Source organism: Cupressus sempervirens, chromosome 9, assembly GCF_028749045.1.
Source record: "Cupressus sempervirens isolate cs-2001-9-10 chromosome 9, ASM2874904v1, whole genome shotgun sequence".
NCBI classification, from domain to species: Eukaryota; Viridiplantae; Streptophyta; class Pinopsida; order Cupressales; family Cupressaceae; genus Cupressus; species Cupressus sempervirens.
The window spans coordinates 302111698-302255876 of record NC_143126.1 but is presented as its reverse complement, the minus strand read 5'-3'; the positions used below and the strand labels follow the sequence as shown (position 1 = coordinate 302255876).

General features: G+C 34.7%; 1 protein-coding gene across 2 annotated transcripts; it reads right to left on the bottom strand.

Moving 5' to 3' along the window:
* Nucleotides 1–49172: 49172 nt before the first annotated feature.
* Nucleotides 49173–123516, bottom strand: LOC149538604 (pre-mRNA cleavage factor Im 25 kDa subunit 2-like). 2 transcript variants are annotated; one of them, XM_089799916.1, is made up of 8 exons: nucleotides 123197–123516; nucleotides 112180–112225; nucleotides 110847–110940; nucleotides 110619–110692; nucleotides 50369–50455; nucleotides 50149–50259; nucleotides 49984–50027; nucleotides 49173–49825 (listed from the first exon to the last, which is right to left on the bottom strand). In XM_089799916.1, exons 1-8 carry the CDS (start codon nucleotides 123313–123315, stop codon nucleotides 49780–49782), a joined length of 621 nt encoding a protein of 206 aa, XP_089656042.1. In that variant the 5' UTR covers nucleotides 123316–123516; the 3' UTR covers nucleotides 49173–49779. The 2 variants fall into 2 exon arrangements, with proteins under 2 accessions (XP_089656042.1, XP_089656044.1); XM_089799918.1 differs by having other exon boundaries at nucleotides 49173–50027.
* Between the last annotated feature and the right edge of the window lie 20663 nt (nucleotides 123517–144179).

Sequence of the window (144179 nt, the reverse complement as noted above, 5' to 3'; positions counted from 1 at the left end):
AATGAAAGGGTCTTACTGAGTAGTGAGACTAAACCTGGACAATGGAGGATTTTATTTCGTACAAGGTGCAAGTGCGAGGGTAAATGTTTTGATGTGATTGTTGACGATGGAAGCACTAACAACTTGGTGTCAAAGGAGATGGTCTCAAAGCTAAAGCTCAAGAGGGATAAATACCCCCAACCCTATTGGATTGCTTGGGTGTAGGATAATCATAAGGTCATGGTTAGTGAGCAATGTATGGTAAAGTTCAAGATTGGTAGTTACCATGATGAGGCTCTCTATGACATCATTCCAACGGATGTCTACCATTTATTCTTGGGAAGGTTGTGGTAGTTTGATATGCATGCTATACATGATGGTCATGCAAATACACACTCTCTAACAAAGGATGGAGTTTGCCACAAATTGAAGCCCTTGATAAAGGAGGGTGAAAAGGTATGCAGTAGTGCTAGGGTATGTCTTGTTGATGGAAGAAAATTTTTGGATGGCATGAAACATCAACATATGTGTTATGCTTTAATTCCTAGGAAAGATAAGGAAGGTAGTAGTGAAATTCCACTTGAATTTTTAGGTCCATTAAGTGAGTATGGAGATGTCATCTCTAATAATGTTCTAGAAGGGTTGTTGCAAATAAGGAAAATTAGTCATCAAATAGATTTAGTTCCTGGAGCTAGTTTTCTTAACAAGGTTGCTCATAGGATGACTCTTAATGAGACTGAGGAGCTAAATAGACAAGTTTGGGAGCTATTGAGGAAAGGTTTGATTTGAGAGAGCCTAAGTCCATGTGTAGTACCTGCAGTGCTGGCACCAAAGAAGGATGGAGAATGGACAATGTGAATAGACTCTCAGGCTATAAATACAATAACCATCAAGTATCAGTTTCTTTTGCTAAGAATGGATGATCTTATGGACTGTTTGAGCAGAGCTCAGTACTTCAGAAAGATAGATCTCAAGAGTGGATATCACTAGATATAGATATGAGAGGGAGATGAGTGGAAGATTACATTTAAGACCAAGGAAGGTCTATAGGAGTGGTTAATCATGCCCATTGGATTGACCAATGCACTAAGCACCTTCATGTGACTTATGAATGAGGTACTAAAGCCATTTTGGGAATATTTGTTATTTTCTATCCAGATGATATTTTGATTTTCAGTAAGTCTTTGGATGAACATTTATTACACATTCGTAGTGTCCTTGAAAGATTGAGGGAAGAGAAATTGTTGATTAATTTGAAGAAGTGCAACTTTGTCAAAAGGGAGTTAGTCTATTTGGGGATTTTTGTATCAGCTGATGGTTTCAAAATGGACCCAGAGAAAGTGAAGGTCACCTTGGAATGGCCTACTCCAAAGTTTGCCACTGAGGTGAGGTCATTCCATGGTCTGGCTAGTTTTTACAGGCAATTTAGTAGGAATTTTAGTAGTATATGTGAACCCCTAACTACAATAATAAGGGAAGATAGAAAAGAGTTCAAGTGGACTACAGAAGCTACAAGAAGTTTTGAATTGCTAAAAAAGAAAGTGATAGAGCAACCTGTGTTGGCACTTCCTAATTTCAACAAAGTGTTCTAGGTGGATTGCAATGCTAGTGGAAATTCTATTGGGGCTTTATTGAGCTAAGAAGGTAAACCTATTCCCTATTTCAAGAATGATGCCAAGGTAAATTGAATCAAAGACATTTGAAATGGATAGAGTTCATGCAAAGCTATACATTTGTATTGAAACATAGAAGCAGAAGGTCTAACAAGGTTGCAGATGCATTAAGTAGGAGATAGTTGTTGCTGGAAATAATGCAAGTTGAAGTCATTGGCTTTGATGAACTCAAGAATATGTACCCTAAGGATCCTGACTTTGTAGAGGCTTGGAAGGCTTGTATATAACATGTTACTCTAGACAAGACTAGGTAGCTAGATTACATGCTTCAAGATGGTATGTTGCTCAAGGGAAGTCAATTGTGTATTCCAAGGAGTTCCATGAGGGGAAACTTGATCAAGGAGAAGCATAGTGGAGGGATGGTAGGACACTTTGGTCGAGATAAGACCATTTCCATTATTAAAGAACATTATATTTGGCCTCAATTGTCATAGGATGTGAAGAAGTTTGTGCAAAGTTGTCAAGTATGTCAAACAACCAAAGGATTTAGTCAAAATACTAGACTCTATCAGACATTGCCTATTCCATTGAAGCATTTGGAGGACATAAGTATGGATAATGTTATTGGATTGTGAAGGACACAAAGGGGTAATGACTCAGTATTTTTTGTGGTTGATAGGTTCTCCAAGATGGCACATTTCATTCCATGCCACAAGATTCATGACACAGTACATATTGTAGATTTATTTTTCAAAGAGGAGGTGAGGCTACATGGTCTCCCAAAAAGTATTGTTTCTGACAGAGATACTAAATTTTTTGGGTATTTCTGGAGGAATTTGTGGATGAAGTTGAAGATAGAATTGAAGTTTAGTTCTGCACATCATCTACAGACTGATGGACAAACATAAGTATTGAATAGGAGTCTAGGCAATTTTTTGAGGTGTTTATTAGGATATAAGCCCAAGTGATGGGATTTGATTCTACCACAAGCAAAAATTTCTTACAATAATTCTATAAATAGGAGTACTAGTAGATCATCATTCAAAATTGTCTATGGGAGTATTTCAAGGAATGCACCAGAGATGTGGAAAATGTAGCAAGGAGAGAGGACAAGTGCTAAGGCAAAAGACTTTGTTGAACATGTCAAGAACCTACATGAGGAGGTGTGAGCACACAATACCACGATGAACCTACAGTATGAGGCTAGGGAAGATCAAAAGAGGAGACATAAGGAGTTCCAAGTTGGAGATCAAGTTATGGTATATTTGAGAAAAGAACAAATACCAGTGGGTACTTACAACAAGCTGAAGATGAAAAAATTTGGCCCTTACAAAATTTTGAAGAAACATGATTTAGGAAATGCATATGAGGTGGAGTTGCTAGATGGGATTCACATTTCTCCTATTTTCAATATTGCAGACTTAACATAATATCATGATGATGGTGCATATGAGGAGTTGATGCTAGAGCCATGTCTAATTCCTACTTCTGTGAAGGAAGAGATTGAAGAAATTTTGGATAGTTGTGTGGGTCGGAGTACTAGAAAATAGGTAGTATGAAGAATACCTCGTGAAGTGGAAAGGATAACCAATAGAAGACTCAGCTTGGATATCCACAATGGAGGTTTCCCATTTGGGTTATCCTCTACCAACTATAAAGTGACAAGGTAACTTTTCAATCTACCTTGGGTGTTTGATACAAGAGCATCCAGTGGAGTAAGGTTGATCATGTATCACCCAAAAAATGCTTAGTGTTAGTTTCTATTTAAAATGTTTTCATTTTTGGATACCCATTTGGTTCAAATAAAGATTTCAATTCTCATGGTTCCAATAATGGTTTTTTGGGTTAGAGTTTTTGAGCACCTTGGGATACGTGCCAATGTAGAAAATAGGTTATTTTGTAATTGAGCCATAATTATAGTGAGTTAGAAGGTTTAAGTTGGAGGGATGATTATACTTGTACTTTAAAGCACTCCAAAAAAAGAATTAGGTCAAAAGGCTTTACAGTTTGAAAGTTATTATAATTTTAAGTTGCCTGGAGACCTCCTAAGAGCACTTCAAAGTCAGATTTGAGGCACTAAATGGCCTTGTATGGGCTCAAAAAATGGGGGACAAGATAAGTTGGTCCATAGGGCCATAGAGCGCTTGGAGAGCTTTTCAAAAATGTAAATAGTTTGTCGATCAGAGTCTCGGATCAAAAGTTATGCCTCCCAAAAGTTGGACTACCATTTTTGGATTCTTCTAATTTTATACTGACTTCTAACGTGTTTTCTAGAACTTTTTGTTTTGGTGGTGGATGCCTAATGGCATATTCTAAAATATATTCCTAACCCTTAACCTAATTTGGTTTCCATAAGGACATTTATGGCATTGTAAAGGTAGATTTTGGTGGAGTTTGGAAGAAGGTATTGTGAGAAGAGTTTTCTCCAAAATCTGATAACATTGTAAGCCCATAGGACATGTTGTGGAGTCTATTTCTGTTGTACTGGATGTAATAGCATATCACTTCTAATAATAATATTCCCATTTTCCTATTGTGCTCATTTTGCCTTGGGTTGTGCCCTCATCAAGAAAGGGTTAACTTGTGCCCGAACATTCCCTAACATGTTTAAAGTTGAATGGATCAAGATTGTGTTGAGTAGGATACATGATATGAAGTTGTGGTTGGATAACAAGCCAATTAAAATCACAAAATCTATTATACATCACATGACCAATTACCTATTTTGGATTGAGTGAAGACTATTTGTTGCCAGAAATGGAATGTGATTGAAGACCTCACAAAGGAAAAGTGGAATGACTGAGGTATGTCAATCAATTTGATTGAGGATCTAGTGATTAAGTTTGTAGTTTGTGTGATTGTACACAAGTTTTGTCATTTGATCCAACTAAATAGTGTGCCATGTGTATCTATTGACATGGGTTATAAATTGGTCAAGAAGAACGACAACTATGAATTGGTCGAGCAACCGTTTATATAACCTGCAAAGAACCTTCAAGCAATAAGGAAGGCTAAGAAAACATCTTGTAAGTTTGGTTCTCCTATATTATGTATATTCTGTACAAAACTATTTTCCCATTATTGGAGATGTTGTTTGGGACAAGACTAGGCATGTGACCAAGTAGATAAATGAGTATATTGAATAGGTATGTGAGAATTTTTAGACCATTATGGATGGTTATTTTTAATAATTCAAGAGGAAGATGAAGAATAGGTTCAAAATCCCTAAGTCAGTTGTTGATCATTACTATAATCATGTATGTTTTCTAGTTGATATAGATTATACATATGTACATGTAGTAATATTGAGAGTAGCATGACTAAGGCCTATATACTATGAAGTTAATGTTGATGAAGTGCCAAGAACTATTACAACATTGATAGAAAAAGAGATTGACAAGAATGTTGAGCCATTTGGCACATATGAGAATGCTAAGATAAAGATGATGATGCAAACAAAAGTCCCTAAGATGGATAGAAAGAGAAAGAAAATGATCCAAGAGTTAGAAGGTAAGTGAGGAGATACACAACTATAGATTACTGAGGGTAAAGAAAAAAAATCTTAGCAGTGATGAAGATGATGGTGAAGGAGAAGAGGGAAAAGGAAAATAACTTGTTGCCAAGCTCAAGGAAACTAAAGGAAAAGAAGTTTTACTAGTTAAGCCTAAGGTAAAGAAAAGCTTAAAATAGTGGCAACCTTGCCCACTTCCACACCATAGAGAGTCACTAGGAAAATATATAAGGCAACAAGTTTTGCAATTGCCAAGTCTATATGGAAATGACTAGTGAAGATTACAAGGAAAGTGAAGGGAAAACATCCTAATAAGATGATGCTAGAGGCTAAAGAGGTCAAGCAAGGCCAACAAAAGAAGAAGCCTAGAAGAAAGCTAGTTGTCAAACTAGATGATGAAGATGATGAGGCTGAAAGGACTGAGTTAGATTATTTGAGTCAGCTTCAAATTGTACTAAGGAGAGTGACTCAAGACATTGATAAGGTATGTGAAAAAATAAAGAGTTCAATAGGATTAACTAGTGTCAAGCATATTAAATATGGTTCTTTAGAGAAAGGTGATAAAAAGAAAGTTGAACAACCTTTTGTAGATATGATGGTAAATTTTAATTATACACCAATTGAGCTAGGTAAAGAGTTACCTAAATAATTGTATAATAAAATTGATGCAAAATGGAAACGGTCATTTATCACAATAAGACAAATGAGAGAGGCTACATTAGCCTAAGTTATGTTTGATTTAGGAAAGCATCATATGGAAATAGCTATGAAAGATTATGCAAAGAAATATTTTCCAAAGACAAGGGTATACAAAGTTTTAAGAAATAAAATTGAGGATGTTGTATAGTAGAGTAAAATAGTTTGGAAGAATTTTTTTGGATTAATTCATACAACTATAGAGGAAGAATAAAAAGATGAAGAAAGAGTTGAGTTGGATAATACAAAAGATATATACAATGATTCCAAGCAATTAGTGGAAACAATTTAGAAGATAACACAAGAAAGTGTAAAATAGATAGAGACTATCACCATTGAGGATGAAACCCAGGATACTACATTGTCCAATGTGACTACAACTTAACAAGAGCTAGATAATATAGTGTCTACCAAGCTAGAGAAAGAGGAGCAAGATCCCAAACCTATCAAAGACACATTGATGGATACCAATCAAGTAATTGTGGAAATAAAGCAATATCCAAAGATTGGTGATCAACAACCATCTAAATAGGTAACAGTAAGTGTAATTGATGCATCCAATGTTATTGTTGAAACAAATGCTCAAACTTTAGATGAGGTGGAAGTTTTAGTTGCCAAGGAGAAAAGTAGGCCTACACATGAAGAGAGCAAGGATTCATAGAGCCAAAATGCACGATTAGAGAAATCTTCCTATATGAAAGACCAATCGTCTTAGTACCTATGATTGAGGGAGGTAAGGAGACATTACAACCAAGTCCCATTGGTGAGCTTGTGGAGACTGAGGAATAAAGAAAAATTGAGAAGCTAAATGGTACCAAGGGCACACAATATATTGTTCAAAGATTGGGTCTAGAGATACAAATTCAAAGTGTGTAATTGTCATTGCCAAGCTCTAGCACTCCAGAATCTAAAGGAAAGAGGATCAAGAAGAAGAAGATTTATTCACTTGGGAGGCTAGTGACATTCCATGAAGTTATTTTGATTCCAAATTGGGACACCAATAACTTTACTTATGAGCAGATGATAACCTTGCAAGACCTCATGGGAAGGAAGACAAGATGAGAAGAGATGAGAACAGAGCAACAACAAAAGCAAGTGTTGCTTGAGATTAAAGACATTTTCATTGAAGTTTTTGATGTAGAAAACTTTAATGAGAAAGCCCCTATTATTTTTGAGCTAGTTGAAATTGTGGAGAAGGTACATGATAAAAATGTTGACTTGAATGAGAAGTTGATGCACTAAACAGCCAGGAGATTTGAGAAGAAAGTGGTAGAAAAAGTCTCCACTAAAATTGCAATAAGGAAAGTTCATTTATCAAACCTTGTAAATAATGTAGAAGAAGTTGTTAACAATATCTGTTCTTTGTATAAAAAATTATGTGATTGTACATTATTTGCAAAAGAAAATCAAGAGCTCATAGATAGACAACAAATATATTTAAAGTCAATAGGACATTCTTTGAACATGGACGCAAGTTTAATTTTATTTTATTTTAACATATCAATAATGGCCCAAGCTAAGTTGGCCAAGTTGATTGCTAATGATTGAAGAGTAAGGGATAAGCTTATCTCTATTCAAACAAAATTGACACCTTGCTTACAGGTTATGCAAAGAGAGCTTCAATCAACAAAGGAAGTAGTACAAAGAGATCCAAATCTCTCTACTGTTATGCTATGAATAAAGATACAAATTTTGGAGTTTGTAAGGATAAGTTGGGATCATCTTTTAGACATGATAGTATAGATTCATAAATAATTTTTTTTTTTTAAATATGGCATTACCATTACTCCATCCCAACATCCATCAATGAAAAAAATAAGGGAGATAATGGACATGATCATTCAATGAATGACAAAGGAATCAGATGAATAAAGGGAAGTTTTCAAAGAGATAGAAAATCATTTTGAAATTTTGAAGTTTTGTATGTATATACCATATGGCAGAGTCAGTGTATGTACAATGTATACTGAGTAAGGTATGGATTATATTCTAAGGGGGAGTACTTGTATTTCAATTTTATATTGAATGGATTTTGATCACAATGAAGTATTTTTTCCACTAATGTCATAATCCAAGTCATGTTATTTGTTAGTATCAAACACTTAGTCATTCACAAGGCAAGATTATTTGGTCATCACTATGACTGAGTCATCCTATATAGGTCAAGAAAAGGAATGAATACTTGTAAATTTTCTCATTCAAGTGCTAAGTAGTAGTTATTTTTTAGCATGCAAATGGTCACCAAGTACTCACATGATTGTAAAGAAAATTAGAGATCACAATGGATGCTAAGGTAGTCAAAGTTTTATAAAAGTTGAGTGTTATATGGATTGATTTATTTAGTACATGCCAAGAACAGTGTAGGCCAAGGGAAAACATGAACAAACAATTTGTGTTGAGCACCAATATGTTGTTAAGTGTCAAGTACCATAGTTTACATTTTTGTTTGGAATGGCACTGAACTCTATGTTAACTATTTTTTTTGACCTACAAGAATGTTTTAGAGATTGAGGAGTTAATCAAGGTGGTGATGACATAGTTTTTTAGGATCATTAATCCGTATGCAAGGGATTCCACCAATTAGAAAATTGGAAGGTATAAGCAGAAAAAGGATTGATTCTAGACTATTGATTTGAATCTAGAAGGTTCACCCAATGATCTATTAAGGAGGGTCTATGACCTAGTTCATAAGGTTTTTATGTGTGTGATATGTGTGAATGATTGGATGTATCCAAGGGTGAAGTTAGATTAGACAAAGTGTAGAGACTGAGAAGAGAAGTGAAGTGTAGAGATAGAGACATATTAGATCAAAGAAAGAGAAGTGAAGTGTAGAGACAGAGACATATTAGATCAAAGAGGTGATCAATTAAAGTACAAAGGAGATCTATTATCCACATGTTAGTTAAAAATTGAGAATTAGGTACTGATACATTTTAATAGGTGTTTCAAGGTTTAAATCTCTTAATAGAGTGGTCCTAATAGACCTTGTAAATATATTAACATATTACTTACTTAGTTGTAAGGTTAAATCCTTTAATCAAGGTAGACTGTATAAGTCTTGTAAGCTCTTAACATGGTAGACCCTTCACTAGTTAGATCATCAGAAGTGATCAAACTTGTAACCCTAATAGGTGAGCTTTATTGCTATAGTAGTGAAGATTTGTGGGTTTCATCCCCACTGCAGTTTTACCTTCACCTTGGAGGGTTTGTGTGTAACCAAATATTTGTGTTCATGTGTTATGAGTTACTTTGCATGTTTGTAAGTTATTCATGCTATTAGATACTAGATTTTATATATGTATTGTAATAAATGTTCATTTAATTTATCATATTATTCAGATTAGGGTTTGTGGTGGAACTATTAAATTTGATAGTTTCTTGAAGTGTTAAAGTTTTATAGATCCCAATTCACCCCTGCCCCCACTCTTCATATCTCACTTTCCCTATTAGATTTCAAAAAAATTATATGGTATAGTGATATTTTTCAATATAAGTGAGATCAAGAAGGGTTAAGTGATCGAGTTTGTAGTTGAATGCCTACAAAAAGATGTAGATTATGAACTAAATTAGATCTATACAAGTGATCATGAAGTATTATTTTTAGATCACTCTTCTTGTTGAGTCCTAACAAGTTCTCAAGTTCAAATCCTCTAACAAGGTCCCTTGTAACAAGGGGAGTAGGATCCTAACAAATTTGAAGGTAATTCCTTTAATAGGGAAACTCATTTATTTAAGTTAGAAAATTATTCAAAGAGGTCACTCCTAGCAAGATAAAGCTCCTATAAGGGATAAAGGAAAATCCCTTGACCTAGTGACTCCTAGTAGGGTCTTCATGTAACTGGCCATCATTATAAGCTCCTAACATGACCAAGTCTTTAAAAGGGTGTATTTCATAAGAGTGCAAAGATTATGGGTGTCAATTCTCCATGTGGATTTTTCCTTTGACCAAGTGTTTCCGCATAAAAATATTAGTGTTATTATGTTACTTGTATAGTTTTTTATTAGTTGTCCTATTGATAGTTTCACAAGTAGAAATGGAATAAATGAAATAAATGAATGAGTGTTAGATCTATATTGGTTAATCAATATTGTGAAGTTTTGGTTAATCTTTGAGTCTCATTGATTATTGATTCCCTCACCCCTCTTTTAGTAATCTAGGACCTTAATTATTTCATAAATTGGTACAAGATATTAGGTCCTCTTATTGTAAAGCCTATCAATTTGAGGAAAAGATCAAGATGGTGATCAAGGAAGGTCAAAAAATTTCCAAGAACTTTTATGCTTGGTGTGATAGGATAGAACTCTACATAAGAGGATGAAATCATAATACTATATACATGTAGAGAACATGTATACAAGACCTAATGAGACACTCAATGCTAATCAATTAAAGGTGGGGAAAGAAAGAATAAAAGCCTTGCATGCAATTGTAGTTACCTTACTTGGTGCTGATTTTTTTTTTATTCATGGGCTTGATAATGTACATGACATTTGGACTCAACTCAAGTTAGTCTATGGTGGAGATTTTCATGTTAAAAAAATCTATAGTTGAAATATTGAAAGGAAATTATGATTAAAAAAAGATGGTAGAAGGTGAGAATGTTGCTCAATATGGTCATAGGTTGAAAGAAGTGGTTGTTATAATTAGAAATATCAACATAACTATAGAATATAAAGTTGTGGTAAGTAGAATATAGAGAACCTTACTACTTGTTTATGCTATCAAACTATATGCAATTCATGAACTAAGAACCTTTGAAAAAGTTTCCATTGATGGACTAATTAATAAGCCTGCTATATTTGATATGAAAAACTATGAAAATAATATTCCCAAGTTTGAAGCAACTTGCAAAGCCTCCTTGTCATTAATTATAGGAAAGAAAGGTAAATAAATTTCTAATCACGCTAATCTTGATTCATTCTTTGATGAGGAAAGAAAACAAGATGAAGTTGAAGCTTTACTTGCAAAAAATTACCTTGAGATACCAATAAGCATAAGGGAAAACTACCGTTGAAATATATCTCATGTAACAAGATTGGTCATATTGCTACAAGATTTCCTAATGCAAGAGAGAGAGAGAGAGAGAGAGAGAGAGAGAGAGAGAGAGAGAGAGAGAGAGAGAGTATTCTAGGAAAAAAGAAAGAAATAATGCTATTTTTTAGTTGAAGGAGTGACCGAGGATGAATCCAATGATAATGATGGAGAAGAAGCTTTATTTGTTGCAATCAAAGAAGACATCATAGATCATAGATGGTGAGAAAGATCTTATTTCACATGTGGATCATATTCACAATTGTGTTATTTACAATGCTTTATCTTATCACATGATCAAAGATAGAAGAAATTTCATAAAGCTTGAAGAATTTGATGGCAGTGTTGTGATATTTGGTAATAATACTACATGTATTGTGAAAGGTAAAGGATCTATTTATTTGAATGGTAAGAGTAATATTGATGTATACATTTTTGAAGGTTTAAGGCACAATTTTGTCATTATTGGTTGACTAAACGATAAAGGATATTATCTAGAATTAAAGGGAGGCGTGTGCAATATTCTAGGAAGCTCATAAGATCTGATTTCTACCAAAAGCCAAAAAAAGTTACCTTATTCCCTTTGGGTACTACAATTGACAACTATTTGGTTGCAAAGGTTGAATGTATCTAATTATGTCATAAAAGTTGTTTACATGTGAATTTTGATAGATTGATCAAAATAAGAAATACTGATGCAATTAGAGGATTTCTTTCTTTATTGAAATTAGATATTCTTTATGTGAAAGGAATTAGAATTGGTTAAGTTAACTAGTTTTACTTTCAGTAGTATGTCCTATTTATCTGAGAATGTTGTAGATTTGGTGAATATTATCTTATGTGGACCTTGTTAGCATGAATGTTGATGGTATTCATTTGGGGGAGTATCCTAATCATTGGAAAGCATGTAGTAGAACTGACATGTTGCATTCATGACTATGTTTGTCATTGATATCAACATAGTAGTAATTTTGTGAAGACTAGCAAAGTAGCAGATAGAGATCATGATCATACAGACATAGTTTTGATTTTTTGGTGGCACACACTTAAGGACATTTTCTACAATGTGTCATGATGATAAGGTTAAGTGCAAGTAACTTAAGTCAAAGAAATGTAGAATTTGTAAGTGATTTACAAATAGTAGTGCATAAACAGAGTACTTGAAAAGCAATTTTTGATGATCCTATTATATTTTTTGACAGTGATATAATCTGCAGATGTGCAGTAAGGCAATGCTAGAGGATAACCTAATGATGACATCAATAAGTGTGGAAGCCCTAAAGCCACATGTGTGAAGATTTATATAGACTATGAGCCAATAGTGTTATAAGGTTGTGAAATAATTAATTATCTTATTGTGGTCCTATTATAATTAATTGAGAAAGTCTCAAGGCCGACTCAAGGAATTATTTTGAGGACTTGGTTTAAAGGAAATTATTTTCCTTGTTTGTAAATGTATGAAGCATGTGAAGTGATCAAGGAAGTGCGAATAATAGTAGAGTATTTTGGTAATGCAAGTAAGTGATCCAAGGGATAATTGAATGTGAAGTTCGTGATCTAGTATCAAGATCAGAAGGAGCAAAAGTTTGATTAATAGGATAGAGAAAGAGGAAGGAGTAGTACAATTTGATTCTATAATTCTACAAGAAATAATAGAGAGATCATTTGGACAATGGGTTCATTGGTCTTATCCTTGAAGTTGTTTGAACAATGGGTCCATCTGCGTTCCACAGCTCCAAACAAGGTTGGAATTTCCTAAAAGGGATTCAAAGTCTCCTAATAGAGACTAATATGTATTGAATGTATTTCATAGACTCCTAACAGGGTCCATCATCTAATAAGGAATATTTATATTACTACATCAACTTGTTGGTATCATCCCCACTAGAGTTTTCCCTCTGATCAAGGATTTCCCTAGTTAACATATTTGGTGTTATTGTGCATGAGTATCGTATGGTGGTTTCTGATTATATTGCTCATATGGTTAAGACTTAATAAGGTTGATAATTGTGATAATAGTTGTATAACTGATTCACACCCTCCACCCCTCTTTGTTATATTGGTGGACTACATATTCAGAGAGCTAGATGTTATTATCGTTACAAGTATTTCTACTATTTGTTGATGACTACTCTAGAATCATGTGGGTTACTTTCTTAATAGAAAAATCAAAAATTTTTCATAAATTCAAATTAGCTAAAGCTTTAGTTGAGAAAGAAAGTGGTAAGAATTGCAAGTGCCTAATATCTAATAAAGGTGGTGAGTATACTTCTTGGGATTTTTTTACTATTGTGACATTAAGGGGAATTAAAAGATACATGTTATATTTGAGGACTCAACATCATGATATAGAAGAAAAGAGAAACAAAGCCATTGTTGATGCTGCAACAACCATGTTATTACAAGGAGATTTTGCAAATATGTTTTGGACATAAGAAAATTGTACTACCAATTATACATTGAACTAGGTACAAGTCAAAAAAGGAACTAGTAAGACACCTTATGTAGTATGGTATGATCATACTTCTAGTGTGAATTATTAAAAAAAAATTGTTGTATCAAGAGAGGCTAATGCACTAGAAAGTTTAAACTTAAGAGTGATGAAAGAATATTCTTAGATTACTCTACCAAGAGAAATGCATCTAAATGTTTGATTAAAAGGACTAATAAAATGATTTACATTTCTAATTTGAAGGTAGATGATTTTCCAAACATATTTGAAGTGCATGATGATTCAAACAAGTAAGAAGTTGAAAAGAGTCAAGATATGGTAAGATTTTATTTTGGAAAATGATGAAGAAAATGAGATAGAACAACTAGTAGATGAAGAAGAAGCACAAAGGCCTTAACCTATATACCAAGGTATGTAAACTTGAATTATTCTTCAAATAAGATTATTGGAGACAAGAATTTGTCAATATGGACTAGAAGGAAAATTAGAGAAAATACTTGTTTGATTTCTGAATTTTAAAATGAAGCTTTCAAGAGTGATGACAGGGTCAAGGAAATGGAAGAAGAACTTGATCATATTGATAAGAATGAAATTTGAAGACTAGTTCCTAGACTAGAATACAAGAATATGATTGCTAAAAAGTGGGTCTTTAGAAATAAACTGAATGACTATGGCACAATTGTCAACAACAAGGCAAAATTGGTTTGCAAAGGATATACTCAAGAGGAAGGTTTGGATTATGGTCAAAATTTTGCATCATGGGATAGAACTAAGGAGTTGGGATGTTACTAACCTATGAAATCTATATAATTTTAAAGTATCTAAGATTGATGCCAAATCAAATTTTCTAAATGTTGTATCGGAAGAAGAAGTTTAATACACTGAACAACTTGATAGATTTGCACTATCAAAATATGAGGATATGGTATGAAAATTGAAGAAATATGTGTATGGTTTGAAGAAAGCACTAATAGTGTGGCATGAAAGGTTACATTAATACTTGATAATGATTGGTTTCAAAAGAATAAGTGAATATAAAAAATGTGTACTTGAATATGGAAGGTGCCAAATTTTTTATTGTTGAAGTGTTTGTGGAGGATATTATCTTTAGAGGAGATGATGATATGAGTTTTGATTTTGTCAAAGAAGTGGATAAGAATTTTCAATGTCCATGATAGGTGAGGTAAAATTCTTTATTTAGTTACAGGTGATAAAAATGGATGATGGAATTTTAATTTTTCAATCCAAATATGTCAAGGAAGTGTTGAAGACTTTTGGTATATAAGATTCAAAATCACTAGGTGTAATCATCTAAATTTGATCTACCAAACTATGCACCCCTATTATAAAATAGTCAAATTAGATCTCATGTTAGAGTTGATTATGTATACAAATCAACTTTGCATGATTAAATCATCAAATAATATTCAAATCCAATATTATCCTAAGTTTTGACTACCCAAGTCTATAACTTATCGTATCTCACTTAATTGAAACAAAACCCACCTTTTAATTAAATAAAATACCCCACTTGTGTGAACATAAATCAATTTCTAAAATAAAAATTTAAAAAATTAACTAAAAGGAAAGTGCACACCCTTATATAAGTTTCTAAAACTAAGAGCACATGGATTAAACAAGGAAGCATTTCCATTGTTTCTCTACTTTGCATCTCAATTGTTTATATGATATTTTGAAATCTATCAAATAAGACCTCTACCTTAGTCCAAAAGATCCTAGCTTTGGCATACAATTACTTTTTAAGTTTACTTATTGAGCATTTAGCATTCAAATTCTTAGCTTTATCATCCTAATTAGCTTTCTTTTACTTGCATGCATTTAGATTAATTTTTTTAGCTTAATCTATCTCATATTATAACATTGCATGCATTGGTTTCAAGGAATGATCTTGAGATATTTCACATCCTTTTGTTAGATAACCAAGAGGAGGGGGGTGAATCATTAATGTCGATAGACATTCTACAATGGAAAAATGGGGGAGTGGGATGGTGTGAGCATGTTAATATTAACTTTTATTCTTCTAGGTTAAATTTGACAACCATCTACATGTCAAAAATTGTAATCTTATTATAAATAGAATATACTTTTAAAAATAATTTAATAAATACCACATAAAATATCTGTTTAAATTATAATTTTTGGAACATGTTAAAAATGTAAATCTTCTTATAAATAAAATATACTTTTAAAAACAATTTAATAAATACCAAATTATAATATTTGGAGATAGAAATCATCCATTTTTTAAGAAATTAAAATAAAAAGCTCAAGTTACTAAAAAATAAATAAATAGAGATAAAGGAAATATAAATAATTTTAGATGTAGTAAATTAAATTATAATTATTTTGTAGTGGTTATCTATCAACATTTCTTTAGATAGATTTATTAAGATATTTATACTAGTTTATGTTCAATTATCCTACAATACCAAAAAAACTTCATAAACATCAGAAGTAATCACTCACTGATCTCGTTCAACTTCTCAATTAACTCGTGTAATCAATTTTCATCAAACTGTCCATGGACTATTTATATTATTACTAAATATTAGAATATAATGGTTCTATTATCTAATTATTACCGATTTTGAGTTAAAAAAAAATATCATGAAAATCAAGTTGCAACATAACAATAATTACACATTTGATGCCATGATTTTTAATGTCAAAACCCTATAAAGAGAAAAACCACCCGAGGCTGACAACCCAAAATTGTTCTCTCTTAAAAAGTGATATTTGCTAGGATCCAACCTTGTTAAAGGGTTACATACACATTGTTAATGTGAGATCATCTAGAACTTATCACTCCTTGATCTTATCTAAAGAGTGGCCTTCTCTAAAAGACTTATAAACATCACTAATCAATGTTACTATATAAGATTTCATACACTTGTTAGGTTCACTTGGTTATGATATTTTTCTACTATAGTTATTAGAAAGTAATAGTAAAAATGATCTATTTGGTTTAACATTGCCTTGCTTGTTTAGATCTCTATTCTATTCAGCCTCTTTTCTAACCTCCTTTTGATCTCTATCTAGATGATTCACACCTTCTCTCTTTCCACTCTTTCACTTAACTCTAATTTGATATTCCATCTTCATTTCTTGGTTCTTCTTACTTCTTCTAGCTTTAACAACTTTGTACTTTTATCTCCTTTTTCAACAACTCCATCATCCACTAAAATTTATTTCAAATCATCCTTAAATAATAGTCACTTAGCTTCCACATTTTTCCATATTTTTCTACTTAACCACAATCATCAATCTCAAGTTCATTGCATTTAGTCACTTAGAAAATAGAACTTTCATAGAAATTTGTGATCATCCTTATCCTTCTTCAGTTTCCATAATAAGATCATCATTGCATTTTTCTAGTTGTAGGTCTTGTAAAAAACTTTGATTTGCACCTTTGAACATCTTGAACATTCATTAATTTCACGAAAAGACAACCTTAGATTCCATCCTTATAAACTTGTTCTCTTTGTTGATACTCATTGTACATAACATTTCACTCAAGTAAAATATCACTCGGTCAATACTTAGCTTGATCGGGTTACATCCAAATCATCTTGACAACTTCAAAAGTGTTCATAAAGTGTAAAATCTTGCATTAACCCCAAAAATGTTCTTTTTAATCCATGAATTAATGCAACATATATCTTCACCTAGTTAATTTTGGATAGGGGCAAGACCCCTAGTTTACCTCTTACATAATCAAAAGTATCCTTAGGCAATTTCTTAGTAAATATGTCTACAATTTTTTATTTAGACTTTACATACTCAAGCCTTACTTATTTATCTTGAACTTTCTCCCTCAATTAATGATACTTGGTTGATATATGCTTTGTCTTTGCATGCATCACTAGATTCTTTGATATATTTATTGTACTAGTGTTATCACAATAAATAGTAACAAGCTTGGTTATCTCTTCTTGCATATCTTCCAACCATTGTTTAATCCTTACAATATTTGAATAATTGATTACAACAACAACATACTTAGCTTTAGCAGTAGATTGTGAAATGCAACTCTATTTCTTTCTTAACCATGTTATCAATCTTTCTGCTAAAATGAAAGTTCCACCACTTGTGCTTTTTCTATCATCCACATTACCAACATTATCAACATCCATATAGACTTTAAGATTAAATTCATCATCTTGCTTATACCATAGGCCAAAATCTTCAGTTCCTTTAAGATATCTAAATATCCTCTTCACAAAAGTCAAGTGTGTCTCCTTGGAATTAGATGAAACCTTGCAACAATACCAACAATATGTACAATATTTGGTCTACTATACACAACATACTTTAGTTTACTAATAATTAATTTATATTGTGTTTTATTTACATCTGTAGTGGTATCCTCCTTTGATAACTTCACTCTAGTCACCATAGGTGTACCGATTGGTCTAGACTCATCCATTAGAAATGTTTTCAAGATTTTCTTTACATACTTAGATTGAGTAACATATATACCATTTATTTCTTGATGGACTTGTAGGCCAATGAAAATTTTGATCTCACCAAACATAGACATCTCAAATTCCTTACTCATTTGATCAACAAATGTCTTACATAACATGTCATTTCGTCCAAATATAACATCATCCACAAACATTTCAGCAATCAACACCTTATTATCAGATTTACATTTCAAATACAAATTATTGTTCTCACTTGTTCTAGAAAAACCAATCTTAATCAAATATGAATGTAACCTTTCATACTATGCTCTCAGTTCTTGTTTTAGTTCATACAATGCCTTGTTCAATTTTCAAACCATGTTTCTCTAATTAGGTTTAATGAATCCTTTAGGTTGTTCTATCTAGACTTCTTCTTCAAGTATTCCATTCAGAAATGAAGATTTTACATCCATTTGATAAACCTTGAATTTCTTGTAAGTAGCATAGGCCAATAATGTTCTTACACCTTCCAATCTTTTCAAAGGTGGAAAAATCTTGCCATAATATATTCCTTCAAGTCTTGAGTACAACCTTTGCAAACTAGTCTTGCCTTGTTTCTCACAGCTTCTCTATTTTCATTCAGCTTGTTTATGAAAATCCATTTTGTTCCTATCACATTCTTATTAACAGGTCTCGGTACTACTCTCCACATGTTCTTCTTCTCTATTTGATCAATCTCTTCATTCATAACATTTATCCAATTTATATTCTCCAATGCAACCTTAATTGTTCTCAGTTCAAAATCAACTATCAAACATGTATTATCTCTTAACTTACTTCTTGTCAACACTCCAAAGCTTTTATCTCCAATAATATGTTTAGATGAATGATTCTTTCTCACATATTTGGATAATATAGGTTTAGTTCTTTGATTCTCATCATTTTCTTCACTCAATAGGGGTTCAACTTCCTGCTTGGGTTGTATTATCTGGTGCTTGGGTAAGGCAGTTTAACACTTGGGTAATTTTGTCTCATGCTCAATAGCTCATAGCTATAACTTGGGTAGTGTACTTGGTGCCTCTTCATACACATACATAAAATTATTGTAATTTTCATGTTTCTTTTTTATTGCCACATCATTCTTTTTCTACAAACTCATCAATCCTTACATTTGCACTTTCAATCATTTTGTTAGTAGCCTTGTTCAAACATTTAGAAGATTTACTCTTAGATGAATATCCAAGGAATATATCTTCATCTCCTTTTTAATTAAATTTACCATTCCTTGCATCCTTATGAATGTAACACCTATTTCCAAAGATTTTGAAATAAATTACATTAGGCATATGACCATACCAGAGTTCATAGGGTGTTTTTTTTGTTCCTTTCTTCAACTAAACTCGGTTGACTATAAACAACATTCCTAACATCTTCTCTCTAGAACATTTGTGCAACATTTTTTTTAGTGATCAATGTCCTTGCACAATCAAAAATTGATCTATTTCTTATCTTAGCAATACCATTTTCTTATGGTGTCGATAATGTAGAAAATGCTCTCTGAATACCATTCTCAACACAAAAGTTAGTGAATTCAATAAACACAAACTCACCACCTCAATGAGATCTTAAAATTTTCAATGATTTACCAATTTCTTTTTCAACTACAACCTTATATGATTTGAACATATCACAACCATTTGATTTTAATTTCATGATCATAAAAGTCGTCATTCTAGAATATTCATTAACAAACAAAATGAAATATCTATCACCACAATAACTTTCTCTACCAATAGGTCCACACAAGTGATGTAGGAGCATCCTAGGTGTAAGAGAAATCTTGCATTAGCCAAAAATATTTCCTTTTTGTTTCTTGAATAAGGGTTGTTTCAGTTTAGAGTTATTACTTATGGAGTTTTTCTACTTAGTAAATCAATCATACAAGCTCAGAATGTCCTAATTTCAGAGGTAGATATTCATCTTGGATATATCAACCTACAAATTGAGGTTGAGTTCCATATCATGAGTATTCATGGATTTTTTGCAGACATTTGTTGTGCAATTTTGGTGTAAAAACTCTAGGCATTTTGAAGACCTCAAAGGCCCTAGATGAGCTCCAAAATAGGGCCAATTAGAGTTTGTGCAAGTCAAGCCTTGTAGATTAGAAGCTGAGGATTCCAAAAAGTGGTTATAATAGCCAATCAACGAAATGGTTTGAAAGTCATGACCTCCTGAAGTTGGGCTAGCCAAAATTTTCAAAATAAGTGTCAAAAGTGTATTAGAGTGACTCTATATGCAATTATAGAGTTAGTCAGTCTCAAAGGTTAGGTTTTAATGTCAAGAAACTTCATGGGTAGTGTAAAAATGTGTTAGGATTTAAAGAGATAGAAATAATAATTACATACAAATATAACCAATATCAAAAAATAATAATGCATATAGAAGAGAACACAAGACACAAAGACTTAACGTGGTTTACCCAATCCCTTGGTTATGTCCACCAATAGTGAGTCCAATATTTTTATTATCATGTGATTAAAATATGTAATCTCTTATAGCTCAATACCACTCCAACATGCTATTATCGCACCACACATTATGAAATCCCTAATCCTAACACATTTTATACAAGATCTTTACTGCTTTAGGGTTATAATTTGTTATAATATGTCAGCCCAAAAATTATCGATAAAATAGCCCCAAAATTTTCTTTTTGTGTGTGCAATACTTCTCTAACTAGTCACCACAAACTAACAATCTCCCACTTGGGGACTGATTAGGCTCCACCCTAGACAAAAATCTCCCACTTGGAGACTGACCCTATAGCAATATCGCTACTCCATGAGGCTCCCATTGGATAAAACCACCCCGAACTCAATTGTTCCTTTATTATGTTCAATCTAGAAGACCAATTGAAACTAAAGAGTTCAATTTCTCCCTTGTTACTACCTTTGTAAACATATCTACTAGATTATCATCTGTACATATCTTGTTCATCTTTAATTGTCCATAATCCAAAATAGACCAAATGAAATGATACCACAACTAAATGTATTTTGTCTTTGAATGTAGAGAAGGATTATTGGCAAGATGAATGACATTGTGACTATCTATAAATAAATAAGTATCCCTCTGTGGGTGTGCCAACTATTCCATGAAGAACTAAAGCCATATTAGCTATTGGATTCCTCTATAACACCAACATACTATACCTCTATAGTGGATATAGAATTTACCTTCTGTAATTGAGAAATCCATCTCATTGTTATCCCACCAACAATAAATATATAACTTGTAGCACTCTGCCTGGAATTAATATCCCCTGCCAAATCCAAGTCAACATAGCCTTGTAAATCAGTAGTAGAGCCCCCAAAATGTAAACACTTACTATATGTACCTCTCAAATATCTAAGAATCTATTTCACTCTATTATAATGCTCAATTTGAAGATGAATCATATGCCTGCTAACAACTCCCACTGTATGTGCAATATCTGGCATGGTACATACCATGACATACATTAAGCTTCCTATAGATGAAGCATAAGGTACCTTGGATATCTTATCTTCCTCTTCTTGTGTCTTTGGACACATCTCCTTAGTCAATTTCAAATGACCAAGCAAAGGTGTACTAACATTTTTTACATTCTCCATTTAGAAACATTGCAATTCCTTATCAATATAATAAGACAGAGATAATGTCATTTTTTTTTCTTCCTATCTCTACAAATTTTCATACCAAGTATTTATTTTTCTTCCCCCAAATCCTTCATAGAAAAAGAATGTGTTAATTGTTATTTTAACCCCTTAATGTGATCCATGTTAGACCCAGCTACAAGCATACCATCAACATATAAACATAAAATAATGTAGCTATCATCATCCGACCTCTTAAAATAAATACAATGGTTTAAATGAAAATGAGTATAACCATGCTCATTCATAAAACTATCAAATTTAAGATAGCATTGTTGAGGTTCTTGCTTTAGGCCATATAAGCTTTTCTTCAATTTGCACACTAAATTCTCCTTGTCTTTGACTTCAAATCCTTGTAGTTGTGTCATATATATCTCTTCATCCAAATCACCATGAACAAAGGCTATTTAACATCAAGATGCTCCAAATACAAATATTCAGTAACCACAATACATTAAACAATGTGAATAGAAGTCTCATCAAAATCAATGCCCTTTTTCTATCCAAATCATTTTACAAGTAACCTAGCTTTAAATATTTTCTTACCTCCATCCTCTTCTCTTAAGCCATAAACCCATTTATTTTATAAAGTCCTTTTACCTATAGGCAATGTACGTAAATCCCAAGTCTTATTTTTCATCAAGGAGTCCATTTCTTCTATTATTTCTAATTCTCATTGAATCTTTATATCCACCTACATAGCTCCATTATAACATTCAAGTTCACTAGCATCTTTCAATAAAATAGAATACAAAGAGGGAGTAACTATTTTTGGAGGTCTACTTAGCCTTGTTCACTGTGTAACATTCACTGGGTGTGTGATATTTGTTATTATGGAGCATTAGGAACTAATAGAATATCATCCTTTTGAGTAGCATCCAACACTATATGATCATTTTCTTTCTTCTCATGTTGTTGTAAAAAAATTTGTACAACACTTTCTCATTATATATGACATCCTTGTTTCTTACAATTTTATAATTTTCAAAATCCCAAAGCCTATAACAAAATTCATCAATGACATGTCTAAAAAATATACACTTCTTAGATTTAGCTTCTAGCTTGGTTCTATTTTCAAAATCTATGTGTAAATGTTCCACAACCAAAAGTTTTGAGTAAAGAATAACTCACATTCTTACCAATCCATGCTTCCTCTAGAATACCATATCCTAAAGGAGTAGATGTACCTCTATTAATAAAATATAAAACAATATTGACAACCTCTTCCCACATGTTTAACAGTAGCCCAACATGCAACCTCATACTTCTTGCACACTTCAATATTATCATGTTCATACGTTCAACCACTCCATTTTCCTATGGAGTCCTTGAAATGGTTTTTTGTCTCCAAATACCATTAGTGAAACAATAATATTCAAATTGTTTGTTGGAATACTCACCACTTTTATCAAATCTAAGGCATTTTTTCCTTTTACTAGTCTCATTTTTAACCAAGCGTTTCCATTTCTTAAAAGTTACAAATACATTAGATTTCTATCTAAGGAAATAAACCCATACTTTTCTAGTTGCATCATCAATAAATGTAACACAATAATGAGAGACACCAAGGGAAGATACCTGAGATGGTTCCCATACATCTTTATGCACAAACTCTAATTTCTCATTTTTCTTTTCCTTCCCACTAATAATAAAACTCACTCTATTTTGTTTTCCATACAAACAACTTTCACAAAAATTCATATTCACACATTTTAGACCTTGTAAAACTTTCTTTGAATGAAGTAATTTCATACCTTTATCACTTTTGTTCCCAAGTCTATTGTGCCATAGTGTTTTTTTAGAATCTTCAACATCTATTTTTTGTTCAACCCACTCAATTGCAGTAACTATTTCTAAATATTCATTTTTCTCTAAAATAATTAAAGTAGAAGGAACAATATGACTTGTACAAAGATATAAGGTGTCTACTTTCACACTTTTTGGTACTACAAGGAAACCTTTTGAAACCTTTCAATTTTTATCATTTAAAGTAACTACACAAACCTCATCATCTAGTTGCTTTGCTGAAATTAAATTCTTACTCAGCTTTTGAACATGTCTTACCTCTTGTAGTAGCCAATGATTACAATTTTGCATCTTAATTTGTCCCTTTCCAACAATCTAACAGGGTTCATTATCCCTCAAATAAACAAGTCAAAAATATCCTTAGACATAATCAAGAAAATAACCTCTATGGGAAGTAGCATGAAATGAAGTCCTTGAATCTAAAACCCATGATTCATCAACCCTTTCTAAGGAAAGAAAAAAAGCATCATCTTCAAATTTATTACTTACCACATTTTTCCCCTTATTTCCATCTTGTTTTTCTCCTTCCTTTTCATTTCAAATCCAACAATATTTCTTCTTATGCCCTAGTTTTCCATAGTACCAGTAATATTTTGGTCCTCTTGATTAAGACCTCTTACCCTTTGATTTTCGTCTTGATTTATCACAATTCCAAAAAAATTCCTCTCTCAGTCATTTTGCCTCTACTTTGTGTGTTCAAAACACTTCTAGATGTAGATCCACCTCAAATTTTCCTATGACTTTCCTCACTTTGAATTACACCAATCACATCATCAAATTTTATGTATTAGATCTAGAAATAGAATTAATCATAGCCATTACCAACTCATTCTAACTTTTAGGCAACGAACAAAAAATCAAGAGAGCCCTAATTTATTCATCAAAACTAACACTTACAGAAGATAACTGACCAGTAGCCATATTAAACTCGTTGAAATGATTTGTAATAGATCCACCTTCTATCATCTTCATATTAAATAAACTCGTCATGAGAAATATCTTATTTGAATCAAAGGGTTTTTCATACAACCTTGCTAGGGTTTGCATCAACTATTCTATAGTCTTCACTTTTGTAATATTAAATTCAATTAATTGTGCTAGGCATAAATGAATACTTCCAAGTGTCTTTCTGTCTAAAATATCCCATTCATCATCTATCAAAGTGGTTAGTTTCTTGGTTTTTCTTTCTAATGGATGTCATAAATCCTTCTAATAAAGATGGTCCTCCATTTTCATTTTCCATAACTATAAGTTCTACGTATTAAACTTCTCAACCTTCATCTTACCCTCATCTACCATCACTCCCACTCAAGTGTAAGACTTTCTTGGAGAGGATAACTAAAAAAACTAGGCTATGATGTCACTTGTTAGAATTTAAAGAGACGTAAATAATAATTATATGTAATTATATACAATATTAGAAAATAATAATTCACATAGAAGAGAACACAAGACATAAAGATTTAAGGTCATTCACCCAATCCCTACGCTACGTCCACCAATATTGAGTCCAATATTTTTGTTATCTAGTGACTACAACCTAATTACAATCCATAATCCCTTACAACTCAATACTACCACAAGAAGATATTATCATATCACACATTATGAAATCCCTAACCCTAAGCCATTTTATACAAGGTTTTTACCGCTTTAAGGTTATAATTAGTTACAACATGTCAGTGTAAAAATTATTGATAAAATAGCCCCAAATTATTTTTTCACGGGAGTTACACCCCCAAACCCTTGATAGTTATGGTCTATCATCCATGGCTATATTGGGGCTACCGCCCCCAAACCCCTGCTCGAGACCCAACCCAACCTTGAACCTTGTCAAGGAATTGTGGAGTGTGTATAGTACTTCCTTGATTAGTCACCACAAACTAACATAATGTATATATAAGGAATACTCATGCATTGTCTAGGACAACTCTAGGTGATAGTTCGCAACACTTTGTTGCAAATTATTATAAGGAAGACACCCATGTGAGTTTTCATATTGTTTTTAAATTTCTTTGTAATTTTTTATTTAAACAATCATAAGCTCATATCTTGTTCTTGTAAATTATTATTAGTTCTTTGTTTTTGTTAAGTGTTTGTAGTATTAATGGGAGCACTCTTTATCAAGTGGTATCATAGAAGGAGTTATTGAGTGCATAAACATATTTTTGATTGTGAGGAAGTTGCAAAACATCATTTCAAGTGTGTCTAGCTTGAAAAGCTTGACTTTATCATCTTATGGAGATGAAATTATTTACACATAACATTTTTAAGTTTTTACGAATTTGGTAAGCCTCTAACCCTTTTCTTTCTACTAACCTTTATTATACTTACAAAGTTTACATGATGCAACCTTTTGTGCTAGAGCTATCCATCCTAAAAATTTTCAAATAAACATGTCTCAATAGTACGATCAAGATAAAATAAATTATGTTTAGCTTGCATCCAAATTCCAATCAGATTTCCTTCATCATCATAGATATTGACTTTTTTGTTATGAAAATCCAACTTGCAACCTTAATTATTCAACTAAGCAAATACTCAAAAGATTATACTTTAGTCCTTGTACCCAGTAAGCATCTTAAAATATGTTCTTATCATTCAACATTAGTGATCCTTCTCCTTACACTAGACATGGAACATCATTTCTTAGCTTAATAGTTCCACCATCATGAATTTCTTCAAATTTGTCAAACTTACTTAAGTCACCAGTCATGCGATGTGAGTATCCACTATCTATAATCCATGAATCATTCTTGCTAACATGTGAAATAATGGCAGTTTCATTCCTACCTCTCTCCATTGGGATCTTCTTTACTAAAAACATATACCATCTCAATTGTTTCCTTCTCTTCATCAGTATTGGACTCGGTGTGCTCTTCTTCAACAATGTAGCATGATTTCTTCCCTTTTTCTTTTTGGTCTCTTCTTGTTCATATAATATTTCTTATCAATTTTGTCACTTTTGCTTCTATTAAGACACTCAGAAACAAAATGACCAACTTCATTGCACTTTAAAAAAAAGCAAGGGTAGTTTATCTTTGAATTTACCTTTTCCTCTTATCAACCTTGTAGCAAGCAACACTTCAAGTTCATCCACATGACCTTCAGATTCAAATTCACTTTCTTCCTTACTTTTCTTTTCTTTCTTTAAACTTCCAGTGGTTAGTGAAGACTTAAAAGTATTTCCAAGTGTAACCATACTATTATCATAACTTCTCAATTCAAATGAAGTCAACTGACCAACTAAATTGTTGAGTGCCTGAACATTACCAAGCATAGCTCTTACTTCTTGAATTGTAGAAACTTTGATAGCATAAATAGGCAGAAGAGTTCTAACAACTTTACTTACAATTTCATTATCACTGATAAAACATCTAGGAACTTTGATTGCACTCACTTCTTTGATTTAGTTCACATATTATGCAACATTCTCACCTTCTTATATTCTCATGACATCGTACTTGCCTTTAGACTTTCAACTTTAGCTCTCTGAACATTTAGATCTCTACCAAGTATGAGTGCCCATTTGTCCCACATTTTCTTATCATTTATTCAGTTCTTGATATCATTAAACTCAACATCATTAAGAGAAGATGCAATCTCAACTATCAAACTATTATTATTCATCTTCTCAATCATTTGTTCCATAATGATAGGAGTGATAGGTGCAGTATATTCATTGTCCAACCAGTATGTAATATAATCTCCAATTTTGGATAGATATAGTTTCATTTTGTCTTGCCATGATGAGAAATTATCCTTGTTCAACCTTGGTACCTTTCTCTTATATATCTTTAGATATTTAGCTCAAGTTCATTTAAACTTCTTTCTCCAAGCACTATACTCTAGTCCAAATTATTAGAAAATAAAGAGTGTTGGGGGGGGGGGGGGGGGGGGGGGGGGGGGGGGGGTGAATCAGTTATGTTATGTTATCCTATAATCCCTTCAAACATTCTAGTACCAAAAAAACTTCATAAACATCATAAGAATAATCACTCAGTGATCTCATTCAATTTCTCAATTAACTTTTGTAATCAATTTTCATCAAATTTTCCATTCATTATTTGTGTTATTACCAAATATTAGAATATAACTATTTTGATATCTAGTTGTTACCAAGTTGCTGTAAAAATAAATACCATGAAAATTAACTTGCAACATAACAATTATCACACATTTAATATAATGATTTTTAATGTGGAAAACATGTAAAGGGAAAAAACACTTAGGAGAGACAACCTTGTTAAAAGTTTATATACACATTGTTAATGTGACCTGATTAGAGAAATTACACCAAAAGATCATCTAAACTGTATCACTCCTTCATCTTTTCTAAAGAGTGGCTCAGTCTAAAGAACTTATAAACATCACTAATCAATGTTACCATATAGGAGTTCACAAACTTGTTAGGTCCATTTGGTTACAATATTTTTCTACTATAGTTGTTAGAAAGTAACAATACAAATGATTTGTTAGGTTTAACAGTACCTTGCTTTTCATATCTCTATTTTTCTCGATCTCTTTCTGATCTCCTTATTGTGATCTCTATCTGGTTGATATACACCTTCTCTCTTTCCACTCTTTCACTTAACTCTTCATTGATTTTCCTTCTAGTTTTCTTGGTTTTCCTTTCTTCTTTCAACTTCAACAACTTTTCTCTTTGATCTCCTTTTTTAACAACTCCATCAACCACTAAAACTTATTTTGGCTCCTTCTTAAATAATAGTCTCTCGGCTTCTAGATTCTTCTAGATTTTGCCACTTAACCACAATTGTTAATCTCATGTTCATTGCATTTAGCCACTTGTAAAATAGAAATTTCATAGAAATTTCTGCTCATCCTTATCCTTATTTAATTTCCATAATCAAATCCTCATTATATTTCTTCATCTATAGTTCTTGTGACAAACTTTGACTCACATCTTTGAACTTCTTCAACATTCGTTAATTTCATTAAAAGTCAGCCACATATTTCATCTTTATAAACTTTTTCTTCATTTTTTATACTCATTGAACATAAAATTTCGCTCAAGTAAACCATCACTTAGTAAATACTAAATTTTCTCAAGTAACACTGAACTTTCACTTGCTTTTCCAAACACTTAGTAACAACTATAGTCACTCGATTAACATTGTTTTCCTTCTTTAACCTTGTCATTCAATGTAACATGTCTTATTCATTACATTACAATATTAAATTATCGTAAAAAATTCAAACCATCATTACATTATCATTTTCCAACTCATTCATGTTCTCATTGAATACCATACTTATCAACTCTACCATTAACATACTTTTTTCAAATCCTCTTCATCAATCAAATGATATGGAGCTCTACTAAATTAGCATAATGTCTAATCAACTAAGACTTGCAATCAATGACAATTTAACTATTGATATGACTCTTTTACATACATTCATATGATTCTTAGTTGTCTCATCAATTGGTGCTAATACCTTTGTAATCTATCTCTTGAATCTTTCATTCTATAGTGCACCTTGTGAGGTGTCTTTGCTGAAATCCTAGAGAAAAATAGAATATTCCTTATTGGTATCTCTAACTATTGTTGCTTATTAGTGTCAAACACTTAGTCATATACTAGGAAAAGTCAAAAGGTCATCACTACAACCGAGCTACTCTATATAGGCTAAGTCGTATAAAGACTTGAATATAAACATGTATATGTTGAACTCTATGGGAGTTGAGCAAGTCTTTGGTTGCCATCACAAATTCACCCAAGAATCTTTTCAAAACCTCATTCATCAAACTCATAAAAGTACTAGGTGCATTAGTTAAACCAAAGGGCATAACCAACCACTAATGTAAACCTTCATTATTTGAAAAGGAGTTTTTCATTCACCCCCTTCTCTAATTCTGATCTAATGATAGCCACTTTTCAAATCAATCTTGGTAAAATACTTCACTTCACTCAAACTGTCCATTATATCATCCATTCTAGGAAAAGGAAATATATATTTCATTGTTATCTTGTTTATAGCTCTAGAATCAGTGCACATTCTCCATTCCCCATTCTTTTTAGGTGCTAGCACATTAGGTACTGCACAAGGACTCAAACTTTGTCTAATTAGAGCCTTCTTAAACAATTCTTGTACTTGCCTATTCAATTTGACCTTTTCATTAGGTGTCAATCTATATGGTGATATATTAGGAAAATTAGATCTAGGTATTAAATCCATGCAATGACTTATACTTCTCATGGGTGGTAAAGCATTAGGTACAATATAATAAATTATGTCTCTGAACTTCGCTAACAAAGATTCAATCTCAGGCGCATGCTCTAACTCGTATTGTTTCTTAGTTTTTCTAGGAATCAAAGAAAAACAAACATTTTTGTCCTTCATTTATCTAGCAAATTGATTACCTTCAACCAAGCATACCTTGACTGAGGTACAATGATTATTTTTAGGTTTCTCTACCAAATGCAATAATATTTATTTCTTTCCATCTACCCAAATAGTATATTGATTCAATCTACCATCATGCAAAGCTTGTCTCTCATACTATCAAGGTATGCCCAAGAGAATATTATAACAATCCATAGGCATAATATCACACAAGACATCATCATGATAATTCCCAATTTTGAATTTAACAAGACATTTCTTACTTACAAGTAATTTATGCACCTTCTAGATCCAAGCAACATTAAATGGCTTAGGATGTCTCAAACTTTGCAACTACAATTTGTTAACTAGCTCCTCAGATGCCAAATTATCATAACTACCACTATCAATGATTACCTTACGAAATTTAAAAGTTATCTTACATCTTGTTTTGAACAAACTTCTCTTCAAGAAAGACTCTCCATCAATTTCCTCATTCCACAAGATCCTCCTTAACATCAGGTTCTCACCATTTTCAAGTTCATAATGTGTTTCAGAAATTTCTTCACAAGCCAAAGTGCTTTTTCTACTACCTCCAATCTTCTTTCCAGAGTTGGTACATTTAAAATCCCTATGTCCTTCTTCTCCAAACTTATAACAAGCACCTTTAAACCAAAATCTTTCTTCTCTTTTTCCACCATTATTATTCCTATTGTAACCATTATAGCTACCTCTGGTGTAAAACCTCTTCTACCAGTAGGTTCTTCCTTCCATTCTGATTTTCCTTTATCTTGAATTGTGTTTCCATATCTACTACCTTCTCCATATGTTATGCCTCTACTTCTCTAAAATCTATCACCTCTTCCTCTCTGTCTCTGAGCATGTTTCCTTTACAATCTTTCATCAACATTCAAAGTGTACTAATATGCTTCTTCTACACTATCCATCTTATCATATTTGATCTCATCTTGAATTGATCTCCTTAAACCATTTAGGTACCTAGCCACTTTCTCAACCTCGTCATCTACATGTCCATATCAAATATCCAATTTGTAAAATTTCTTAGTATATTCCTTCACACTCATGTCCTTTTGTCACAAATTTTGCATCTTCCTCAACAAGTTAACTTTATAATCAGCAGGGAGAAACTTCTTCTTCATCTTTCCAATCATCTTCTCCCATGTCTTGAGCTTTTCTTTTCCCCCCTTTTGTCTCTCAATTTGCAAATGATCCCACCAAAGTGAAGCATGACCCTTTAACTTTTTGATTGTTATCTTAACCTTCTTATTATTAGGAGTACCTTTATAATCAAAGTATTTATCCATCTCATCGATCTAATCCAACAAAACATTAGTCTCAAGTCTTCCATCATAGCAAGAAACTTCAACAGTGGGTCTAGTATTCACCCTAGACAAAACTCTTAGAAGCCTTTCCTCATCTTGTTCAACCTCAAGTTCAAGGTTAGGATTTGATGTTTCCTCTTCATCATCACTTCAAGCCTTCTTGCAATCTGCCTCAACATGTCCATAATGGAATTATCAACATTTCCTCTGCCATGAACCATCTTGACTATAGTTCCTACAATATTGTAACCTTCCTCAAGAAAGAGCTCACTCTAATACCACCCAACACAGGGGAGGATAGGGATTTTTAAAACAGCATGTGGAATAAAATCAATTCAAACCAAGTCAATACTCCCCACTCAGAGTAGCACATGGAATCTACACACAAATTAATGAAACCACAAAAAACACAAGGCTAGATGCAGCGTATTTGTAGGTGTAGTTACTTCATTTCACATATAAAGAAACCACAACATGCCCAACTAAGAGGCCTTTTGAGTTGCGGCCTTATACAAAACAAGAAATATAAAATATCAAAGCCTTAGCTCACATCTTCTTTCTTCTTCCCTCTATGAATGTTGCTTCCTTGCATTTAACCAAGCTTCTTTTATAGCCAGCTAAGCCACAAGTCGTCTAGTCAAGCAATTAATTACAATATAGATCCATACTTAGAAGAGTAAACCAAAATCTGTGCAAACGGTAATATGAAGTGATGTGCACTTAGAGGTAGGTCCACATGTTTGTTAGGAGTGAGCTCCTTACTTTGCAGGATGCCACATAATCAACTAAAACTACGTCAATTGGAACAAAATGCTATGCAAGATGAAAACAATAGGAAAATAGAACTACAAAGAAAAACACAAAACTCAAGAAATATAGAACATACGAATTTTCACTCTTAGGAAAGGGATCAACAACAAGTCCTCGACATGATGACAATTGTGCACAACATGAAATCAAAAGTAGCAATGCCTACTTCACCAAGAAATAGGAAATATTTTTGGTTGATGCAAGATTGCTCAAGATCCAAGATGGTCTTGCATCACAAAGGAATTGACACAAGAAGTTGCATGAAGATTTGTGGGAGGATAGAAAAACACTAAAAAGAACAATTGGTATGTCTCTTTTTGAACTAGTATGCGACACTAGAGTCAGTTTGTTTCCATCCCTAGAATTATCTACTTTCAAACTAGAAAGGAAATGAATTCAGGCAATTGAATTCCTAGTTTTTGTCTATGTGATAGGAACCCTTTTATTTAGGAATAGTTTTTGTAATATCTAATGTCAACTCTATCTTTAATGGCCAATTGTTTGGTTTTCATTTCCTTTGTTTCCTAGAGAATCCACTTTACCACCTTATAGTATCCCTCAACCCCAAATTTCACATTTTTCATAATATCATACATGTCATCCTCATTATCAACATTAGGAGCATCAAATAGGTCCTCCTCCAAACTAACATTCTAGGGAGTCTTCTAGGTTTTCTTAGTTTTATATTTCCCAACCTTGTTGTCGTCCACCTCCATAAAAGTGGTACTAGCTCCAATATCGCCCAACGAAGCACCAATCTTTCTCTTGGAAACAAAAAATAGAGAACCCATCTTGGGAGAATTATCCATAGGAAGAAGGGGACTAGATTGGGGATTAGAAAGAGTGCCATTAACAATACAAGGAGAATGAGGAAGGAAGCAAAGGGGGACCATCCTCACCACTAGCATCAATGTCAGAGACCTCAACATTAATCTTTCATCCTCAGAGTCAAAGGAGACCACAAGGGAATGCTTTCTTTTCTTCCCAAAATTTGAGTTCTTCATTTTAGCAGTAGATAAGAAACAGGGCTTACTGTAGGAGCTTTTTCTTTTAGAAAAAACACCCTTATTAGGAGAGGGATCTTCAAGATTAGAGTCATTTGAATCAATTCCCCTCATCAACACCAATCTCCTCGACTAACACATTCTCATAATCATCATCATCCAACATATATTTTTGCATAATATTAACCTTGAAATACTCATAAATGAGAACTATGAGGCCCTCTTGAAGGGTTAGATTGCTACTAGAATTTGCATGAAATTACACAATGCTAGTGCTAAGAGAACTAAGAAGATAGGAAGGTAAAGAAGCCTTATCATTGTACTTGAAATAATTTAGGAACACAAAATGGTAGCTATAGGTTCTCATAAACCTTCCATCCAAGAGGATGTATTACATGATTGCCTTAAGGACTTTCCTCCAAATTTTCTTCATACTATAAATATCATAGTAATTCTTATTGACATGAAACATGGCCTCCCACTCAGTATCATTCTTTGGGAATCATTTGAAGGCAGCGTATGAAATCTTCATCTCCCGACAGAATCTCATTCTGATCATTGGAAGGCTAGAGATAGCCATAATGACACTCTCATCAATAGTAACAACCCTTCTACAAATCTCCATGCTCTTATCTCTCCATTTCATTTTGAAAATATTGTCACCAATGGATTACCTTTATGCAATATTTCCATTTAGTTAGTCATTTTTCCTATTTTGAGACTATCCCAGACTTTGGGCTCCATCTTCTACTCTTGACAAGACAAGGGCTCAACTCTCTTTCTACCATGACTAAAATGACTCCCAACACATAGAGATAAATGGAAAGGTTCTTACTAGTGTTAAGATAAAATTGGGGGCATCATCATATTGTTAAATAGGTTGAGAGGAAATGAAAAGGCATATAAAAATGAATGTTCTTTTATGTTCAAATGAATGTGTAGAATTCAAATTTTTAGACTAGGCTAAAATAATTAGCTATCGGATTTGTGATTCGATTAAAGCATTTAGACTTATCCAATGCTTTCATATGCCATCTAATTTTATCTATATCATCCCTTGCACAAAAGAATGGAAAGGTTTAGAATATGCGAAAGAATTTAATGACAATATACAAGTTTATGATTTCTATTCTAGCCTACAATTTCAAAAAGGTTCTATAGAGTTTCAGAGGGTAAATTGTGTATTTCCCATGAAATTGGTAAGGGAGCTTTAAGGTTGTCTAGAGAGAAGAATTTTACCAGAAGTCAATGCTTTGATAAAGATATTCAACAACCATTTTATTTAGTTTCCCACATTCACCTATATCAAGTTGGGTAATTTTAATGGTTTTCCTAAGACATGGCCTAGGTATGTGAATGACAATAATCATGGTTGTGCTTTGTAGACAAATCTGTGAAGTAAATAGATTATGTGTGGAGAAGAACAAGGAAACTATTATATTCCCCATCTCACTAAGAACATACACCTACGCTACATCTTTGAATGCCATAAATATGATAAAAGATGCCAGTACATATAGAATGGAGTATTTTGAGGTTCTAAGGATTCATTTTGATCCAAGTGACTATGTAAAGGATAATTTGTAGTTGGGTATTGCTTAACACCACGTCCCTTGTATTGAAAGTTTTTAGGCTAACAACATTGATAACCTAGAGTTCAAGAGAAGGACAAAATCATGTTTGAGCATTACTCAAATTAAGGTGTTCAACCTATCATTTATGTATAAGGAAATTGATGAGGATGTTCAAAAGTGGTAGACCCAAGGTATTATGCAAGAGTGCAAGGCATGTCCCTAGAACCTATTAATTGAGAAGAACAAGAAATGAATGATATAGATGTAAGGACTTGTTTGATTCTTAGGACACAGAAATGGCTAGTCAGAGTAAGAAGAGAAGACCAAAATACTATGACTTCAAGTAGTCATCTATCACTCTAGGGTCAGTTACACCATTTATCTAGTTAACTCCTACCTCTGTTACCAATATCATTGATTTGTCTAAAACTTTAATAGGAGTAGATGATAGCGAACCACTAGAGAAGCCTACTGTTGGCAAACAGATTTGTCTTCCTACTTTTTACTTTAAAACAAACCCTATACCCACGTTAGGAAAATAAATATCAATTGTCGTAGTTGGAAAGATTCAAGAAATTATTTTTCCTTTAAATTTTCATTAGGTATAACTCCCTATGAGAGTTAGAATATCTCTTGAAGTTCAACATATGATTTTTTTTTTTAACCAAAAACAAAATAAAGGCAACATGACTTGTTCTTTGACAATTGGTTTACAAATGCTAGATTTTTGAGTAAATGACAATAAATCAAAAATAGCACATAGACTTCTTTGTCACTGGATGAATATAAATTTAATGAATAATAATAGCATCCTTGAAATCAACAAATTTCTTGATTATGAATAAAGTTGATTCTATGAATCTTTCTAAAATATTTACACAAAAATACCTCAAGATTTAAATTATGGATCAAAACTTCAATTCAACTTGTTGAATCATTCCCATATTAAGCAATTCATAGAGCAAGATGCAAACTAGATAATATACCAAACATTGTTCAATTTCATTAATGTTACTTCAAAAGATGGCATTCAGTTTCTAAACTAACATAGAGTCAAAAACTTCTTTCTTCCTATTTATTCCTACTTTTCAATGTTTCAATATGTCCTTTTAAAATATCGAACGTTAGAGGGGGTCTCACTGAAAACCCAACCACCCTCGACAATTAACAAAAAGAAATTATGAAAATAGAAAGTTCAACAAGGACAAACATGTCCAAAATAAAAAATAAAAAGAAACAATCTAAACGGGAAATCCATGACTTTCACTCATGTTTCCTACTTGTTCTTTGTTGCCACCTAAATCTTTGGTTAGTTTCCAGCTACAATAAACACATACAAACACTTGAAGTGCGCTTGAATTAGTGGTTCTCTAACTCTGAATTTGTGTTTTCCACATGTCATGATCCCACCTCATTATGTCTAGTTGATCAGTATATTCTAGAAAATGATCCATGCAAAGGGACAATACAGACTCAACTTGTGCTACTTTAATGAGTACGGATGATGTGAAAGCATCATCCTCCTTGACCCCTTTAAGATAAGATTGAAATGTATCATAGAGAGGACCAATATTAGAGCTAGCAGCATCAAATTGAACTGGGTTATCTGGGCTTATAGCTTCCATGTCTTTAGTGAATCACGTGTACATACATTTAATCTCAATATCAATTCTATGTGAATTGGTTATTGTACCCTTGAAAATTGAGCATCTCCATGTTAGGTTTCCTTTGATCACGTATAGTACACCAATATCAACTTTTTTGAAAGAGTTTTCAACAAAGAATTTCTTTAGCCCATATCCTTCAACATCTAAAATCTGGGTAATAATTGCTACCCATTTGCCTTCCTCTATTTCCCAAGAAGGTACTTGAGTTTTCAATTCATTTTACAAGGCATCACTTTCATTGAAAATTGCCATATATTGTTGGAACAATTATCACTTCATCTATCCACTCTTCTAGCGCAAATATCAGGGCTCTCCCACATCATACATGGTTTAGTAGCTTTCTACTATCAAAAGAGGAAGGTTCAAAACCTTCGGAGGTTTGAACCAAAGGAAATACTCTTGAACCATCAAGTGAGTTGATATATTCTTCTATAGAATTGATCAGTTATTTCATCTCCTTCTTGTCCCTAGCATCTTTTTGAGACTGAATCAACATATGTTGACTGGATTCATAGAGCAAGTGCTCTTTAGTTTCTTTGTTCAGTACTCCAAAAATCACCTTGGAAATTTTAAAATCTTCAACATCCAGATCAAAAGAAGCATCCTTAGGTTTGTATAAATCAACCTCGGCTGTCACCTCTCCAATTTTGGTGTTTGTTATTAACTGAGTAGAATTTTTATCCTTTTTGGTTTTGGAGTCTTGGCTACATATCTCTTTGTTGTCTATAGCAGGAACTACGACTGAAAAAAGACTCCTTTTTTCTATTCACTAAACCAGATAACCAATTAGATACAACTTGAGAATGTTCAACACTTGTTGGTTCCTTTTTAGGTGTATTTAATGAGTCCAGAACATGCAATACACTATCAAGATTGACTTGAACCTATTGATCTTCACTAGTTGAATCTTCTCCTTGTTCCTGATCCAAATCTATCCTAGTTTGTTGAGAGGCTGACATGATGTTTTGTTTGTTGAGCCTGGTTTTGCACCTAGTCCTTTCATTAATGGTTTAAGAAGGGGTTGATTCTGGAATTACACTTTTTGAATCTTTCCTTTGACCTACAAAATCAATAAAACATAGTATCAGAGACTTGATCTATGCTTTGAAGTTGAGACTGAGAGGACTTATTTTTCTTTTTTTTAGGGTCATGCTTTAGTATGCTAAAGAAATGATTGTGACCTTTCCAATATGTCATCCATTTTTGGTTTAGATCAGTTTATGGGATACAAAGGATAATCTAGTTGATTCAAATAATCAGGTTCAACAAGGTTTGAACCATCTTCATGAACTCCATTTACATTCAAGTTCAAACCAAAGGTTGAGATTTGCGACACCATACGTCTTGAATGACTTTTCTTTTCAACCTCATGCTCACTTAAACAATCCTCCCAGCAATCTTCTAGGTGAGGTACATGCGAGAACTATTTTCCCATCTCCAATACTCTCTCTACAAATCCTTTACCATCAAATCCATGTCTTGGCAAATAGAACTTACATAGGTCTGTACCAATATTCAGAGCATCATTTAAAGACAAACATGATAGGTTGTTCAATTTTACTGGAAATAAGTTCTCTCCCTTTTTTTCTCGGGCAAGAATTTCATGGTCACCATAGCTAATTGCCGACAAAGTTTAGCCAGAATATTAAAAAAATTGAAGGCATATTTTAGCTGCTTCAAAGGTTCCTCAACAAAACCTCCTACACTCAAGTAGGTGAACTTAGGAGATTGGACGAATAGACTACCATATATCTGAACCAATTGTAAGGCTTCTAGTGAAACTCTTTGCTTTGTTTTGCTAGCTAGCTCGAAACACATCCTACCTAGGAAAACATAATGAACCCTCCTGTAATCGTTGAGGGTTGATTCTTTTGCAGAGATGGGCAATAATTGTATATAAAAATCTCATCAATCCAAGGTTCATGTGGTAATTGAGAAAGATTTTGGGTACAAGCTAAGTAGTAAATGTGGTATGAGGACATAATGAAGTCCTTTTTTATGGTTTTCCATGATTTCAGCCCAATCAAGATATTTTTTTCCCTCCAAGATAATTTGAATGAAATGAAATATCTAGTCTTCAAAAAGGTGTGCTTCAGCTGAACCTCTAATTCTATGTAGTAAGACCACTAAATAATGGATAATGAGGTTTCACATGATCTCCAAAGAAACTAATTAATTGATTAATCAATTACAAGTGTACACATTTGTGAAGGTTGCAGATGAATGAATTGTTGATCTGAAAGTGAGAGGGCTTCCTTTTATTGACCAAATTAGTGATTCATATGATGCTTTAATCTTGGAAAGGAATGTAGTGTTGTCCAAGATAAGGGTAACTAGAATAATTGCACTCACAAACACAACATGAAATTGATCAAAGACATAGTTGACATAAAGGTTCCTATAATTGTCAACCTAGGATTTCTTAAGGAAAAAGATAAACCTATTAAGTAGTGACCTTTTTAGCATGGCACGACAAGATTGAGTGTTTAAACACTAGTATCAAGCACCTAAAGAAATAATTGGAAGAAGGAAAAGAAATAATACGAATTTTTTTTGTCATATTTCAAAGATATTGGTTGTGATTTTAAGGATAGCTCTTGAGTAATTACTATATATACTCTCCAAGAACAATTAATAGAATATTGTTAACATTGCAAATCCCCACACCTTTACTAAGGATGAATATGAAAAATTGGCAAAAATCAACACTACTATGGTTTGGTGTAGTAACCATCACCAAACATTTATTTCCAATGCTAAAGAGATCAGGGAAAAGCAGTCTACTAGAAAATCCACAATGCAAACATCAATGTCCAAAAGATTGACGATATAATAGTGGCAGTAAATACCATGTAGACATATCAATGGGCAGAAGAAGCTTACAAGAAAGTGATGGAGGTAGCAGCAACAATAGTTAGAGGAAAAGATAATTTCTCATAATTGTCTTAGAGGAGACTAAAGGACTAAATATTTCAAATCAAAACTGAATGCAAAGGATCAAACGATTTTGGCTCATTCCCATTTTGATTTGATAATTGAGTGTGACTTGAGTTTTGAGTTATGATTGTTGTTCATTGAAACTTAATCTTTTTTGTTCAATGAATGGATGTGAGAAGAATAGAGTAAATGAATCATAGATATCAACCATGTTTTGGAATTGATAATTCTAAGGTGTTCTTTGTGGCAATATTTGTACAACCTTCATCTATTTCATGTTAATATATTTTGTCACTGTGATTTAAAGATTGTATTCTATTTTTCATCTTTGTATGAAGATAAATGTAAACTATGTGTGTGTGTATCTCTGTGTGTGTGTGTGTGTGTGTGTGTGTGTGTGTGTATCTCTGCACGCGCGCACGTGCATGCGTGTGTGTGTGTGTGTGTGTGTGTGTGTGTGTGTGTGTGTGTGTGTGTGAGAGAGAGAGAGAGAGAGAGAGAATCTTGTGATAGTTATTCATGATCTTGTGGTGATGAGTGTTTACTAAGGCCTTTCCCTGCTTTTTAGTTAAAAACGAACCCAATTAAATTTACTAAAACTACATTTTTTTTGTATAGTTTGTTGCAAAGGATTTGTACCTTTCAATTCAAAGAGAAAATTGTTTGGTGTTTGTAGCAAGGGAGTTGTACATTTCAATTCAAAGAGCAAATTATTTGGTGGTTGTAAAATGGAGAAGATTTTTGTAGGCTTGATTCATTTTAACAAAATACCCAATCTATTGACCAACAATATCTAATAAAATAATTATTCTTTAACCTTTCAATCAACCCAAACAATTATTATTAATCCTCAATATAAATTGATATTGAATTAAATGATTTTCCCCAAATTGATATATAGTTTATAGTTTTATTATAACAATATATTTTGAGAGAAGTAAGATTGTGCTACATGACCATTGGATGCTCAAGGATTAATGAATAAAAATTATTTAGTCCTTCATCCAATATGTGCATATCCTAAATCGAACTCTACATCATTAATACCCCATTTACAACAATCCATCCAACATATAATCTACATATCCTCAACCTCACAAATGAAAAAATATATATTTAAGGTGAAATAAATTGGCCAATGGTGAAAAACATATCTATTGTGTTTTGGGAAAGTATCATGGTTAGAATTTGGAAAACATCCTTGACAAGTAAATACCCTATCTATGGGAAACCAGCTCTTAAGGACAAGATTCTCTTATCCTACCTAACCTACAATACTTATGCATCTATCATATCCATTTACTTCTCATTCTATCTAATTATCATCCCTTCTCTCTTTTGATCTTGATAAGGGTGAGAGAATAATCCCTAGGCATGATTTTGGCAATACAAATCTTACTTTATCTATAATTCATTCATGTAATCACTGTGTAGTTTGTGAATCCTCTACTTCCATATCCATCAAGCTACCCTCTTGTGTGTGAAAACCCCTCAAACCATTTCACAAAAACATCTGTATAATTTCTGACTATATTTTCAATATATCTTCCATGGAGGTGTGGCATTGTTGGCTAGCCTTGGTGGCCCTACGTGTTATTGATGTGTTTTCTCCCTCTTTTTTGTTATTGATTGTCGTGCCATTTGCTTTTTATCTTGTTTTTTGTTTTGTTTGCCCTTGCATTTAGGTTGTGTCTCGTTTCTCCTCTGTGCCAGTTTGGTTAGGTTGTTATGCTCCTTTGTTGGCTTGTGCATGTGAACCAGAGCAGATGGATGGAAATGATGATGTTGTGGCAAGTGATCTGTCGGGTGAGGATGCAGTTTGTTAATGATGATACAATGGTGGAGGAAAACACTTTGGGTAATGATAAACTAGAGGATTCTGGTAATGATGGAAAGAAAGGTCTTGGTGAAGATATCATTGGCAATGCAGGCCATGAGAAGAAGAGTGAGAAACCTTATTATAAAGTAGTTCTTACTAATATTGCAGTTCCAATTTGTCCCATGTTGACTTGTTTTGAGAGTAAGTTTGAAAAGAAAATAGTTGCAGAGTGTTCTAATAGAGTGGAAGAACCACAGTGCATGGAGATAGACGAGATGTCGGAGATGGTGGTGAAGTTGCTCCTAGAGAAGAAGATGGTAGCAATCTTTCTGATGGTTTGAAAACCCTAACCTTGTCTCCCAATGAGCATATGGTTAAAGCAATTAGAGCATAGCAAAATCTATTAAGAAATATTGTCATTTTCTTTGTTTTCTTAGATGTTAATGCTTTACCTTCGCGTAAATTTCTTGATGAATGGTTGAATGTAGTTTGGGGTAAGAAATTTGGCTTGCATGTTAGTTTCTATAGAATGCTTCAAAAAGGGCACTTTGTTTTTTTTTTTTAAATCATAATATGCAGGAGAGAATCCTAAAAAAAGGGTTTTGGAATGTTGGTCATTCTTTATTTAGAGCATATGCATGGTCAACAAATGGTAATTTTGAAAAAGTTATAAAAAGATCCATGTCGAATTGGGTGGAAATTAAATATCTCCAAGTTGAATTTTGGCCCATTATTTCGCATATCTTGAGTCCTTTAGGTTCTGTTTTGCAAATTGAAGAATCTAGAATTACTCTCCCCCATTTGAATGCTTGTATTCTTGTGGCCCTTGATCCTGATGTGGTTTTTCTTGATATTTCTCTAGACCTTGAAGGAGAAAACTTCTCATGGGAAGTCTCTATGTTAGGTAATCTGCATGCCTATTTTCATTGTAAGCTTAACGGGCATATAAAGAAAAATTGTTCGGCTCTTAAATTGCATTTTGATAAAGCTAAGGTGAATGTTAATAATGTTAAAGAACTAGTTCTGGAGATGGTTAATAATGATGAGGTCGTGGCTAAGGATGGTTTACCACCTACCCTAAAAGAAAATTTGGATAGTTGTATTTCTAATCACTATTTTCCCTCGAAGATTTCTTCTGAGGCTAATTCAATGGAGTGTGGTAGGTTTGTTTCTTTAGATAATCCTCTATATGATAGAGAGTTTGAGGTGATCTCAGCTATTCATGTTGGACATTTTTCTAGTGAAGTTCATCCCATGACCCTCGATGTGATCTCTCCAGTTGTTTCTGTCGAGAATAGCCTTGGTGAGATCCCTACTTGATTGAATGCTTAGCAACTTGCCATCATATCCATTAATGAAAAGGCACAAGTTGTTAGACATATTGTTGTTAAACCTAAGGAGGTCAGTACTCCCTCACTTTTGATTCAGAAGACTTTAGATGCAGACCTGGGTGGACAATTCACTGATGATGTTAGAAAAAAAAGATATATGAGAAGAGATCTATCTCTGGTAGTGTTGGTAGCAAGAATGCTATCCCGAATTGTTTTAAAAGACTTTATAAGGCTCTAAAGCCTCCCTCTAAATAATCCCCCTCATGATGATCAATATTCACAGTTGGAATCTTAGAGGACTTCAAATGTCAGAAAGGAAATATATTGTTAGAAAATGTCATAATAAGTTTCAAGACAAGGACATCATATGTCTGCAAGAAATTGAAGTTATTGGTTTTCAAGCATCTTTTATGAGTAAATTTCTATGGGACAAAGTCATAGGGCTTCATTCTGAACATGAGAGAGGCAAAGGTGGGGTGGCCATTTTGGTTGACCCGAAATGGGCTGACTCCATCTTTCAACATGGGTGATCACCATGTCAAAGAGCACTCTGGGTGAAATTTAAGCATGAGGAAACAATTGGGGTATGTAATATATATGCCCCAAATGATTATAAAGAGCTAAGTTATGGGATTGGTGCTCATCTAAGTTGCCTAAAGCATACTAATTTTTTACAGGAGGCTTTAATATGGTGGAATCTAGTTGTGATAAACAAGGTGGGTTGAAACACTCATAGAAAGGTAATGAACAATACTTTTAGTTAAAATTCAAAAGATGTTTTAATTTCATACATCCTTCATAAAATAATAGGGAAAACTTCAAAGACATTTGGTTCACATGGTGCAATAATCAAGGTCATAATAGAGCCTACTATAGATTGGACAAGGTATACTGTGAATATTTGTTTTTCCTTTCAGTTTGAGGAGGGTCACTCTCCAATAACTGTGTCACCTGTTGCAATGTCAGATCACACTCCCATTTCTTCGAGGATCCTGATAAATAAGGATGAAATTGTAAGCAATGGAAGTAACAGATGCAAAGTATATAAATTAAATAGCTCATTGCTCAAGGATCCTAACAATAAAGAGGCTATCAGAATGGTGACATTCTTGTCAAAAATGTGTAATCAGTCTCAAAGGCCAGTTAACCAATGGTGTCAATTAGTGGAATCTTGGAAAAAAAAATATCAAATTGGTGGTAAAAATGTGGCTAAGGATATAAATGAGGAAGAAAATGATCTTCAAAACCAAATTAAATGATGCAGAATATGCACTTCAGAATGAACCACATGACCCATTGCTTCTTAATGAATTGGTCTATATCAAGCATTAATTAGGTTTTCTACAAAAATATAAGATCCAAGGGCAAACGATTCAAGAGAAAATGAATTGGTTAAGAGACAGATATATAAGATCTAGATTTTTTTTTAACATCATTAGGGCTAAACAAAGGTAGAAATGATAGAAGATATTCAGGCGGAGGGTCGCGGAACAAATGACCCAAAGGTAATTAAGGAGGCTTTTTTCAATTTCTATTCTGAATTGTTTGCTTTTGAGTTTGGTTAAGATCAGCATAAAAAGTTGAAAGATTGCTTGATGATCCCTAAGGTCTCTGAAATTGAAAGTGATAAGCTTAATAGAAGAATCTCATTAGAGGAGAGTCAAGAGGTCATCAAAGCTATGGCTAATGAAAAGTCCCCAAGACTGGATTGGTTGCCTGTCAAATTTTATAAAGATAATATAGAATGGATTGTGGAAGACCTTTTGTTGTTTTACAATGATGCCTTTGAGTATGGTTCTCTAGGCAGCACCATGAATAGAGGGGTCATTAAATTGCTCCCCAAGGTTGGGCATAGATCCCTAGTTAAGAATTGGAGGCTTATTGCTCTACTTAATTTATCTTATAAAATTATTGCTTAAGTGCTAGCTAGAAGAATTGCAAAGATTACAAAAACCATTGTTTTAGTCACTCAAACTGGTTTCATAAAGGGAAGATACATTTTGGAGAACCTTATCACTAGTTGGGAAGCTATGAATTGGGCTAAGGCTAGTGGATAGGATGTGGCTATGATTCTTCTTGATTTTGAGAAGGCATATGACAAAGTTAAATGGCATTTTGTCATTGGAATGTTGAAAGCTTTTGGATTTCCTCCTTACTTCTGCAAGTAGATTGAAATTTTGTTTTAGGATTCTTCTACTGTTATTGATGTGAATGGGGAACTATCAAACACTATTCTTCAGAGGTCTATTAAACAAGGTTTCCCTATTACACCCTCCTTATTTGTGATTGTTCTTGATGCTCTCTTTTACATACTATGCTCTCTTTTTACATACTAAAGGATTCCTCTTTGGGGCTTCCTATTAAGGGCACACTCTCCCTAATTTAGAGGAATTGATCAATGCTCAGTTCGTAGATGACATTGCTCTATATTTGGAAATGTCTAAAGATAACTTCTATGTGGCTTTCAATAGACTTAATTTTTTTTACATTATTTATGGAGCCAAAGTGGCCCCCCACAAGTCATTCGTTCAAGGATGGACGGAGATACCTCCTAGTTGGTTAAGATGGGTTGGAAATGGACTAGGCCTAATACCATTACTAGATATTTCGGTATCCCATTTTCTTTGGAACCTTCATTTTCTGATATGTGGGAGTGGATGTTCAACAAGATCAATAGAAAGCATATCAAATGGAAAACTCACTCCCTATTGTTGGCAAGGAGAGTTTCGGTTGTGCAGAAGGTCCTTTCTTCCAAACATGTTTATTTTGCTTCGACCTGAATGTTTACTAAATCTCAATTTGGTATGCTTGAAAAAATTCTCAAAGATTTTTTGTGGTCGGATGGCTTGGGATCCAAAAAAAAGACATTTTGTTAAATGGGAGTGGTGTTGCCTCCTAAAATAGTTGGGGAGGCTGGGGATTAAGGACATTAGAATTCAGGGGATTACTCTTGTGGCTAAATGGATATACAAAGCTTTTTGGGGAAATGAACCTTGGAAGGTTCTTGTGAGAAACAATGTTAAACAATATGTGATTAAGAAAGGTACTAACATTCTATTTTGCGATATTATTATGGGAGACTTTAAAAGATGAAGATTTTTGGGTCTAAAGTGTTTAACTCCCTTTGGTCTACATGGTTACAAGTGAGGGAGTTCATCTCCTGTAGGAATATCATTGGGGGGGCCTCCTATATGTATTGTTGCTAACAAATCAATCTGATGGGGTTTGTATTTGAATAATAAATTGCTTGCTCTTACTCAGAGTTGTTCTACAAAAAAGTGGAATGAGAAGGGCATTTCTTTTATCAGTGATTTAATGGTGAATTACAGGTCTGGGCCATGGGATGAGATATCTAGTAAGTTTGGTATCCCCAAATCTCAAAGGAAGACTTATACTCTCCTATCCAAAGTGATAAGCAAGGAGAAAGTTGGGAAAATCATGAATGATGATATTTTTATCAAAAATATAAAATGGAAAGATGGCACTGTTATTGAAAACACTTCTGCTAACCAGATTTATGGAATGTTTAAAAATGATCGCTCTATGTTCCTTCATATAGTTAAAGGTTGGGATCTTGACTGTCCTTTCTCAAACTAGCATTTTTTCTTTAATTATTTTTGGAAGGGTCCCTATGAGCCTAAGGTTATTCATTTTAGATGGTTGTTATTGATCAAGAAGCTTGATGGTAGGTCAGTGTTGTCTTCCATTAATGTTGAGTCTGTGACTTGCAAGTTGTGTAATAAGCCTGAGAGTTTTAAGCATGTTTTGTTTAGTGTATTTATGCTAATAAAGCCTAGATCATTTTCTTTGGATCTCCAATTGATTGGAAAAATAATATTGGTTTCTCTTGGTGTGAAATTTTGGCTGGTTATGTGAGATCTTTTGACTTAGCTTTTAACAAATTTTGGTTTGCTCTTACTAGTGAAGTATTATGGTTTCTTTGGAAGGAAAGGAACAAGGAGATATTTCAAAATGTCAGAAGGTGCCCTATTGAGTTTAATCTTAAACACATAATTTTACATTATGTGACAGGTGTCCTACTGCTTGGAGATTCCAAAGTCCAGATTCATGAAGCTGATGCACAATGGAGTTCTGCAAATTTACAAAGATGAAGTCAAGGTAGCATAGTATATTGAGAAATATCAAAGTTTTCTTACACAAGCAGAGATTGATGAGCTTAGCAGTCTTCTGGAGAAATGTCATCTAGATCCTCATGTAAATAATATTGATTATAGGCATCATTGCGAAGAGAATATAAGTGACATAGGGGCAAACATGTGTTGTCTCTGCAACAACACCTATTGATACTATTGTTCAGTTGGGTCATGGTTATTAGAATTCCTAGAATATGCTCCTTTTTTGTCTATAGCGAGCTTTTTGAATCCAGTGTTGTTTTGGATGCTCATGTAAAAAATAATATGTGCAGTTCCTTTTAGGTTAAGCCCTAGATGGTTAAGGCACCTCCCTCCATTTTTGTATCTTGATGAGGGTTGGTTTATGTTCATGATGAAAGTTCTATATGTTTTCATTAAGTAAAAACAAGTTTTGAAAGAACCTGAAACCTTGTAGAAAAGGATAAGAAAGATATAACAATGAGGAACATAAATCAACTATGGAAAACCACCCGACAAACTAGAGGGGCACTTTTCTATAGTAAAAATAGGTTATGAAAGTTCTCTATGTTGTTGATTATACTTTTTCAATATTAAAAAAAACCATTTCCATGGAATATCAAAAGTGGGACATGTTATAGTCACTAGAGATCCATCCCAAATCACCTTTAATTGATGTTAATCCCCCTTGTCTTCTCATCTATCTCATGGAAAATAATTAATGTTGCTCCTCTATATACTCATTTTTACTCCAAGCATACATTATCAACCCCTCCTACAATTAGAAGCTTATCCCCTATCTAAACAATCCCTCATCATTTCATCATTGTATGTAAACTTGATTCTCCCTTGTCATTAACTCCAAGCCTCCCCTATAATCTAAACATTTGCCAAATACTTAACCCAAATGAATGAAATCTCAAATCATGCAATCTTGCTGACTAATCTAATGCATCGTCCAAGACATCTAATGGTGTCATTCCTAGTCTTTTTTTAAACCTTTATCCATTTCCCACATTACCATCAATATATATTATTTTAAATCTAAAATTGTTTTCATCATTCAAAAATGATATCATAATCATAATCATCAATTACAATCTTTTTTTTTTTTTAACTTTAATAAGGGTCAATTTCACAATAATAGATTATAAACCTTGTCAATTTTGATCTTTAGCCCAAAATCAATTTTTTTTAAACATAATGATTTAAGCCTTGAAAGCTCACATTTGAAGGAATTAATTTAAGAGAGTTATATCAAAACCTCTTTAAAATAACCTCTCGTATAGAACCCCCCTTGGATAGAAACCCTCTAGTCTTAAATCATACTTGGAATGAAGTCTATGTTGCACCTATCAAAGTGATGGAAAAAAAGCACTTTTACTTTACCTCTTGGGTTCAAATAAAATCATTTCAAAGTTATGTTTTGCTAGTATATAGCTATTCTTATAAGCTTTTCAAAAATTACAGTTTCAATATGTTTATTTTTTACTCCTTGTGAATGCAGGTTCTCATCAAAAGTTAAGGTTTTCATTTCCACATGAAAAAATAGAAAAATGTAGGAAAAAAATATTATCCATAGGTATTGTTATCCTCATTTCAAGAAAAAAGGGTAAATTCAAATGCATACAAAAATAGATTCATAATAACATACACCTTTGCCTAAATTAAAATCACTTGGACTTTTGTTGATGCCTAAGAGGCTCACACCTAAAAATGGTAGTTGGGAAGTTTCATACTAGTGGGACTTGGTGCACGCTATGAAAAAAAATCTGAGATTATAACAGTTGTTCATTCATTGAGATTTTGAAAGGGGAAGATGACTTTCATTTAAGTATATACTAGGCTAAGGGATGATGCACCAATGCAAATAGATCAAATCATTGTTGTGCCCCTACTACATTACTACTACTTTAGTACCAAATGGATGGTCCTAGAGAGTCTTAGCTAGTCCAAATGGACAGCAGCTCAACAAGTGGTATCAAAGTTCGGATAGGAGCACCAAGCACCTGCAATGTAGCTTAAAGGGATGTTGGAGATAAGCAATACCTAGACTGACAATAGGCTATCCATAGAGGTGCAATAGCTTAGTTGGTATAGCACACCCCTAACAGATGGAAGGTCCTAGGTTCAAATCCCAACTAATCCAAATGAGCTGGAACTTAACAAGGTTGGCCCAAAATAGATGGAACAAAAAACAAAGATTTGAAATACAACATAAAAAATAATGGGATTGTAGTTAAGATTGGCTCGCATCTTGTGTTTAGTTTTGTTAAATATTGGACATAGGAGCCAAACAAGAAGCCACAAACGCTGTGGAGATGATGGACAGAATATTGATTGGGATGTCATTCCTCTATCAGAGGAACCCATGGATCTGTGGTTAGGAAGCATTGGCAACCCTCTGGCATGTCCAAGGTTTGTTGTATGTACATTGGCATGGAACTCTGTGTACTGTTTTCTATTAGTATTGTTGTTCATGTCAGTTTATATGCTGTTTACATCATTAGCTTCTTAAACGAGGCATCCCTAAGACTGAACTGCTTCAATTACTCCTTTTGGTATTCTCAATGAGGTAATTGACATCCTCATTTTCTAAGTTGTGCTTCCATACCAACTACTTCATTTTAAATTGTGTCAATATACTCTAATTTTCCTGTTAAACGAATAAGATACTATTTTCAAATTATAATTTTCAATTTTGTTTAACTTTGCATTCAAAGAGAGTTTTTCCCAACATACAACCCAGAATGCACAAAAGTTAACCATTTTGGGAAATAAACAACTGGTACGATTCATCTCCCATTATAAAAACGTGCAGAATGAGAGACATGCATGGTCCACATGTTCCTAGAATTAGTGAAAGAACAAGAGACCAAATAAGTAAATAAGACCTACTGTAAAGATTATCAGCACAACATATTTATAACAAGCCAAAAAAAGGTCATAATTACAGTCTTGATACTGTATTAAGAGAAAACATGCTAAGGCTGAAAAACAAGTCTCACATTACAAATGTCACAAAATGTATTTTCATATGGAATTTCCAGAAATATAAGTAATGGGCTATTCAGCTAAACAGAAGAGTATGTGCTAAAAATTGATCTTCTGAGAGCTATTTTTCTTTTTTACAAGCCGGGGGTTTTATAGAGTCATCCCTACTTTTTGTGTTCTATCTTGTCTTGGGTACACCAAGTCCAAAATAGTTGACCAGCAGATTCCTCTTAGTTTGTACTCTTGATGATAGATACCTGTTTCCAAATAATACCATTACAATTATCTAAACTGGATTCTTTATGTTGTCTATATAGACATTATCGTTGAAAGATTTGGCCATCCCCATAGTACAATATTTTAACTCAGATCCTCATATGTTCACTGGTAACTTCTGGTAGATAAGCACATCCTTCAAAGTTTATTTTGTTGCTGAGATGCATACGGAACTTGCCAGTGGTTTTATAAATGTAGACCATAAACTATTACTCTCAAAAGAACAGTCGAATATGTTACTTTTACCATAGACACATAAATATGTGTCCCAATAAATATCACCAGAAGTACCATCAGTGGACACTTTCTGAGTCCATGATACATAAGTCCAGGCAGGCAACTTTTCTGTGCTATCAGTGGCCACTCTCACCCCTCACAGTCTTCTCATTTATCAGCATTCTATATAGTAATATACAGCTTAATATTTTGTATACATTTCATCTTTGCTAATGTACAATTTCTTTTCAGCTAAGCTAGATACAAACATACTCCATCAAGCTATTTTACAAGATGAGAACATGCAAGCTAAGCACATCTAATGAAGAATTAAAGAGAACCTGGATAGTTGCGGTGGAATACTTGAGAGCTCTGGACCATATGCCTACAATCAATATTTCATCAAATGCAACATATAAATACTGCAAATCATTGCCACTATACATTCTAAATAAATAAGTAGAAACAACTTATATTTGTAAAGTCTTTGCTAACGTCACCTCTACCTGGATGTTATTGTAGAGTTCAAACAATGGAACAGCAAGTATTTTCGTATTCTTTGGACTCGCAAGATATTCTTTTTCAGGCAAATGGACAACATATATTTTCTTGCATTCCTGGATGAAATTGTAATAATTAGTGAACAATTTCAATTCTTAAGTTTGAAATGTGTTGACATCTAATTAGTAATTACTATAACTAACAAGAATATTAAATTTTTCCAACCTTTGGTTCAGCAATGTGTGGTGGGCAATATGGTAACATTAATGTCTCAAAGTTAGGCCTCCACCATGCTCCAACACATTCTCCAATCTGCAGACTATACACGATGTTTAGCATTGAAGTGGGTTCCCAGTATCAAAAATAAAAGAGACAAAAATAAAAAACCATAAAGATAATATTCCACTGATACTTCTAAAAAATAAAGCTAAAGGAACATTAAGGTTGCACAGAAGCTCACATTTTCGCATTGCACACTCTTTGGGTACTAGCAAACCCTCAAGATCCTATAAATGATCTAAAATAATATTCTTGCTTGATCAATACCTCCAAACCATAGATGTGAAGTGCTAAACAAGGTATTTGAAAGGTTAGAGGTCATAGAGACAAACTCTGCAATTGCCTTCTCATATCTTGTACTTGTCTCTGACCACTCTCATGTCTACTTTGTTTCAGGTACACATACATCCCACTAAAAGAATGGATGATGCCAGTAATATAGCTTGACAATAAGAGTTACTGCTGTGATATCAAAGATAAATAGTTGAAAAAAGCACAACAGTAGGAATTTAGTAGAGTCCACACTCTAGCTCTTCACTAATAAAAGAACAAACACAGAAAAGGAAAAGATGGATCAACTTGCTACACACTTTTCTATGGAGAGCATTAATTATTTTATTTTTTTATAAAGTTGTCAAAAGTAAATATAATATTTAAATAATGGTTGAAAATCTCGCGGTAATATCGCATGCAGCAGATATATCATGAGTCAAAAACAAAAATAATATTATGTCCATTAAAATTGTCAGCAATTTTATCAGAATCGCGGCACAAGTTATACAAAAAATATGAAAGAAATCATGATACATTTCTGTTCATATCGGTGACCAAGTCAACGGAATCCCCACACTTTTTTTTGGATGTAACCCAGAGACGTGTCCCCAGCCTAAAAACCCTCGTCCTTGTACCAAAAACATTTCGGGGACTTGGGGACGGCTTAGGGTACGTCCCCACCCCGTCCCCCTTTTCAAAAAATTCCCAGGAAATGCCCCAAGAACTTGGGACTTTGGGAACTTTTTTGGCGGACATTTGTACGTCCCAAGGACGGTTGGGGATGCCTTGGAAGTCCTCGGGACAGATGGGCATCCCCGCTTTTATAGACAACATCAGCACTTAAAAAAATATTTTTTCTTTTATAAAACATCTTCATTTTTAATTTTTAAGTGGGCCCCTCCTTCCAAGTTCTCACCCTAACATGTTTATTACTGTTTGATGTTTGTTACCCTCGTCCTTGTACCAGAAACATTTTGGGGACTTGGGGACAGCTTAGGGTATGTCCCCACCCCGTCCCCCTTTTCAAAAAATTCCCAGGAAATGCCCCAAGAACTTGGGACTTTGGGAACTTTTTTGGGGGACGTTTGTACGTCCCAGGGACAGTTGGGGATGCCTTGGAAGTCCCCGGGACAGATGGGCATCCCCGCTTTTATAGACAACATCAGCACTTAAAAAAATATTTTTTCTTTTATAAAACATCTTCATTTTTTATTTTTAAGTGGGCCCCTCCTTCCAAGTTCTCACCCTAACATGTTTATTACTGTTTGATAGTTAATTCCTGCTATTTGGGGCCCTCTGATTAGTATTTGACAACATTACCTTATATTGTTGTTACAGTCACACTACATGCTCAGAATTATATAGCAAACTGTTTACAAGGTGCTGGTAAAGTCTGAAAAGTGCATTATAGACCTAGAACATGCATGCTTATGTCATTTTCTGGCAACACATCAGTGCTTGTTTTGTCCTGAGTTGATCTGGGTCCTTTGTTGAAGAGATGGTGAATATTGGAAATTGCAATCAAGATACTGTCTTACTGCAACAAACGTGTATCATGATCAGAACTGTATAGATGACCTTTTTGTATTAATATCAATCCACTTGCATTGAATTGGAAGTGTAGTTTCAGAGTTAAATGATAGTATTGTGTTTCAATTTGGAAGGTGGGTTGTTGTTCCTGTTGCTATTGAAAATGAATTTTAAATTATGTTCTTGCGCATATTTCAAATTTTTATGTTATTATTTTAATATTACATGCATGTTGACAATAATTTCAAATGATGAATACATTATAGCATATTGAGCATTGAGTTTGATTATTGAAATGTTGTATGTTAAGGTTCTATGATGTTTAAATGGCATGGTTTCTCCATGTCTTCGTATGAATGTAATGTATTTATGCAAATTTCCCTATATATTTTATATTTTTCCTATATTTATATAGCCGTCCCTCTTTCCCCAATGTCCCCAAAATTGGCAAAAAAAATTGCCGTCCCAAAAACCCATCCCGCTGTTCCTTGTTGTCCACATCCCAAAAACTCAAGGGAACATAACTTTTTTGCAGTTAGAAAAGTAATGAAAATAATATTTTGTGGGGTTATTTATTGTGGTCATTTTTGGTGGATGAAAAATGTAACGTTTTTGGTGGACGACGCCTTCATTTACAGATGCCATTCTCAGCATTAACGCTTTCATTTACAGATGGCATTCACCTTTGATGCCTTCATTTACCTTCAAGCTTCAATGGCATTCACCTTCAAGCTTCGACATTCTGCAGAATTGCTGACAGTTCATTCCCAGGTTTAAAAAACTAAGTTTTTTCCGCCAGTCTATTGTAATTTGTATAATGGATTATGGTATATTTAATATTTATAATGTGACTGAAATTTGTATTTTCAATACCCATGGAACATGCCGAGATCTTTAAAAAAATGCATTCAAAATTATGAACGCACCACAGCTCTGAAAAAAACTATTCACTACTGGACCCTTAAGCCCCTCTTGCACATTGAAAGCTGGTAACTATAGAAGCACTTGAACACATCAATATCCTAATTCCAGACCTACCAAACTGAAATTAAAAAACTTCCTTTCAAAATCAATCTTTCATAATGACTGTGAGAGCATAAGAAGCAATATAATGTTGTAGTATAGCCAATTTCTGATATAAAACCTCATATTGCCACCTAAATTGTTTTTTCTATGTAACAGATTCTAACATACTTCAAAATCTTTTTCCTTCATAGACTTGGTTAATGGTCAAAATTTGATCTCAAACTTAGACAACTACCCACTTTAAAAGTCTGATAACCTTTTATCGTTGTTCAAAATTAGATAGAACATGAATATTTTGCTTCTGCATGTTGTCTTCTTTATTTGTGATTTTTTGTCCAACATTTCTAATTATTTATCCTTGTATGTGCAGACTTACAGGTAACAAAATCAATATCTGTAGAAAATGTCAGCAGAACTAGGGATGATTTTTGGAAACATGGGACACCGGAACCAAAAAGAGGAGATGTGAGATATAACCATTGTCCTAAGTTGATGAGTGGGGGCATAACTTGGTTGAAATATCACATTGGAAAGATATAAGACCATGATATCACACCATGTGACATTTTTCATGAAGAGTCTACCAGGGAGGCTATAGCAAGCCTTAATGCATATGAGCAAAAGAAGATAGCAAAAAAGAGGACAGAATATGTCATGGCAACCTCAATGGGAGATTTTAGTTCTACAAGGTTGCCAACAGGTGTAGAGACTTCTTCCATTAGGCCACAGATTCAAGGATCGTCATCCAACAATGTAAGCGGACATATATCAAACTCTTGGGTTCCATGTAACATTCCTAGCGATCAACCTAGATTGCAAGGCACTACAGGAACAAAAAGATGCATCAAAAGACAAGGGTGGCAATTGCAAGATTTTGGTACTACAACAATATTCCCTTCAATGCTTTGTGTAGGCTATATTGGGATCTATTGGTTTTTGCAATGACCGTGTCAGGGGTTTAAGCCCCCAACTCGTTATGAGATGAGTGGACCATTATTATAGGAACATCCAAAGCATTCATCAACTTGTGGAAGAGCAAAAAAGAATTTGGGAACAAAGAGGTTGTACTATTATAATTTATATCCGATGGGAGGACAGATGACAGGGATAGGACGGTCGTCAACTTTATAATTGTTTCAAGAGTGCAATTAGTATTTCTAAAATCAGTTGATGCCTTTGATGATTAAATGAAAAATGCAGAGAATTTTTGCAACATGTTGGATGAGGTGGTAGAGGAAATTGGGGTGGGTAAAATTATCTAGATTGTGACTGATAATGTAGCTACGTATGTGGAAGCTAGTAACAGGCATCCCACATTATTTTGGAGCCCTTGTGCTACCCATTGTCTTGACTTGCTCCTTGAGTACCTAGGGAAACTGAGTTGGGTGGAGAAGGTGGTTGAAGACGGAAGGAATATTGCAATGTACATCTACAATCCCACATGGATCTTGAGTCATATGAGAGAGCACATTGGTGGTAAGGATCTCATGTGAGAAGGGGTTGCATGCCCTACTACTAATTTTCTCAACTCGCAAAGCATATTCACCACATTGAACGACATGAGACGTATGTTTGTGAGTGTGAAATGGTTAGAGAGTCATTATGCCAAGATGCTTGGTCAAAGAACATTGTGAACGTTGTATTTGATGTTCGATTTGGCAAGCAAATGGACAAGATCATCAATGTAAGTTTTCAAAGCTTGATTGATGATTTATTATTTAATTTTTGAATATTACAATTTGCTGGTTTTTGTTAAATTGTTTATGTCAAGGTGTCAGAACCATTGGTGAGGGTTCTACGAATTGTTGATGGGGATAAAAAACCCATGGGGTATCTATATAAGGTTACAAATAGGGCCAGCGAGGCCATTCAGCACTTATATAGATCAAATAAGACCAAATATAGACCCATATGGAACATAATCAATCATAGGTGGAAATGATAACTCCACCAATATATTAATCTTGTTGCCTACTACTTGGACCCCAAGTATTACTTCGCCAGCACTTCCAAAGAACATATAGTGGTTCAAGTTGGCATGGACACATGTATTCAGAGATTGGTTGCTGATTTGGACCTCTGAGACCTTGTACTTGATGAGTTACAAAGCTACAAGAGGGAAGAGGGGTCATTGTTTTCTTCACTTGATTGCAAATGTAGGAGATACCAATGTAGTGCAAAACGAAGTGTACCCCCAATGGAGGTGACCTACCTCCCAATAAACAATCACACAGTGGAAGATGAAGAACATAGCAACTCAATTCCGAAACAACACACTTTCATTAACAAGAACTATAAGATTTACATCCAACATGTCGAGCTATAAGACCTTGGTTATGGCCACTACAAGAAGAATATAACCCAAATGCAAACATCCATTTGCAAACTTCGAATCCCCAACTATTGATGACTCTCCTCTCATTGATCTCTCATTCTAAAAAACCCAAGACTCCCTATTTATGCTAGATCAAGCCACAAGTCGGCCTAGTAGATTGCATTTTAAATAAAGACTCAAGCCATAAGTCAGCTTACAATGGACATTAAATACATAGGAAAAGAACCAAGATCTTCATGCGTCTCAAATTCCATCCACGTCACGCAAACCAAATTAAATGCCAAGATCCAAATAACCTGCTCAGTAAGACCAAGAACATGACAACGTTGAGCAACAAAGAATGCCCCAAGCTCACTCGGTGAAACAACAAACCAGCAGGAAACCGAGCCCACTCGGTGAATCAAGACCAAGAAGTAACTAAGCTCACTCGACCAAGAAGTAACTAAGCTCACTCGACCAAGAAGTAACCAAGCTCATCAATGAACAACTAGCAACCCAGAAGCAACCGAGCTCATTGGTGAGCAAACAACAATTGAACACACCATAGCCACCACCAAACACATATCAATGAACAAGAAACCAAGCATTCCACCAAGCCCTCCAAAGAAATTACTGAGCACCCAAGATGCTCCTACATCAGACTCCCAAGGTAAATAGAAAAGTGTGTCCCACACTTTAATGCCAAGAGAATTATCTACCCACAACTTCATCTTCACCAAAGGCTTCCAATCCAACAAAGACAAAAGTACAGACACGCAAATCTAAACTCTCTTCTTCATCCCTTCAAACACCAGAATCACAACTAACCCAATAGTGTATCCATGCAACATATCCTTGCAATCAGCAACTGTAAAATCTTCCCATGAAAATCATATCAGCAACAAGTAAATTCATCTTCTTATCACGAGCAACATCCAAATTGGTAACGTCAATAGCATGTAAGCCTAGATCCATGACAATAGTAACATGTAACTCCAAATCCTCATTAGCATGTAAATACTCTTCAACCTCACCATCAACAATCTCATTGTCCACAACAAGTTGCTTTGCAATTTCCATGTCAGATTCGTCCATCTACTCATGAAAACCAAAAGATACCTCTTCATCATCATGCACTTCCATGATTTGTCTTCTCCTCTGCACAATCTTTCTAACTAGCCAAACAACTTTCTTTCTAATCCTCAGATGCCAACTCAAGCAAGATTGTTCCTAGTCGTCAATCCTCTTATTAAATACTTTTGATTCCTCTTAAAGTGCAACTACCTCGCATCGGCAATTTGATTGCAAGACTTCAGTTGCCTCCCATTCGGCGATTTGCTCTCCATCTTTGCAACCTACCTCAATTCGGTGATCTGTTCGCACAAGGAAAATTTCATCCCACGCATTAGATTTCGCAACCAAGCGATCGTTCAGCAAGTCCTCTTCAAGTGCAAGTAAAATCACAATCTGTCCCCCCACACTAAGATCACCAACTAGGGCTCTAGAACAAGTGATCCACACAACGCAATCATCACAAGATTGAAATCCGCTCTAATACCATCTGACGCAATGCAAGACCAAGTGTACCCCCAATTAGGCTGACCTAGCTCCCAACAAACAATCACACAATGGAAGATGAAGGAGAACACAAGGATTCAAATCCAAAACAACACGCTTTCATTAACCAAAACTATAAAATTTAAATCCAACATGTGGGTTGTAAGGCCTTCCCGATTGCGGCCAATACAAGAAGAATATAACTTAGATGTGAACATCCATCTCCATACTTTGACTCCCTAACTACTGATGACTCTCCTCTCACTAATGTCTCATTCTAAACCCCCCAAGACTCCCTACTTATACTAGATCAAGCCAAAAGTTGACCTAGCACATTACATATTAATAAACACCCAAACCACAAGTTGGCTTACAACGGACATTAAATACACATAGGAAAAGAACCAAGATCTTCACACGCCCCAAGATCCATCCACATCACGCAAACCAAATTAATTGCTAAGGTCGGCCTCGATAGAGATCCAAATAACCCGCTCAGTGAGACCAGGAACATGATAATTCTGAGCAACAGAGAATACTTCGAGCTCACTCGGTGAAGTAATGAACCAGTAGGTAATCAAGCCCACTGGGTGAATCAAGACTAGGAAGTAACTGAGCTCACTCAACCAAGAAGTAACCAAGCTCATCAATGAACAAACAACCCAGAAGTAACCGAGCTCGTCAATGAGCAAACAACAATCGAACACCAAAGCCACCACCAAGCAAGTTGGTGAACAAGAAACCGAGCATTCCACCAAGTCCTCCAAAGAAATTACTGGGCACCCAAGATGCTCCTACATCAGATAAACCCTACAACCAAGTAAAGAATAACATGTTTTAAATTTTATTATTGGCTCATTAAGTTTATTGGAATTTTCACCACACTATAAATGACTTTTTTAATCCTTGGACATTTGTGGTTGGAAGATTATGGTGCCACAACACCTAATCTCCAAAAGCTTGCCAACCAAATATTATAACAACCTTGTAGTGCTTTGGGTTTGTTGACCCCATTTTAAACTAGCCAAAATTTAAAATTTCATTCATTATTTGGCTAACCTAAGTTTTGAGCACTTAGTGTAAAACACTTTCAAGAAGGGTCACCGTGTCACTTTAGTCAATGATCCTTATTTGAATTCTAGTGATTTGGGTTTCATGACTCTCATTTTGCAATCCATAAAGTCCATCATGAACACCTGACCTATTTAATTGGTCTAGCTTGATGATGTTGAATTCAATCCTATTTTGAAAATATTTCTAGAAGGCACCATATCATGGAATGCGACTAGCAAATGTAAAGTGAAAATCTTCTTATTTGTCATCTTCACAACATTGAAAGGCATACATGCAGTGATTAAGTAAGGTTTGATTTTTATGTGTGGCGGACACATTCAAGATAGCGTTTTCCTAGTGGTGATGCCTCTTGTCAAAAATGTTTGAAGTAGTGAGCAAAGGCATGGTTGAAGTTATCAGTAGTTTTATATGTATCGGTAACCATACACAAAGTTCAATTATGAGTTGTCAAATTATGGAGAGATTCTAAAACATTATATAAGGAACTTTGAAGGATTTAGCTATTCTAGCTAACATGATAGAAGATGGATCAAAGATATTATGTTACACCCTTAATATTGGTGTATATAAGGTTATGAATAGTCAACTTGTGGCTATCTTAATCCTTAATTAAGTCATGTTATCATTTTTATATTATTATTTAGGTAGGTAGGTCAGCCTAGGTGTTATGTAGGGTTGTGTCTATTCAACCTAAGCATAATTAGGTATATATAGGAGGTTGTGAGTCTTATTTCAACATCATATTGTGAAGTGTATTCTCATTGGAGATATTTGGAGGTTTTCCCCTTGAATTGGCCTATTACTCTCAGTTATTATCAAATATTTATATAAAATTTCATATTATTTCTTCTATCATGCAAGTTATTTCATTACAAGTGGTATCAGAGCGTGATCTTGGCACCATAGAGGCACGATTTTTTCTCAACATTGGGGCAATTTTGGGAAGAGCATAACTTTTAGATTTAAAAAAAAAATTCAAAGATTTTCAAAGGTTTTTGAAAGACCATATTAAAGAAGCTATAGTCCAAAATTTAGAGGAATTGGAGCAAATTTGAGAAAATTATCGCAGAATTACTACTTCTACACAATTTATTGAGATCTTCATATCTCTCACATCTTGTCGAATTGGAGTATAACTTGTATTGGGTTTTTGAATACATAGTAAAGGAGCCTAAATTTCAAACCTTGGAGAAATTGAAAAAAAAAAGGCAAGATATTGCAAAATTAGGAAAATTCTCTCTCAAGGTAGCAAATTTGATAATTTTTTTGGGATTTTTTCCGAGTAAGGGTATCTTGGCCCTAGTAAGTTGCAGTAAAAAATAAATAAATAAATCAGAGAATTTACATTTCATTTGTCTAATTTATTTCAAAAATATTGGTTTCCATCATGACGGGGCCTTCAACAAGAGGCAAAAAGAATGCTCTCACACCAGAGAAATCCTCTAATCAAGATTGGGAAGCAACAAAGGATAGTAATCCCAATGAGGAACTTAGTAAGTTCAAGGAAGAGGCTAAGAGGGATATGTGTGACCTACGAGGAGATATATCAGATATACAAAGCATCTTAAGTGTAACAATCACGATTTATACAAAGTTCTACCCAACAAATTATTGAACAAATAACTGAATTCTTTTTCATAGGACATTAACTATTTTATCAACAATTAACTAAAATAACCATATTCAACTGAGATGACTGTATCAATGATCAACTGTAATAACTATATTAACGATTAACTGAAAATAACTATATCAATGATCAATTGAAATAACTAGAATAACAATTAACTGAAATAACTATATCAATAATCAATTGAAATAACTAAAATAACGATTAATTGAAATAACTGTATCAATGATCAATTTAACTGAATTTAATTATAACTATGATAATGATTAACTATCTTTTTCTACATACAAGTAAAGCAAATGCTTAACATGAGAAGAAGAAAAGGAAACATACAAGTATTATCCGATGAGTCTTTAGTTGGTTGTGCATGCTTCGGCTTTCAATAAGAGAAGCATTGACTTAGGCTTAACCTCTCAACCGCGTACCATACTTACCCCCACACAATCTATTGAATTAGAAAGGCTCTACCTACCCCGAAATCGGGCTTGGGATACTTTTAGTCCAGCAACCTGAGCATTCTGGAGTTTAGAATGTCCACACAATTATGGACGGACATGTCTGAATAACTGGCACCACTAACATCAAGTGATCTTAGATGGAAAACATGTCGTTAAACGACCTTGGCCAAGGTTTTTCTAATGGGTTCAAGGACTCGATCACCACTGCTCAACTTGACAACAGAGGAACAACAATAGGGACAAGCATGAGCAATTAAGTAAAAACTATTTTAGATTTATTGTATCATATCTGATTTCACTTCCATGTCATTGCAAATTCCATCTCACCTTTTCCATGGCTATACAGTGGGTGAGTCCTAGGTGCTCAGAATCTCAGAGCAATTCGGCTTTGTCTGTTGATTCTCAATTGTATCATGAATATTATATGTTTTCACTTTTTCACATTCTGTGATTTGAAGAAATATGTTCTTTAAGACTTGCAAAAAACATCATTTGGTTATGATTATCAATGGCATATATAAAACATGATTCTATGTCATGGATACTTTACTATTAATTTCATAACAACTCCTTCTTAGAGGGTCAATTGTTGATACTTAATCATGATGATTATATAACAGTTGCCTACTACTAAGGAGTTTGGTATACAGTAGAAGTTGATAATAAATTTTATAACAATACTGGAGGTTGATGGACCACATAACCTGATATAATTCTGGAAATGTTTGGAGTCTTGCTAGATGCCTATGTATCAGCTCTTCTTCGATTTGCTTCACAAGCGTAACCACAATGTGGAAAAACAATCACGACTTCAGCAAGGAAAGATTAATATAAGGCAAATTGTAACAAGAATGGCACTGCTAAAATAATGCAGAGGATTCGAGTGGAACTTGCAGAAATTCATATGGTATTTTCAAAGTATCGGGTTGTAGATGGTAGCCGGAAATGAGCAAGGGAAAACGGAAATATTAAAAGGAAGTCGAGTATGTGATTTTTTTGTATATCTCAGTCTCTCCCAACCTTATGAAATATATAAAAGGGTAAAGGACTATTTGGCTTCCAAGAAGCCATAACATAAAAGAATGTCTTAGCTCTTGGACGCCAAATAAATGTGCCAAGTGTTCAATTAGTTATAAACAAGAAAAGAATAAAAGGATGGAAGAAGATTTGAAGGTTAAAAATCAAAAATATTATGGTTTATATCTATCTACGTACACGTAGATATATTTGTGAGGTGGCATCATTATATTATAAAGAAAATAATATTATGGTGTCACTTTATATTTATATCTATGTGTACGTACATAGGTATATATTAAAATGATACGGTGAAAGATCATTCAAAATCCTTTGCGGTACGTATTATATTTTAATTAAATTATTTTATGTTTTAAATTATTTAATTAATAGCTCATGTGGGTCCTTCAATTGTGTCCTGAAGTCCAAGTCGCTAGGTCCTTACCAAGGCAATTTAAAGTCACACCTATCAATCCTGATGACTGGACTAAGCTAGTATCCCATTCCGTTGATCCCATTTAGCAATGCTTTCCCCCTTCATCTTCTCCTGCAATCACCCATGATATACTTCCACAATAATAACAAGTTCCATAATAATTTTCATATAAATATTTAAAAGAATTTAATTATTAACCATAATTCCAAAATCACATGACAAATAATGGATAACGACCATCTTCATCAACAGTTAATACAATGGATATAAATAACTACCTACTTCACATGATTATGAAAGAAAAATCTGTTCAATCTAATAGCTATGAGAAAATTTAAAATTAGGTCAAAATTGGGATGTAACATACCCTCCCCCTTAAATTTTTCATTGTCCTCGATGAATATCACAACAAAACTTAAACAATATCTATTCAGATTATTTCAAGAAAGCAAAGGTTCAAGTTCTAGCCCTAGAAAAAAAAGATGAGGGTATTTTTGAAAGATTTAATGATAATCTTCCTAGGTGGCATTATCCTCTGCATACCGATCCCACTGGACCTTGCATTGAGTCACCTCTCGATTTCGTAATTGTAGTTTACACAAATCGAGTATTCTAAGTAGTTCTCTTTCCACCACCCCTGGTTCTCGCACCTGTAATAGGCTCCAATCAATTATATGATCATGATGAGTAATGTATTTCTTAAGGTATGACACATGGAAGACATCGTGCATCCTTGCAAGGGCTGATGGCAAGGCAATTCTGTAGGCTACTTGGTTCATAACTTCCAATATTTCGAAGGGTCCCACATACCATGGGGCTAACTTGGCATTCTTACTAAACATGATAGTGCTCTTCTGAGGTTTTACTCTTAATAACACCTTTTCTCCCACTGAGAATTCCCTGGGTGTTCTTTTTGCATTTGCATAACTTTTATGTATGACATTGGCTTCCTTCAATCTCTGACGAATTTGGATTATCTATTCTTCCATTTCTTTAAGCATTTCAGGCCCAACAATAATTCTATCTTCCAATCGATTCTAGCTCACAGGAGTTCTACACTTGCGGTCACATAGAGCCTCAGAGGGGGCCATTTTAATGGTGGATTGGTAAGAATTGTTATAAGGAAATTCTACCAAAGGTAAATATGTTTCCCACTGATATTGCCGATCCATACGGTAAACTCTCAAAAGATCTTCTAATACCTTGTTTACTCTTTCTATTTGACCATCTATCTCAGGATGATAAGCTGAATTGATGTTTAGTTTAGTCTCTAATGCTAAAAATAATGTTTGCCAAAAACTAAAGTTATCCTAGCATCCCTATCTGAGATAATTTTTTCTGGAATTCCAGGCAATCTGAAAATTTCCTTTATAAATTTATGAGCAATTTCTGGTGCTCCATCAGTTAGATTTCTTGGTATAAAATGAGCAACTTTTGTCAATCTATCTACTACTACCAGAATGGTATTGTGTCTATTCCATGTCATAGGTAATCCTTGTACAAAATCCATGGAAATTATCTGCCATTTCCATTCTGGTACCTCATTTGGGTGCAAAAGACCGGCTGGGTATCTATTCTGCTTTTACTCTTTGGCATTCCAAGCATCCTACCACAAATTTTGTTATCTCCCTTTTCATTCCTTTTCAAAAATATAGAGGTTTTATATCTGACAACATTTTAGTTACTCCAGGGTGTCCTGAATATGGAGCTGAATGAGATTCTTCCAGAATCATCCTCCGAAGTTCAGGTTTGTTGGGTAAATATATCCTGTGATTATATCTTAACAGCCCATCCTCTTCTATCCTAAATTGTGAATACTTAGGATCTTGTGGATCTCTGATGAGAGCTAGGCTAATCTCTGCATAAAATTCATCATGCTCTAGATGTAAAATCTGGTCCTTTAATCTGAAATTTATAGTAGCCATTGCAAAAAAGTGTCTCTTCCTACTTATGGCATCTGCCACTTTGTTTTTCTTGCCTTTGATGTAACTTATGTCAAATTCATAGTCTACTAAAAATTCCAGTCACTTCTTTGTCTAGCATTAAGATTTGGTTGTGTAAGAATATATTTTAGGCCATGAAGGTTGAATCGTAGATCAAAAGGTTTCCCAATCAAATAATGTCTCCAAATTTGAAGAGCATGAACAATAGTTGCTAATTCTAGATAATGAGGGGCGTAATTCTTCAATTTCCTAGATTCGTATGCAATTACCTACTCATCTTGCATTAGCACACCTCCTCCTCCTTCTCTTGAAGCATCAGTTATAACAACGAATTTCTTTTGTGGGGTCAGGTACTATTAATAGGCATTGCAATTAACTTTTCCTTCAAGCATTCAAAAGTTGTTTGACATTTTTCCATCCATACAAACTTCCTTCCCTTTCTCTGAAGTGATGTAATCGAGTAGGCTATCTTGGAGAAATTCCTGACAAACTTCCTATAACCCTACCAATCTCATGAAACTTCTAACTTTTGTCACATTTTTAGGGTATAGGCCATTCCTTAATTGCTTTGATTTTTGACGGATCTACAACTATTCCCTGAGCTAATATAATGTGTCCTAAATACTGAATTTCCTTTTGATAGAAAGCACACTTGGACAATTTTCCATATAATTTATGTTCTCTTAACCTTTGTAAGACCTTTTCCAAATGTTCTTGATGTTCTTCCTCGTTTTTTGAATAAATTAGAATATCATCTATAAAGACCAATGCAAACTAATCTAGGCAATCTTGGAATATGCTATTCATTAAGTTCATAAAAGTTGTTGGAGCATTGGTTAACCCAAAAGGTAACACTGTGAATTCATAATGCCCATACCTAGTTCTGAATGCAGTTTTTTGAATATCTTCGTCCTTAATACAAAGTTGGTGATATCTTGACCTCAAATCAATTTTTGAAAATATTGTTGCGTCTTTCATTTGATCAAAAAGGTCGTCAATTCTAGGAAGTGGATACCAATTCTTAATAGTGACCTTATTGAGCATTCTATAATCTATGCATAATCTCACGGTTCTGTCCTTCCTAAGAAATAATACTAAGGCTCCCCATGGTGATACACTAGGTCAAATCAGTTTCTTGTTTAACATATCTTGTAATTGTATTTGCAACTCCATTAGTTCAATGGTGGTCATTCGATTTGGTGCCCGAGAAAAGGGTTTTGCTCTTGGTAACAAATCTATGGTAAAATAAAAGACTCGGGATGGAGGTAGACCGAAAGTTCTTTGGGAAACACATCCTGATAATTCTTTAGGTAGGGATATTTTTCTTCAAAAGATTCCTTTAATTTTTCTCTAATTTCCCCATCTTCAAAAATGTAATCATCTCTATAAGTGGTGTTTATAGGACTTCTCATATCTTCAACTCTCACTGCAAAAATCTCACAGTTTTTTCTTCCACAATTCTTAAGTTGCATGGCAGATATCTGTTTTGATTTAATTTTATATTCAATCCTTATAATGTTTGCAGGTTTTCCTTGGTCATCCAAACAATCTACAGTTTTAGCAAGACAATCCACCTTGGCCTTATGCTCACTGAGCCAATTAATGCCTATAATGATGTCGTAAGACCCAAGAGGTGCTATATACAAATTCAATTCAGTGGAGAAATTTGAAAAGTCAACCCAAGCCTCAAACAGACTCTGCTCTACCTTAACCCTTGATTGGTTTGCATACTCGACTGTCCATGGTTCTGCCATAAAACTAGATCTCTTTGGAAATCTAATTAATAGATTAGGTGATATAAAACATTCAGAAGCTCTAATATCAATCAAAATAGAGACAAGGTTGCCGTAGATCTTACCCGAAGTTTCAATCAGGCCTATCTGTTGTTTTGTTTGTCTATTGTCAAGAGTTGTGGGGATCCTTTGCTGATAAACATGTTGCTATTGTGGAAGAGGTGGTTGGTGCGACTGATTGGTATTGGGTTTGACAGGGCATTTATTAGCATAATGATCTCTCCCACAATTGTAACATCCTGAAGGTGGCCCCTTACTTTCATTGCTCTTATTATTTTTACTCGTACTAAAATTACTTTTAAAATCCCTGATTCCATTTCCTTTTGATTCTAGCTTACTAAACTTATAATCCTTAAACTGTTTCTTCTAAGATCCAGTATCTGTACCTTCTGTATTCCAGTTTGTTTTCCTTTTATTATCCCAAATGGATTCATCTCTCTTGATTTTATATTCTTGTTGGACAGCCTTCTCTAAAGCTTCTTCCATGGTTCAAGAAGTGAGAACATCAACTACTCCTATTCTATTATTCAGACCCATAATGAATTTCCTCACTTTCAGATTTCTGTCTTGTTGATATGGTGGTACATACTTTAATAATCGGGTAAATTTCTTCGAGTACTTGTGTACAGTCATATCTCCTTGCTTCAGGTTTTGGAAATCCAACAATTTTTTGTCATAAATGGTTTGGGGTAACCAACAATTCCTAAAAATGTTTACAAATTTTTCCCAAATAATTTCAATGGTTTTAATGTTTTGCTCAACCTTGGTGTTTCCCCACCATGTAGCAGCTTCTCCAGTAAAGTGGTATATTCCCCAAACCGCTTTTGAGGTTTCTAAAAAGTTCCTAATTTTAAAGTATTGTTCCATTTCAGTTAACCAAGCCTTTGCATCCTCTCCGGATTCAAAACCGGCAAATTTGGGTGATTTGATCTTCTTAATATACGCGGGCAGTCACTCACTATTTCTTGTTTCTTTTGTTTTTCAATTTGAGTGGGTGAAGCTTGTGAGGTTTTCTTGTTGTGTTCGGAGACTTTTGTCTCTATTCTGGCAGGAAGTGAGGATTGCATTTCCTCTTGGTTCTACCCCATTTGGGCTACCATCTCATTCATTATTTTTTCCATATTTTCCAACTTCAGTTGCATTTCTTGCAAAATCTGAAGTAATAAATTAGTGTTTTCATGGACCATGTCATGACCTACAACGTTCTCATCGTTGCTCATTTTTTTTTACTAGTTTAACCTAGAAATTTACAAAAAAATCATGTCAATGATTTATTCTTGGGTGGTCTCAAGGATCACATTCAACATGAGGTACGCATGTTTTGTCCCAGTTCGGTAAATGAGTCTTTTATATTGGCACGCAGGGTAGAGGAGAAGTTCTTGATTCCTAGAAATCAAGGGGCTAATGTGATAAGAGAAAAAGGTTATTCAACACCTTCTCTTCCTCAACCTACTAGGTTGACTCTACAACAAATTGAGGAGAAAAGAGCAAAAGGGTTGTGTTTCAATTATAATAGCAAATATAGTCGAGGACATAAATGTAGTGAAAAGAAATTGTTCTATATTGAAGGTCCAAGTGAGGAAGAAGAGGATGAGCCCATATAGAGGAGGATAGGGAGTCAGGTTAGGAATCACATGATTCTCAATCAATCATTTCTTGTCATGCACTTTCAGGTTTCAATGCACCACAAACTCTCAAGGTAGTGAGTTTCTTAAAGAAGCAGAAAGTAACAGTGTTGATCGACTCAGGTAGTACTCATAATTTCATCAACAAAAAGTTAGCAACTCTTCTAAATTGTTTTATATATCCAGCCCTAGAGTTTCAAGTTTTGATTGCAAATGGGGGCATAGTTAGTTGTTTAGGGAAGTGTCATAGCATCAAAGTATCTATGGGAGATTATCAACTTGATACCCCAATGTATGCGATATCCATGGGTGCAGTGGATATTGTTTTGGGAGTACAATGGCTTACTACATTGGGAACAATTGAGATGAACTTCCAAGGACTACTCATGCGATTTCAATCAAAAGGAAAGGTAATTGAGCTATGGGGATTTAAGGCAAAATCCCTACAGATGGTAAGCTCTCATCAAATGCAAAAGTGTCTTAAGAAAGGTGTGGATGGATTTGTGGCCCAACTATTTTCATTAGAAGTCTCTCAATCTAATGTTCTTAATCATCCAGATTTACAAGCAATAATTAATCGTCACTCAGTGATTCTTGGAGATATGCCTAAAGGACTTCCTCCTAAGAGGGATCATGACCATACTATACAACTAGTTCCAAGGAGCTAGTCACCAAACATCAAGCCTTATTGGTATCCACACATACAAAAAATTGAGATAGAAAAAATTGTTGAGGGAATGCTAGAGGCGAGAATTATCAGGCATAGCCAAAGTGCTTACTCCTCACCTGTTGTGATGGTGCGTAAGAAGGATGAATCTTGGCGCATGTGTCCAGATTATAGAGTGCTCAACAAGTACACCATTAAAGATAAGTTTCCTATTCTAGTCATTGATGATCTTCTAGATGAATTAAATGGAGCTATGTATTTTATCAAGTTCGATCTTAGATCAGGTTATCACCAAATTTGGATTAAGGAGGAAGATATTTGTAAGACAACATTTCTAACTCATGAAGGTCATTATGAATTTTTGGTGGTATCATTCGGTCTTACCAATGCACCATCTACATTCCAAAGTTTGATGAATTCCATTTTTAAGAAGTTCTTGAGAAAGTCTGTGCTAGTATTTTTCAATGATTATTAATTTATAGCAAGACTTGGGAAGAACATTTGCAGCATGTAGATCAAGCATTACAATTACTCGAAGATCATCAATTGTATGATAAGCCATCCAAGTGTGCTTTTGGTCTTAAGGAGGTGGAGTATTTGGGACACAGTTTCACATGGAGTAAAGGTGGACCCTAACAAAATTAAAGCTATCATGGAATGACCTATTCCAAAAATTAAGAAGTTGAGGGGTTTCTTGGGATTGACAAGATACTATAGAAGATTTGTGAACAATTATGGTCGTATAGCAGCACCCCTTACCACTCTATTGAAGAAGGATTCTTTTCATTGGAATGAATCTGCTAATATATCATTTGAGCAATTGAAGAAGGCTATGTGTACAACTCTAGTGCTTGCCACTCCAGACTTCACCAAGGAATTCATTGTGGAATGTGTTGCTTCTGGAAATGGGATAGGAGTAGTTCTCGTGCAAGAAGGTTGACCAATTGCTTTTGAGAGTCGTCAATTAAAAGGTAAAAATCAACTCAAACCTATTTACGAGAAGTAAATGCTAGCAATCCTTCATGCAGTTAAAAAATGGAGGCCTTATTTAATAGGTCGACACTTCAAGGTTAAGACAGATCATGATAGCCTAAAATATTTTTTCAAACAAAGACTATCGTCAGAAGAGCAACAAAAATGGGTCACTAAGATGTTGGGATGACTTTGAAATTGTATACAAGAAAGGGAAGGAAAATATTGTGGCCAATGTAGATTCCAGGAAGGATGAAAAAGATGAAGCCTTATTGTGTGCCCTTTCAATATTACAAGAAAATTGGGTGGTAGAAGCCAAAGAAGAGTGGCAAAATGATGTTGCAACAAGTAATCTCATCCAACAAATAAAAAGTGACCCTAGTAGTTCAAATAAGTTTTGTTTAAAGGGGGATATTCTTTGGTATAAAGAGTGCTTGTATCTCTGCAAGAATTCCACTCTTAAACACAAGATTCTCAAAGAACTACATGAGTCCGCAATTGATGGTTATTCAGAATTTTTTAAGACATAACATCGGGTCAAGCAAGATTTTTTTTGTGAAGGGCTAAAAGGTGATGTTCAAAAATTTGTCGCTGAATGTTTGGTTTGTCAAAGAAATAAGGGGAAAACAATTAAGACGATCTCTTGCAGCCTTTATCTATTCCTAGCCAACATTGGGAAGAGGTATCCATGGACTTCATCATAGGGCTTCCCAAATCTAAAGGTCATAATGTCATCATGGTAGTAGTTGATCGCCTCACTAAATATGCACATTTCATTGCATTATCACATCCTTTTACAGCAAGTATAGTGGCAAAGGTTTTCTTAGAGAATATCCAAAAGTGACATGGTACACCTAATTTTATTGTTGGTGATCGTGATCCTATCTTTACTAGTCACTTTTGGAAAGATTTATTCTCATATTTGGGTACTCAATTGGCTCATAGTTCTTCATACCATCCTCAATCAGATGGGCAAACTAAGGTTGTTAATAAATGTTTGGAAGGATATCTACGTTGTTTCACTTCAAAAAAACAATCTCAATGGGTAGATTGGATACCTCTTGCAAAATGATGGTACAATACTTCTTTTCTTAGCTCATCAAAAAATGTCTCCATTTTTGGTACTTTATGGATATCATCCTCCTTCCATCACATCATCATTAAAGGTGTCACCAAGAGTTCAAGCAGTAGAGGACCACTTGCTTCATCAACAACAGGTACTTTCAGGACTCAAGGAGAATTTAGCTATGACACAAAATCAAATGAAACAACAAGCGGACCAACATCGTAGTGAAAGAAATTTTGAAGTTAGGGACTGGGTATTCTTAAGATTGTAGCCTTATAAACAAATCTCAATGAAGCAACAAAAAAAGTATAAGTTGTCTCCAAGATATTATGGACCATACCAAATCATGCAAAAGATTGGTATTGTTTCCTACAAGCTTGAGTTGCCACCAACAACAAAGATACATCCAGTTTTTCATGTTTCTTGGTTGAAGGTAATTGGGCAAAATATTCCTACTCAAACAGTACTACCAAAACTTGATGAAGAAGGAAGAATAATTTTGGAACCAGAGTGCATTCTTCAAACACGCACGAAGAAGCTGAGGAACAGAATCCTGACTCAATATCTCATCCAATGGAAGAACTTACTAGTTGAAGAGGCCACATGGGAGGATGAGGAGTTCATTCAAAAGAATCCACTTGGTTAGCATTGAGGAAAATGTTTCTTTCAAGAGAGGGGCCATGCTACGCCCTTAATATTGGTGTATATAGGGTTATGAATAGTCAACTTGCAGCTATCTTAATCCTTAATTAAGTCATGTTATCATTAATATATTATTATTTAGTTAGGTAGGTTGGCCTAGGTGTTATATAGGGTTGTGTCTATTCAACCTAAGCATAATTAGGTATATATAGGAGGGTGTGAGTCTTATTTCAACATCATATTGTGAAGTGTGTTCTCATTGGAGATATTTGGAGGTTTCCCCATCGAAGTGGCCTATTAGTCTTAGTTATTATCAAGTATTTATATAATATTTTATATCATTTCTTCTATTGTGCAAGTTATTTCATTACATATTAAGGAAATGAAACGATCCTTTGATTCCAAACCTCCATGTCAAGATTATTTGATCTTCAATGAAAATCAATTCATTAATAAGTTGATAGAATTTACCAAAGCATCAAGCCAACCAAATTGAAAGATTGAAAGTCGGAGAAGAAAGGAAGGCCACCATGATGCATTCTTACATGCAATTACTATAACTCCGTTGTTAACAATTTCATAAACATGGATAAGCTAATTATAAAGTTGCTAAGATTGATTAAGATGTTGATGATATACAAGTGAAAACAAAAGGAAGAACTTTGATTGTTTGAAGTAGTTGTTAAAATTGTTAGAAGCGCCAACTAAAACATCAAAGGAAGATACTAACACAATCAAAATGGCATGGAATGTTTCAAAAGTTATGAAAGCCACTAAAGAATCCGATTGCTAAGGAAGGTGATGTTCGATAACTTTCCAAAGTTACAAAAGTTTTTAAAAGCTCTGATATCTTCTAATATAAAAAAGGGGTGGCAACGTGCTTAATGAGGTAACAATGTTTTGGCAAGCGATTTAAATAATCATTTCCCAACCCCTCTTTCTTATGGGCCAGCTATCTATCTTCTTTGATGGCGGCATTAGTATTGCACTCCAGTTGCAAAAGTCCTTTCATCAATGTGTGAAAAGGTTTAAGGTCGATATCTCTCAATTCCTCCTTGTTACACTTGGTTGGTGGATGGCTTGTTTTAGTTGTCGATAAAGCAGTTGATGGGATGAAACTTGGCCAGCAATGGTGCAAAAAGTGGTGATGAGTGGTGATGAGTTCAACTTTCCTAATTTCTTCTTAATGTTAATGACACAAAGAAACTATTGGCATTCTTTACAAGTTCTGTTAAAGTTGTCGATCAAAGCATTCTAAATTGTGACATATAGAAGGATAATTGGCCGCATTTTGGGCATTTTCAAAAGCTGTGGAGAAGGACACGTCTAAAACATGCAAGTGTATTGAGATAAGTTATTATGACTACCACCTCCCCCACTTTCTTCTCAAGTAATCAAGCAGGCCGCAGCTTTAGAAACTTCTGAGCAAATGTGAAAGGCAAGTAGACTGATTGAGCAACCTTCGCCATCATCCTTTTCAACTGCATAGATGGAGCTTCAGAACAGCATAGGCACATGCAAAGAAGCAGATGTAAAATCCATATTTATAAACCATCATTATCAGTATCTTTATGCACGCACTATTATGGGAGTTTTATAATAATGTCTTGTCGTGTATTATGGCATTAACAAACACCCTCAAAGCTCCAAAGGACATGCATGAAGAATATGGTCCAGCTGCAAATAGAATCATGTGCTTCCAAGAGAGCTTAAAGATAGATGCAAAGCCAATCTTCATGTTTGATCATTCTCTTTCAGCCCATAAATGATACAGGGGGTTTGGGACAAGTAATGAACATCTAATAGAGTGTAATGGAGGGTGATTATTATCAGATATAATAATCATAAATGCTGCTATGAATGAGAAATTAGAGACAGGGATTTGGTATCCTTCTTCATCTTCGTTTTTCACGGCTCATTGATAACCAATATCATCTGTGAAGCTGGTCCAAGTACACAGCATCAAAATTGAACAAAGAATTCCTAAAGTTTCAAAGCATTTATATCATTTAAAGCTAAAGGACTTGAAGCGCCAAAAGGGAAATATGCTGAGCTCAGAAGAGTCAAACCTTGTCAAGAATAATTTTAGAGTTTCACAAAGAGTGGCAGTCATTGGACACAAGGAGGCATTTGAAGGCAGTGATTTTTAAAGCATTCATCATGAAATATAGTTATCAAGGGTATGATTATGCCCCAATGATACACACTACCCTGCCAAATATTGTCGATACCAAGTTGGGTCATGTTGACCTTAAAGAATTCTAGAGATCAATAACAGAAGAAAATGCATTTACTCTTTCTTGCAGAACAGTTGAAAGCGGATTAGCACATGCAGTTGGTTTTCCAATAGTTGTGCAATGTCCAGATTTGATAATTGAATGTGTGAAGGGTCCAAATCCAGAAGCAAGAGAAATCACAACACTTGATGACCGCTTAATAGCTAAAGCTGATGGAATTTCTGTAGCAGTGGATCTCAAGTTGCCATACAGAGAGCAATGCACAAATATCAGAAAGCAAAGGGCATTGGAATATTTCAGCAAGAATCGAGCAAATGTTTGAACAATTTGATGAAGAAATGGTTATTGTTATCAAAAGGAGATAATTCTCAACTTACAAAAAGGCTCCATTATTCCCTCTTTATTGATGAGATTTCAAATCTGATAATATTACTTCACCAGCTGATGGGTAGTGCAGAATCTTCAGAATTCGATATTTGGATATATCTCTTTATCAGTGTTATCTCAGCCGGTAAAAAGTTTAATGATTGGGGAAGCATCATCAGTGATAGCCTGCATGATCAGTTGGTTCACTTTGAGGTTAGCCAACACTTTCATATGTCATCATATCTGATATATGCTATAGATACTGAGAAAGTTTAAGATCCTGGCTGGGTCTTAGCACTAGAAGAATGCTTAATCAAAATACTCAGATATATTATTACTACACCCATCTAGAATTACAAGAAAGCCATAAACATTTCAGAAGGGTGAATGATGTGTTCACTATGCTTAGAGGCTTCAAGGCAACCTGCCATGGAGAATATTCAAAGAAACGGCAACACTAATCAAAAGACATGGCAGCTTCTTTATTTAATTTTCTGAATTCGACTATTTAGAAATAGGAGGATTTGATGGATATCCACTAAAGCTACCAAGATATGTGGATGACAAACTAGTTTTGATTGGATTTCGCCAGCAAATAAGTGAAGCAAACAAAATCTGTTCTGCGAGAAAGAAGACAAGCATTTCCTTTCCTATCACCCTTGGCCACTATTGTTGCAGAACAGCATCAGACGCATCAAACATTGAGACAGAAATCGTGAAGATCAATATCTTTGAGTACAAGATGCGGTTCCCCTTTGATAGCAAAGGATATGTGAAGAATTATCTACTGTTGGGCCCTGGATACTTGCATTTCCCTAATATTGAAGATTTTTGGGAAGACTGCAATGATGAATACAAAGTCAAAAAGCGAGAATGGTCAAGGTTCACAGTGCAACAGAAGCATGACTTCAAAAAGGATTGAATTGTAGACGGCATTAAAGATGATGGATCTGAGTCGGTGGATACCATATTTTTCAAAAAGATTCAGATTCAAGATCTCCCAATGATCAATTGGAAAGACGCAGAAGTCAGAGAAATCAGTGAAAGAACCACCATGGTAGTCAAATGATCGAAAGTTTGGGTCAAAAAGAAGATAACCAAGATGACAGAAACAAAGCCACTAAGTAAAGAAACCACAAGGAAGAAAACTGATTGCTGAAGGAGTACATCTTCTTCTACTCCATCTAAGATGCCTAATATAGTTACTAGCTCTCATGGGAAAATCATGCAAGGAGATGATGATGAGGAGGACCCAAGAGAAGAATTTTTAGCGTACTTGTGGTAATGAAGCATAGGAAAGGAAGAGGAAAGCGAAACCAAAAGAAAAAGAAATAAACTTGGAGCAAACAAAAGAAAACATGAAGAATCCTACTGAAATTCAAGAAGATCCTGAAAATAATATGCAAAGTCCAACCATGTGACCTTCAGTCTTCATAGATTCTCTACTGTCAGAAGTATCTAATTCAATCCATAATGTTCCACTATGCCTTTTGTCAGAAACTATTATTTCTTCAGAAGAAGTCTTTGAACAACTACTTCTGCACCTCCAATGCAGCAACTTCCTCAAGGAGATCAAGTTTAGAGTTTTTGCGACCTTCTTCTCCCTCTTGGATGGAGAAAAGACTGACAAAAAGAAGGATGGTAGAACTAATTGTTCCTGAATTTGAATCAGTCTCAGATTTATTTAAAAGGCCTACAAAGCAAAAGAAGATAAAAGTAGCTACAAGGTTAAAATCAGATTCAAAAACAAGAAATATGTGTATGGAAATAGCGCAACCAGTTTCAGAGAAAAATGTGAATAAAGCAACGCTAGCTGATTTTGGTATGACTAGATTTGATCCAGGGCCTTCCTCTAGCAAAGGGGGTATACAGAATTTTCAGGTGATTGCCAGAAATTTGCTACAAAGGATACAAAAAGAGTGACTTGCAAAAAGAAAGGTACAAACAAGAATTACAAAGTCTCACATGACATGTATAGATCCCTTGGCACTACCATTGAGCATTGAACACTCATCAAATTCTGCAAGATCACAAGGGGAAATTGTGACCGAAGCCCATGACAGCTTTCACAAATATCAGTCATATGGTAAGAACACTGAAAAATGGGTAAATAAGATTAAGGTTAATGCTTCAAATTTCTTCACAAAAGCTAAAGTTATTTATGATGAAGTAGAAATAAGAAAGCAAGTGATTGAGAAAGAATTTGGAAAAGTCAGAAGAGAAGAGGCTTTGTGGAAAGATATAATGAGAGACCTCAAAGAATTGTAGAAACTGATGTAAACAACTTGGTGGCTGAAAAGGTTTTTCCAAATGCAAAGGAATTTTTTCTCAGAATCTTGGCTTAAAGCCATAGAATGGAAATCTATAATCATCAATCCAGTTTTCACCGAGCACAAAAAGTTGGCAACATGCTGCAAATAGATAAAGGCCAAGAATCAAAATGAGTTTTCTACAATTCATCCTACAGCATCATTATCGGGGGAAATTCAAATAATGCAGGAGAGTTTTCATACCATTATTGATAGAGACCTGTTTAACAAAGATTTAATGAAGAAACTATGTAAAAATTATGTGACATTTCTACATGGATCAAAGCCTCTGATATGTGTTTACAAGTTCTCCAATTTGAATTAGGCAGCATACACAAAAGTTTGAAGACTTGGAAGGCAAGGATGACAAGTGTCATTATTCCTAAAGGGAAGCATGTAGGTCCTACCATTGAACTTGTCCAAATGTTTTAAGGATAAATCCTCTCTTCCAACAGATCAGTCTATGGTACCAAGTTCATCTTCCAAAGGTTCACCAAGAGCAGAGAAAGATCACTAAAAGGATTGAGTCATATGTAATTGTTGGCTTTCAATAAGACAAGTAATAGTTTTGGCTTGAATAGGAGTTGTTTCATATGGCTTGTTATTTTCTTCTTCTTCTTCTTCTAAGTTCTATTTGAGATCTACATGTTGTAAAAGTTAGGTCTAATCCTAACTTATCCTAACTTAGCCAAGATACATTCCTCACAAATAGTGTTAGCGGGCTTAGTGATCTTAGGTAAATCTCTCACAGCAAGTGTATTGCTGGCTTTCACAATGTTATCAAAGTTAATTTGATTGTTAGCATGTATGTTGATGCTATGGGGGAGTATTGCAAAACATTATTATGATGTATTTATAACTGTGTTTTTCAATGATGACAACATAGTAATAAGTTTGTAAAATACTAACAAAGCAGCAGACTGAGCAGCAGACTATGATTTTTGTATTGAAGACCATACATTGCGTATCTGCTTTTGCGTAGTTACCAGCACATACTACAGCATGTATGTCTCGTGGGCAAGTGCGCAGAACCTGAATTGATAGTGTACAGAAGATATTAATGATTTATAGAGAATCGCATGGAAACAAAGCATTGGAAAAGCAGTTTCTGTTATATGATCGATATAAAGCATTGTATTTGGAATAAAGGGTTGCACAGTTAACTGGAGGTAGTACATTGACTATTGATGATGTGAACAAGTGCACAAGTACGGAAGTCGCACATGTGAAAGTTTGGGTATAACTGTGAGCCAACAAGATTAATTAAATATATTTTTCATTTAATTAACATATGGAGTGTGAAGCCGACTCAAGGATTTAATATTGAGTGTGGTATAAAGGAAAGATGTTTTCCAAGTTTTAGATATGATGATTGAGATCGATGAGCAGAGAAAAGTTGCGAATTGAGAAGCAGCAGACCAGAATGATTTGCTAATGCATGCAAGTGACCTTAAGGTTACTGTTGATGGATACAGAGTTCCAAATCTAATTGCATGATCTGAAGGGGAAGAAGTCCGATGTACTAGACAAAGGAAGAAGCGAAAGATTGTTACACATCTATTATTCTGAAAGGAATAGTACCGAGATCAATTGGATAGTGGGTTCATTGATCTGATCCTGAAGCTGTTTGGACAGTGGGTTCAGCTACCTTCTACAACTCCTAACAGGGTTGGAATCTCCTGATAGGGATTCAGAGTCTCCTAACAAGGACTCTTTGTACTAAGTGTTGTGACAGACTCCTAACAGGGTCTATCCTCTAACAAGGAATATTCATATTAATACATCATTTTGTGGGCATCATTCCCACCAGGGTTTTCCCTCTGATCAAGGGTTTCCCCAGTCAACATATTTGGTGTAATTGTGTATGCGCATTTCTTTATGGTTACTATTTTATTTTGGTTGAATGGTTGAGATTGATTTAAAAGGTTAAATCTTTATATAACTGATTCACCCCCCCACCCCCCCTCTCAGTTATATTGGTGAACTACTATTTCTAACAATTGGTATCAAAGCAACAGGTCCTTGAAGGAAAGTTCAACAAATTTGGGAGATTTATGGTGAATTTTTCAAGAAGGAAAGTCCTAGATTTGATGGCACAAATTACAATAACTGGAAGGATAAAATGAAGACTCATCTTTTGTGCATGGGTCTGGGATATTGGCTTGTAACCAAGACATCTAAAAACATTGTTGAAGAAAACCATGTTGAAACCTGTACTGAGGAACAGAGAGAAGTATTTATGTGCAATATAAGCACAAGAGAAGCAATATTGTCAGTGTTACCTGAAAGTGAGTACAGTTAGGTAAAACAACTCAAAACATCTCATGAAATTTGGAAAACTTTAGAGACTAATTATGAGGGTGATACACATTCAAAAAGGGTTAGATTGCAAAACTTGTATTGTGCATTCCAAGATGCTAGAATGATGGAAGATGAATCTGTAAGAAGCTATGTTGGCAAAATGTCTGAGATTGTTGCAGGAATCACATCTCTTGATGGAAAGAAATCTGATGATGAAGTGATATGGAAGATCTTGAAAAGTTTGACACCACCTTTCAAGACAGTAGCACAAATGATTCAGCTGATGATACCCTGTACTAACAATTTCACCAAAGAAACATTACTTGGTCGATTGGAAGCTGCAGAATTTGATTTCAAATAATCTGAAGAGTTAGCAAAAGTTGAGACAGCATTTAGTGCACTGAATATCAAACCTGGTTTAGCAAGGAACACAAAAGCGCAAGGAGACATTGCTAGCAACAGCAAGTCTATTGAGGAAAAGATCCAAGAGGGAGTAGCTCTTCTTGTGGAAAGAGAAAAAGATGGTAAGAATATCTTCAAATGTTGGACATGTAATGAATATGATCATTATGCATCTAACTGTCCTAAAAGAGAAAGAAAGTATAAGGGAAGGTTCAAGTCTAGAAGCTCTAGAAATTGCTTATATGCAAATGAAGAAGAGGAAAAAAGCCTGATTGAAACATGAGTGAAGATGAATTAGGGTTCCTAGCAATAAAGGAGGATGATCTTGATAGAGAAATCAAAGAAAAAAGTGCACTGCTCTCACAAGTTGCAAGGAAAGATTGGATCATTGATAGTGACTGTTCACATCACATAACTGGTGATATGAGCAAATTTGTCAAATTCAAAAACCATGATGGAGGAATTGTCAGAGTAGGGAACAATGCAGCCTATCACATTACAGGAATTGGATCTATCACACTTGATGGAAAAACATATATTGATGATGTTTATTTTGTTGACGGACTAAAACATAACTTGTTAAGTGTTGGACAGCTTATGGACAAAGGTTACCAATTGCAGTTCAGTAATGACACATGCATTATCAAGAATAAGGAAGGAAAACTACTTGATACTGGCACAAGAACCAGAGGTAATGTATTCTAGTTAAATTCTACTGAAATAACATGCTTGGTAGCTAAGGTTGACAACAGTTGGTTATGGCACAGAAGATTTTGTCACATTAACTTTGATAACATTGTGAAAGCTAGCAATACACTTGCTGTGAAAGATTTACCTAATATCACTAAGCCCACTAACACTATTTGTAAGGAATGTATCTTGGCTAAGCAGAAGAGAGTCTCGTTTCCTAGCAAGCAGTTTTGTACTACACAAAAGCTGGAATTGGTTCATACAGATCTAAGTGGTCCTGCAAGAACTAGAGCATTCTATGGAGGAAGGTATTTTATAATTTTTGTTGATAATTTTACTAGAATGATGTGGGTAGCTTTTCTTAAGGAAAAATCAAAGGCATTTGAGAAATTCAAGATATTAAAAAACAAAGTTGAGAATGAATCTGGAATTAAAATCAAGAGCTTAAGATCCGATAGATGAGGAGAATTCAATATCTATTGCGAAGAGCATGGTATTAGGAAACAACTATCCTCACCCCATACACCTGAGCAAAATGGGATTGCTGAAAGAAGAAACAAGTCAATTGCTGAAGCAGCAAAAGCTATGTTATTCGACAATGATGTACCAAAAACCTTTTGGAGAGAAGCAGTCAATACAGCAGTATACACATTGAACAGAGTGCAAATTAGAAAAGGTATGGACAAAACACCCTATGAGTTATGGTTTCGTCACACAACATCAGTCAAGTACTTCAAGATATTTTGAAGCAAATGTTACATCAAAAGAGATGATGATATTGGTAAGTTTGATCCAAAGAGCGATGAAGGTATGTTTCTTCGCTATTCATTAAAAAGTAAAGTTTACAGAGGTTTTAACTATAAAACAAAAAATATAGTAGAGTGCGCAAATGTCAAAATTGATGAAAAGTTTGGCACCAAGGAAAAGATGATGGATTATAACTCTGATGGAGATGATTATTCTGGGATGACCGACAGATGCAATGAATTGGTTTTCAAAACTAACAATGACTTGCCGAATAATGTGCAAACTGAAGTAGCAAGAGAAGAACAGAGCACAATACCTGAAATAAGAATTGAAGCAGCAACTCCTACCTCAAATAGGAATTTGATAAGAAATCATCCTACAGATCAGATAATAGGAAGTAAAGAAAAGGGAGTAATGACAAGGAGCAGAATTAATGAAGAACTATGTCTAATATCTCAAGTAGAACCAAAGTGCGCAGATGAAGCAATCAAAGATGATCATTGGCTAAAAGCAATGGAAGAAGAACTTCAGCAGATAATTAAAAATGACACATGGGAATTAATTCCTAGACCAAAGGACAAAAATGTGACTGGCACGAAATGGGTATTCAGAAACAAAATGAATGAACAGGGAGAAGTAATAAGAAACAAAGCAAGACTTGTATGCAAAGGTTACTCTCAGCAAGAAGGAATTGACTATGAGGAGACATATGCACCTGTTGCAAGAATGGAAGAAGTTAGAATGTTCCTAGCATATGTAGCAAACAAGAATTTTAAGGTATATTAGATGGATGTTAAGTCGAACATTCTTCAATGGTGAACTTGAAGAAGAGGTTTACATTGAGCAACCAAAGGGTTTTTCTTTGACAAAAGAGGAGGATATGGTTTGTAAATTAAAGAAAGTCATGTATGGATTGAAGCAAGCACCTAGAACCTGGTATGCAAGGTTGGATAAATACTAAAAGCTTGGATTTGCTAAAGGAACAGCAGACAATAACTTGTATTTGAAAGAAATAGAAGATGGTTTGTTGATAATTATTGTATTTGTTGATGACATCATTTTTGGAGGAAATGATGAAGCCAACAACAAATTCTCAGAAGATATGAAGAATGAGTTTGAGATGAGCATGATAGGAGAAATGAAATTCTTCTTAGGATTGCAAATTATTCAAAACAAAGAAGGTATATTTATTTCTTAGACCAAGTATTTGAAAGATTTGCTGAAAAGATTCGGTCTAGAAAATTGTAAACCTATTGGAACTCCTATAGTAACTGGTCACAAGTTATCAAGCAAGGATGAGACACCTATTGTTGAACAGAAAAAATACAGATCTATGATTGGAGGATTACAGTATCTGACTCATAGCAGACCAGATATAGCTAATGCAATTGGAATTGTGGCAAGATTTCAAGCTAATCCCAAAGAATATCACTATGCAGCAGTAAAGAGGATATTCAGATATCTGAAAGGAACATCTGATTATGGCATTTGGTATGACAAAAGCAATGATTTCACTCTTTGCACTTATACAAATGCTGATTGGGTTGGAGATAGGGATGATAGAAAGAGCACTAGTGGAGGAGCATTTTTCCTTGGAGGAAGACTAGTTTCTTGGCTCAGCAAGAAGCAAAATTGTACTTCACAAAGCACTACTAAGGCAGAGTATGTTGCAGCAACAAACAACTATCAAGTCATATGGATGAAGCAGATGATGAAGGATAATGGAATTACATTCACAGAACTTGTTATCATTTATTGTGATAACACAAGTACTATTAACATGTCCAAGAATCCTATTTTGCATTCTAAAACTAAGCACATAGCCATAAAGTATCATATGTTAAGAGAGAAAGTTGCAGAGAAAGAAATCAGACCGGAGTACATCAACACTAAGGAACAGATTGCAGACATTTTCACAAAGGCCTTACCAAAGGATAAATTTGACTACCTGAGAGGCATTGCTTGGGGTTATGCCCCTACCTAGCTCAGAATAGAAGATGCAAAAATGCATCAGTCCATGGTACATAGCACCATTGTTAGAGTGGGCTGAATACCGATGCTTCCTCTATGGGGAGTGTCTGTGATGAACAAAGTCAGCAAGGACTCTTGGTAATTGATAATTGGTATATAACAATGTCTTTAGACACTCGTGTTGTTTATAGAAGTTGTAAAGCAATAGACCAGGTTGTGGTTGTGCTAAATAGGTTATTGTATGTCCAAGCAATTGAACCATTTATGTCTATCTTTGACATTGATGTCAATGGGCGAGAGAGTGACATGAAAAACATTAGAGAAATCTTGTACTATGGAGGAAAAGTATTGCAATTGTGGATCTAGCAAGATCTAATTGATAAAGAGACTTGTTGGTATTCTAGAACTAGATGTTTTTCATCTATGTTGTCATCAATGCCAAAGGGGAAGATTGTTAGCATGTATGCTGATGCTATGGGGAAGTATTGCAAAACATTATTATGATGTATTTATGATTGTGTTTGTCATTGATGACAACATAGTAATAAATTTGTGAAATACTAACAAAGCAGCGGACTGAGTAGCAGACTGTAATTTTTGTATTGAGGACAATACATTGCATATTTTTTTATGTGCAATTACCAACACATACTACAGCATGTATTTGTCTCATGGGCAAGTGCGCAAGACCTGAATCGACAGTATATGGAAGATATTAATGATTTACAGAGAATCGCATGGAAACAAAGCAGTGGAAAAACTATTTTTGTTATATGATCAATATAAAGCATTGTATTCGGAATAAAGGGTTGCGCAGTTAACTGGAGGTAGTACACTGACTAATGATGACATCAGTAAGTGCGTAGGTACAAAAGTCACACGTGTGAAATTTTGGGTATAACTGTGAGCTGATAGGATTAATTAAATATGTTTTTTATTTAATTAACATATGGTAAAATGTGAAGCCAACTCAAGGATTTAATATTGAGTATGGTATAAAGGAAAGATGTTTTTCGAGTTTTAGATATAATGATTGAGATCGATGAGTAGAGAAGAGTTGCAAATTGAGAAGCAGTAGATCAGAATGATTTACTAATGCATGTAAGTGACCTTAAGGGTTACTTTTGATGGATAAAGAGTTCCAGATCTGATTGCATGATCTGAAGGGAAAGAAGTCCGACATATTGGACAGAGGAAGAAGCAAAAGATTTTTATACATCTATTATTCTAAAAGGAATAGTACTAAGATCAATTGGACAGTGGGTTCGTTGATCTAATTCTGAAGCTATTTGGATAGTGGGTTCAGTTGCCTTCTACAACTCCTAACAGGGGTGGAATCTCTTAACAGGGATTGAAAGTCTCCTAACAAGGATTCTTTGTACTAAGTGTTGTAACAGACTCCTAACAAGGTCTATCCTCTAACAAGGAATATTCATATTAGTACATCATTTTGTGGGCATCATTCCCACGGGGGTTTTCCTCTGATCAAGAGTTTCCCCAGTCAACATATCTAGTGTAATTATGTATGCGCATTTCTTTATGGTTATTGTTTTATTTTGGTTGAATGGTTGAGATTTCTTTAAAAGGTTAAATCTTTATATAACTGATTCATCCGCGTCGCGCCCCCCCCCCCCCCTAGTTATATTGGTGAACTACTATTTCTAACAATTATTCCTAAAGGGAAGCATGTAGGTCCTACCATTGAACATGTCCAAATGTTTAAGAATAAATCCTCTCTTCCAACAGATCAATCCATGGTACCGAGTTCATCTTCCAAAGGTTCACCAGGAGCAGAGAAAGAGCACTGAAAGGATTGAGTCATATGTAATTGTTGGCTTTCAAGAAGACAAGTAATAGTTTTGGCTTGAATAGGAGTTGTTTCATATGGCTTGTTCTTTTCTTCTTCTTCTTCTTCTAAGTTATGTTTGAGATCCACATGTTGTAAAAGTTGGGTCTAATCCTAACTTATCCAAAAAGTAGTTAATATCTATTCAGTTACATTTTGGATAGTCTCTAAGTTAGTTGCTCTAAGGAAATTTGTTTCAACTACCTTAAGTGGTTATGAAAGGTATTTATTAGTTAAGGCTTAAGTGCTTACAGAAGGTAGTCAATTGGTTATCCCAAGCAATTATAAGGAGGTAGTTAGGTAGCTAAGAGAAGTGGTTAAGGTAAAGTATAATCTATTTCTTATATATGTGAGAGGGATCATGTGGAAAAGGGTTCCAAATTTTCACACAAAAGGACTTCATGTACAAACTTTAATGGCATTTTCAAGGAAGTAATAAAGAAACAATTTTGGAGGTGCTTTCAAATGGTGTTCTTGTATCATTGTTAGAGATTTATTGTTCATTCACAATAATATTGCTCTACTCAAGTACCTTATGTGAGTTGATTTTCAGCATATCTTTCTTTTTGGTATCTTCAAGGAGATATGTCAAATCTTTACAAGTGAATTACATATCCATTTAATTTCTAGGCTTCTTTATTTCTCATATGCATTCTTTAAATGCATAAAATACAAAATACCACTATTATACAAGGGAATTCCCCCTCTACACATAGAGAAAGATCATTGAGATGATATATCCAACTGTTGAGAAATAGTTTGTCACTATTTTCATTGGGCATAAAAATCAGAAATTTTTTACGGTGACAAATTTGTTTACCAACATGGTTGCGAGAAAAACTAGAGTACTTTTGAGAACATACACACAAAGGAGCGCAACAGGTTGATTCAGAAGTGCTTGAATGACTTAGTTTATATGTAGTACAACCTTTAGTTGCACAAAAAGAAGATGCAAGGGCAAGCTTCATATGAAGCACTTGGCTTGGATAAGATTGATCTGTATTCAGCAAATTGGATTGTTCCTCCTAATGGTGATGATGTAGATCCTTTATTGACTAATGGTAGATTACTGGAATGCAAAAGTGGAAGCACGTGAGGAGGAACATGAGATTGGTCATCCATCAGAGGCTTCTGTTGAGGCATATATTTAGACACTTGTTGAGGATGTTGCAACTTCTTCAGCACCACCTATGCAGCAGCAATGATCTCTTTTGAGCTTTAGTCGTAGACGCGATTTATGATTTCGACTTCTAGTTCTCATTGATATTGAAACTTGAACTTAACATGTATTCAGAAGTTGTAGTTTTATGGAATTTGACTTCTATATGTATTGAACTTATTTTTATTCAAATACCATACTTGTTCTTAGTATATGATTGAATGATTCTATATTAATCTACTAAGTTTTAATTGCTATGTATTTAACTCAAAACTTTAATTAATATATGGTGGATATCTCAAATCGGTATATGTTGTAAAAATTTGGTGTATGTGTGTTTGTTTAAGAATATTTTAAGAAATTGCATATTTTCAAATATTCAATAACTTTTATTTATTGTCAATTTTTTTGCCGAGTTTTGTTGTTTCCGACTTTCAAAAATTTTGGGTCGATCAAAATATTGCCGAGTCTAAGTTTTTCAAACTTTGATTTAATGATGATTTTGTATTAATTATTTTAATTAAATGGTAATAAAATAAGAAAATGTTACAAAACGTCCCCTTATTCGATAAAGTTCAACTATAATTTAGTCAGGCAAGTCGACATAATGTTCGAGATATTTCTTCAAGTCCTTTGTAAGGAGGATGGATAGAGTAAGTCAACATGTTTGGATTGATAAACTCTTTGGAATATCTAGAGAAGGGAACCTTCAAAAACTTGACAGAAGAGCTGGATAAAAACTCGGTTCTTCCAAAGGGGTGGATTCGTAACGGAAACTACACTTGTGCAAATTTATCAAGTCTCTTTAAGAAACAAGTTTGATAATTGTTTCAAAAATAGAATGTTACTTTGTCAGTTTAGAAATCAGTATAGATGCAGGTTTGAAAATCGTCCAAATTTTGTTGGGGTTCAGTTCGGATTTGTTTTGAGTTTCTTCGTACAAGAATTTAAAATATGTATGTATGTATGTGTGTGTGTGTGTGTGTGTGTACATATATGCTGCAACAAATAAGTTCATACACCATTGTGCTAATATTAAAGCAACTTGGCAAAATAGACCACCACATATATTAACGTTTTAGTCCAATTTGTAAGCATTGTATTTGTATGTTGTAAGCCTCAAGTTTGAATGGACAAAGACCAAGTCATCTACCTTTTCTTGGAGTTTAGTCTATTGCATTTTAGTGAGTGGAAAGAGTGTGTACTCCAATTCCTCTTGGATGATATGAACTAGCAACCTATCAAGATTTTCAATTTTGAAATTATGGAGTTCAAAGATTTGAATAAAAACTTTAAAAATATAAATTGAATATTTATCAACAAGAATTTAGAAATTAGAATCTTACAAGTTAAGAACTAACTTGTGATAAAATTTTGATGGCAATGGGTTGCAGGTGCTGGTACATATGTCCATGGAAGTACCACCATTTATGAGCACCAACATTGTTCTTCTCAAGAGCGTCTAGAGCACAATCATCAGTGCTTGCAAAACTCATGAATTCAGAACTCATTGCAGATCATATGTGCTCAAGAAAAAGTCTTCAAAAGGCTGCCTTGTACCCTTGAGCAACTTCAGGATCTTTGTCTAGGGCAACTCTAGTGGGACTCCCCCTGAGGACCAATTGACTATAGAAGTTGGGATTCAATGCAAAGCCAAGTAGATGCAAAGGGGTTGTCATTTTGTTTCATCTCTCTAACATGATTACCTTTAGGTCCTTGAAGAACTTTCTTCAAGATCTCTCTCTTATTTATGATTTTTTTTAATATCCTCAGTTATGGTGTTTGTGCCATCATATACCTCACCCAAACAAGACCTTTCCATGCCAATGTATAGGGTAATGCTCAATATAGGCTCAATGAACCTGTAATAACCCCAGTTCAGCTCATATTGCAAAATGTATGATTTTTTGATATTCCTAACACAATACTGGATATGCAAATGATCTGCTCACCACTAGTTAAAATTCAAATCAAAGTGGCAATTGAAGTATTACAAAATTACTTATTTCCAATTCATTCAACATGTCTTTGCAAACATAGTATAAGCCCAAAAGAGTACTAAATCAATTATTTGCCATCACATTACAAATATACAACTATTGTAAAAGTTAAATAATGAACCTACTGTTCCAATCCTGATGTTCAGTTCAAAATTAATCTCAACCTTCACCATTCAACTTACAGTTTGCTTAGTGTTTTGACGTCCAGATCAAAATGCTTATACTGCTGTTATTACAGCCCATACACAGGGCTGACATGTACAGGAGAATAGCCCAACTTGCAGGGCTAACAACCACAATTTCGTGGGCAGAATTTGCATGCAGCTGATAGGGCAATCCTCACACATTTTTGCTAAGTACTACAAACCCGCTATATGATGTCATCCAGACCAAGGGAAATGGTAGTGGCTCAGCATTCACCAAAACAAAACACTGCTTCCAGATACCAAACGGCAGCCCTCAATTTCACAAAATCGATCCCCTTCAATGCCACAACAATTCAATAGCAAAATTACCCCACCTATCTCTCTTCAAAATTCATACAATTCTTCCTTCACATAAATCTCCTTAAACACAAATCAGACAGTAGAAAAAGTTCATCCAATTGCTATACAACAGCAGCAATTTGGAACAATACTCAGAAATAATTCTTAGAATAACCCTTATACTTCAGCAAGCGCATACAAAATCAGAATTTAGAAAAGCCATAAAGGCAACAAAAGTAAATAAATTATCCAAGCATGCTTTTCTCAACAAATGGGCTTGTATTTATACCCTCCATATGCTCTTTTGTTGCCAAAATGTAACTTCACTCAAGAAGCTTCACCACACAACATTAATTAGATTGTTTCACTTGACTTGGCTTAACTAATTAATAAATGGCTCTTTCCAAGGATAACTCAACCTTCAACTCAAGTGAAATTATAAAGTTAAATTATAACTTTAAAATAAGTCATTCAATCATTTAATAATAATTTGGCCACTAAAAATATAATAACTTCCAAACCATTTAAATATGTCGTCTGAAATAGGAATCATACCTATTGTTTCTCCATGTGACCAAATGCACTTTCCAAAAATAGAAAGGGTCCATCTCAATCAACACCCGATTTATCACAAATATTAAGTACACAAAACTAAGCCCAAACGAAATCCAATTTGAGCCAAACAAAGACCGACTAGTAGCTTATGGAATTGTGGAGAAGGTAAGACCCTCCCAAGCCAAGCCACAACCATAGAAGACCCTCTATTCACAATAATTAGCCTACGAGGATCTCAATAATAGGCTGATCTCTCAAATTCCAATGCCGACAAAAATGGGGACATTACAGATTCTCAGGAGGTACTCAACATGATCCTACAAAGAGTCATCTAGTATCATTCCCTTAATGCCAGTTGCCTGGGTGTTAGTTTTTATGGATTTCTGCAAATGTACTAAGCACTACCATTTATTTTTGTATGTTCCAAATGCAAATTTGAAGGTTATATAAATATCCATCGACGAGACATGTCTCTTTCGTAATAAATTAATCAATCATTAATTAGACAATATTAATATTAATATATTATATTATATATATATAAGTACATATAAATGGGTTTGTCTAATTGATGATTGACCAATAACCATAAAAGAATTTTCTCTATATGAATTTAATCCGACTGAAGCTACAACATTAACACTCCCTCTTAGCTAGGGAGGATTGTTATAGAACACATTACATTCCCAAGCATACAGTGAGATATCATTTTAATAAGATATTCTTAGAATAACATATTTAACGGTATCAACATATATCCATCAACTTGGATGTTGTCTTTTATTATCATTCGAAGTATGATTCAACAAGACATATCAATCATATGATATTCACCATACTTGTATTCTTTTGGTATGTGCACTGGCATCAAAAATCCTTGAGGCCTACCAAAAGAATATGTTATGTCCTAGTAAGATATGAGTTGTCTAATTTTCGGCACTTTGAGTCAACTACTTAATAAAGTCGATCAAATAACTAGTAATCAACATGTCATGAACTCTATCATAACAAGTATCATGATCTTTGGCACTTCGGGCCAGCAAGTTAATGTAGTTTGATCGTGATACATTTGTTATCACGACTACCAGTACTCCGAGACAGCAACTTGATATAGTCTATCATGATAACAAGTCAAGCTATTGATAAGATCGTCACCTTATAGTAGCAACCCTCCAAATATATATATAAATGAAAGATCGTCACCTTTCATGACATAATCCCCATATGCAAAATAGTAACCACCATGAACCAAGTCAGAGGATGGAACAAGGGCTTTCACCTCAACTTCTTCCTCATGGAGAAGAATGCGTTACAAGGAATTTCACTTAGAACTTCTTCCTCATAGAGAAGATATCATTCTCAAGGGATTGCACCTTAGAATTCTCCCTCTGAACAATGATCCTGGGAAGTCAAGTCTTGTAGTTAATCTCTTAAGAGGCTGTCTTTACCCAAGGATGCCTATTGGACTCCCTCTCAATCAATCTTCTCAACTCCTATGTTGCCTTTGAAGAAGTGTTAGACTCCCTCTCAATAGAAGAATACTCATAATCTCAAACATCAAGAATATCAGATAACTAATGAATTCTAGATGACAATTTTTTTGAAGCTACTGTCATAAGATTGAGTCAGCACAATATTTGATAGCGTGCATAAAGTACCAACCTTCTTTTCCTGCAAGAACATCCTTAGAGACAAAAGAAAAGATCAAGGCAAATAACTCTTCTAGTACATACAAATAACAAGGGACTAAATAAATGTGTTACTCAAAGATAGTAAATACTTATCTGCACACCAACATCCCTAATGCCTGTTGCTCCAATGTAGGTCCTTATGCATCAAATCAAATGATGGTTCATATCTCCTCTCCTCTGAAGAAGGTTCAAAATGGGAATGAAACATTGTTTATTATTTCCCACCACAATGTAAAATTCCCACTCTTATATCATCAAACAATTTTGCATCACATCGAATATGGAAAACTTCTCTCTCTCTCTCTCTCTCTCTCTCTCTCTCTCTCTCTCTCTCTCTCTCTCTCTCTCTCTCTCCCCTTTAGAAAGAACTATCTCTCTTATAGTCAAGGGATATTATTTAAAGAAGATTCTTCAGCTGCCTCTCAACAAAGCTTACTCCTGAAAAATCATTTCCATACATTGCTTATTGCATAGATTGTGACTTTGTACATAAAAATTCTAGAACTGTAGCATTCTTCTCCTAGGAGGGAAACCCCTAGTTTATTCGACATTACAATGGCAACTTATAACCCATCATTGTGCATAACAATTCTGAAAGCTTCGTTGGGGGAACTATAATATTTTGATACATCTCCCATATAGAAATTTTGATTATTTGCAAATTATGTGTATGTATATATTCTTATTTCATTCTATCTTAGTCACAATGTTCATCACATCATGATCCCAATCACCTATGTAATACTCAATACTTCTGCAAAGATAATATTGTCGATAACTTTGTGAGACCAAGTCACATAGTCGACTAGTTATTTGTTCATTACAATATCCAAGTATTGATGTTGTGTTAACTATTGATAACAATTATTCTCTTCTTATACAGATTACTAATAAGTAATTGGCCCTATCCTCACCACTCCTTATCCACTAATGGTGGATAAATACATATATTCTCTTTATCTATATTTCCTATTTTGACAGTAACAATGTTATTCCATGATATCCATTCTGTCATGCTTGGAATTCAATGTTATGAAGTTGTTGGTTTCACTGATTCTTATGTCTGAACAACCCATCCTTGGTAATTGTTGTTGTGCCTTCTTAATGAAATAAGAGTCATTGTGAAGAATTAATCAATTATGATGCATACAATGACAATGATTGATTTGCTACAGATTAGAAGGTTTAGTCTTCAATCAAGTTCCAATGTGAAGTTAACCAACTCTGGAATCAGTCTTAGTCGATCAAATTCTTCCACCTATGTAATGTCCCCATTTGTTGCCAAGATTCGAATTTCAAGGATTAAGCCTAATATTGGATCCTCATAAGCTAATGAGGATGGTTAGAGGGTCTTTTGAAGATTGATTCATCTCCAACATTCAGGGATTTATGGATTCGGCCTTCGTTCGATATCATTTGGACTCCATTTGCCATACTTACCATGTATAGTAAGTCAAGAGTAATAGAGATGGACCCTTTCTATTTTTAGAAAGTGTATTTGGTCATATGGGGAATTATGAGGAGAGATTCTTATTTCAGACAAGATGGCACTCAGACAAGTATTTCAAGAAATATTAAAATTCAAGTGACTTAAGTGATTTATTTAAATATTTTAATGTTATTATAAAGTTATAAAGTAACTTATAATATTATAAAGTGCAAATATAAAGTTACTTTATGATTTAAAGTCACTTTATGACTAAAGTAACTTAAGTGACTAAAAGACGAAATTGGCTTTTATCCCACATTGCCTAGTTGTTTGTGTCTTCCCCCATATCGAGGTTATAAAAAACGTGGAGCTACATTGGGATTGACATCATGAAAGCATATTAACACATTGCTTTGAAAATCAATTGCTTGAATGTGATTGGAAATCTTAAGGACAAAACCCCTTAAGACGTTAAGAGGCTAGGCATAGCCCCAATAGCTCTCAAGAAGTACAAACTGGTTTAGACATACACAATGGTTTAAGATTCTTGCATCAGATCAAGCCAGTTAACAGAAGTATTCACGTGGAAGTAATTTGAGTTCCCCTCGTATTAGCTGGAAGTATATGTTATCAGTACCTTATGCAACTAGAGATAGAGTGGGTTTGGGTGATATCAGGTGTTATAAGAAACACTATCAGCATACACACCAACAAGAAACCGATGGTCAGGGTCACTGTGACAAATAGCCAAAGTTAGCATTGTAACTAGGACGCGTGAGGAGTGGACCAAGAATAGACGTGAGGACCTAGCAGCAGTCAGGGTGAAGGAGACATCATTGCCAGTCATAGCAGGTTTCGTAGCAGCGCACATAAAGTACAGACATGAGAATAATAGCAATAACTGGTCTAAAAACATCACCACCTCCAACACACTAGTCCACGTTAGCAGCGAGAATACACTAGCTAAGGACGTCATTGAGTTCGAGTCACCATCGCGGAGCAAGAGGGCCGTAGCGCCAAACACATTAAACTCCAAGTTCATTTGTTACATTTAGTCTTTCCGTTTTCTTATATGTCGAGGAACATACTTATTGTCAATATGTCTTAAAATTTGAATGTGTAAGACATCTATTCATTGGTTTGTTTCTAACCCAATTGGTGAATATGCAAAATGATCGACTATGTAAAAGGGATGCAATTAGTCTAGTTCATATGAATATATTTCCACGTCTAGTATTTGCATATGTGATCGCTGTTATAGCAGCAAGAGATTTCACTAGCATTTGGATTCAACAGCACTCCTTAATATACAAGTTATTTTGATTGAATGTTTATTATATCTTGAGCTTTGGATCATTTCATTGAAGTAAATTGTTGAACAGAAATCCTTTAAAATTGATAATAACCACAAACCAGAAACAACGGTGATATCAATCATTTCGAGCCGTCATGTTGTATGCCAATTGTTTGTTAAAATACCTCAAGTGAAATTTTAACTTCTATCAGCAGATTAAAAAGGGAAATATTACAGTGGTATTAGAGCCTAGTTTCCTGCCATCCTGAGGGGTAGTAAAGTTATTTTATTTTCAGTTTTGTTGTTGCATTTGGAGTGACCAGCACTCTAGCTTTTTTTTTCCTATGGACAGACATAGGAGGACTGGTAGTTATAGAAGCCAGTGGAGTAATGAGGAATTTAGCATGAAAATGAAAGCTTTGTATGAGAGTATGGAAAAATTTAAGCTTTATCAATAGAGGTTAGCGGAGAGCTTGTCGAATCCAGAGACAATTGAGAGGATAGCAAGGTATATGGTTTCTGACTTTAGAAGGTTGACATCAAGATTGTAAGGAAGGAAGCTTGAGTTTTCCCCGACAGGTGTCCATGATGCAGATGTCTCTGTATTTAGTACGACACCTACTAGTCCTATCTGCAGTGTTGATGATGGACCCATTTCACAGAGATCAGTAGATGTGTCAATACCCTTGATGGATAGCAGCACTAAGCTTCAGTACGTTGAGGCCCCTAGAGTTGTTGCAGTTAGTGCAAAGGCAGTTGATGTAGTTGTTACTATTGATACTTCAGGCTCTCTTGAGGATGGAATTATTATTGGAGATTTGTATGTGAGTTGTCATAGTGTTGCTCAGGGCAGGAGGCAGTTGCTTCCTCAAGTGGGACCAATGCATGTATGAAGTCACCCAATTGTGATGTCAGTGACTTGGGTGTTACAGCAGAGTCAATAGATATGGGTTCATGCTCTAGCATTTTTGATTCACAACCTGACATAGAGTCATGTCTGCAGAGTGAAGTGACGGCAATTGAGGCTCTATTAGGTGATGGGGATGCAGACAGTATGGACACCTCTGATGATTTGTTAGATGATGCTATGAGTTGCACCAGGTATGATACCCATTGTCAGATATTGGGTGACGACTCTGAGGAGATATTGGGTGACGACTCTGAGGAGGTTTTGGATGAGTCCTAGGATTGATGTTTATAGGATCTTACTATTGAGGTGGAAGCTAAGACATGTGGGGAGATTGATATTGCGAGGACTTCTATTTCTTCGAAAGAGTTGTTTGAGGTACATAGTAGTTGTATCTCGGATGTAGAGTTGTGCAAGGATGATAGCACATGTATGAGTGATCTTGTGGTGGATAGTTCTGATTCAGTTTCCTATCACAGTGCAGTTAGTGAGACACAAAGCTTGCATAGGAGTTAGGGGTTACAAAGGCATCATGTGACTTACTAGCTGAAGGTGATTGATAGTGACATTTCTTCATGTCTTGATCATTATGATGCTATTCGTCATATGCTAGCTATATCTGGTTAGGGTGCCCCTGTGTCAGATGAGCACGGTGATAGTAGTCTTTCCCTAGCAGAGGTTCATGCGCTTCGAGAGGCTGTTAGGATCTTGAAGCATAATTACTCTCGATTAGTTGATGACAGAGATTATCTTCTGGAGTGGGGTAGCACCTGCTATGAGATGTTAATGAAAGAGGAGGAAGTGGGAGCTCGGGAGTTTGAGGTGACGATGGACTCTCTTCAATATACTCAGTTGGCTCTTCAGGAGTCACAATCACAGTTGGATGAGGTTACCATAGAGTTAGAACGGGTACAATCAACACCAACCCCAGACCCTATTCAGTTACATATTGTGGTTGGTGGTGAGTTTGCTTCTATGGTTGAGGGTGAGGGATGTGATGATGTGGCAAACACAATCGGCCAGGATATGAGTGTAGTATGTACAAAGGAGGTGAGAGCATCAGTGGAGACAGGCTCTCGTGGTGATTTGCTTCCTTCTTCTAGAAGTGAATCTATTTCTTCTTTTCATACAGCTAATAGCATTGGACAGTTGGCATTGTCACATTTTCAAAGAGATCAGTTGTGGATTGCGAGGGAGAAGATTGATGCTTCCACATATAATTTCTATTGTACTGAGTCATTCATGGACTATTTTCTTGAGAGCTCGGATTTGCGGGAGGTTTCATACAGTATGTCTGAGGGTTCTCTCATTCGGTGCTCTCATGCTATTCGACGATTAGTGAGGAAGATTGTAAAGACCTTGGCTATAATGCTTCCCAATAGGGATTTTGTGGTTGAGCTTGCTGAGAGGGTTGCCCAAGATCCTGCCCAACCAATAGTTCAAAGTCAGAGATTGGAGCCATCTTCTAATTTCCAGTTTTATGATGATGAGCCCTTGACAAAGATTGGGAGTTTTTATCGGCATTACACTGTGAGGAGTGCTCATCACTTTTCTTTTGACCCACAAGTAGACGACCTAGTTTTCAGCATTGTGGATGGTGACAAAAGGTTTGGTATTCATTACACCTGCAGAGGGCATACTTCTCCGCTAATGGAGGGAGATTCTGAGATACAGGGTATTGTGAAACAGTTGGATATGCTAGTGAATCAAAATCACAAACGAATGACCCAACTGATTTCAAAGCCGAGTTTTGAGCAGAGAATGATATCACTTTTTCTGAGGGCGAAATGTGATGATATAGTTGCGGCTTCAAATCTGCGGGACATTTCTTATGAGACACTGCATGAGTTGGGCACAATTGAGGTGGAATGTGATGAGGATTTATGTCAAGTTAAGTCAGATGATGCAATTGTTGGCATGAGTTCCCCGGATCATGTATTTGATGGCCATGCAGCAATAGTGGGAGTAGTTACATGCGAGGATACTGTCATATCAGCAACCACTTCTGTGTCGGTTGAGCCATCCAATGAGGAGTTCTGCAATATACAAGAGGTTGTATATGTGTGCTCTGATAATAGTACACTTGTTATTGTTGACGAAGTGAGCGATGTAGTGATAGAGTCATGTTATACTATCGATCAACAAAGTGTTGATGTTCACTTCATGGATAGTCCAACGTTTGACATGGATGCAACATTGTCTTATGACAATCCGTTGTTTGAGGTTGATGTTGATCACTCACCTGAGTGGAAATGGACTCAGTTTCCACCATCTGTAAAGATTTAGTTTTGTGTTGCGGCAGTTGGTAATGTTCCTGTGTCAACAAATTTTGATGCGGCTACACCTATGGTTGTGACAGTTGGCATGAGTGCATATGGTTCTCCTGTAGCTACGTCTCTTCAAGGGATTGTTGATCAAGATTCTAGTCCAGTTTTTATTGTTTGGGTGAGGACCAGGATGAAGATATTTCTTGTGAGAGATTCTTCTGGTGATATTCTAACTCCTACATCATTAGCACAAGTTTTGAGTGTTATACTGCAGGTTATGTTGTTGGTCCTAATGATGTTCACGGTATGCAGTTGGTTCAATCTTAATAGGGGTGTCACATACTACTTCATTTGGGATCCAGGTGGAGGATGGAGTTCATTGTGATTGTTGGATTGCTTGCCCTCAAGCAATCTCGGGAAGGGAGGACTATAATGTCCCCATTTGTTGCCAACATCAGATTTTCAGGGATTAACCCAATATTGGATCCTCGTAGTCTAATGAGGATGGTTAGAGGGTCTTTTGATGATTGATCCATCTCCAACATTCAGGGATTTATGAATTTGGCCTTCGTTCGATATCATTTGGACTCCATTTTCCATACTATGTATAGTAAGGAGTAATAGAGATGGACCCTTTCTATTTTTAGAAAGTGCATTTGGTCACATGGGGAATTATGAGGAGAGATTCCTATTTTAGACGAGATGGCAGTCAGACAAGTATTTCAAGAGATATTAAGATTCAAGTGACTTAAGTAATTTATTTAAATATTTTAATGTTATTATAAAGTTATAAAGTAACTTATAATAATAAAGTCACTTTAATATTATAAAGTGCAAATATAAAGTTACTGTATGATTTAAAGTCACTTTATGACAAAAGTAACTTAACTGACTAAAAGATGAAATTGGATTTTTATCCCACATCACCTAGTTGTTTGTGTCTTTCCTCATATCGAGGTTATAAAATTGTGGAGCTACATTGGGATTGACATCATGAAAACATATTAAGACATTGCTTTGAAAATCGGTTGCTGGAATGTGACTAAAAATCTTAGGGACGAAACCCCTTAAGACGTTGGGAAGCTGGACATAGCCCCAATAGCTCTAAAGGAGTACAAACTGGTTTAGATGTACACAACGGTTTAAGATTCTTGCATCAGATCGAGCCAGTTAACAGAAGTAAGCATTCACGTGGAAGTAATTTGAGTTCTCCTCGTATTAGCTGGAAGTATATGTTATCAGTACCTTACGCAGCTAGAGATAGAGTGGGTTTGAGTGATATCAGGTGTGAGAAGAAACACTATCAGCATACACACCAGCAGCAAACCGGTGGTCAGGGTCACGGTGACAAACGGCCAGAGTTAGCATTGTAACTAGGACGCGTGAGGAGTGGACCAAGTGTAGACGTGAGGACCCAGCAGCAGTCACAGTGAAGGAGACATCACTGCTGGTCATAGCAGGTTTTGTAGCAGCAGACATAAAGTACAGACATGAGAATAACAGCAGTAACTGGTCTGAAAACATCACCACCTCCAGCACACCAGTCCACGTTAGCAGCGAGAATACACCAGCTAAGGACGTCATTGAGTTTGAGTCACCATCGTGGAGCAAGAGGGCTGCAGTGCCAAACACGTTAAAATCCAGGTTCATTTGTTACATTTAGTCTTTCCCTTTTCTTATATGCCGAGGAACATAGTTGTTGTCAATATGTCTTAAATTCTGAATGTGTAAGAAGTCTATTCATTGGTCTGTTCCTAACCCGACTGGTGAATAGGCAAAATGATTGGCTATGTAAAAGGGATGCAATTAGTCTGGTTCATATGAATATCTTTCCACGTTTGGTACTTGCATATGTGATCACTGTTATAGCAGCAGGAGATTTCACTGTCATTTGGATTCAACAGCACTCCTTAATATACATGTTATTTTGATTGAATGTTTATTATCTCTTGAGCTTCGGATCATTTCATTGAAGTAAATTGTTGAACAGCAGTCCATTAAAATTGATAATAACCATAGACCAGACACGACAGTGATATCAATCATTTCCAGCTGTCATGTTGTATGCCAACTGTTTGTTAAAATACCTCAAGTGAAATTTTAACTTCTATCAGCAGATTAGAAAGGGGAATATTACAACCTATTACTGAGTCAATGGCACTGTGGAACTCGATTTAATATTGTTATGCAGTAGGAACTATCTACCAAGAACTAGTGTCATTCCATCACTTTGGGCAGCTTCAATATTGGATATTTAATGTTGTCTTTCATGTTCACTACATTTTTAACATGCCTGCAACCTATAAATATCATCTTAAATATTATTGCCACTCATATAATATTACTTAATCCAATATGGGTTCCATTGTTTACAATAATGAATCCTTTTATCTTATGTGATAACGCCTGCAGATTAAAGGTTCTAATCAATAATAACTCTTCTTTTATATCTGCACCAACTTCTTTTCAATCTTCTTGCGTTCGAATGATATGACTTTTGATAAGTAGGAGATAATTTCCACAGCAAGTCAAATTGTGATATTGCTATCAGGATTTAACTGTGTGATTTTGAGTCAAACTCATTGACCCATGTTTCATGAGTAGTGATTCAACATGAATCCATCTCTCATGAGAATAAATGGAACACTTAGCACTCATTGAATCTAGGTGATGCTCACAAGGGTGAAGCACGGGGACTTCCCGGGAGGTCACCCATCCCAGTACTACTCCAGCCTAATAGCAATATCACAACTACACAGTTAAATCTTGATAGCAATATCACAATTTGACTTGCTGTGGAAATCAAGTCAAATTGTGATATTGCTATCAGGATTTAACTGTGTGATTTTGAGTCAAACTCATCGACCCATGTTGCATGAGTAGTGATTCAACATGAATCCATCTCTCATGAGAATAAATGGAACACTTAGCACTCATTGGATCTAGGTGATGCTCACAGGGGTGAAGCATCGGGACTTCTCGAGAGGTCACCCATCCGAGTACTACTCCAGCCTGATAGCAATATCACATGGAACACTTAGCACTCATTGGATCTAGGTGATACTCACAGGGGTGAAGCACCGAGACTTCCCAGGAGGTCACCCATCCCAGTACTACTCCAGCCTGAGTGCGCTTAACTACAGAGTTTCCTCCATGGTTAAACCCAAAGCTTGCAACCCCATTTGCAAAACCTTCACCAAGTGTTGTGCTTTATGAACCATTCATTAACCATGGAGGAAACTCTGCAGTTAAGCGCGCTCAGGCTGGAGTAGTACTGGGATGGGTGACCTCCCGGGAAGTCCCGGTGCTTCACCCCTGTGAGCATCACCTAGATCCAATGAGTGCTAAGTGTTCCATTTATTCTCATGAGAGATGGATTCATGTTGAATCACTACTCATGAAACATGGGTCAATGAGTTTGACTCAAAATCACACAGTTAAATCCTAATAGCAATATCACAATTTGACTTGCTGTGGAAATTATCTCCTACTTATCAATTGATGAGCTTAAGGGGCTTTCTAATGAATGGTTCATAAGGCACAACACTTGGTAAAGGTTTTGCAAATGGGGTTGCAAGCTTTGGGTTTAACCATGGAGGAAACTTTGTAGTTAAGCGCGCTCAATCTGGAGTAGTACTGGGATGGGTGACCTCCCAGGAAGTCCCGGTGCTTCACCCCTGTGAGCATCACCTAGATCCAATGAGTGCTAAGTCTTCCATTTATTCTCATGAGAGATGGATTCATGTTGAATCACTACTCATGAAACATGGGTCAATAAGTTTGACTCAAAATCACACAGTTAAATCCTGATAGCAATATCACGATATGACTTTTGTCTTACTTTTTTTTTCTGTGTCGTAAAGGGAGCATATAAGCACTGCACCAATATTCTCATGGTGTTTCAGTTATTATTATTACTCTTCCTATCTCCAGGTCTCGCAGATACATCCAATTCAAAATCTTCAGGAATTACGAATAGTTGATAGTAATATATGGATACGTTCACATTATTAGATATGGAAGCTTTGATAAATTCCTTTGAGGTATATTCAGCCCCTGAGAAAAATCTTCTCTTTATCATAGCATTTAATATATCTGCAATGAACTTCACAATCCATTGTTGAATCACATATATTCATCTTTGACCCTATGCTGGTTGATGTCAATGTGACAGGTAGAAGCTCATGATGGTAGTTTTTAACAGTGCTATTGTTATATATATTTTCCCATATTTTGATTTTGATATATTTTACTTATTCCAGCCTATATAAATCTCAGATACTGATAGAATATTAAAGCCCTCATTTTAATGACAATACTCCCCATTATGTCAGCGATATTATGCAAGGATATTCAAGTTCTCCAAACCTGCGATGATTCCTTCCATACCTTCTGTGATGTTTGTGCAGTCGTTAGAAACTCCGGTGTATGATATTTTTGTGCTGAATGTCTGCTTGATAGCACTATTTGGGATGAGTGCATGATTATACACTCTCATAAGAATCATACATTAGATTGGGTCTCCAATCTGTGTCAAAACTTCAGATTCTAACACCAAAAACTGTTTTGTATAACCCGAGATAGGTTGTCTTTGTAATGACACCAATCTGTCTACTCTTCACTCCATGACACAGCATGCCCACGATGAAGAAAATCATTACATTTGATGTTAATGTACAACTACAAAGATTCTATCACTTGTTCCGGAACTATGCTTACAGTTGCAGATTGAATGCATATTTGATGCCGACCACTATTAATTATTCAAGTTGCATCCTTCATTAAGTTGGATTATAAGATTATTGCCGCCGAGTTTCTCAAACATTATTTCGCCTCCAATATATTTGCTCTGACCAATAACAAAGGCATGTTCATAATTACCTCGACAATGTTTTCCAACTACGGTGAACTATTTCTATAGTTAAAGCAACGTCAATCTTTAGATGGCAAATGCAAAATCGAGGCCCACAAAAACGCTAACAAAATATTTTTCTGAATAAATAGTCTCTAAATTCAATGAGTGGGTCTCTTTTGTAGCAAAAACAACACAGTTTCAATCTAATAAGGACCGTCTATATTAATGTGTGGATGAAGATACGTCTATTTATCCTACGTTTGTAGCCTAAGCTCTAATACCATTTTAGTTTTCATGGATCTCTACAAATGTACTAAGCACTGCCATATATTTTTGTATGTTCCAAATGCAAATTTGAAGGTTATATAAATATCTATAGAAGAGACATGTCTCTTTGGTAATAAATTAATCAATCGTTAATTAGACAATATTAATATTAATATATTATATATAATATATATATTATATATAATATATATATTATATATATTATATATAATAAATATATACATAAGTACACATAAGTGGGTTTGTCTAATTGATTATAGACCAATAACCATAGAAGAATTTTCTCTACGTCAATTTAATCCAATTGAAGCTACAACATTAACACTAGGCACTATTAGATTGCCTCTATATGCTCCAACTAGCATCGATTACCATTTTAGACAACGCCTCTTTAACATTGACAAGGGATCTGAAAACAATAGCAGTCAAGGCAAAGAAGGTTTCTGCAACCTATTTTAAAATCAAAACAATAATAAATTAAAATCAAGATTAAAACTTAAATTTAAAAACATAGAAAGTTTACTAAAACAAAAGTGAGTAAATTTCAAAAAACATATTCAGCTTTTAAATAATTTAACTTATCTTCAAGAGCTCCAATTTCGAGAATTGTCTAAATATGGCTTGCATCATATGGTGGTTTGTGATGAATAGTTGGATCTCATGTGCATCTTCATACATTATTTTAATCCACTCAATCTTAGTACCAATTGTTTTGCAACATTAGGTTGAGTGATTGCATAGCACGAGGTGTCCAAAAAATGTGCTTGAAGCACTCTCCAACCAATAACACAGCAGCCTTGCAATTCTTCGCATTGTCGTTTATTACCTGAACAAAATTTTGAGGGCCAGCTTGCTCAATGGCTTGGATGAGAATGTTTGCAATGAAAGGATCGTCCTTCACCTCCCCTTTAAAATCCACATCTTTCAAAAATATTGTGGCTCTAGTGGACGCTACAATAATATTGATCAAAGGACCATTTCTCCCATCTTTCCATCCATCGAATACTATGGTCACTCATATTTTGATCCATGAGTCCTGGATGGGCTACATGGTAGCCTCTACATTGATCACCTCTCTATCCATTAAGTGGTGCACAAATTCTCATAACTCAGGCCCTTGAACACTTTTGAAGCCTCATTAAGTGATCTCACCACTTTTTGCCAATACGATGAGCAAACAACATTAAATGACAATCCCTTTGAATAGATGCATCTCACCATGTCTTCCTAGGCAATGTCTCTAGTTTCATTCTATAATGATTTTTCCAAGGGCCCTTTTGCTCTATTATTTGCAAATTGTTCTTGAGGAGCACACAACAATGAATGGCCCTCTACAAGTGGTTCATTGGAAGTGGAAACTGAAACCATAGATGATACTTTTGTTTTCTTTCTAGCATTTTGCAAAGGATGAGATTTAGCATGCCCAACTGCTTCGTCTACTTGTTTTTCCTCTTGAATACATTTATTCACAATGTGGTTTGGAAGAAGCGTTTTAGGTGGTACCTCGTTAACTCTTGGCTACCTTGTACATCTAATGCCCTTTTAAGGAATAAAGCACAAATGTGCTTTCACTCTACTATAAGAGCTACTAGATTTCTTTGCAATGGCTGCAAATCCACACATAACTTCCTCCACCTGCCATTGGTTAAACCATTTCCACATATTTTCATATTGGAGAGCATTTGTCTATTTTGAAGGGGGAGTTTTTAGTGCTAGAAGCACTCGCAACCATTTTTTGAATCTACAAAGAACAAACAAAGCAAAAAAAGGAAAATAAAACTAAGGAAATCATTTCATTTTGTAAAAAATAAACGTAAAAAGACTTTCTCAATCATAGACAACAGATGAATATGTATCTCTATTGTAACTCTAGTGTTCAATTTATGAATTTTGACATTTGTATCTCATAAATTTCTTACAATTGTTTCCATTGGCATTTTTATCCTATTAGCATTCATCTACTATGATTGCTACACGAATAAATGATATGACTGTAACAAATAGTTGATGTTCCCTTAATGTAAAGACAATTTGTTCAAATCAAGTTTGATGCTCTTTTTTTTCATTGCTTGTCTATTTTTTTTTTACATTAGAAAAATGTAAAATAAAAAATAAAAACAAACAAAATACTAAATAAACAAGTTAGAAAACTACATGTAGCTACCCACTAGCTCTACAAAACACCAAACCACACAGTCACTACTAAAAGACCACCCAGTTGCTACAAGGTGACCCAGTTCCTACTAAAGAACTTGTCACTGCTAGATGAGGAAACATGTCACCGATGAAAAAGAAGTTCCTAATAGATAGGAGACTTGTCGCAAATAAAGTACACTAGTCATTGCCTATGAGAAAATAATACCTACATGTCATGTGAGAAAATGGTACATGTGTCGTGGGAGATTGTCGTGTGAGACTTGTGTCATGAGATTAGTGTGTATCGAGTCACTTTTAGGCTTAATTTGCAAAAAATGTTTAAATACTTTAATAAAAAGTCAACAAAATCGACTCTACCAAATTCGTCCATCTTCACCCAAATTCATCTACATTTTTGCTTCAGGCTCATGCGGCAATTTACAAATTCGGTCAAAACTATTTGAAATTTGACCATGGTCCCAATGATTGAATTTACATCGGATTCATCAAATAAAAAATCGAATTTGAAGCGAACCTTCACCGCTTGCGAATTTGTCGTGAACCAACTTTCGACTTTGGGGTCTAGCAGGTGAATGTGGTAACATAGATAAAATGGATACTTGTCAAGAGATAACCATTGGTATAGTGTCTGAAGAATTATTGATGGTATCGGTATATAATTAAGTCATTGGCAGTATCAAACGAAGTTCATTGTAAATTCCACATTGGCAATTTTGTGGTTTGGTCAATACTGTGAGTATTATTAAAGGTTTTGCACAAACATTTCTGAAATTTATCGGCACTCTTAGATTTTTTATTTCCTTGCTGCTATATTGGAATATGTTTCCCGACAAGTGTAATTAATGCACTTCACAAAAAGAGAAAATTTTGATTCTATTTTTGAGCCAACTTCCACTAGCCATGGCCGATATTTCCAGCAATATTGTAAGCAAGAGCTTATGAACAAATGAGGATGGCATTTGAGGACTCCACTATTAAAGATGAGATTTATTGTTGAATAAGTAAGTTATAGTTCATAGTGCTTGGGAGGAGTTGAGGGTTGAATTCCATTTGCAGTTCTTCTAAGCAGATTTTTCATCATAGGTGACCATTGTTATTCTTTGTATGCTATGAATAGTTTCCTGGGTGTTGGAAAGTTGGAAACCATTGGCACTCTTACTTCTAGTGTCGAGATTCATTTTTATTTAACCTTGTCAGGGGTGTGGATCTTGCTAGAAGAACACAACATTCCTAGGTGGGAGTCTCTTAAAGATCACTGAAAATTCAAATATTTCCACTCACGGCTAAGAGAGTTTTGATTGGGATTAAAACACAAGAAGGATTAACGCTTTTTTCGAATAGATTTTCTTGAGGTTTTCTTCATCAATTGTTTGGATCACACTCCATGATCCATCATCTTGATGATGGATCATAGACTTTGATACGAAACATCGATGAAAAAAAACTAATGATGGATCACAGAGTGTGATCCAAAATGTCGACAAAGAAAACTTCAACACAGTCTACTCAAAATTGTGTTAATAATACAAGAAGGATATGACAGATTTTATTTTCCCTATAGAAATACCAAAGTTGAAAAACTTGGTTTTAGCAATATCTTAGTTGGCCCAAAAAAATTGAAAATCAGGGAATCGATAAAAACTTGGCAATAAATCAACATTTTTATTGAACATTTGAAAATATACAATTTCATAAAATATTCTTTAAAAACACACACATACACACCAAATTTGTAGAACTAATACTGATATGAGATATCCATCATATTAATCAAAGTTTTGAGCTAAATAGTAAATCATAGCAATTAAAACTTAGAAGATTAACATAGTGATAGACTCATATACCAAAAAACAAGTATGAAATTTGAATAAAAAAAGTTCAAGGCATATAGAAGTCAAACTCCCTGAAACTACAAATTTTGAATACATATTAACTTCAACTTTCACTATCAATTGAAACTAGAAGTAGAAATCATAAATTGCCTCTACAACTAGAGCTCAAAAGACATCATTGTTGTTGCATGAGTGGTGTTGAAGTAGTTGCAGGAAATAGGTGCTTGAATAGGTGCCTCAGGCTCAACAAAAGCCTCTAATGGATGACCAAGCTCATACTCCTCCTCCCATGCTACCACTTTTGCATCCCAATCATCTACCTCCATCTAAAACTCAACTAGCTACTCATCAGTTGATAAAGGATCATCCACATCCGCATCTACATCATCACCATCAAGAGGTGCAATCCAATCTGCTAAATATGGATCAATCTCATCCAAGTCAAGTGCTTCATATGAAGCTTGCCCTTGCACCTTCTTTTCGTGCAAATGAAGGATGTACCGCACATAAACCAAGTCATTCAAGCACTTTTGAGTCAACCTATTGCACTTCTTTGTGTGTATGTTCTCAGAAGTACTTCAGTTTCTCTCGCAACCATAAGCACTACAGGGCTATGACAATATTTGGATGGGAAACTTTTGAAGATTAGGTGTTGTGGCACGATAATCTTCCCACCAAAGATTCGCAAGCATTAAAAAAAGTCATTGATAATATGGTGAAGATTCCAATAAACTTAACGAGTTAATAAATGGTATAATAAAACTAAAAAAATGTTCTTTTTTACCTAGTTGCAAGGTGTATCTCCTACATTTGAAATCAAGAGCAAAAAACAATGGTGTCCCTCTTCCCTCTTGTAGCCCTATAACTCAATCAGTACGAGGTCTCAAAGGTCCAAATCAGCAACCAATCTCTGAATGCATGTGTCCAAGCCAATTTGAACTTCTGCATTTACTCTAAAACTATCAAAGAAAATAGAATTTTGGGTTCAAATAGTAGGCAGTTGCATGAATATGTTGGTGGAGTTGTTGGTTCCACCTATGATCGATTATGTTCCATATGGGTCTATATGGGGTCTAATTTGACCTATACAAATGTTGAATGGCCTCTTTGGCCCTATCCATGGCCTCATATAGATAACCCATGAGGCTTTATCCCCATCCACCATTTGTAGAACCCTTACCAATGGTTCTAACACTCGGACAAAGAATTATACAAAAATCAGCATATTGCAAACATTTGAAAATTAAATAATAAATCATCAATCAAGACTTGAAAACTTATGTTGATGATCTCCTCCATTGGTTTTCCAAATCTAACATCAAACACAACCTTCTCTTCTTCAAGCGTCTTGGTATAAGGATTCTCTAACCATTGAACACACTCACATATGCCTCTGGTCGTTCAATGTGGCCAATATACTTTGCAAGTTGAGAAAATCAATAGCAAAGTGTGTGACCCCCGCTCACACAAGATCCTTACCACTAGTGTGCTCTCTCATGAGACTCAAGACCCATGCATGATTGTAAACTTACTTTTTCATATTCCTTCCATCTTCAACCATCTTCTCCACACAACTCAGTTTCCCTAGGTCCTCAAGGAGCAAGTCAAGACAATGGACTGAATAAGGCTCCAAAATAATGTGGGATACCTCTCCATTAGAAGTCTATCGAGTTCCACAAAGGAAGCTACACTATTAGTCACAATCTGGATGACATTAGATACTCGCACTTCCGCTACTACCTCATCCAATATGTTGCACATTTTTTTTACATTTTTCACTTACTCAGAGGCATCAACTGATTTTAAAAATACTAACTCCCCCTGAAGCAACAAGAAAATCATTAAGCATCTTATTCTTGCCATTTGTCCACCCATAAGATATGATAGTGCAGCCTCTCTATTCCCAAACTTTTCATTGCTCTTCCACAAGTTGATGAATGGCTTTTACCTCATTGTCTAACAATGGCCCACTCACACTCATAATGAGTTGGGGGCTTGAACCCCTTACCAAACACAAAAATTGAAGCAATCAATTGATTCAACATGGAATGCCATTGTAGTACCAAAATCTTGCAACTATCGCCCTTGTCTTTGCGTGCATCTCTTTGTTCCATGCAGTGCCTAGCAAGTCAAGTTGAGCATCAAGAGTGTTACATAAAACCCAAAAGTCTGATATATACCTGCCCACATTTCCCTATTCTCATATAAGTGGCCCAATGGAAGAAGAAGCCTTTCTACCTGTTTGTGACCCTATAGAACTTTAAAAAACCATTGGGGCTTCGATGGACTCTGATGTCCTCTTCTTTGTTGCCTTCTTTTGCACATATATTTCAAGGCTTGTGAAAGCCTCTTATAGCTTCCTTTAGACATTTATCACGCAGTGTAATCTCATTGCATGGAATCTTTGCAAGATGATATTTCAATTGTCTTACACTCGAAGTCATATGCTCAAGGCAATGGATACATTGGACATCTCCTTGATTTGGTCCTGGGATCCCATGTTTCCATAAAGGGTCCCTCTTCCTACCACCAGCCATGCTGCAGAGAAATAGGTGGAATTAGAGAACCTAGCAAAAATAGACAATTAATATTTAGAAAGCATATAATATTAAATAAATAACACTTTAGTGCAGATTAAACCTATAAAAATTAATGAATTGAATCTATATTTAGTGATAACAGATTTCTCACATGTCTTCATAAACAATAAATACAATCTTATAGCTTTCTCATATGATTACTATTTTATAAATTCAATATATATTATATAAGTTTATAAACATATATCTGTAAATTGTATTTAAACATAGTAAATACTAAATACAGTATATAAATTTTAAAATATTCTTTACTAACAATTTTTTACTGTATATATAAAAAAAATAACAGTAAAAGATACCACAAAAAAACCACAAATACATTTTTTATAAATCAAACTCAAAAATATTATAAACCAAACAAAAATGGAGTCTGGAATCAGCACAAAAAAACATAATCTGAGGCTGAGAATTCAGGCTTTCAGTAAAAAAAAAAAATCACCCAATCTGAGTCTCAACGCCCTTATGGTCTGGTCCGAGTCTGATTTGATGCAGTCTGGTCTCTCTCATCGCTGTTATGACAGTAAGGGCCAGTCTGAGTCTGAGGCTCTTTTCAACTTTTCCAATCATTGCCCAAATCCTATCTTTGTCGTTGACACAGTCTGGTCTCTGTCATCGCTGTTATGACAGTAAGGTCCAGTCTGAGTCTGAGGCTCTTTTCAACTTTTCCAATCATCGCCCAAATCCTATCTTTGTCATTATTTTGTTAAAGCCAAATATTGGCGTGAGTGTGACTTACATTAAAGCCAAATCCGTAACTTTTGTGGGTCCATGATTGCAATTTTTTAATATATTTCCTGGCCAGTTTTTTAATATATTTCCTGGTCAGTTTCTTTACATATTTCCTGGTCAGTTTTTTTATATAGTTTGCGATGAACCATTGACCATTTTATCCAGCATTATCTCGCACGACCAGGCAATTTTGTCAGGAAAATATCCAAGCGATAAGTTTGAAAAAAATGGAGCCAAATTTTTTAGTGATTATATCACTGGGCTTTTTTACACGAGATATATCATGTGTTTGGCGAAATATCACCATTTTTTCCAACCTTGCAAAGAACTACCTTCTGACTTCTGGACTTCCATTGCCAAGACCAACTCACACTATGTCGGCAATAGGAAAATAATCCACTCCATGCCTGGTGAAAACTCTGTATGGTCAAGACTTGAAGTATTCTGACTCCACTTTCATATTATTCCTGACTATTTCATTTTTGGCATAGTTTGTCAATCTTTTGTTTGCAAAGATATTGGATGAATGAGTTTTAGGCTTGTGTAAACACATGGTGAATATTCTTTGAGAAATAATACAGATTTCTGATAAAGAAATCAATAAGAAACATTATACAGTAGGAATTTTTTACAGACTCCAGTAAATAAATTATATGCATCGGTGCACAAAAGAAGAAGGAAACTTCTCAGAAATGTCAAAGTATCTCCCTAACTTCCGATGCCTTCCTAGAGGCTGAATGTGTATGGCAGGAATGCAATATAATTCAGCACAGAATGCATTACCGAGTTAAAATTGACAGCAAGGTTCCATGCAACTGATTAGCTTTTCTTAAATCGGGAACTGCTCAAAATTTGGAGGAAAAATTTAGCTAATCAATCATGCCAAGATTTTTCGTTTCAAGCAGTTACCAAATTATAATAATTTTAATCATTAAATTTTTAAGACTAAATCTAAAAGCAAATTGAAACAGTGAGGGAAGGAATATAAAACATGCAGCCACAAAAAACATTCATGGTTAAACAGTGGCTACATAACTTCAGCCCAATCTCTTCACCTACATCTCAATTTCCAAATCTCAAAGTATAACTGCTCCACGAAAATAGGAATAGATTTCAAATTATACATTGTAGTAATTCAAAAATTGCATGAGACTACCAGAGCCTCGTAAAATTGAGCCATAATCAATATGGGACCAGACTGTAACTGGCTTAAAACATTACCTATCCACACAAGCAATCCATAGAACCTATTGTGTAGATTGCTCCATGCTAGTTGAGAAGAAACTTAACTCTTTCCCAATTCATTATAATTTCAACTATTTTTCAAAGACTAGATTTGTCCAGTCTTTGAAATTTCGTAAAAGAAAGCAGAAGTTTGAGTATAAAATCTACCTAGACAGGTCGTAGGTGCACAAATGTATTGAGAAGTAATGTCTATGGTTTTTATCCAATAATAAAATATTATACTCTTGCATTATGAAATAGAAAGGTTTGCCAAATTTTCTATACTTCCAAAAACATTCTGATCTGTTGTATGTTGTTGGCAGCAAAAGTGAAGAATCGGTCTAGTTTTTTCCTTCAATTTTTTGGGTAACAATTTCTTGTATGGAGGAGAAATTTTCCAACACAAACATTTTTTCATCTTTCCATGAAGGAGAAATTTTCCAACTCTTGGCCATTTTTCTTTTATGAAGAAGAAATTTTCCAATGCTTGGGCATTTTTATATCTTTTCATGAAGGAGAATTTTTCCAAAACTTGGCCATTCTTCTCCTGCAAAGGAGAAATTTTCCACATTTAGCCATTTTTTCATCTTTCCATTAAGGAGCAATTTTCTAACACTTAGCCGTTTTCCATCTTTCCGTAAAGGAGAACTTTTCCATTACTTGGCCCTTTTTCTTCAATGAAGGAAAAAATTTCCAACATGGCCATTTTTTTCAAGATTTTGAAATTTACCGAGATTTTTTTTTTTCCCCAAGATTTCCAATTTTTCCAAGAATTTTCATTTTTTCCAAGATTTCGAAATTTTCACAATATCTTTCATTTTTTCTAAGATTCCAAATTTTTCCAAGATTTCCAACTTTTTCAAAAAATTTCAATTGTTACCAAGGTTTCCAGTTTTTTCAAGAATTTCAGTTTTTCCAAGATTTTTCATTTTTTCTGATGTTTTCATGCCTTGCCAGTTTTAAATATTTCAAGGGTGTTTCTAGACTTAAACATTTTTTGATTGACTGCCTTAGTTGCTCATTCTTCTAGATATAGAAATAGATACCCTTTTGTCTCTTTATCAACCAGAGCTCACTTGTTGCCAAAATATACTTTCTAAAATAGTAAGTTGTTCCAAAGCCAGAATAAGGTCGATCCAGGAGATAATGAAATTTATTAAAAATAGACAAGCTAAAAATAGTAAGTTGTTCCAGAGTCAAAATAAGGTCACTCCAAGACATAGTGAAACTTACTAAAAATAGAAATTTTAGAAAATAGCAAGTGTGTCAAGATATTCAATTCTCAGACAAACAAACAATTTCCATTCCAAGAGCCAGGTGGACAAATCTTTTCCAGATGTGGCCAATTTTACCAATTCTCATTTGAAACAAGGGAATCCTAGGGGACTGAGCACAAAACTACCAAGAACTAAAGCCAAAAGGGCAAGAAAAAAGAGGGGGTACCCATTTACAATGGGACAATGTGTGATTAGTTCATAACATGTCCCTAATTGGTAAACATTGCTGGAGGAGCTATAGAGATCGCAGTGTCCCCCTAATAATTATTTTGTGATGCTTCCAAGGGGATCCTCACTCAGCATTCCAAATCTTCTTCTGCTAATATGGGCCAACATTCACCTTGGTATTCAGCTAGCCTATTAAAACATTTAATCTAATGGAACCACAAACAACTTGAGAACATCTACCAGTCTATAATTTACAACCATAGTACCTAATGTATAACATATTACTAACAAGTTAGCAACTATATTCTCTAAACATGTATAATATGCAAGAATAAACTAAAATATGCCCTCTCTGTGTTTTAATAAATCAAGCATGAATTACAATACCTTCCAGTCCGGTTGATAGTTGCTTGAATTGGAACTAAGGTTGCTAGTGATTTTACGCTTTAACCCTTCAATCTCTGAGTAAACAAAATAGATACCATAAAGCAGTATGAATTAGATGTCTTTTGGAAGTACATAGAGTAACTTCCAAAAACTAATTATGGATTTACTAATATATTACTTGATATTGAAAGTCTAAAATTTCAGAAAGTTTTCTAGAACACAACTAACCATTTTCACCAGGCCTTAGGCGCCCACCAGGCAGCTTGATTATTTTATTTCCTTTCTGTAAAAGCAGTATGTGTGGACATTCATATTCATGTAGCTGCAAAACATGGAAGGCATGTCAATTATACAAGCAGTGAAGATAGATTTACTCAAAAAAGGCAGATTTTACTAAATTAATCATTTCCAAAATAGCACTTCTTAAAGAAATGTTTACTTGGATTGTGTTGATAATAATCTTTGACAGAACCTCAGATTTTTGAGAGGGTCTAAACTCTAACTCATTTGACCAAATCTGCTAATATCAGGTTAGCAAATTCAACATGATATCATCCCTTATTTTTGTCATGCAAACTCTCTTTTTCAACCTAGGCACTTTCAAAAGCATGATAGGTGGAATTAGTTCTGTACTGGTAATGCCTTGGATTGAGATCTTGTCACTAATTGTATTACCAATGATAGATTTGACCGTGTGGAACATTTTGTAGATTTTTTAAGTTGTTATTTTAAATTCTAGCGAATGAAGACTCAAGAGTGGGTGTCACTGTCTCAATATTGTATGATACTGTGATGTGTCAGATTTTGAAATTCTTTAAACACAGGGCATGAGTTATTCATTTACATGATTTTCATGCTCTATTTTTGTCACTATGCATGAATGTGTAAATTATATAGATTTAAACATATTGAAATCCAAAACATTGGAGACCTACTGACTATTTTGAACGTTGTTACCATGCTTGGTTTGTAGAATCCAGTAGAATATCAGAGACTTGTATTAATGGATGTTTATAAGCAGCATATAGCAGTAGAAAACTAAATTTAATCTTATAGAAACTTGCAAAACAACACAAACCCTCCTCTCTATAACACTAACAATGGAATTATCCACTCTACTTTGTAGTTTCATTTCACCTTTCATGAATAGAACTACTGCATTAAAAGTTACAAAAGCATCTGGAAGAAATCTGCAGGTCTAAAAGTCCTCTACACTGTTATTTTAGTGAAAGAAAAATCTTACAAGTACCGAGAAAAACATCAGATCAACATTTGTGGTTGTTTCTCTATGCTATACCTTTTGGGGAAATGCATTTATTCTTTATGGTCAACGGGGGAGAGGGTTCCAAATGGAGACAACACAAAAAGTGCAAAGAAATTTTCTAAGTGGAAGTTGTTCAGAAAATCATTCCTATAACTGAAATTTTCTTATCATTATAATCAATTCTTGATTTCTGTCATGTAAACCAGTCCCAATAAATTCCTGAGCTTACGAACATAATTTTTTTTTGGCACTTAGGATCATGATTAAAGAAATGATACATACAAACAATATACTAACCAGAAGTATCCCTTCCACAGATCTCCGTATACCTTCTCTTGTGTAACTGAAAACAAGTCAAAAGGGAACATATGAGACACATAAATACTACAGCTGAATTTGGCAAACTACAATAACCACAATGTCAGTATGCTCTCCACATTTTGAGTTATACAGTTGTTGATCTCGAGTTTATCTCAAAGAAAGTCGTGTAATCATTATTTGGATATCAAGCATAAATATGATAAACATACAAAAATTGCTAACCATCAATTTGACTATTCAAAATTCTTACCAATCTGAAATCTAATGTACTTGAAAAGAATTTTGTTCTAGCAACAGGAAAGTTATAGACATGAAAGACTACAAATTCAGAGGATGTACATTGGTGAAAAAATAATCAAAAGGAATGATAACCTAAACTAATTCCATTAGTTCTTATAACACTTTGTGATTTCAATAACAATTGGCTACGAACCATGGTAAACAGGATATATTGAAAATACGTTTAAATAACAAAACAACATAAGAGCCTCCGAATGGTACAAATTTACAAATATCCAATTCAGCTTTTATTATGCTTCTTAAGATAATCATGGCCTATGATGGGTGGAGATAGTTTGAGAAACGACCAAGGATGATATATGTTTCTATTCTATAACCTTAATATAAACTCTAATTATGTGGATGTAAGGGAAACACAATTGAAAGAAATGAGCTTGTAAAACTATTAGAATGATTTCTAATATGTTGATAGCTAAGGGAATAATACCTAAAGTTTCTCATATGAAAGATATGAAGGATAAATTGAATTTGGAACCTCAAGATACTAGCAAAATGTCAAATTCGGCCTTGAAAGAAAACTTGAACATTGAAAATCGGGGGGATGGGATGATGCTTGAATCTGTATTACCTAAGCAAAATATAGAAAATATGGTGGATTTGACAAAACAGCTAGTAATTTATCAGAAGATTGATTGTAATTGGGAAGATCTAGTTGAGATGGCTGCATTAGAGGGGAAAATTCTGTCCGACTCTAGTAAATTGATGGTGCCGGGAGATTCTCAAAATCTCCAACTGATTGAAAATCAAAATGTTACCCCAAAGTCTCTTGAGACGCCTATGTGCAAAGAAATTGTTCCCTTTAGGAATGAATTTGAGCTTGAGGAGATAAAGGAGGAAGGGAAGGATCTTAAACATAAACCGAGTCAAAGGAAAAAGATAGAAAAGAAGAGTAATACAGCTCCGGAAGGAGTGGAGACTAGAAGTAGTAAATTGGACCAGCAAGGTAAGGTGAAACCAAATGTTGGTACTCTGGAGAAACCTGGAAGGAAATCTTCTAGGAAAATTAGAGAAAGTATGCAGAATATTGTTGATGGAAGACAGGCAACTATTCTGGATTTTACCCCTAAAAAATAAATATGAAAATTATCACTTGGAATATTATGAGTTTGAATAGTACTCATAAACCTAATGTTGTTAGGAATTTTGTTAGAGAGCATAAACCGGATTTTCTATTACTGCAAGAAACAAAGATGGAAAAGGAGAAAGCTGAACAAATTAAATCTTTTAAAGATTATTGTTTAAAAGCTAGTAGTTCAAAAGGAGCTTCAAGGGGAACTCTGATGTTATGGAAGAAATCTTATTACTCAAGAACTGTGTTGAATGCTAGTAACCATTTCATGGTGGTTAAAATTACTATCATTGATCAGACTAAGGATTGGTATATTGTCAATATGTATGCTCCAAATATCAAGAATCTTAGGAAAAAGGTATGGGACAATCTTTCTCATATAAAGAGTAAAGATTACTTTGGTCGATGGATTATTATGGGAGACTTTAATGTTCCTCTTTATGACCATGAAAAAAAGGGAGGTAATGTGAGTCAGCTAGAAGGAAGACTGGATCTTATGGACTTCATTAATAAGGAGGGTTTAATGGATATGGATCTTCATGGAATTCAGTTTACATGGAGTAATAAGAGGCTAGGTAATGATTGCATTTAGGCTCGATTGGATAGAGCTCTTATTTCACCTGATTGAACTAAAGAGTTTGTTTGCAAACTGGAGGCACTTCAAAAAATTGGGTTAGATCATTTCCTTTTGATTTTTTCTGCTGATAAGATAAATCTCAAGAAGAACTTTCCTTTTAGATTTGAAAAAATGTGGATGTAGCATCCACAGTTTGAAAGTAAATTGGCTGAATGGTGGAATATAGATGTTGAAGGTACAACTCTTTTTAGAGTGGCCTCAAAGTTAAGAAATGTTAAAAAGGAGGTTAAAATATGGAATAAAAGATGTTTTGGTAATATTTTTTAGAGTAAGGAAAGTATTAAAGATGATATCCAAATTATCCAGGACAAGATACAGAAGGAAGGATATACTCCTGACCTTGAAAGAGAAGAGAATGAAAAGTTGGTTCAATATCATGACATTGTTACTAAAGAAGAAATCTATTGGAGGCAAAAATCCAAATCGATCTGGCTGAATGAAGGAGATAAGAACACTAGGTTTTTCCATCTTTCTACTCTGAAGCATAGAGCCAAAACTCGTATCTCATATCTTAAAAAGGGAGATTTGAAGATTACTGAGGAAAAGCATATTTCGGAAGAGATGGTCTCCTTTTCTTCTTTAATGACAGCTGACCCTAACATTGATCTTGCTCACCAAGCTGAACTTTTAAAGGTGATCCCTCCTTTAATTACTGAGGAACAGAATAAATTGTTAGGTTCCATTCCTAAGGAAGAAGAAATCTTAAAAGTTGTCTGCTCCTTAGGAGGGGACAAATCACCAGGACCAGATGGTTTTCCCATGTTCTTTTTCCAAAAGACATGGAAGCTGGTTGGAAGAGATGTTTGTGATGCTGTTAAGGAATTTTTTGGGGCAAAAAGAATGTTGAAGGAAATTAATTCTACCTTCCTATGTCTGATTCTCAAAAAGATTGGGGCTGATTCTCCAGACCAGTTCAGGCCTATTAGTCTCTATAATTCCTTTTACAAGAATATTTCAAAAGTACCAACATCCAGGTTGCTGCTGGTACTTCCTTCTCTTATTGCTGTTCAACAAAATGGTTTTATCCCAAGTAGACAAATTCTTAATTCTGTCATTGCTGCTCATGAGAATATTCATTCTTTATCATGTTCTTATAATCAGGGCTTTATCATGAAAGTTGATATTGCAAAAGCCTATGATAGAGTTGAATGGGTTTTTCTTGTTAAGATTTTACAGGCCTTTGGGTTTGATCATAAAATTGTTAGAGCTATTTATCAGTTGATCTCTACTACTTCTGTTGTTGTCTTGGTGAATGGTTGTTCTACTATAATTTTTAGTCCTTCTAGAGGATTGAGATAGGGAGACCCTTTATCCCCTATTCTTTTTATTATTATGGCTGATTGCTTGGGGAGATATATTGGGAAATTGGCCCTACAAGGGGATAATAGCCTTCTTCTCAACCTCTTACTTGTTCTCATGGTCAATTTGTTGATGATACTATTTTCATAAGTAAAGCTGAAGTTAAGGAAGCTAGAAATCTTAAGCAAGCTCTTAATTTGTACTCTTCTGCCTCAGGTCAGTTGGTGAATTAGAATAAGAGTTCTTTGTTTTTTATTAATACCCTATCCCAAGACAAAACAAAATTGCTAAAATTCTAGGGTGCTCAATAGGATCCTTGCCCTGTATTTATGTGGGTCTTCCTTTGGGTTCAAAAGCTCCTAATTCTTTTTGGGAAGATCTCATAAATAAATTTAACAAGAAATTGGCAAGCTGGAAGGGTAATCTTTTGAGTCAAGCTGGTAAAGTTATGCTCCTTAAAGCCTATCTCCAAAGTATCCCTACTTATGCCTTGAGTCTTTTCAGAATACCAATGAAATTTGCAGATACTATTGATAAAATTCAAAGAAATTTTCTATGGACTGGAACTAAGGAAAAGAAGAGAATGGCTTTGATTGCATGGGATCAAATTTGTAAGCCCATCCGGGAAGGTGGCTTGGGAATCAAGTCTATACGAAGTATGAATAGAGCTCTTCTGGCGAAACAAGGATGGAGAGTTTATCATGATGATAAGGAATGGAGTACTATATGGAAACATAAGTATCTTTTTAATGCCAATTCTTTATCTGATTTCCTATCATCTCCTAATGTTCTTTCCCCTTCTGCTATTTGGGGAGCTGTTCAGAGAACTGAGAATACCTTAGCCAAATGGTGTTCATGGAAAATTGGAAATGGGCAGAAGGCCTGATTTTGGGAAGATTCTTGTTGATGGATCATCCTCTGATTGAGGACTTTGAGGATAGAACCCAAGTTGACAAATGCAAGCAATTGTATGAGACTTTTGTGGGACATTATTGGCATAACAACAATTGGGTTAACTTGCTTGATGTTGACCAGGGTTTTCATAACATTCAGATAATGTTGAATGCCTTTTCTTTTTATCCCCATTAGGAGGATAAGATAATATGGAATGTTGATCCTAGTGGTCAATTTAAAGTTTCTTCTGTTTTTAAATATAAGGAGAAAGGTAATCAACCTTTATGGTCTCAAGCTTGAATAAAGGGTCTCATACCAAAAATAAATATATTTTATTGGATTTTGCTTCAAAACAAAATTCTCACTAAGGATAACTTGCAAAAAAGAGGCATTAATGTGGTTAATAGGTGTAGTCTATGTAAAGGAGGTTTTAAAGACACAGATCATTTGTTTTTAAACTGTTCTTACAGTCAACAAGTATGGAGCTCTATTCTCAATTACTGAAACATAACTTGGGTTCATCAAAATAATGTTGAACTTTGTTTTAATAGTTGGAGATGTCCATCTAAGGATACTGATGTTGATTTTTTATGAAAAATTACTCTTCCCCATCTCTGGTGGGGTATCTGGAAAGAAAGAAATAACAGAATCTTTAGAAATAAAGAAATGCCAGAGTGGGTACTTGGACAAAATATTGTCAGGGCAATAAAGAAAAATTTTAAGTCTTAGAGAAGATGTGATCAAGACTTTCAAATTGACACTCCAATGTTATCTAAAGGTTCTAATATTAAAAAAGATGACCCAAGATTGATGACTAGATGGAAGGCTCCCCCTATTGGATGGCTTAAAAGGAACTTTGATGGTGCTACTAAGGGAAATCCGGGCAAAGCAGGTTGTGGAGGAGTTTTGAGAGATCATATTGGTAATATAATAGATGCCATTGCAATACCTATTGGTATCTCTAACAGTCATAAAGCTAAGGCTATTACTGCTCTATATACAATGAGGCTAGCAATGGAAACTGGTTTTCCGAACTTCAGGATGGAAGGAGATTCCTTAAACATTGTCAATATGCTTAATGATAAAAATTCAATTACTTGGTCGATTGAAGCTAGTGTTATGGAAATTAAAACTTTAATGAATAAATTTGAAAAAGTGATTATATCTCATTCTTTCCACAAAGGTAATGAAGTGGCAGATTGGATTGCCAACCATGCTATCCAAATGGGATATAAGATGACATGGCATGGTGACTTAAGTAGGAATGTGAATTTGAACGCCCTTATTAATTATGATACAACTCATGCGACGGAGGGAAAGATTTGCCAAGATTAGCAATTTAATGATATTTGGGAGTGGGGTTACGGATGTCAATGTTCTCTCCTCGAGGAAGTACATTAATGTGATTTTAATCCTAGCTTCGCACGTATCTGTTTTAATGCATACCTTAGTTGTATCAATGAATGTATTGTCTTTGATTAATTCATCTGTTCTTCGTCTCCATTTGATTTTGGCTTATTGCAATAATTCGAAGTCTTTGGAAATGGGCAGAGAACCACGAAAACAGGAGCCAAAAAATTGCAAGGCATGGAAGGCCAAAGCTTCTATATGGCATATTCTACAAAAGGGTAATGTCACCACTTATTTGGAGCGTCTTCATGGGTATAAACCTCATGTAACAGAGGCATTCTTCAAAAACTGGATTGAAGATAGGGTTTCTCTGCATGGAGTGACCGTGCATTTGACTGAAGAGTTCATAGCTAAGGTGACGGGTTTGCCTAAGGAAGGCATAAAGTTCAGTAAAGAAACGAGTATTTCAAATGTTGCGTTTATGAAATTTCCCAAAACGGATGAAAAGGAAAAAAATTTGGAGAAGAATGGCGATTTTTATGAACTGAGTCAGATTAAGGTTATCTAGCAAGATGTGCTCTCATGTATTCGTGAGTATTTTATTTTAGATGGTAGAGCTAAGCGTGTTCATAAATTTCATTTTGTGTTCCTCAATCACTTTAGGCACAAGGATAGGCTCTTGTTTCCATTTTATCTGAGATTTTCTTTACTCCAAAGTTTGCAAACTCATAAAAAAAGTCTCGTCCGATTTTACATGAAGGGTTAATTTTATTTATTAAGGATTACTGCAAAAACAAGGCCATTGGGTCTTCTCCTCCTGAAAAAAGAAGGGCTCTATTAGCAAAACTTACTTTAGAAAGAGTAAGGGTGATGAAGGCGTTAAGGGAAAAAGGAGTCTGAAGCAAGAAACCCAGCAAACCCCTAAGCAAAATGTGGAAGAGATTATTGTGTTTGATAACTCGAAAAATAAAGAGAAAAATTTGGAGGAGGAGAATACGGATGTGGGAGAATTCAGCTCGAATTTGGAAGGCTACCCGGGAAGCAAGGGTGAGATTGGTAAGGATGAGGAGGAAGAAAGTAATGAGAAAAATACAGGGTCGAGTAATGTTGGTGAAGAGGAAAATCAAAGTGAACATTCCAAGGGAGTGAGGGATGGAAAAGAAGAAATGGCAAAGGAAAAGGAGGACCCTTCTGATGTGAATGTGAGGGAAGAGATAAGGATAGACAAGGATGAGTCTTCTGGTAGAGAAGAAATGGGGAAGGAGAAGAACGACTCTACTTATAGGGATACTATGTTTTCTTTCCTGCATACTGCAAAGCTTAAAGCTGATACCTCTCTGCAAGCTGACTCATGGATGTATAATGAATTAATGAGTTTGAAAAGAAAAGTGGAAAAGGTGCAACAGGACCAGGAAATTGACCGTGCAAAGATCAGTCAGATGGAAATGCAGGTGGATAATATACCAGAGAAACTAAAGGAGTATGAACAAAAACTTCGTTTGCTGATCAAAGAAAGTGGCAATAAGATGGAGCAGGTTACTTCCAATATTTGTGTTGTTGCTGCAAGTTTAGGGAAGCGAACCAATGAAGAAATTATGTCTCCAAGTGGACCAAGTAAAAGAACCAGACAGAGCTCTAGGAAAAGGGCAGCTAAGGCTACTAGAGGATCGGCTGCTGATACCATCCAAGGTACTGCGGAGGTCAGCAAAGAGGTGGTCAAAATGATTAAAGAGCTGCAATAGCAGCTAGTAGTGTCACTGGTTTCTGGTCTCTGGTTTTTTGTAGTGATCCTGGTATTTGGTCGTTGATATTGGTTTTTTATTTGATTTTTGTCTGTTGTAAAAACTAGGTTTTTGTTGTAAAAACTAGGTTCCAGGTCCTTGTAAAACCTAGGTTCGTTTTATCGTCCTTTTATGTGGTTTCAGGTCGTTGTAAAACTTGATTTTGCTACTGTTAAACTGCAGGTTTCAAGTCCTTGTAAAACTTGGTAGTGCTTCATGGTTTATCTTTTTTTGTTCTATTAAGGGTTTCGGGTCCCCTTCAAAACTTGGTTTTACCTTATAATCTAAAACACCCCATTGAAAACACTGACAACATATTTATCAATATTGTTGAGTTTAGAAGATCACTGCAGATGTATTAGGCTTTAGCACTACCTAATAAGGTATGTGCTTTCCAAAGGCAGTGATCTCTTCCATTTATATGGAGAATAAACCAAGAAGAGACATGTCCTTTCATGGGACATGCCTATTCATTATCATATAATTAACATAATGACAATTATAACTATTATTATATATATGTATGTATGTATGTATAATTAATATTTCTCATGTCATTATATTTTGCCATAACAATATTAAATATAAATAAATATTAGAGAATAAATGTGTGTGTACTTCCCAATAGTTTTGTCATCTAACCGAAGCTATTAGAAGTTACGGATTGATAGGCTGAATCATTTGCCATGGTAAGATAGAGGAGTGAGTTACCTTTCATTTGCACTTGATTTGAGTTTCTGGTGCGAAGTATTAAGCAACGAGGGATTTTTGTCTGGAATGTCACCAAACCCTCACATTCATAGGGTTTTCTCAGAAAATGCCTATTACTTGATTCTCCACAGTTGAAATTTCATGCTCTTCAGTGGAAAGCAAGTAGAAACATTGTATTATATGTTCCCAAAAGCATGGCACCAAATTCAGTGGTTTTTTATTTTTACTAAGAAGCCCTAGGCCCAGCATCCGTACGTGCTCAGCTAGAAATAGGCTGTAAATGCTGATGCAGAAACACAAAACAAGAGTGGGGTCCAATATTGTGATTGTTTTGGAGTTGGCAGATGTTGTGGAAGATGTCCCAAGAGTTGGAACCAGTGGCACAAACCATTTTGCCATATTTGCTTTGTAAATGCCCAAAATTAGCCCTGTTAAGCCTAGATCAGCACAAATAGGGTTAAGGGGCTTAGAGAGAGAATCAGACCCTGAAACTTTGGAATCTCAGAGAACTCTGAAAAGGGTATCTGAAAAGAAAAAGTATTCCTAGGGTTGTTTGGAAGATTTTGGAATTAAGGCCTGAAAACGAGATTAGGAAGCCTAATTACTTTAGGTCTGCCTTCTGGCCTAATAAGGGTTAAGCATAAAGTGCAAAAATTTGAGCCGAACCATTGGTGGATTTTTGATAGTTTGGTCATTCTAAAGGTATCTCAAGAGTTGGTTGGGTTGTGAATGAAGTTTGGAGTCAAAATCTAAGTTTGGCCCTTTTTAGGGATTTTGGTCCTAGTACTCAAAAGTACCCATTTTGGATGCATGTGTAGAACTGTGAACATCATGGGAAGTCCTTGTGGTCAGTCTAACACCATGGATTGGGAGTAGGATTTGTGTAGATTTAATGGAAGTCAAAGTAGGGTTTTGAAGGTTTTCCTCAAGGGAAAGTTTGGCGTATAGGGTTCACTAACACTTCTCACAGTGCTCTCTGCATCATGGATGAGTTTTTGAGGCAGAGAATTTTAATTATTCTACAGAATGTAGAAATCTATTACAGTGGAACTGTGTGCAAAGGTATTCAGTGTTGGATTAGTCTCAGAATTTCCAACAATCTTAGTGTGGGAAGTTCTGTGTGTTTGATCTATGTATGATCAATTTATATTTGTTAGTCATATTCATTGTGAGAAGTACTGATAAGATACTTATACTTTGTATACTCAGCATTCTCATAGCAAAAGTGATAAAACTGTGCATAAAGCTCATTAATTGATTGTTGAGAATCATCAGTCATAAGTGCACTGTGTGAGATCACTGTAGTTTTTGTTTTTTTTTTTGCACACAATAGGGTTTTTAACCCTCAAGTGGAGGGTTTTCCGAGGATAATTTTAGTGTCCTTTGTTATTCTGTTTTTCTGTATATTGCATTATAACATTCTGGTTCACAAATTTAACACTGGCTTTGTTTGAAAATGCTTTAACTTTTTTGGGTGAATTCAGCTTTGTGGCTTTATTGTTATGGTTTTGTTGTCTCTACACTGCAGATAGTTTCTTTGCTGTTGTTCTTGGCGTGTTTTTGTTCATAGTGTTTTTAACGTTTTGGTTCAGGGATAGTTGGTACTTTTCTTTCTCTTGGTATGGCCTGTCACGCCTCTGAGGTTTGCACAGGATATGTGTATGTGATGCAGTCGGGATGAGGCCCCTTAATAGATCGGACCTCACAATATTTAATCAAAAAAATCATCACTGGCAACATCTGCAAAGATAAAAATAATACTTGGATAAAAAGGCAAGATTTAAAAACCAAATTGGAAAGATGTTGGCAAACATAGATTGCATTTCAAAGGTGGTAAATTAAGAATTATCAGTGAATTATATAAGGCACAAACTTGACTAACACAGAAAATATAAAATATATTTATGAAAAAAAAAGTCATTAGGCATCCAGAAAGCACCACTGCAAGATAATAAGAAAATGGAGAGACAATCAGGAACCATAACATACAAAAACTCAAGGAATAATTAAGAACTAAGACACTCCAAGGAACCATACGTTTAATAAATGAGTTATTAAGGGAGAAAAATCTAAACTAATTTATAAGTGATGGATGCTATGTTGGCCCTAAGGTGGGCCGAAAATTCATCTCATTATAACATAATTAACACAATCCGAACTTTGGATTACACAAGGCTACAAATTTAAATGAAGGAATAGAAGTCCAAGGTTGCACAGAGGCGGGGGTATTTGGGTACTTTGGAGATGAGTACAGGTGCAGTTATTTTTACAAAAGATCTAACAATATAATATTGAGTTTTCAAAACAAGAACAGTGATAAAGTTTACTATCACATATTAACTTTGAAGATTAAGTACACAAATTCAAATGTCGTTCAATCATTCTATCGAAATTTCAAATTGAGTAGTGATTACATATTGAAATAAGCTTGAAAAACAGCACTCTAAAACACAAACAAAATTAGAAATCTTAATTAAGGTCCTTAGCTATGATGCTCTCCACTGAATATTGCGTATACCAGTACTTGGTACGTGTCCTAGAAGTATGGGTAAAAGTACCCATACAACATAGACTAGAACCCCAAAGACCTCTCCAGTAGCACCTTGTGATATCCTAAACCTCAATGGTACAGTTTTTTCGCAAAGAAAAATCACACCGCCTAGGTTTTGCTAATTGAGGAAAAAATTCCAAATTTTGCAAAGATTTTATGGAGTAGTCAAATGGTCTGGATCAATTTATAACTAAGCGACCGAGGCTCGAACCCTGTAGCCTGCCGTCAGGCGTGTGATCCTTGTTGAACCCAACATATACATATATTCCAACCCATGAATATTTTCATGCTCTGAAATTAAATTTAACAAAATGATATGTTGAAAATCATCAAATACAAACATGATTAGATGATTTATTTTAGCGAATTCCATATTGAAGATGACAGAAAGCAAAGCTTACTTGGCTCTTCTTCTGTCTAATTTATCACACAGTAAACTGTCCTTATACACCTTCGCTTTATTTACACCAAAAGTGTAGCCCGCAAGAGGATAAACGTTCACAACCGACTCTGAAGACATCTTCTGTTGATCTTCTACAAACAAAAGCACCAATTTGATACATGTACTCTACAGTCCGACACGCACTCAAAACCAAATGAGCCAAATGAAAAAAATTCCTGACAAGACCATCCAAACGGCAAAACAACTATAGCGAGGAATTCAAATTGAAATATAAAAGGAAAGAAATTTAGTTGCAGGAACCATACCGTCAAAAATAATTCAAACAGAATTATACGTTCTGAGAATGTACGCATATAATATTAGTCTTCTTTTACACGTGGTAAAAAGGAATTTTAAATTGTTAATTACTGGCTTGGGTAATTTTGATCATTTATCTTATTTCTAATATACGCATATAATGATATTAGTCTTTGATTTTTTAATTGTTAATCACTGGCTATGCTAATTTTGATCATTTATTTTGTTTCTATTGAGTTCTGTTAATGGTTCATCATGTCAAAAGTATGAAACAATTGGAATCATTCAATCTAATTTTACAATTAAATCAACCAATTATAAATTAAAGTATTAAAGTAGCTTTTAGAATTTATATTTTATTTTTCATGAATATATAAATCTTATTTACTTTTCATTTGATTGGTCAAAATAGATTTTTTGTAATCACAAAAATCCATTTTTATAAATTAATTTACTAATTTCATCATTTTTACTTTAAAACAAACAAAAAAAATTCATTGTTTTATGATTTTTTTATGATTTTTCCATTGTTTCTTTAATATTAAATATTTTATGTTATAAAAAAAATTTAATAAATGATTAATAACAATTGAATATTTATCATTCATTGTATTGTTTAAATTTTTAATTTAATTTATATTGATGAGTGATATTATGTATTATTATTTTTTATAATTGTTAATATGAGTTAGTGATATTATGTTACTTTACATGAATAATATTTTTTAATATTTTTTTCTAATCTTGATAGAGTTAGTTTTTAATTTTTTATTATTTCTTTCTATAACATTTTTTTTTTTTAAATTGAAAAAAGATGAGCTAACTTGTGAGCCTCTCATGTGGGAGGTTGGGGTTCGAGTCTAGTCAAGCTTAATGCGTAAACTTTTTTTTTGTCATGTTATTTACATGATAAAAATACATGCAATCAAATCGAAAAGAACAATGACTATAATTTAAAACAAAACAAAGACTAATAGATCAATATATTAAATAAAATGGAAGTAAATTGGTGGTGAACCTTCTATATTAATAATTTTAAATTCTCAAAAAATTATGATACATTTATGGTATAGTAACTATGTCACTGACCATGGTGGAGAGGCAGTGGAAACTAGGGTTTCGAGACCAATGCGGCAGACATTGCTTGCAGTTGGGCAGGGGTCGTCGCAATGGGGTATGGTTTCCATGGAAGCCACCAAGGTTCCAAGTTGAATCTCGATTTGGGTATAGTGAGAAGTGGCAAGGAGAAAAATGGAACAGGGATGAGGAATTTGTATCAGGACGAGAAGATTTGTTTTTTCCTCAAGGTAGGAGGGCTGGAAACAAATGGAAATGGTTCAAGAGGGAGGAAGAGAGACAATTAAAGGCGACACCTCTAACCAAGGACACCCCAACGACTATGGATAGCAAGGCAATTAACATCTGAGTAGATTAAGAACAGTAGAAGACCACGGTTTCTTTGTTGAGGGATAGGGATTTCTTCATGAAATGGGGGGAGGTTGGCCATCCTTGGTCAAAATGAAAAAATGGGTTGAAGACACCTAGGGGCCAAAGACCACAATCAAGACTTTGACTAATGGTTTTTTTTTTATCATAATGGACTCTAAGCAGGGAAAAACTAGGGTAATGTTTAATGGACCTTTCTTGATGGAGGGAGTGGGATTCTTCATTAAAGATTGGGTTCCCAACTTTGACCCTAAACAAGTGAAGGTGGAAGAGGTGTCGAATTGGATCAGGTTGTATAATCTCCCCCATGAATATTAGAATAAGGATATTTTCAAGATGATAGGAGATAAACTGGGAATGTTTGTTAAAGTGGATGAAGTAATATAGTAGAAAGACTTTAGTCAATATGCAAGGATTTGCATCATGTGGAAACCCTATCCCTTGCTTCCACATGCAGTAGAGATCAAAATGGTAGGGGGTTATTGGTGGCAGGAGATTGAGGTTGAGGAATCTATTAGTCACTACAAAATCTGCAAAATTTCGGGACACTTATTAGAGGATTGCATGGTCAAAACGAATGGCAAAGAACAGGTGGAGGGTGGGAGCAATGTGATTTTCAGGGACCCAGGCCCATCAAGAGTAGTAAGAGAGGTTGAACCCCTAATGGGTGAATGTAATATCAAGGCCAACATGGAACTCAAACTGGCTATGGAACGGAATGCTCGTAAGAAAAGGAAGATGATAGCAAGTTGAACATCTTGGAATCTGAACGCCAAGGGAAGACACCACAAACTTTGATTTGCAAGACTTCAACAGGGAGATTGTTGTAAAGGCAACACAAGAGGATATTAGTAAAGCATTGGAGGGTAGTGTAGAAGATACCAATGAACCTACAGAGGGCTCGCAAGAGGAGGATGTGGAAATTGAACATAGGGAGGTGTCGAAGACAATTGATTATCAAATGGGCCGTGAGGAAGAAAAAGGGGAAGAACTTCCTTCATCTTCCTAGAAATGATGGTTCCTTACTTGGGGAGATTCCTGAGATTGAGGAACTACTAGGAGAAGGTGACTCGGCTTAAGAGGATGGCATAAGAATCTCGGAACTATGCACCATCTTGCAGTCAAATACAAACAAGGAGAAGAAAAAGAAGGAAGGATCGCAGAAGAAAAAAGGGAGGAAAAACAATCAAAAATTGCTTGTGGATGCAGGGAAAATGCGAGGTCAAACCTATTTGAGATCCAGGAGGGACATTGTCTCTCCTAGGCAGCCATGAAGCTACTAACATGGAATGTCAACAGTTGCAACGCCCCTAACAAAAGGTGCTTGATCAAGCGATCCCTTGATCAAGAGAAAGTGGATATTGTGTGTATTCAGGAAACCAAGATGAAGATTGAGGAAGTAGCTAAGGTTTTTGATGTTAGACAGAAATGATTAGGTTTTTTTGTAGAGGTTTTTGGGGCATCGAGAGGGCTGGGTATCCTATGGAATCCAAGGCTCCTTAAGGGTGAGCTTGTAATGAAGAAAAGGTATTGGCAAGCACTTCATTTTTCCTCCTTGACATTAAACTTTTCAAGGGTATTGATAAATGTGTATGGACCCACTAAATATGATGAGAAAAAGCATGTCTAGGGGGAGATATCTACCTTTTGTGTCATGTTGGGAAATGAGTGAATTGAAGGAGACTTCAACGCTACCATGAGTTTGGCGAACAAGAAGGGGGCAGTCCGATCCTTGGGTACTATACAGGTGGATTTCCATCACTTTGTATAGAATAATATGCTCTGGGAAGTGCCTATTAAAGGTGGTCACTTCACATGGACGAATAGAAGGAAGGGGTTCTGTCATATAGCGGAAAGAATTGACAAAATCTTCTTGTCCGGGGAATGGTAGTCCTTGCCTCTCATTTTTGAAGGGAGAATATTGGGCTTGTCAAGCTTTGATCATTTCTAAATTTCCCTAGTGGTGTAGCAAGATGGTATTCCAATCAGATGTCCTTTTAAATTTGAATTGATGAAGTTTAGGGAAGAAGGCTTCCACAATAAGGTGTTGCACTGGTGGGCCAATGTGCTACATGTGGAAGGCAATGATGCTTTCCAATTTCTCTCCAAACATAGCCATCTAAAGCAAAAGATTAAGGAGTGGAATAAACTCCATTTTGGGAATATCTTTTAGGTGAGAGTAGGATTAGAGGCAAACATGGCCACTCTAAATAGTAGAATTTTGGAGTTTGGGATTGACGAGGTTGACTTTCAAAATGAGCAATATTTGATGGGAAAGTATCAAGAAGTTTTAAAAAGGGAGGAGATATTCTTTAAACAAAAGTCAAGGGAGAATTGGTTGAAGGCTAGAGGTAGGAATTCTAAATATTTCCATAGTTTGATGAAAGTTAGACGTAGTGTTAATCATATACTCTCTATTGAGAACAAGAATGGAGTCCTTTTGGAGGACATGGATAGCATAAATAAAGAAGTTGTGGACTTCTACTCTAATCTGTGGTAGGAGGAACAGACAGATAGAAGAAAGGCCCAGGAGAAGATTTTGGGTGTAATCCCACACATCATTATGGTAGAAGATAATAAAATGATTATGGATCCTATCAAGATGAGTAAACTCAAAGCAATCGTATTTAGTCTGGGTGGGGATAAGGCTCCTAGACCCAATGGTTTTAGGCCTTCTTCTATTGAAAATTTTGGGAACTTTTGAAAGAGGACTTGCTGAAGGTGGTGGAAGAATTAAGGAGGGAAGGATTCATCCTTAAAGACTTCAACAACATGTTGATTGCTCTTATCCCAAAGAAAACTCATCCAGCAAGGTATGAGGAATTTAGACCTATCTCACTTTGTCATATAGTTTATAAAATCATAACTAAGATTGTAGCAAATAGGATGAAAGTTTTGTTGGACTCTATTATCTCCCAGGAGCAAAGTGGTTTCACACCAAACAAAAGTATTGTAGATGATATCGTTGTGGCACATGAGGCTGTAAGGAAACTTGCAACAAAGAATATAACTATTTCCACATAACCCATAATAGATCTAAAATAATTATGCAATTAAAATCTAAATGCAAGAGAATAGACAACATACACACAAAAATGTGACACAAGATATAACCGAGGAAACCCTCACTAAAATACAACCATGGAAGTCTTCAAAGCCATAGCCACTACCAAGAAATCAATGTGAACAAGCATGAATCCACATATCCCATGACATGCTTCCAACTTTCACAAATGCTCCCTTAGTTAACTTGTCAAGCCGTGTCTCGCTCGACTCTTTCCCTTTTTGCCTTATTCTTATCACCCAATAACTACCCTTGTGGTTGCTAATTTAGTAGCAAGTCCCACAAAACCACAAGTGGTATTACATAAACCATGTGCTACCTAACCCATTGACCCCACATTTAATATTGAAAATTTAATTCTTTTATCCAATATTAAATAATTACATGAAATATTATCACAACGTTACAATACAACTCATCAAGTATATCCTATGGGAATCTTAACATGTTGCATGTCCATCTAGGTACAACATTATATAATAAAATAAAATAATACAATATAACAATATAACAATATTATGCAATGTGTGCAATGCCCACTATCTCAACAATCTCCCACTTGTTGTACACATTGCGTTGGGTCAATCTGTAGCCACATAACTGAACAAGGGAACAATCCCTCCTAGCACATCCACCATCATGGATCAAAGTACACCATGTGCTCCATCTTGGTACCCACAACAAAATCAAAGTCTCTAGCATCTCAAACATGAATGTAGTCACTTTTTATTATGCCACTGCCACCGGACATACATAGAAACCATCCAATGAGAAAGCCACCCAACTTATTGCATTAGAAGATCATAAAATCTGGTACCGACTGAAATGCCAAGCACAAAAAACCTGATCCAAAGATAATCACATGTATCCATATTTGTCAAAATATCCATAGCTAAAATAGCACCCACAACAAGTGCCAAACACATCCAACTATTCATACCTCCAATGGTATAATGAGTGAAACTCACATCATCAACATATCTAATATGTAACCTGCAATCACAAGCCTCAAGAGCAATACCTACCACATATACACCAAGAATCTCCCACTACAAAAGATAATGTCATATCTATAGCCAATCCACTCACAACATCTCAAAGAAGTGAATCTATGTAGTCTCAAGGACATCCACAACACATAAACCAATAACCTGCAAGAACAACTCTCATAGAAAATCTCCAACAATCTCCCAAGCTCTCTACAACAAATAGAGGAAAGAGATAAAGGAATAACCATGTCATCTCTCACATGACATACATGAGCATAAACCAATGATCACAATCTCTAACCAATCTTAAATCCTATGTAAGTGAAATCGAACATCTAAGAAGATAACCAAGACCAAAAAGAAACCATGTAAATCATAACCTCTATCATGTCCTTCTACACACACCTCTAGATGTAAACTATGCAAGTATGATCTCCTTCATAAAACCCCAACCAAGAAGCCTCAACAACACCCAAACCATACCATATAACTAATCATGGATGTAAGCCTCTCACAAGAAGATCAAACTCATAAACCATTCCTAATCCAAGGAATATGCCCAATAGAAAACCATCTCCCAAACTCAACCAGCATAACAACATATGCAAACGGAGATAACCAATGTTAAACCATATCTCAAATGAACCCTCCAAAACTTACTCTTGTACCATAGCTCAAGATCCATATCCATGGAAGACAAGCATAAATATAATGCACCTGAGAGAAACAATGGGCTATGCCTCTCAAGTAAAAAAAATCACTGAGTAGACCAAGAGTGGGGAATGAGAATGCTCGTCAAGATATCCAAGTCTCCAACCAAGACTCATCTAAGAACAATCTCCTCTCAAGTCCATATCAGGTGAATGCCCCTCAAACTTCCTACTAAAATCAAATAATTGTCTCAACAAATGCTTCTCTAATCCAAGAGAAATCAGCATCACCACCGTCTCTGAGTATCCATGAGCACCTATAACCAATCAATACATGCCAACACCAAACAAAACATAGAAATATCTTGAAGTATCCAGCTTATGATCAATACACTCAATATCAAGAAACTAAACCATGATCAATGTCAAAGTTCCAACCATGGCCTCAGGAACATAAACATGACAACATGATCTAACCATTTCAACCAAAGAGATAACATGCTCCATATGAACATACTATAACATGTCACAACTCTAAATGCATATACCATGACAAAAAAAATCAAACCATCCTAACTCCAAGGATAACATTCCAAATGAAAGCATAAACCACACATTTACCAAGAACCACATTAGTCCTCAAGATGCAACCATCTCCACATACCATGAAGAACCATCTCCGCACACCATGAAGATAACCAAGAACTCCATGAGTCCTTAAGATCTAACCATCTTCACACACCATGAAGATACCAAGTGCACCATGCAAATATCAAAGATGCTTCTGCAACAACAGGATCTAAAACAAACCTCCAACATCTACAAACAATCTATAAATATAACAATGCCAAGAACTCCCACTCAACTGTGGTACCAAGTCACCCATGGCATCATGACATCCATCTCCTACATGAAGATCCTCTAGGTCTATACTCACACAACCAAAGTGTCACTATCAAGTGTAACCAAGATTTCTGAACCAAGAAGATATAAACCAAACCAAGAACTAATCTTGCACTGTCACCTCATCACTATCACAAACTCCCACTAAACCATGTATCCAAGGTATCCATGACATTATGATAAAAAAACCATCCCCTAACCATGAGAATCAATCAAGGTATCAAACCATCAAAGAACTCAAAGTGCACATAATGAGCTCCTTAAAAGAAACCAAATAACCATGATCCTCAACCAAGAAGATGTACCACCATAACCAAATCAGATATCCAAGCCAATGAACATCAAGGATGTACCTATATATCCAATCATGCCATGCCAAAAATCCATGGTGCTATGATCACATCCTTGAACCAAGCATCTAACTTTCAATATGTCCAACATGTCAACATAAAATACTCAATCACAATCCTCCACCATGACTATAATTGGTAACAAGATCTCATCCCTTCTACGTAAAGGATAATTGCCAAATCATGTGACTTAGGGTATAGACAACCCAAATCCAAGCCACCAATTTGAATATGCACTAATAATGAAAGATCAATGGGAAAAGATAACCCATATCCAAGTCATAAATACAAATATAGACTGATTACAACACTACACAACTTGTAGACCCAACAAATCATCATACATATCTAAATCAAACACCTATAACCATATCATCATGAGACCAATCTAAAATATGAACTAAGTATACAATGACATCAAATCTTAAATATCTAAACATACAATATCATAAACTCACAATGCTACTATAGTCAATATAAATCATAAACTATTTAGATTAATATATCACCAAATAAATCATGCCAAATTTGCACCAAATCTGAACCAATATTTAGAGCTCTCAAAGGGTTTTCCATTGACTACTTGAAGTCCAAAATCTAACTCTGTATGCTCAAGTTATGCCCTAATTTGTGCTTAAAATAAATAATATCTAACTTTTGGGCTCTTAAACTTGACAAATTTTGAAAATCACATAACCAAACTTACACCAAGTTATAGTGCTCTGAATTAGCTTTCTAACACCTATAAGAAATCTGAAATCTGATATGCTAAGAGAAAGTTATGGTCATTTTACTAAGACACTTTTCACCATTTTCACTGCGATTTTTTTTGTTTGTGACGAAAATTCTGATGGGATTAATTTTGACAGCTATAATGGGCTAAAATTAAAAAAACTCTTTGATTTCCTCTGAACATGACCAAACTAGTACATATTGTATATCAAAATTTATGGAAACATCAACCCAAATCCAATAGTGAGGTTTGTTTTTACCCAGGAGGTCATTTCCAAAAGCTCCCCATCAAAACCCTCATTTAAATGAAACATCCAAAAAATCTATTTGTCCAACAATTTCACCTGCCCAAAATCTACCAACATCCCGTCATAACAACAAGCCCAAAACCTTCAAATCTGCAATAAAAAAAACTTATATATCTTGCCCTTTCTTTTATACTCCCATGCATTCCCATGGATTCAATTTAGGGTTACAATAATTAAGCCATGGCTCTTATACCACTTGTAAGGAAACTTATAATAAAAAATATAATCATTTTCACATAACCCATAATCTAGATCTAAAATAAATATGCAATTAAAATCCACATGCAAGAGAATAGACAACATACCCACAAAAATGTGACACAAGATACAACCTAGGAAACCCTCATTGGGGAAAAAAATCCAGCCTCCAAAAGCATCCATCACCATGTATTATTCAACAAAAATACCATTGCAATACAACTAGGGAAGTCTTCAAAGTCATAGCCACTACCAAGTAATCCATGTGAACAAGCATGAATCCACACATCCCATGTCATGCTTCCAACTTTCACAAATGCTCCCTTGGCTAACCTATCAAGCCTTGTCCCACTCGACTCTTTCTCTTTTTACCTTTTTCTTCTTAGCCAACAACTACCCTTATGGTTGCTTATATAGTAGCAAGTCTCACAAAACCACCAAGTGGTATTACATAAACCATGTGTTACCTAACCTATTGACCCCACATTTAATATTGGAAATTTAATTCTTTTTTCCAATATCAAATAATTACATGAAATATTATCACAATGTTACAATACAACTCATCAAGTATATCCCATGGGAATCTTTACATGTTGCACATCCATCTAGGTTGAAAAGCAAAGTTGGAATGCTTAGATGTCGGCTTAGAGCTCCCTATCCACGGAGTGCAAGAAGCTAGTATTCAAGCATGAAGGCTCTCATCCAAGCCTTAGAAATGTGCTTCTTGCTAGTAAACCATGCAACGGGAGGTTCTTTGAGACAAGAGCAAGAATGCAAGTGTCTACAATGAGTTCCTCAAAGATGCAATGCAAGATGGAAGACTAAACTTGAATGGAAATGCAAGATGCAACTATGCTAAACATGGATGAGAGTATTACAAAACCAAATATTTAAACTATGTGAGATTATTGCAAGAAATCAAAGCTAAACTAAAATGCAACTATGCTAAGAATGCCATATGATTTTATGCTAATATGATGGAATGAGAGAATGAGACAAGAAATGAGAAGTTCTCCACAAAGCTCCAAAGAAACCTGTTAGAAAACCTGCAGCATGACAATATTCAAAAGATGGATCGATTGAGGGGGAAAGCTCTCTCCCTTTTAAAGATGTACAGATGGTGGAGATCAAGATGAAGATGGTGGATGATCAACGGTTGAATTCGAAAATAGGAGTGATCCATGTGCACACACAAGTCAACCAATAGAATATAAGTTGACTTGTCACATAAGACAAAAGTCTCACAAGCCTTTTCTTTTAATTGCAAAATAAAAAAGGACTTTGTGTGTGCACTTTAAGTGGGTTAGAAGAATGGGGTCTTTTATTTAATTAAAAGGGGACATGTTCTTTTAATCAAATAATGAACTTAGGATAGCATAGTCAAACTATAGGTTATAATCAAATAAATTGATTATTAGCAATTTGGTCTAGATAAATGATTAAATTAATTTAGCCAAAATGCTGAGAAGGGGGCTAATAGTCTAGATGACCATTTTTAGGTGATTACAGGTGTAACATTGCATAATAAAATAAAATAATACAATATAACAATATTATGCAATGTGCACAACACATAGGCAATTCATACTGCTAGTAAGAGTAAAGAGAGGAAAATGATGCTCAAACTAGACATCTATAAAGCTTATGATAGGGTTGATAGGGGATTCTTCATGAGGAAATTTGGTTTTGGTGAAGATTTCTTAAAGTGGGTTTAGAGTATGATCTCCAATTTCAGACCATCAATATTAGTGAATGGCAGTCCTCAGGGGTTTTTTAGTACTAGCAGAGGCATCAAATAGGACATTTGATGTCGTCATTCCTGTTTATTATTTTGATAGAGGTCCTAGGCAGATCCATCTCAACAAAGCATGCTCTAGGGTCTTAGAAAGGCATCCTGATTACGAATGGAATTTAGGCATCAACACACTCCCAGTTTGTGGATGACACTTGCCTCTTTGGGAAGGAATCGATGGTAGAGGAAAAAGTCATGAGGCAAGTTCTAGATGACTTCAATTTGGCTTTGAGACATTCTGTCAATTGGGACAAGTCAGAAATTTATTTTTTCAACATAGAAGTTAGATCTCAGAGGATTATAGCAGTCTTTTGGAGTAAGAATTGGTAAAGTCCTAGGTAGATTTTTAGGCACATATTTGTTTGGTGGTGTAGGGAAAGGTCCCATTTGGAACAATTTGGTAGAGGAGTGTAGAAAAAGGATGGATAGTTGGAAGTTAAAGTGGCTTACATTGGCAGGGAGGATTACAATGCTTAGCACAGTCATATCGTCCATGTCAGTATACTCTATGGTATGTTTCAAAATTCCTAAGAGATAATTTCAAACTATTGAACAAAGCGTGCAAAAATTTCTATGGAATAGATCGCAGGAAGGAGAAAAGATATCCCTCATGGCATGGTTGAAAGTCTACAAACTGAGAGGAGGGGGTGGTGTTGGGATATGGGACTAGACTTTCTTAAATATTTCCCTTGGAGCCAAATTAGTCTAGCAGGTGTTCAATGTAGGTAATTAGAGGTGGGTTAAGATTCTCAGAGCCAAATGTCTAGATAGCATGGAGGATGACCAAAGTTTGACAATGGCAGACCCATCACGAGGTTCTACGATTTAGAACTACTTAATGAGCTGCAGATATTTAATCATAGACCATTTGACCTAGAAAGTCAAGAATGGCATGGAAGCGGATTTATAGAGAGACTTGTGGGATGGGGGACAATAATTAGATAAGTTGGGAGTCTCAGAACATCTTATTGAAGCAACTCAACATCAATGGGGTATTAAAGTAAGAGATTATATTGAGAACTTGAACTCTAATAGAGCCATTCCAGGATAGTGGAAGGAGGCATCTACTTTGAATTTGAATGCTGAAGAAAAGGAGAGGATGGATTAGATATTTAATGAAAGAGTGCTAGTTTCATTTGACACCAAGGATTAGCTTATTTGGAGTGGCTCCAAGAGTGGGAAGTACACAGTTAAAATCAGATATCAGATCCTAGAGGGTATTCATAACCAAATACCATGGGAGAAGAACTTGTGTTGGGTTAGCGCATGCTTGCCCAAGGTGGGAGCCTTCACTTGGCTACCAGGTAGTAGAAAAATTCTAACCATGGAAACATTGAAAAAGATGGGCTTCCAAGGTACTTTTAGATGTCCCATTTGCAGAAATGCAAAAGAAAATATAGACCACTCCACTGCATTTTTTCTTAAAAGGCATTGGAAATGATCAAGACTAAACTTGGTTGGGCTAGTCCATTAATAGCCATGCTGAAGGGATGGCTAGAAGCATGGCTAGTTAAGAAGAACAAATAGATGTTTCTGTCAACTTGGAGGGTAATTCTAGCAATAACATTGTGGGAGCTTTGGAAAGAGAGGAATAGGAGAATTTTCCAAGAAAATGAGGAGTGGTGACTAAGGTTTGGGCAGCGATTAGAGTGAGTTGTAGTAGAATTAATTTCATCAACATCTTCAACTTCAAGATCCCAACCTCTTACTTTCACAAGGAATGACTCACATTTACAGTCCTGCTTCTCAACCATCAAGTTTTGGCCCATTAATGGGCTTGGTAGGGCTAATCATAATCTAAATAGGGAAAAGGTATGTTGGATACCACCAAAGGAAGATGGGCTCAAATAAACTTTGGCACGATTGTCAAGGGGAATCCAAGGGTCTCGAGGTGTGATTGTGTGGTCAGAGATCATAAGGGCAATACTCTTGCCTTCATTGCCATATGACTGAGCGATGACATAAATAATGTGGTAGAATTTTGTGTGACAAAAAAGGCTCTAGCTTTAAGAGCTAAATTGGGCATTTGAGGAGTCCATCTTAAAGGGGACTCAAAGATAATCATTAATGGAATATAGAAAGGGAAGGTAGAAGCATGGCAACTCATCAAATACATTCAGCAGATCACAGGACTGTTAAACGAATTTGAAGATTTTAAGGTTTCCCATACTTACCAAGAAGCAAATAGGGTGGTGGACAAGCTGACCAATATGGGTGTGAATATAGCTTTGGGGATTCAGAATGAAATATATGAAGACCTTAGACTTCTCATTTTAGATTGAAGAGAGGTAGTTATTAGTAAGTAGCCAAAATTAAAAATACAACATCCTTGATGATCATTTGGGGAATGCAACTTTCATCATGACTCCATGCCCCAATGGCATTCATCAAATTATGGTATGCAAAGATCACAATCTCCAACATGTATGAGATTTTGATATCATTTTTTCGCACCCCGGCACTTGCTTCCAGAGTGTTCAAAACAAGTTAATTTAAGGAGGAAAGATAGAGCAATACACAAAGTTTTATACAAGGGAGGCAGATATGGAGGCAAATTTTACAGTGGGATTAGAGAACCAAATAAAAAATTACTAAGGAAAGATTACAATCTAGCATTTGAAGAACATTTTCATGTTTAATGATCTAGATTTCTTAGAGGGCATAGATCAGATGTGTTGGCTCCTGATTTAACAGTTTTAGAAATAACCAAGAAACTAGACCAATACATCTAAGATTAGAAAATTCCTATGATGGATGCACTTGACTATAGTCTTGGGCCAACTATAAGGATAAATCCTTCTTCTTCTTCAGGCTCTGTTAGACCTAGGCGGGTGGACCTCAGACTCTTTATATGGTACCAATGTAAAGGCATACAACTGAATCTAGAAAAATAGATACAATCCCTTAATCTTCTATGTTTATGCAAGCATCCATGGATGAAATAACTACTTAATAGAGCACATGGACCTGATAAACTAAGTGAGGGAAAACTCTTTTATTTCTTAAACACAATAGAAAGATATTCGATTAAGATTTGTATCTTAGCATAACCCAAGTATGCAACAATAGAGAACATGCATCCTTCAAGCTGACCAGTCCCTTATCCATTGGGCATCAACGAAACCTTAACATGCAGATGGATACCTAAATTATACTCATATATTCAGGCATGTGATCTATCTATTTGACTTGCAAATAGACATCAGTCTTCATAACAACTCTCGTACTTATTGTAAAATCCTTTTGGTGTAACCTGCAACCCTACCAGTATAAACAAGCATTTACTTGGCTCTTTGTTCTAACATCAAATCTATTCTGATATACAACCTTTAGGGATTGCAACTAAATTCAAGACCTTGGTTCTCAAACACAAAAGATTGTAGATAACAGAAGAAGGAGATGAGAATCAGAATGAAACTAAGAAAGGTGAAGCTCTTGTATTAATTTCATTGAAAGTAATACATCATCAGCATATCAAAACTCAGAAAATACACAAAGAAATGACTGTGTAATATAATAATGCTTCAAAAGATATACAATATGTTGTTCATAACTAAAGAACACTGAGAAAATGGTATCACAACTATGAGAAAAATCTTAGGAAATTGGAACCAGACTGGTCTCACAATCCACCTAAAATCTTCAAAGAATTGGAACCCTTTCAATAAACAGAAAAGGAAGATATATAGGAGAGAAAATCTTTCTGGGTCTCTAATTTGAATTTGACATGTGTACCACTAAAAGAGTCTTCAATCTGGAGTTGTTGAAACTGAACTTCCTCATCTACTTGCACTTTGAAAACCATAAATGATGCCAAAATATATGATATATCCCCACTTAAAATATGAAAATATCTCCTGAAGGAATATCAAGAAATCATCACAATCTGTATTAAGGCTCCAAAAATCTGATCTCAACATGTCACATTTGCTTTGCCATGAAATTCATCACTGTGCAGTTGCCAGAAAAAACAATTGCTTCAACCACCTCCAAAAACATTCAATTCATCCTTATAATTGCTGGAGAAGTCAAATCAGATGAAAATATATCCAAATTTGATTGCAATTTCATCTGCAACACTAAATGTGCACCTCTTCTCTGTTGCAACTCTCTGGATCGCTGGATATATTTTGATGCCCTGGCTTTGAAATTTCTTTATGCTCTGTTAATTTCCTGTAATTCTATAGTTCAAATAATGATGAGATCGTAGATTATATTTGAGCATTTAAATCACATGAATGATCTTTGTGCCAAATTAACTTCTAGTAACTGTTACCTCCAAATTGCATTAGAATTTCAAATCTCATATGTCGATCTCACCAGATCGGATGACCTTAACTTAAAAAGCAACAAACTTTATGTCCTTAGAAGCGGGGCCACATGTCGCATTACCACTTACCCGCATTGCTTAAATTTCTTGCACTTTGAAATTGCGGGTAAGCGGCATTCGTTGATCAAAACAAAATCAACAATCATACCAAATTTGAAATGAATAATGTCGAGTCAGCTACACTGACCAATGGGAAAGCTCCATGTGAGTCTATGCCATCTGACAACTTCCACACAAGAAGGTCCCATATCACCTGCTAAGCGAATGAATATTTGACATCATTCTCTCCACGTATCAAGCTAGCACATTCCCACATTCCTTAAATTTTTTTCAAGTTCTCAATGCGGGCAAGCACCCTCCGTTGATCAAAACAAGATCAACGATGTAAAAAAAACTGCACTTTATGGTTGCTTCATCTACCTAGACCAATAAAAAAAATAACTCCTCTCAACCCTCATGTTATGAGCCACCTGACTACTGCATTAATTGTTAAAATCTTCGCCCACATCATAGGAATTTCCATCTAGGCATATGTGGCATACAGCATGGCATGACTCAGCATTTAACCTCAATCCTTGGCCCCACTGTGACACGCGGCGCAAAGGCGCATACCCGCATTCCTTATTTCCTATGTAGTTTCTTAATGCAAGTGTGCTCCAACCCTCGATCATTGAAAAATCTACGGTCTAACAAAACTTTAGTTGATCTAGCAAACGAAACACTTTATTTGCATAACTGGCAGTACATAGCAGTAATTGTTTTACAACTTGGCACACTACAACACACACTAACAATTCTCGGCCCCCCACCTTGCTACGTGTCACCAAAGTGCATGTCCACATTTTTAAAAAACCTTGCATCTTCTTATTGTAGGAATGCAATGGCCGTTGATCTGATCAAGATCAATGGTCACACAAAATCTGTGTTACATAGGACCTTTTCTCAATAAAATAATCGTGCCTGATGCAAACAAAACATGACTAATAAAGGTTTAAAAAATATTTTAATGAAATTATGCTTGCACAAGCCCAACCTTAGGTTAAAATGATATCCCTTAAAGATCATTTTTATGAAAAACTATTTCGAGGGTTTTTCAAAACTAGGGCAAAACAAGACATGGCACTAGGGTTTCTGAGAAATTCTCTGAAGACAAACCTTGAGAATTTAATGGAATTTCAAAGACATAGAGACTAGGCTATGAACTAGGGAAATCTAAGGATTCTCAAAATATAAGAAACAAAACCCTATTTTGTAAGATTTTAAGATTTAAATGATTTTTCACTAAATTTTTCATAATTTCTGCATTGTGAAAAATCAAACCAACAAGATGTATGCTTTGGAGTACTTGGATGATTACTAGAAGTGGCACTTGAATTTGGACGTGGCCTCACTTTTTATGGTGTTGGCACTGATGGTGGGTGAATCGAAGGAGGAAGTATGTCAGGTCGTGGAAACTTTTGTCGACCCATAGTGGCTATTGGGTTTGGAAGAGATAATGGAACATGTTTTGTTGGGTGTGGGCTTAGAGATGGGACAAGAGTCATGGAGATTGATTGGAAGCAGGGAGTCTTTTGTACAACCACCGGTAGTTTGGTCTTCAATGAGTCCAAAAGAGGTGCACATCCCCAAGGCAGAGCAAGGATGGAGGAAGATAGTGGACTTCCTATAGGGGGGGATTTGGGTGTCGACTAAGGACAAACATGGATTCAAGAAGGCAACACCGTAGAAGAGTGTGCTAGCTCCAAGACAATCCCTATGACATCAGCTCATGAGGAAGAATTAGAAGGAAGGGGGTGAATCCATAGTAAAGGGCATGTGGGTGGATGCTTCACTCTTAGAAGAGGAGGGAGCTAACAACAGGAAGTGTAGCCAAGTTCTACAGGGGACTCTAAGGTCAACGTCTATGTCAAATGATTGATCCACTCCAACCTTCACACAGGAGGAGGCAGCTCGTTGGTTTAAGGACTAACCATAGGATGCTGGTGGAGGTGGACAGTGTCAGCTCTTTGGGGACCTATATGTCTTCTTTGTGGGTGGTTAAGTGGGTTTGGACAAATAGTGTTTGTGGCAGGGTCTTAATGCTCTATTTTTTTGTACAAACAAATATGGGGATGGGTAAATATATGTTAGTGAGGTCTTTGGCCAAAATTTTCATATGGTAATATTGTAATTCCTCTCTTTAATTTATTAATACAAAATCATAATGTTACCTATCAAAAAAAATTACAATTCTATATTACTTTAATTTATTCAAACACTCTTTCAAATCAACATTATTATTTTTCCTTTATTTTAAATTGGACATTATCACCCCTTACATTAACTTATGTCATTCAACTATCACACCATACATTTAAAATAGAAAATTAAAATTTGTCAAGTATAAATATTTAGTAATTTTATTCTTTAAAAATGTCAATTAGCTTATTATTTTAATATTTTATAAAATTTATTTTAGATTTATTCGTAAAATTATATTATTTAAACAATACAATCATACTTTTTCACCAAATCTAAATTCAAACTATTGGCATGAACTTTGACCTTTGTGTCTCTTGTTAAAAATAGTCACTAGTATTAAATTTTAAATGAACTTTCTCAAATTATTAAATAAGATGAACATCGTGATTTTGTACATTGTTGACTTTATGTTCTTTAATTGCATTTATGATGTTATTATGATTTTTAAAAATGTTCTTTAATTGCATTTATGATATTATTTATGATTTTTAAAAAAGTCTTTAGCGTTAGTAATTTAAAAATATCTATTTATTTATGTTAAAAAATAAAATTTTAATGAATAGACCTTTTCCATTAATTATTTATGTGAACATTATTTAATTATATTAATCTATTTCATTTGTTGATTATTTTCAATACTTTGTTCTATTTCATATATCTATTATTTATATTTTATAATAAATTATTAATATATAAAAATAAATAGATACAAACATTGTATAATAAATTTATAATATTTTCTTATTAATTATGTTTAATTGCTTGAATATTTAGTATTGCATCTTTCTTGTAAAGTAAGATACAACATGATATAAACTAGTATAGATATCTTAAATAAATCTATCTAAAGAAATGTTGATAGATATCCACTACAAAATAATTATAATTTAATTTACTACATCTAAAATTATTTATATTTCCTTTATCTCCATTTGTTTAGTTTTTTACTAATTTAAGCTTTTTATTTTAATTTCTTAAAACATAGATGATTTATATCTACAAATATTATAATTTAAACATATATTTTATGTTTGATTATTAAATTATTTATAAAACTATATTCTATTTATAATAAGATTTAAACTTTTGACTTGTAGATGGTTGTCAAATTTAACCTTAAAGAATAAAAGTTAACATTAACATGCTCACAACATCTTACTCCCCCATTCTGCCATTGTAGAATGCCTATCGGCATTAATAATATTTAATCTTCTATTTTTCAATAGCGAGGTGAATGAATTGGAAACCTATTCATATACTTTTATAAAGAAAAAGCACACAAGTAGACTAAATGGATAAAAATAAGATAGACAAAGATTTTAGGCTCAAATTTTTTTACTGCTACAAACATTTGTCTTCCTATACATACCCTTCCAAAAACTCAAAAAAAGGAGGCAAAGCTAGAACCTTATAGAAAATGATTGACTATATAACTAATAACAGCTACCAATAAGCCATATAATGAATATTGATTAGGGCAAGAGCATCATGATAAGGAATCAAAAAGAGGTCTTAAGATGTCACTTTTTTCCTAAAATTGGCAAACTCTAAACTTCAACCAAAATAAATAAATAGTTGTACTATAAATTTAAAAATGTAAGAAGAACAAGAGTTGAATTACTTAAAATTGTGTTTCTAAACTACTATTTTGTTGAAAATGGTGGAGATTAAGGTCCTCAAAAGCGAGAACACATAAATGGTTTTTTAAAAGTAAAAAAATAAAACATAATTAAAACAAGTGCCACATAGTGGCTTGGATTTGTTGTAAGTTGCAATCAATTGAAATAGAATATAGGCAATAAAACTTTGATTTCAATAATTCATTTAAATAAAATGATTATACAATATTAAAATAAAAAATTGAAACAATTAAATTAATATAGAAGTAATATATAATAGTATTCAAAATACTTATGTTTTTTTTATCTATAAATAAAACAAAGTATGAAAAATGGATGAATTAGTATGTAGAATATAGTTTGTAGAAATAATACATTTAGAGTGTAAATAGGGTTAAACACTTGATATAAAAATATAAATTAAGATGAAACTTAGAACTATTTTAAAGATAATTAATCTAAAAGAATTAAAGTTTAAATATATTTATACATTGAACCTCCTAGAATATTGCCCATAATACGGGTAGTGTTTCTTGGAAATCCACTCCTATAACACCCAAAATATATCAGCCAATCAAATTGTATTAAAATAATTTTAATAAATTTAGAAACTAAAAAACTCACATATATACTTTAGAAAAATGAAAAGTGACAATAAGAAATATAAATACTTACATCTAATTGGTTGAAATCAAAATGTTAATCACTAATTAAGTACAACTGATTGCAATAGTATAACCTATGACAAATACAATAACTTGAATATTTAAAATAACTTGGGTGGGAACTTGGCTAACACAGTGTAATTTATCTTCAAAAAAATTAAATAGTTTCTTTTTTAAGAATATGTGATTTTTGGCTAATTTTCAAAGTGGGCACATCCTCTAAAAGTGAAATTTGAGTATGCTCTCCCCTACATTATTTGAAAAATAATCAAAAATCAAACTTTCCTTTTTTCTAAGTTTGTAGAATGAAGTCTAGTTTATAAACATATAATTTAATTTAAAATTTGACAAACAAGCCAAAATCAATTCCTCAAATTTTACATATTGAATTTTGACAAAAAAAAAATAGATACACAATATCATAAAAAGTAAGTGTTTATAAATATATACATATTTTCATCTCATTTAATATGTGTGAGTTCTATTATTTTTATGTTCTCCTAATACACATTAGGCCTTTGAATTAATATTATAAGTCTTATGTTAATTTAATTTTTTCAAAACTCAAGGTAAATCCTTATTTCTAAGTGTGCCCCTTTAATATACTCTCTCTTCAATTATTGGTCTACATAGGCCCTATGTCAACATTTGTGGTCTTTTATACCCCTTCCTAACCTCAAAATTAGTTGTACCAACTATTTCAATTTGGGAGCATTTTTCATAGGTAGAGAGTGACCTACTCGGTATATTCCTAGGAACATGATAGCCTAGCCATTATGTTTCCCCATAAAATGGCTCAAATTTGGCCCAAAGCATTGTGCTAATGTTTTTTTGGGAAAATAGTCTTTTTGTCAACCTTGCTTAATTTTGAAACCTAAAATATAGTGAGAGGTAGATAAGTGGTTTATCCTTCTTTACTTTGATATGTCAAGCATCATCAAATGGATTATCAAACAATCAAACAATTGGATTTTAAGAGCATTCTCAAGGTCTTCAAACATCCAAGTCTTCTTCATGAAAACCTACAATACCCATTACAAAAGGCTTATCTTTTGTGACTTTCTTTTGGGTTTTCGTGGAGTTTAAGTTGTTTTATTACCACTTGTGATCACATCCAAAGAGTTATTACATCATCAAGGTACAAGGCGATTAGATTTTCAAATCTATCTTTACTTATTGTTTTACACAATTTCCTTATATTTTCAAGGTTGATGCCTAAAATAGGGGTTTCACCAAGGCAAGCCCCTTTACATAACCTTTTTTCCCATTTTTATTTGCATAGGAATAGGTTACAAAACAACATTTTCTAGGCAGATCAACATCTAATGGAGCATCCCTAAAAGTCTCTTTAAAAAACTTAGTGTACAAAATGACTTGGGTGTTTTTTTTTGGTG

What these genes read in the sequence shown, in the direction of transcription:
- LOC149538604 (XM_089799916.1), bottom strand. Translation starts at nt 123,315, where the DNA reads ATGTCTTCAGAGTCGGTTGTGAACGTTTATCCTCTTGCGGGCTACACT. An exon ending in CCTAAGGCCTGGTGAAAATG is followed by an intron (nt 110,693 to 110,846) that starts GTTAGTTGTGTT and finishes TTGTTTACTCAG; the next exon opens with AGATTGAAGGGTTAAAGCGT. An exon ending in ATTCCACCGCAACTATCCAG is followed by an intron (nt 49,826 to 49,983) that starts GTTCTCTTTAAT and finishes ATTACTATATAG; the next exon opens with AATGCTGATAAATGAGAAGA.